At 39.1% G+C, this 143098-nt stretch overlaps 6 protein-coding genes across 20 annotated transcripts in view; 3 read left to right on the top strand and 3 right to left on the bottom strand.

The window, feature by feature from the left end:
• Window positions 1-2828: 2828 nt before the first annotated feature.
• Window positions 2829-42905, bottom strand: PARN (poly(A)-specific ribonuclease). 5 transcript variants are annotated; one of them, XM_059484572.1, is made up of 24 exons: window positions 42846-42905; window positions 42493-42570; window positions 41577-41656; window positions 41155-41222; window positions 40983-41064; window positions 40278-40338; window positions 39808-39973; window positions 39529-39594; window positions 38730-38768; window positions 36879-36921; window positions 36169-36249; window positions 34325-34381; window positions 33401-33478; window positions 32272-32315; window positions 31743-31785; window positions 29989-30064; window positions 28811-28921; window positions 28656-28725; window positions 23916-23971; window positions 21986-22072; window positions 17243-17317; window positions 11573-11762; window positions 5280-5473; window positions 2829-3725 (listed from the first exon to the last, which is right to left on the bottom strand). In XM_059484572.1, the coding sequence occupies exons 1-24, from the start codon at window positions 42862-42864 to the stop codon at window positions 3673-3675; spliced, it is 1917 nt and encodes a 638-aa protein (XP_059340555.1). In that variant the 5' UTR covers window positions 42865-42905; the 3' UTR covers window positions 2829-3672. The 5 variants fall into 5 exon arrangements, with proteins under 5 accessions (XP_059340555.1, XP_059340557.1, XP_059340559.1 ...); XM_059484574.1 differs by having other exon boundaries at window positions 36169-36246; window positions 42846-42902; XM_059484576.1 differs by lacking the exon at window positions 38730-38768 and having other exon boundaries at window positions 36169-36246; window positions 42846-42902.
• A 95-nt stretch (window positions 42906-43000) lies between these two features.
• On the top strand, window positions 43001-52612 carry BFAR (bifunctional apoptosis regulator). Of its 5 annotated transcripts, none has more exons than XM_059484099.1 (8): window positions 43001-43585; window positions 46822-47152; window positions 47974-48172; window positions 48498-48667; window positions 49274-49418; window positions 49682-49852; window positions 50298-50500; window positions 51426-52612. In XM_059484099.1, the coding sequence occupies exons 2-8, from the start codon at window positions 46887-46889 to the stop codon at window positions 51616-51618; spliced, it is 1347 nt and encodes a 448-aa protein (XP_059340082.1). In that variant the 5' UTR covers window positions 43001-43585; window positions 46822-46886; the 3' UTR covers window positions 51619-52612. The 5 variants fall into 5 exon arrangements, with proteins under 5 accessions (XP_059340082.1, XP_059340080.1, XP_059340079.1 ...); XM_059484097.1 differs by having other exon boundaries at window positions 43001-43427; XM_059484096.1 differs by lacking the exon at window positions 43001-43585 and adding an exon at window positions 45389-45675.
• A 626-nt stretch (window positions 52613-53238) lies between these two features.
• PLA2G10 (phospholipase A2 group X) lies at window positions 53239-62534 on the bottom strand. Its single transcript, XM_059484101.1, has 4 exons — window positions 62369-62534; window positions 57776-57938; window positions 56229-56335; window positions 53239-53832 (listed from the first exon to the last, which is right to left on the bottom strand). The coding sequence occupies exons 1-4, from the start codon at window positions 62415-62417 to the stop codon at window positions 53672-53674; spliced, it is 480 nt and encodes a 159-aa protein (XP_059340084.1). The 5' UTR covers window positions 62418-62534; the 3' UTR covers window positions 53239-53671.
• A 19855-nt stretch (window positions 62535-82389) lies between these two features.
• On the top strand, window positions 82390-107704 carry ZC3H7A (zinc finger CCCH-type containing 7A). Of its 4 annotated transcripts, XM_059484460.1 has the most exons (24): window positions 82453-82490; window positions 83464-83499; window positions 87350-87453; window positions 88634-88673; window positions 89427-89624; window positions 90155-90313; window positions 91909-91989; window positions 92076-92117; window positions 92927-92954; window positions 93471-93751; window positions 95397-95604; window positions 96568-96632; window positions 97341-97533; window positions 99197-99358; window positions 99989-100185; window positions 100421-100518; window positions 101477-101658; window positions 102192-102268; window positions 102834-102967; window positions 103360-103465; window positions 103929-104037; window positions 104880-105013; window positions 105347-105510; window positions 106785-107704. In XM_059484460.1, the coding sequence occupies exons 3-24, from the start codon at window positions 87386-87388 to the stop codon at window positions 106972-106974; spliced, it is 2916 nt and encodes a 971-aa protein (XP_059340443.1). In that variant the 5' UTR covers window positions 82453-82490; window positions 83464-83499; window positions 87350-87385; the 3' UTR covers window positions 106975-107704. The 4 variants fall into 4 exon arrangements, 3 of the variants coding, with proteins under 3 accessions (XP_059340444.1, XP_059340443.1, XP_059340442.1); XM_059484461.1 differs by lacking the exon at window positions 83464-83499 and having other exon boundaries at window positions 82390-82490; XM_059484459.1 differs by lacking the exon at window positions 82453-82490 and having other exon boundaries at window positions 82949-83499.
• Window positions 107705-109117: 1413 nt separating this feature from the next.
• TXNDC11 (thioredoxin domain containing 11) lies at window positions 109118-137604 on the top strand. 2 transcript variants are annotated; one of them, XM_059484107.1, is made up of 12 exons: window positions 109118-109318; window positions 113723-113939; window positions 114655-114752; window positions 116618-116747; window positions 123276-123369; window positions 124558-124670; window positions 125616-125816; window positions 128245-129028; window positions 131452-131597; window positions 132265-132374; window positions 133761-133841; window positions 136522-137604. In XM_059484107.1, exons 1-12 carry the CDS (start codon window positions 109173-109175, stop codon window positions 137147-137149), a joined length of 2748 nt encoding a protein of 915 aa, XP_059340090.1. In that variant the 5' UTR covers window positions 109118-109172; the 3' UTR covers window positions 137150-137604. The 2 variants fall into 2 exon arrangements, with proteins under 2 accessions (XP_059340090.1, XP_059340091.1); XM_059484108.1 differs by lacking the exons at window positions 109118-109318; window positions 116618-116747 and having other exon boundaries at window positions 113729-113939.
• SNN (stannin) overlaps window positions 137179-143098 on the bottom strand; it is an 8633-nt gene continuing 2713 nt past the window's right edge. Inside the window, exons 1-2 of one of the 3 annotated variants that reach the window (XM_059484111.1) lie at window positions 142645-142871; window positions 137179-139865 (exon numbers count right to left, since the gene is read on the bottom strand). In XM_059484111.1, the coding sequence (XP_059340094.1) occupies window positions 139525-139788 (264 nt within the window). In that variant the 5' untranslated portion in view covers window positions 139789-139865; window positions 142645-142871 and the 3' untranslated portion in view covers window positions 137179-139524. Of the gene's footprint in view, window positions 139866-140889; window positions 141768-142644; window positions 142872-143098 lie in introns of those variants that run through there. The other 2 variants (XM_059484110.1, XM_059484109.1) reach the window with 2 other exon arrangements.

Consider the following 143098-nt stretch of genomic DNA (forward strand, 5'->3'; position numbering starts at 1 on the left):
ACATTTTCTGGGCACCATGACAGAACTCAAAAGTTTAAAGAAAGAAAGAATTACAACATTTACTTTTTTTCCCACAATCACCAGAAGTTTTAGCTTTCTGTCTCTCTCTTGGTTTTACCACCAGTTCCATAATAAAATTTAGGTTTCCATCTAAATCATCTGATGCTTTTAACTTTTTGCTCCAAACCATAAGCTCAAATCTGAGACCAAGAACAGGCCATTGCAGTCACAGCAATCTTAATTTCATATAAAATTCATTCTGTCCCTTACCTGTCCCCACTCAAATCCATGCTTTAGGGATACTCACACTCTTCCCTTAGTGTACATGATACAATAATCTCTATTTCTATTTACCAGCAACTTCCTACATCCTGTGCTGCAATCCTGGGCATTTTGACTCGTTAACACTTCCTGCCCATAAACACTTGAGATGAATTTGAAAATTATTATATCAAATACAGTTTTAGCGTGCTTTCTGAGGTGAGCAATGAAGTAATCCATTGCCACAGATAAATTACCACTGTCAAGTCTAAGTTCCGGGCAAATAAGCCAATTCTCGTTGCTGTGCAGTGGCAGGATTTCAGCTCACCTACCTCACTTGCTGCTGAGCCACACCTCCCTCACGTTTCTCCACACTATTTCGGCAGATACTCCCATGTTCAGGCCTACACTTCCAAGTGTCTTTTTTTAAACACTTCTTACAAAATTCCGTCACTTTCTCAAGGCAATTCCTCAATCCCCTCAACAACTACTTCCAGCACTTCTATATATTGTTGTTTGTTGCTTCCTACACTCTCCTCAGCGTTCCCCAGCTCCGTCCCCTCACAGCCAGCGGCGAGGACCGGCCGCTCCTGACCCTGCCCCAGGCGGGAGCGCGGGGAACCCACCGCGGCACGGCTGTGAGGAAAATGTTCCACCTCAGCACTACCGAGGGCAAGGTCATGTCGGCTCCTTCAGACAGAGGGAAGGCACAAGCACAACTCTCAGGGCGGCTGCAGCCCCCAGCCCCACACGGCCGGCGGGGAGGCGAGAGGCGGCGGCCGCGCCGTCAGCGCCCGGCCGGCCCTGAGGGGAGCGGAGCAGCCGAGGGCGAGAGGCGCCGGGACAGCGCCGGGACAGCGCCCTCAGGCACCGGGCGGAGCTCGGGGCTGGCCGGTGCAGGGCCAGGAGCTGGACTCGACGATCCTCAGGATATTGTGTGATTCTCTGACCTCTGGAGTCAGTAACAGCACAAATCCCCAGCGAGCAGGAAGCCCCAGAGCCATCACAACTAGTGATGACAGCTTTGCTTTCCCAAAACAAATTCTGTGCACGTATTTTAAACATACATTATGAAATAAATGTGGATCTAATTTAAGCTACATTCTTTCCCTCCTAGAATTAATGATTTCATTTAAGGCACAGGGAAGCGGACCAAGCCCCACACAACAGCGGGGTCTGGTGCAGGATGAGCGGCGTCAGCCCCTGCTCAGGACACCACCGGCGCTGAGCTCTGACACTCACCCAGCCACATTTAGTGTCAGAAATATTACTGCCCCAGCCAGCACAGTTCAGTAGCTTACCCAAGTGTCAACTGGTAAAATCAAACACACACAAAGACTAGGGCATGCAAGAACCCTGTTTTCTTAAGCAGTATTAATAACTGATAGAGATCATTAACATCCAGCTTCTCAAAATGACACCTGAGAGGAGGTGTATAGAAATAGTGGGTAGAGCTGTTAACCTTTGTAGTGTAGCCGACTCTGAAGAAACAAGTTTTAAGGGATTGGATTGTAATGCAATTAAGACTTATATTTTCCCTGCAGGTATGTAAGCATTGCTGTTCAAGAGTAAAGAAGATCCAAACAGCCTCAGGGTACAGACTCCAGGTGGATTCCCTGTGACACTGTTGCCCTCTCTGTCTCTTGAGCAGCTAACTCCTTGCCCCTTAACCTGTACTACTGACAATCCCCTTAAATGCTTCTGCACCCTTCTGTCATCATGACTCAAGCTCTGTCCCAAATCATATTAAACCAGTTCTTTAGGATATACAGTTAACAACTCACTCCAACATTTGGATAGAGCACCATGTGATTTACCTGAATCACCTCAAGGAGAGATGAAAACTCCACTCGACTGTTACTAGCTGTTGCACATATTCTGAGAACTAAATTTACAATTGCTTTGGATATTCAAGATGAAAGCGATTTAAGTATTTAGTTCCAAGGTCGTGAGTCTTGGAGAAGAAAAGTCTCTGGATTCTGGAGAGCAGAAGAGTTCAGTTACTATTTTTCCCCTGCACCACTAATAAGTCTTTCCCACATTCTACTGTGAGAATGTGATGATAGAGCTGCTATTAAACTTTAATTTAATTATAGTACTTCTGGGAGCATTCTAAGGTTAGAAATGCAACATTTCACATTTAACATCTTGAAATTATTTTTCCTCTTTGCAATGCAAGTTCACAATTATTTAAAAACCCACAAATTTGGACATACCTTCAAACAGGTTATTTCATGTTTAACAGACAGTGGTTCCCACTCTAGTGTAAATATAATATAATGAAGTCTTCTTAATATTCCACTCTTCCACAGGAATGGTTCTGAATTTGCTGATTTGTAGAATTCTTTTGTTTTCACCCCTCCAAGGGAAACACATAGCAATTTAAATCTTATGACAATAGGCTTGCTTTTCTTGGTTACATTTCACAAATATCTTGAAAATAGTCCATGAAACAAAAGGGTCTGCTACTCACGGGATGACAAAAATATGTTATATTAGGAAGAAGGAAAACAAAAAAAAGGTCTCACTCAAACAATTTCAGACGCTAATAAATAAAACCAAACCAGTTCCTAAGAAAATGTCTTTAATTTTCATGTTATGGAAATACATATTTTGGTTTTATTTCCATGATACAAAAATTTAAATATCAAACATTTTCTGAAATCTACCAATGCAGATCCTTTTTTAAACAATAAAGGGCTGGTGCAGTTAGCAGGTTTATCACATTTACCAAAAAACATTTTTTACAGAATCAGGATTTAAAAGTGGGAACAACAGATGTGAAAACAAAGAAAAACTACCTCCCACCAGGAAATTAATGTTGGAGAAACTTTTAAGTTGCAGTTTTTTGAAAGGGTAGGTATGTGTAATGCTGGTATTTAGATGAATACCACCTGCACTGGGGGTGAGGGTAGAGAACAGAAATTCAAAAAATGTTCCCAGAAAAAGTAGTAGGTAGAAAGCAATAAGTAAAACTGCAGTTCTACCTGTTTCCAGAATGCTGACAGCATACTGAAGCTGCCTGAAAACAGTTAAATATTAGGAGAGCTGTGGTAACTCCCCAAGCAAAGGAAACAGCCTAGCACAAAATCACAGAGTGCCAGTTCCTGTACAGTTCACAGCCAGCATGCCAAAGGAGGTGACCAAAGGACACTGAGTCTTGCTTCTTAAACCTAACATCAGTTACAACAGCAAGGATTTCACAGGATCAACAACAACTCATATACTAGGTGATGTACACACGAGTAAAATTGACAGTGATTGTTCAAGAAACAGTTTAAAATAATTAAACTGATTTTCAGGACACATACTGCTTTGTTAACACCACTTTATTTAAATAAAGTATGGCTTCCAAGAGGTGTATTCTCTCAACTGCTTTCAATCAATTCCACTTTTTAAGGCAGTTGTTTCCTACCATGTTTCAGGGACCTCAAAAATTCCAGTGGAACTACTTGTGAGGCTTCCTAGAAGACAGAATCATGGAATAAAAATTACATCAAGATTTTTTTTTTGCTGTTGTTCTTTCAGAGGATATTAAGACATATTTTCCGATAGAGGGAGGCTCTAGATACATTACTGGCAAGTCAATATTTACAAAGAGGAACCAAGAGACTGTTTATGAATAGCTACTTTAAAAAAAAAGGGGAAAAAGTAAAGGTTAATTATAAGTTTCTTACATAAATGGTAAATAATGTATTTTTAACCCTAGTAATTAGGTAATTTTGGTTTTGCAATTACTGGGATGATAAAGTTAAATACTATTTTCCCAAGTGTACTCGTCATTATTTTTATTTAGGCTGTTAAGACAGTGAAGAATATTTCCATCCCAAATTAACTGAAGAATAAAGATGAATCATTAATACCAATAACATATACTCCCATAAGGCCAAATAAGAGCCTGAATTTTATACTCAGAATTACAGACACTCTTGTCATTTAGCATATGCTTACAGGCCCCAACTGCCCTACTGAACAAAAAGAAGAAAACAATTTCCAAGCACAGCTTTTGAATCAGCTAAGAAAGATTTTACTCTACCAAGTCAGGAGAAAGGATGTCTGGTATACAATACTACTTTCTGGTTAAAAGCTGCTAGTGCAATTATTGAAACAAAGTTTTAATGATGAATATTTGAATATACTTCAATGCAAGCAGTGCTCCAGATGACTAGTATGGTATGGTCATCTGGACCAAATTAAAATACAATTTAATTTTTATTATAATCCAATTTCTGCAAGAAATTATTAACAAACATTGAAATAGAATCAACAAGAAATAGATCAATAAAATTAAAATATTTTCATGTTTAAATTCATGTGATCTAAGGATAGTTATTAACTTTTTTTGCACAAGCTGCAGTAACTCACAAAACAGCAAAAATTACAAGGTGAAACATCATAATCTGATTGTAACCTGCCTGCATTTAGTCAGATGTTCAGTTCAAAGTATTTTGGCTAAAAATTACACAGGTATTAAAATCTGAAAACACCCACCTTCACATCAGCCCTAGGTGAAAAGTCTTCAGCCAAATGAAGCCCAATAAAGGTTATGGTTACAAATATAACACAAAACACTGAATGTATTAATGCATACATAATGCATCAAAACAGAGTGCCTTCAATTTTGCTTACAATGCAAAACACATTGACTAACCTTATCTACAAAGTCACATTAAAAAATATTGAAAAAGCTTTATTTTAAGGAAAAGGTAAGCAAAAGTAATGAGTCAACTACATTCTGATTCCTTTGGTTGGTGTCAGATTGGGTTTTGATTGGTTGTGAGTTTTTTGGTTTGGGCTGAGTTCTTTGCTTTTTGATCTTGTTTTGGGTTTGTTTGTTGATTTTTTTTACCATTTTTATATGATGCAGTCTTCAGTTTCAAGAAGAACTTTGAATGTAATGGAGTAAGTTACTGCTAGAAGCAATGACTTTCAAGAAAAGAATTTCAGTTCTGTTCAGGCCTAGAACATTTCCAAACAGAACAGAAAACCATGTGCATTAACATGGTTCCAGCACTTACCTGCTGGAACTTGCTCTGTCTTGATCTTTTTCAACTTTTTGGCTCTCTTCTTGCCATCTGGAAGGGACTCTGCACAGGAGTCTGTCTGATCATTTTCTGGATCTTGGCCTTCTCCCTCTTCCATATCATCAGAAACAGTTTCTTCCTCAATAGGACTCATGCTTCTCTTTCCCACTGTACTGGTACCTGTATAACTGGGAGACAGAAGAAAGATGATTGTGAAAATGTCAAGAAGACACAGGTACATAAGTACACATTGTTGTACTTCTATTAAATGCTTATGAAGGTAGAAGAATAAACTGTCCTGAGTGGTGTACCATGAAATTGCAGTATCTGAAAGATTTGGCCTAACTATAAAATTCCTCAAATTTGCTATCTAATCTGATCTTCTGTAGATCAAGGTATTAATTTCTGTACTACTGATGTCTCAGACTTAGCTGCTATTCTGATGAGATCACTCATGTGAAATGTAATTAAATCAGTTCTCTATCCCTGCACAGTTTTACATTTTATTCTCATAGTTATGCAAACTCTTTAAAGCACTGTCAATAGACAGCAAATCATGCACAACTGAAGCCTCAAAACCACATCTTGAAATTGAAGGAGTCTACATGCTCACTTCACCTCTCTGCTGGAACTACAGGTAGTTTTAAAAGCATTTATATATAAAAGGTAGAGGAAAACATCAAGCTCCACCTATAAAACTTAAATCTGGCTTTCAAGTGCAGAGCCCTGTTATTCATGGGACCAGTAAAATAAAGAGCACAAGAAATTGCACACTCATTTCATTAGCAGCATTTGAATGAAGTCTGACTAACAGAGTATAAAGATAACTCAGAGCTCCACTCCATTCACACACACTGAAATAACCTTGTGTAGGCTTTTGTTCCACTGCAATGCTATTGTTAAATTTCCTTAAAAGACAACTGACAATATTAAAATCAAATTAGCATGAGTATAAAACAGAATGAGGTAGCAAAGGGGCTAATTAAAAAACAGTTCCCATTATGAACTTCTATGTATGTAAACACCAGCTACTTAAATGTCTAATATAATGCTTTTAGAACAACCAATTTTAGAAAGGGTAGTTTTAGATTTATGAACTTTTATTTTTAATTAGAACTACACAACATGGCTGTATGCATCTAAGCCATGTTCTATTCTGTGAGTTAAATAAATATTAATACCAAGTTATAAAACAAAGCTTTACAAGGTATTTTTTTTCTTTTTAATCAACAGCAGTGAATTGCAGTGTTTCAGTAAGGTTTCAGCTAAAGGAAGAACTGTTAAATTTTGCAGTATACTTTTGGCTTTGAAATAGAATTTTTTCAGCTGAACATTTTGCAACTTAAAACAGAGACTGTCTGGGATGTCCAAAGGCAATAAACAAAGATGAAACATATGATTACATCTCATGCTCTTATATCCACTTTAGGAGCACAAACACCATTTACTTTGATGAATAGCTGTTTTTTCCTCCAAACATTCACACACAGAAGGCCTTCTTGCATGATTTCTTACAAATCATCATTTTGAGTCATACCATAACCACCACCAATAAAAAGCTGGATAGAACTGTTAATCCTATGTACACACTTCAGGATTGCAAAACAGGCAAAAACTAGGGCTGGAAAGAAAAAAAATCTAGGGAAGAAGTAGCATTAGGAAATGAAAAACTACTATTTTTTTTTAAATACAGTTTAGAAAAGCTTGTAAGAATTCTACTTTTGGGAAAGCTATTCTGAAAAATACATTAGGAAGAAAAAACTCAAGAACCATAAATTATGATCCCAGGATTTCTTCAGCACTTGGCTCTCAGAAGGGAACTTGCACTCACTGTAGGAAGAAGATCCCTTCTTGAATGGTCCTATGGCTGAATTTAATTTTTTCCAACATAAGACTCCTGTGAAGTTATTGCAAATAAAGAGAAACAAATTCTTGACCTTCAGTGCACATGTAGCTGCACACCAAAGAACAATATAAAAATTAATTTTAGGCCTTATGGGCCTCCTGCAGATACCTTAGGGGGGGGAAAAAAAAGCCCACCACCAAAAAGTGGCAGCACAAAATACAAAATAAACATATTTTATAATGAAGAACCATTGTCTTCCTTTCTCCCAAATAATTTTATTTGCTATTCATTCATGGACTGCATGGCTTCTGGAGGGGAAAGGGTTAATTGTTTTATGTCTTGTTCTTCTTTAACCTTGAATAAGATTTAAGATTACAGCAACATCATTTATGTACCAAGCAGTAAATGAGTATGGTTGCATACACAAGTTAGAGCACTACTCAAAGTTCAGCTTTCCACTTATAACAGTTATTTTGGATGTGTGCACATATCTGCCTCAACTTCTTCATTCAGCTGACAAACAACTGAACAAAGTTAAAGACTGAACACAATAATTGCATTCAGTCATTGCCCAATGCAGACAGACTTCTCTTATGATCCTTATGACCATTTAGAGACACAGATTCACCCCATCCTCTAACCATGCAACACTCAAGGTTCAAAATACACCTCTACAACAGCTATCCAGGCAATAACTCATTTTATTTTCTAAAGAATATATTATCAGATGTACTAAATAGCAGCAATCCAATTACCACTATGGTAATTAAATTTAAATAATCAGCACATGGAGGGGAGCAAAAAGTAGGAAAACAATTATGATGATGTAGCATTTAACATTTTCTCTTTTGGAAAAGGATGTCTGATTTTTCAAAGAAACACTTCACGACAACAAGGTATTTGTAACTGGCCTAGATGTATGAGGACCTACAATTTCAAATAAATTTAATTTACACAAAACTAAGTTCTCTTGACACTTGAAACAACATTGAGGGGTGGGACTAGATACTGATCCATCATAAAAATCAGTCATTTCAGCTGAAGAGCAGGTGAATTCACCTAAAATAACAATACAAGCAGGAACACTATAATAATTTACTTGCAATATTTGTTATCTATACCCTTAATACCTCAGCTTTTGCAATTCCTATTCTTTAGGGGGTAATAAACCACTGTAAAAAACCATTTCTGTAATAAACAAAAAGAATCATCATCAATAAACCAAGTAGAAACACTTGCACATTTCAAGAATTAGCTATCTTTGGCCAAATGAAGACATTCAAGGAAGTGGTGCTACAAACAGCCCCCTGACCTGACAGAAGATGCAGCACTCACAGTTTTAGGCAGAATTGTACCCTTTCCTTGTACTTCATACACTGCCTTTTGGCATTGCCCTTACTCTTCTTTACTCTTTCCAGATGATGATCAGGAGAATAAGTAAGTACAAACAGAGCAGGGCACCTAGTTTTCCATAGAGCAAACCCCACTGGACTTTTCCTGCCATGGTTTAACACTGTTTTGCTAAGGAAAAGCTCCTAAAGCCATGCATGTAACAGTCATGGCAGAGCTGGCAGGCAGTCCTTTGCTAAGCACAACACAGCCAGTTCCATCTGTTTCCTATGTGTGTTCTGAATAGCAACAGATCTGGACAAGGGGATCTTATTTAGTACTTGAAGTTTTGTCAAATGCAACACTTTTTCATCTACTTCTCCATCTAACATTCATAATTAGCCGTATTTCCATTGAAATCAATTTTTATATTTAAGGGTAATATCAAGTTATATGCAAGGGATACATATTAATTATAAATTGTTTTACCTTGTGACAGCTATTAACACTATTAAACTTTATTTTCTGAAGAGAAATTCCTCTACAATATAGAACTACAGTTTTATCAACAAGACAAGAATTAAAGAACCTTTGTTACATATTTATCAATCTGTCAATTTAAGACAAAAGTTCCTTACAAGAAATACTCAACAACTTCTTTACTGAATGAAAAAGTAACCAGGACACATTGTCATCATGGAGACAAACTGCTATCCTGCAGCTGTGCTCCTTGGCAGAAGCTGATGCAGCAAGCTCATTAAATAATAAATAAATAAAGGATGCAGTAACATGAAGCTATTATAAGAGATCAGCTGCTGGATACATCACAGTGCTGAGTGCTCAGCTAGATACGACTTCAACTAATCTGGGCAAATATACATGCACACATACATATTTGTCCTGATTGTTTATATAAACATTGATATTATATTTCATATGAAAACAAATCTATTTATTGTATATAATAAACATATTAATTGTATATAATAGATAAAATAGAAATATTTTATATACCTTTAGATAGAAATATTTTTGTATACCTTCTTCTGGAAAATAGAGTTCATCTTGAGTGAAATCAAAGATCATGGTTTGCAGTTCCACGTTCTAACTAAACAGGTTATACTTCAGAGGAAGCATTACAAAATATAAATTGACAAAAGAATTAAATATAACTACTAAAAAATAAAACTAAGTGAAGAAAAACATGTCAAAAGACCTGCATGAGAGGCAACGTGGGACAGAACCAAATTACTTTATTAATGGAATAATAAGAGAACAAAAAATTATGTAACATCAATTATAAGAGATCTGTCAACAAAATAAAGGCTGCTTTCCAAGGCTATCAAGTTGTTGAACATGTGAAAAGAAAAAGCTACTTCTTGTAGAATTTTACAACACTACGTGAAGAAAAGGTATTAAAAAATTTCAAGGAGAGTAAGTGCTTAGACAAACAACTCGCTAGGGTATGTCAAACTTTTAGGGAAAGAATTTACTGAAAATTTTGTTCAGCAATTTTCCAAATGACACATTTGTGGTGGATCTTAAACTTCTTTGCAAGACAACAGCAAATCAGCTTTCTGCATTTCCTGTTCTTCATGAGCTGCCATCATTACCATCTGCCTGCAACCTGTGAGGTACCCAAACCCCAGCACTCACTGACAGGAGACACTTCCTCTGGCAGAAACAAGACTAGAACTCAGTGTTTCTTTGCAGCATCTCAAGGTGTAGTAAGTATTTCCAGACTATTTAATAGTCCACCACCTTAGTGCTAAGCCTTAGCCACGTGCAGCCTTGTGCCAGGAGAATCCTTAGAGCTCCTCAGCTCCTCACAGCATGGACTCCCCAGGATCCCTGAGTACAACAGTTCCATTAAACTAACTTCATTTGATATGGATTGTATCATCATCCCTCCATATGTTTTTTTGAATCAAACGTGTCTGTAACACATTTAGAATTCCCAGCATGACAAAAGCCATGAAGATCTGACAGCTTGCCAAAATACACACCTGCAAAATTATAAGGTCATGAAAAGAACAGAACAATTTTACTGAATTCGTTATTGACAGATCAACATTTACAGGAAGATGTAATGAGAACTAGAACTTAATGTAGCATTCCAAGAAAGATAAAGCAGAAATACCTCAGCACTGGTTTTATGACCACCAAATTTGGTTTGTGTTACCACAGGGCAGGGAGGAAAAGGAGACAAAATCCCCCAAAAACAAACCAAAACATCTGCTTAGAGAAGTGTAACTTAGACACGCCACTCAAACTTATTCTCACGCAGAATTCATAGAACTGGTGGGACAGTGCAGGAGAAGGGAGGGGGAAGAATGGCAATAACTTGATAAGTTATTTATACAATTATATTAACACTAAAAGTCTCTTCACATGCTCAGCTACACAGATAACTGAGAAAGAAGCTGCCTGTTACCATCATATCCAAAACCTGTCATTAATATCAGCAGATAAATATGGATCAAGAAATACATACAGCAACACAGGGAACATACTGTACCAGAACCAAAAGCATCATGTTCTAACTTAATTTTGTCCTTAAATAATGAACTAAAGCCCTTTTCAAGCTTTACACTAAAAGCTTAAAGCCATGCAAGTATCATCATTTGCCATCCTATTTCTGAAGCACAAGGACAACTTCATCAAGACTGCTCTAGAAGAGAATTTATACCATTCTTTGTGGCACTATTATCACCATGGAAAGTCAGCCCAGAACCAACATGGTCTTTAAAAGATGCATGATGACAACTAAGTGTCCACATGACACAAGCCATTCACAAGTGTAATATGACTAAAGAAAATAATTTTGAAATTTTGGTTATAAGAAATTATGCAGCTACATCAAGCTCAGAAGCTGTGATGTGACCTGCCCTCAAGATCCCAGCATTTAAAAGTCTGTCTGATCACATTTATGATGAAATTCCCTCTGTTCCTTTACCTATTGTCTTGTGACAGCTGATGTACCACTGCTGATTTATATGCAAAGAAATACACACAGAAAAAATGTCCTGGATTAGTTTAGAACTATCTGAAAATTGTTAGATTTTGTACAGAAATGCAGTAAGAACAGGAGCTGGCAGCACAGACATCTCACCTGTTAACACAGTAGTACCGACTCTGGGAAACGTAAGGTGTGCACTGGGTTTTTAACCTCTTCCTCTCCATCTCCTTCCAACTATCTTCTGTACATTTTCTCTTGGTCTGTTTTTCTTCATGTTTTTTCTCCACATATTCTGCATATGTCTGGATCCTATAACTTTCAGCATACCGGCTGGTGTTTACAGCTATGGAGGAGGAGAATGATATTATATACAAAACACTTAAATGACAGCATGCCCTCTACTGAAATAGCTTATTTGGAAAAGCAGAAGGCTGCAAGCTATTTGTTCTGTTCATAAAACAATTTCTAGTTCCATTGTTAGCAATTAAAAAAACAAAACAAAACAAACCCAAAATGCCATATTCTCTAGAAGTCACAGTGCCTGAACTAGATGCTCAAAGCTCTTCTCAAAGTCAGACTTTGTGTAAAAAGAGTTAAATCTACTTAAGACATTTCTTTTAAATTAGAAACTATCAATTCTTCAGTCGTAACCCTCTTCCAGATTGCTTGTTGGCAAGAAAAGATTTCCTGGATTTTTTCCCTTTTAGTCTCATTACTTAACCCAGCAGGTTTATTTTGCAAGTCTGCCAGGAAAAGACGACATTTGCAAAGCCTTTGCCAAAACTCTGTTTGATTGCTGTGAAACATAAGCTTATTTGAGCTGCATTTTTGGTTGCACAAGATATCCATGGAAGAAGCACTTAACTAACAGCCAGCTGTTCCATCCTTGTATCTTTCTAATGTCTGATCTCCCTTTAACCAAAAACCACTTTGAGTTCAAGGTAGAAAGATTTCTGTCAATGCAAAATTAGAAGCACTTTAAAACTAAAGAAAAAACTTTCACTGCCTCCACTCAGTAACAATTTAACAACATTCCTTCAAGCCCCAGCATCTTCACAGCTCTCAGCCTTTACTCTGCGAGCCAAGCTCTGGCCTGACGCCATCCCTGTAACAGATGAATCAGCAAATTAAACTGACTGTCAACTGGTGTCTTCTGCTGCTTTCAGCCTAGCTCTCTGAAAGAAAGTATTGTAAACCAAGCAGTAAACCAGTTTAAATGTAAACAAAACACAACAACCCCCCCTCCCCAACCTCAGACTGTTTTCCTGCATATTTTAAAATACTGCAATTGTAGTGGAGACAAAAATCCTGATTTTATTATGTACTTCCAATTTTTTAGAGCCATTTCAGATGCATATCCCACTCTGGGATTCTAGCTGAGCTGTTATAAATACATGTTATTCTGTGCTACCTCTGGTGCAAGCACTAGAGATGGCAAGCTCCAACACCAAATTTCAGAAAGGAGAGGAAGATGGGTGGATGTGGTTTTTTCTCCTCTTTCAGGACAGAGCATCCATTCTGTGTATTTGCTGTGTAACAGTAAAACAGGTATCTATAGTACCTGCCATGGTATATGGATGCTGCTGTTGCAACATACATAAGACCAGGCAGGAGTGTTGACTATTTAATTTTAATCCCAAGTACAGACAGCAGTAGTTCTGATTAACAGCCCCATGAGATAGTTGCACTAACCAACAAGTGTCAGACATACCTCCTTTCATCCCTCTTGTATTTGTTTTGAACTGCAAAGTTACAGGATCTGCTTGTAAGAATTAGGACAATATTTATTGCCCATGAAGTTATGGGGCAGGCATCATGAATGAATTAATAAGGCTCACTGGAGTTTACTGCATGCCAGCCAACATTCCTTGGGGGAAAATTTGTTTAGTTAAACTCAAGCATGTTTTTACTTGCTAAAATCAAGCACAAAGTTACCATGGATCATCTGATACATACTCATTTGTTAAAATACAATAACATTATTTGTTTTGCTACAAGATATGAGCCAAAGTTATGGGTCTGCCATTTAATTCCTTGATAAACTCAGGCCTTTCTCAAGGAAGAAAAACAAATAATTTGAGGCCTAAATATAATTCTAAAATAAATCTGTGCAAGAGTCAGTATTTTTGTACAAAGTCAAGTCTACTTTCTTGAAATAAGGCATGTATTTTACAGCAATCCATTCATATGGCACACACACAAATATATGTATATACATATATAGCATATATATTTAATATAAAATGTTACATGCTGAATATTTTGCTTCATCATTGAAAAACTGAAATGAAGCCATATGGAGAAGTCTAAGGAGCCACAGAGATAAAACAATCTTGCATGATCTTGAATTGAAGAGCAGCTCCTCTGATGCTTTTTTGATGGATGCTGTCCATATTGCCAACAAAGCAAATACAGTTAGGTTGTTCTGCACTCCCAGGAGACGAAATCCACTGCTAGAATGTTCTGTGAATTCTAAAAAACTAAAGAGAAGTTGGGGGGGTATTTCTTTATTTCTTTAAATTTCAAGAGATGAGACTAATCTTTCTGTGACACCTAACCTAGTAACCAACACCATGTGGCTGCACTTCACATTAACTGCAGCCCCAAATTTTCTATCTCATAGCAGAATAACAGTAACTGCAAACTATTTTAGGAAAAGCATTTCTAAAGGATGGCACCTTCCCTTATTACTAGGGAAGACATCAAACAGGCTGACTGTCATTGAGTGGTCCAAGAGGAATGTTTACAAAGACACCTTTCTGTCAAGTCCTTGCTTTTATGGAGAGCAACATCCTGACAGATGGCCACTGATAATATTAAGCCTCTTAATAAAAAGACAAATATGTTGGTGAACCATGTAGGTAAAAGAAAAGCCACAATATATAAATACAATAAACACACAGAGCTCTACAGATTAAGGCTGCAATGCTAAACACTTAAGCTTATGAAATACTTCAGTAAAATGTCACCTGTGAAGCCTTTAAGTGACCTCTGTATGGATGCTGCATTAACCTTATCTGACCATGTTCTCCTTAAACATGGGAGCAGTGCCTCAGCCACAGCAACAGTGTGCAATTAGGAGTAGCTAAGGAGGCATTTTGTTTTACTCTCAATACTCACCATATGGTTCCACAGCCTTATTTACTGACTACTAGGGCTATTCATGACACATGTAACAATCCAGAAGTTTGCCATGATGACAAAAGGGCACATGCATAGTCCAGTATTTCAAAGTAAAACTCAGGAGTGGAAGCAGCAGGGCTGTGTGCCTATTTTATCAACAGAAAGCAGAAGACTCAACATCCCAAATCAGAGGGCATCTTTTAAATTAACCTAAATAGAATTCAATTGTCCCCTACACAACATTCAGGGCAGAGCTCTTCCACAGCAAATGTACAAACTTACTCCCAGAGAAGCCATAAATCCTAAAAAAACGTACATGATGATGTAACCATGGACATTGCCAAGGTGTAAGCAGAATTCAACTATATTTTGTTAAATATTAGTGAAATTTTCAATGTAACATGAATGGCCCCTTTTGTTAACCTATATACAGTTTTCAGTCTTTCAAGCATACCTGGACAATTTCTGCTGCAAGGCATTAAAATGTTAACACGTGGCTAATTAGCTGACCAGAGTATCTCAAGTATACTTGATAAGAGCAACTATCTGCAGGCTGTACCCAAACTGATAACACCAATTTGTACATGGTGCTGCCCATCCCTTTGTTCTCCTCTCCTGTATCAGCTTAAGATAGAAGGTGGCTATACAGATTCTAAACAGCAGCTCAAAATCATAAATCTCTTCAAGATATAAGCATAGAAGTACACCCATAGCAACATCTTGCCTTGTATTCATATTGTTTCACAGTCCTCCAAGGCTTTTTACAAAGTCCAGAAGATGCAGACATTTATAGGAACAGGTTAAAAACCAGGCCACATTACAGTTATTCCTAGGTTCTTCACTTAAGCATATCTCACTAAATCACAAGTACAAACAGTGACTTTTATTACCAAAACAATTCATTAAAGAATTTAAGATAGGGAATAGAATAACAGAATTGATTTTAAAATGCATTTATTACAGAAAAAAACAATAAAAAACCCAAAAAAACCAAACAGGTCCCAAACCAATGAAATACCAAGAATTTTAAGCAATTTTTGGTAATTGAGGTTACTCTAATTTATCAGCTTGGTTGACTCACTGCTTTCAGTATATGAATATCTACTAACCTGATTTCATGAAAATCTATGAAAGACTATAATCACCTGTGCTTTCAAACAAATAACATTTCCCAGCATGTAGGCCACAGAACAAGCCTTCTGCTTGTCAAAGCACAAAAAAAAGACACAGAGCAGTGCCAGAAAGATTCAATTTCAATAATTCAGTTCTTTCCAAAATATGTACTTACTATAACCAAAACACAACAAAAAAACCAAAACCAAACCTAAGAACAAAAACTACAAAAAGTAGTGGTGACAATGTATATGCCAAGCATTTAGACAATGGAGAAGTGCCTGAGGAGCAGTGGGGAATTTACTGCAGCAGCATCTAGGAAAGCTTTAATTGACATAATTCTTTATCTGGAACTTCTCATTAGAAGTTATTTCATTCTTATATCTATATATGGATGAAGAAACAATGGCTCTTGCTGCTATGGAGCAATTGCTATAAGGAGGCTGCTGGTGAGCCCTCAATATCCTCTGCACAGCTATGAATGTATGAGGAAGTATGAACAACACTCCCAGGATGTTCATAAGGAATTACAGAGATGCACTGATTGTACATCCAGGCCCTGAAAGCTTCTTTAGTTGAGCATAGTAAGGATAGATGAGGTAAACTCCGTGGGGTTTTCTAATCTGCTTTATATCTTTTTTTAATTGTAAGAATTCTGTCTGAAAAGCTCTTAAGTGCAACAAAATTTTAGCCAGTTAATCAGAAGAGTTACATATACTGCTGCTCTCACTGGCCCCACAGCATTTGATGCAAGCATTTCAGTAAATGGGGGTGACATTACTCAACATATCCCAAATGATCATCTATAATGGCCTTAAATTTCAGCCATTCTTCCCTGAAGTAAGGTTATGGGTCAGAACTCAAATAAATGCCCAAAACAACTAGAGAAACCACTAAGAGCTTCTGGATTCCACTACAGTCAATCAAAAATCTTAAAAAACTCCACCCCAAAGCCACCTCCAAAACAACATAAAATCCCCAAACCACAAACAAACCCAACCTAAAACCCAACACACCAAGAAGACTGTTTTCCCACATAACTAACAGCAATATTTTCAAATGTTCAAATAAAAATTTACAAACTTATGTCTGGAGAGACTGCACATTGTTCCTACACAGACTGTAGGCATATTAACAGTCCAGGCTCTTTGGACACTCTTATTTTGCATGTGCTCTACAATAGCACCAAAAGGCTTCTCACTGCATTTATTCCTTGTAAATGTAAACCAAACCAAATGTGCATCAGTCCAAAGGGTACTTGGAGGTGAAAACCACAAAAGTCTTTGACAGTTATACCCTGTGCAAAGTAACAGTAAATAGCCTCAATAAATACAGCCCCAAGTGAAGAAACCAGCACTATTCCACATACAGGTTTAGGTACTGGGAGGGTCATGGAATGAAACACAAAACTCTCAAGCAAGTCCAGTTTGGGCTTGTCTTTGCTGCCAACACATGTGCTGCTCTATGGAAGTCCAGTTCCTCCAAACAAGTCAGTGGTTTTGCTATTAGAATCACAGACCCTGCTGGCTCAGAGCATTTTGCAGGAGCCAGTTAAAGTCTTAAGGCTGAAGTAAACCCAACACTCACCTATTTGTACTTGCTCTGGCTGGCTCAGTGAGACAAATGCTGATGTATCGTCAATCCACGAAACCTGAATGTTACCTAGAAAAGCAAAAGAAATTTTTAAGACTACTTTTAATTTAGACTTAGTCACACACTTTTATCTGGTATGACATGACATAAAAAAGAAAACTAGGAGTAACTGCACTTGAGAAGGCTTTTGTCCACTGTACAGGTGTGTAGTTCATACCCAGTTGCACAAGGGCCTGGAACTGCCCAGAAAGTCAGGGCAGCGTGAGCATCCTGTACATCCCAGACCCTCACATCCTCCCTTCATGTATGAGTCTACAAAATAAACTGAAGTGATTATTTGGGAATTTCAGCCCTTTACATAAATAAATAACAGCTCTTTGAGTGATGATAAATTCCAGTCGAAAGGAGTAGGTAGAGGATTGATCACACCAAGGGAGAACTCCACTGTTGAGATACTAAATTTTCAAACTCTGATTTGTTTGAATCCCACTATACATAATTTCCTGGATGTGAACTAAAAACTTAATTTGAGTCAATATGAGGACAAATGCACAAAATCTGGACCTCATTTGGAAGCTGTTACAATGGAACAGTGACTGGAAATAAGTCCCCCTATTCATCAAGCAGTTAGTGCATTTTCTATGTGAATGGCTTAAAATGTCACATTAGCACTAAAAGAGCTCATAATCAAGCAAAAGCAGAGGAAAGGATTCCCATTCCAGACACAAGGTCTTATTATAGTCTGAAATCCATTTACATCTCCTGTGCTTACCTCTCCTGTCCTTATCTAAGTGCTTTACTGTTAGTACAATTCAGATATTGAAAACTGGTGCCATTTTTTTCATGTAGACTACAAAATCAAGTTACATATAATGTTACACCACCATTTAACCTTCAGACATTACAAGGTTAAAAACAACGATGCAAAATGGCTAAAATACATTTATTCTCAGTTGTTTAATCTATTGAAATCTAATTTAGTCTATGGGTTACAAGGTTATAGAAATCTCTTCTGAAATCCAGCCAGATTATAAACAGATTTTCTAATTATAAAAAAATAAAAGCCTAGATAGATTTCATTTGCATGCTATACATTTGAGTAGCCAGCTATTTAGGAGTTTAAGTTATAATAATTTTGATCATTGCCAAAACCATAATTAATTCAGTATGGTTTCTGACATCTCCCTGTACGGAAGGGCTAAGGTTGCTATTAAGATGAGCCTATACCATGAAGTTAGAATTTCTTTAAACATATTTTAGGGCACATAAATTCAATTTCTAATAATTTTGCCTTTGAAGAACACAGAACTCTGCTGCCTATGGGTAAGTCTCTTTGGTGTAGGGAGAACATCCTTTTGGCAGGACATTAACATTTCCCAACACAAGCAAGGCCTGAGCTGTGACTGCAGCTCAGAACTTCAGTGCAATCTGGCAGGACCCCGACATGGAGTTTCCTTTAAAGGACAGAAATTACTGTACAAATTCATATTGCTCTATATGCATTGCTAAGTCTTTGCTCTAAAATTATTTGTGTATAAAGTTCTCCAATTTTGTATTACTAATTACAAAATTTTCTAAACAATCATTTCAGACATCTGAGACCATATTCTGTTGTAACTCTGGAACACAGAAATGCTGTCCATATTGTGTCCTCTTCCTATATATACAGTTTATTAATTTCAAACTACCTGAGCAGACTGAAAGATAGATCAGAAAGAAAAATTCTCCTGAATACCTTGCAATTGTGCCCTCAGTATAAAATAGGATCAGCAACAGACAAAAAAAAAATTCCTAAAGGAATTCAGCTATTATTCAGATGGACTTCAGAATCCATATTTTCACTAAGTGCCAAATAAAAATAAATTAATAAAAATCCAACCTATTGGTGGCACATAATTTCAGTATGAGACCCTTATTTATTGTTGCAGAAAGGTTGATGCATTCCATATGACTTTTGACTTTGCATTTTTAGCTAATAAAGGGTTTCAACACCTGCCAACATATCTTGCTTTTATACTCAGATTTATAAATTTTAGATACAGAATTTAAAGAAAGTCAAACATTAAATAGCAGACACTGAGTTCCAATCTGAAGCAAACCACAACAAATGCTCTTATGCAACTCTCCATGCTTAAGAAATGCTCTCTTCAGACTGCCACATTTCATCATTATTAAGAAGTAAGAATTTAGGAGAGATAAGATTAATAAATTAAATCATTCAGCAATACTGCTAAGCACTCAGTAAATATTGTGCATTTCAGAAGTATGGTGAAATGCAAATAAAGATCTGGAAAGCAAATGCAGCTGCAGTACACTATTTAGCAATCACCCGAGCCCTGTGCCAGCTCACTGCAAGGCCAGTGCAGATAAGCCATGGACAGCAATGTAATGGAACACCAGCTCTAGAGAAATAAACCAGGAAATCTCTCTCTCTGCACATCAAGTCTTCAATACTTTGATGAATGCCACTGGTGGTGGCACGGGTGGACAATGACATGAAGGCGCAAGTAAAATGTATTTCTTCTATAAAGAAATTTGAAAATTCTCCACATATTAGCTCAAACATGCAAACTAGATAAAGTCCACAGAATAAAATCATACTGATGGATTACATAATTGAAACATTTTCTTTTTTATACTCTGTTCTTGTACATCTCCTACATGATTTCTACTGGTAATTAAGCAGTAGTCTTTATAATACTTCAATAGTATGAGTTTGAATCAAAAGCCCAAAGACATTAATTTAGGTAGAACTTAAAGCTATACACCGAAGCTGTATTCCAGCAAATCCTGTTTTAATGACTTCCTATTTCACATCAGCATGACCAAATAAACAATGCAAATTTAAGAATCTAACGTCTTCTAAGAGACTGCATAGTGCTGCAAGTACTGGTACAGTGAAACTACATTCACCCCTGAGACTATACAAACATCTTGCATGAACAGGTGTCCAGTTGGTATGCAGGCAGTCCTGAAGGATTTCAGAATCATGAACACCCCTTCTAGAGTAGCAAATGTAAACCAGTTCCAAGTGTGACACTGCAGCCCTTTCAGCTGTTTCACCATATTTTGTTAGAAGCTCCATGGAAGACTATAACTCTGCTTGAATTCATTCTAAAATAATTTTTCTGTAAAAATCTACTAATACTGCTGGATTTCAAGACACTTTGCTTTAACTGATGTAATACCTTAGGATAATTCATGTCTGCTACTGCCTTTTTTTTTTTTGTAGCTTTTTGGTAAATCGCTTAACCTCACACTATACCACTCTGCCCCTATCCACCTACAACTGGAAAATCATGGGTACTTCTGTGTTCCAGAATTTTGGAAGGAATAATCTGCAGGGTTTTTTGAAATACCACGGCAAAAAGACTTCAAAAAAAATATAGATTAATTACAAACATGGAGTTTGTAAATGGAAATATGAAAACATTCAGCTCTAAAATCTGGAGAGGTGAGGGAATCGGCAAGTCCCAAAGCGAGCCTTGAGCGGCGCATGAGCGCGCCCCCTGGCGGCCGTGCCCGTCCCACGTAGGGAAGCGGCGGCGCTGAGGGGCACAAAGCGCCGGGAGCCGAGGGGGGGAAACCGGGAGCTGAGGGGCACAAAGCGCCGGGAGCTGAGGGGCACAAAGCGCCGGGAGCCGAGGGGGGGAAACCGGGAGCCGAGGGGCACAAAGCGCCGGGAGCCGAGGGGCACAAAGCGCCGGGAGCCGAGGGGGGAAACCGGGAGCTGAGGGGCACAAAGCGCCGGGAGCCGAGGGGGGGAAACCGGGAGCTGAGGGGCACAAAGCGCCGGGAGCTGAGGGGCACAAAGCGCCGGGAGCCGAGGGGGGGAAACCGGGAGCCGAGGGGCACAAAGCGCCGGGAGCCGAGGGGCACAAAGCGCGCTCCTCACCCCGAAGAGCAGCTTCCCGAGAATCCTGCCATTTCTACATTCTCGCGGAGCTGCTGTTCATTCTCTACATTCTCTCTCCTACATCTCCCAGTCGGGGCTATTAAATCCTAGCCACTCCACTGACCCCTGCTGCAGTGAAGATCGAATGCTCACAAGGAACTGAGAGAGCTGGATGCAGCTCCAGAGACCCTGCACAGACAGAGCACCAAGCCACAAGAGATAAGGTCTCTTCTTCCACATCATCTATTACTTCACCTCTCCAGATACCTACATTTCATACTTCTACTAAGTAGAGCAACAGGACTACTGGTCCAGTTATTAACTACCCTTTTTGCTGTTTCTTCTCACTTGGATGGTTCACAATCTAGAAATCAACCTGGTTATTTTCAAGCTTAATTGCTTGCCTGGACTCACATGCTGGAGTTTGGCTTTACACTGGCTGCAGGATGAACCCTGTTCCTAAAGCCTCCATCTGTCCCACACCAATCCCATTCTGTTTTTCCACCTATATAAATTCTTACTTCCTATCAGAAGAGGCTGTAGATGAAAGGATAAAAGATCCACAATATTCAACAAGCACCAAAATAAAGAGTTCTAAAAAGCAGTTAATAAGAACAGTACTTTTCAACACATCATTGCAAAGTCCACAGGACATCAAATTCAAACATTACAAGAGATTCATCATTACCTACGCTAGCATTAAGTCTGCACCCACAGACTAAAAATAACAAAACAAACCAGAAGTTTACCTTATTAATAATAACAAACAAAAAAACAAAACAAAAAACCACCAAATCCCCAAAAAAAACACCACCACCACCAAGACAGACTATATCACTCACCAAAGGCACTAAAAAGCTGGTATAGGTCACTAGTCTTCCACTCTTTGGGAAAAGTAACATGAAGAACATGATCTCGTTTGGGCTGCACTACAAAACAAAAATGTTTTTGTTAAAATAAGAGTCACTGCTTGTATCTTTAGAATATCCTAAAACTGTCATCTAATGTGGTTTGTGGTTTTTTTCTTCCCTTTCCTTTTTATCTTGTGCAGCAACTTCATTCTTTTAAATGAGTTTTTAACACACATTTTAACAAAAGATGATGAAAGTCACATTCACATGTTCAATCCTATTTAACTTAACACGTTACTGAAATTCATTATTTAAGGAAAAATTGCACAAACTTGCAATTTCACTATGTGACAAACAGAAACATACAAATTACAACAGTCACCTAGTCAGCTGTGCCTCATCTCTTTTTTAAAAATACAGACCCCAAGTGCACCTCCCACAGAAACCTGGCTGTACTCTTCAGGTGGCTTTGCTTCTCTGCAAACAACCACCAGACTGCTTCCTGAACCCACAGTGGGGTTTACATCTCAGAAAGCAACTGAAGTGGCTAAACCAGCCAGCCCAAACAACCAGCCCAGTGGCTAAAATGTGCCCCCCCTGCAATGCTTTCTGTTTAGAGCCTTAGAGAGCCTCCTTGGCTCAGGTTCTCCTAGAGTATCTGCATCAGTCTGTTCTACAGGAGTGGCTTTCAGATAAAAGAGACAGACTTTCAGAGGCAGACTTTTTTGGCAACCCTTCTTGGCAAAGTATCAAAACAATCCTGTAAGTTGGCCAGCAAGTGGAAGTAGCATCTTTACAAATTAGTAGCTCTGGCACTCTCTCAATGACCCACAGTATTTACCCATTCTTCCACTCAGTATCAAACAGTTGGGGAAGGAAGATGCAATGTAATTAGATTACCATTCCAGCAGAGCCAGAGCTCAGTGATCTGACCACCTAACTGAATTTAAAATTAAATTTATGCCCTTACAGCATGTACTTTCCAACAGTTACTTGCATCTCTCTAGACCTGCATTCTGTTACTATTACACTGGCATCTAATAGAGCCACACCCCAGTCTGAGCTTTCCAATGCAAGGAGTGGAAAATGTCTCCACATCAGTACTGCTTCCAAATGGGTACAATTTTCAAGACACTGCATATCTGACTCCTCAATATAAAATTAAGCATTTATCTAATCAAGGACCAGACTGACTTCCAGGGCTTCACACTTTATTAAGTCAAGGCATCAGTAGGAACTCTCATCTAAAGTTTTCCCCCTCATAATGAAACATCCCATAAAAGTAAGGACATTTACAGCAGTAGAATCTAGTTTAATTTAAATATATTATCAATTAATTACAGCTCCAGGTCTGTAAACTGAAATAACCAGAAAGGTAAAAATATTTTAAGTCATATTTTTCCATTATCATAATCCCACGTGGCAAAAGAATCCTGATGTTCAGGCTGAAGGTAAGGAGAGGTACTACTGCACAGCAACTGAGAAACAAAGTGGCCACAAGATTTCAGAACCATTTGCTGCTCATTAGTTTGCATTCTGTATTTACTGCTGGGGTGAGGGGACAGTGTGAAGAGCCCACTTTTTTGTGATATGGTACATAAGAATAGTACCCTAAAATAACAATAAAGCTGTTAATTTCAAACTCTCTCATTTAGTTACATAAACTTAATTTGTTCTCTTCAGCCCCCTTTATAATACAGATTCTCTGGTCAAAGTTGAAGAATTTCTGGGTTTAGTATTTTGTTAAAGGAAAACAAGGAAGCAGACACATTTAAATCATTTCATGAGTAGCTAATAACCTAAACACAGCTAACAGATATGCTGATATCCTTGCTTTAGATATACATAATTAATCTTTCACTTCCTTCTCCAGGAAGTGTGTCAGAATGGTACTACTTTTCCAATGAGAGAAGCTACTTACAGTCTGGTCCTTCCAAATTGAGATATGGTATGTCCATTACTCTCATAAGAAATAGCCTAAAAGCAATATGGAAAAGAACCATTAGCAAATTTCTGCCTGAAGATCTCTTCCTTTTTATAGTTTTTTTACATGTTTCTTCTAAAGAAGCAGAATAACCATCCCAAATTTATTCTAAGGTATGTTAAAACAAAACAGACCCTCTAAGCCCAATCCCTTATCTAAGAGTGAGAACTTGCACCAGTTGTGCCACACACTGTCCCACCTAATTTATCCTCTGAGTCTCAGCAAAAGGGGGAAGTTTTATTAAAAAAAAAAAAAAAAAGGTAGGTTTGTTTTAAGCCAAGTTATAATCTGAACAAACTTTTGCCAAGTTTTTTGGGATTGATTTTTAAAGCACTCAAATAGTAAGTTTAGTAGGTTTTCATAAAAATAAAGATGAAGTCTACTAAAAACACAACAAAAACTTCTGGGGAGAAAACTAGTTAAGCTTCCCTGCCCCAAGGGTTTATCATATTGAGGAAAGCAATACAGTGGCCAACTGCAAGAACACACAACTGATAAAAAAAATACATTTACCTGAAATTAATTAGGATCAGGTTTTTATTCCCTGAGACAAATCCTACATTTATTTGTTTGGCCAAACAATTATGTCACTAAACAGCACACACACATACAACTATACTCCCTGTAGCCTAAATACTGATTTTAGTATTAAGAGCACTTCAGGTGTGTAACAGAAGTAACTGCAGCTTGCAGCACCAATTTACACCACATGGATTATGAACACTGAGCCCCAACATAATCCATAATTAAGTATCCATAACTGTGGTTCTAGGACTCCTCATCTAACTGCAGAACATGTAAATTAATAAGACTTTTCTCTATGACAGCATGAGCTCTATATTGAATTAGCTGGATTCATGAAGTTGTGAGTTAGTGTTGTGAGAATCAGTGTCATAGCTGTACTTCCTTAAAAGCTAAGCAGACCAAGCTAAAAAAATGTTATTTCCTACACTGTTTAGGGACTACAGCCAGATCACACAGTCAGAGGACAGAAATCCACTTCTCAGTAAGAACTCTGGGGTATTTTGAGGGAGCTACTTGGAAAACAGTTGTTTCTGTGGCAAGTCGAAGAGAAGGAGGAGAGGAAGGCCATCACTGTGCCAGTCACAGCAGTGCAGAAATAATCTCAAGGAGTCAACATTGTTCCTCTGCACTGAGCTAGCATGAAAGTTTTCACAGGTGTGTGGTGAACTGTGCAGAGAAATGGATCTAGCTGAAAAAAGAAAAGAGATTTCTTTTAACCCAGCTCAGTTTACCAGTCCAGGTCAGTGACTACTGCAGCCACACGTGGCTGCAAGTATTCCTACAGTGAGAGTAAGAAGTTATTGGTAAAACTGCACAAAAACACACCAATCTCCTTTTGCAGTAATTTTGCAAAGAAAAGTAAATTAATATAGAAAAGCTGAGGGATTTCCAGTACATGCCAGAGAACACAGCTCCCTATGAGAAACTTTCTAGAAATATAGCACAAACCCAAGTGATTTGCATGGATTTTGGATTCTGATATCCATTGTATAAAAAACATTTCTAAGCTAATTTCTATTTCTACAGGCCATGATGCTATTCATCTCAATAAAATATGGTGTTCTCATTTCTCTACACTTCTTGCATCCTCTGCCTCCAGCTACAGCAAAAGAATAAACAGCATTCAAACAACCCAAGGAGATACAAAAGAACATTGTCATTAAAAGTTTGTGGGGCTTGTGGGTGGGGGCAGGAAGAAATGGAAGAGCCGTTGCCCTAAACCAGTCAAAAAATTTCAAACCAACTCAAAAGTATATGAGACAATAACAGTATCCAAATTATACACACAAGAGTTTAGATACTGCAATAAAGAGTCCCATCATCTCAACTCATAAATGTTCACTGGGGATTACTCACAGCAGACAAACAGGATTTTTCAAAGATGTTGTATATACAATAAAGCATAAAGATTACAGAAATGCATCTCTGGAATTCCTGCTTTATTGAGTTGTTTATCATATAACTTACTGCATTATGCCTAAAAGAGCCAAACAACCCTAAGGAAAAGTCTGTTCTTAATCAGTTCCACTCTCACAAAAGCCCTAAAACTAAAGATTTTACCTATGTTCATCATTATTCTATATGAACATTAACATATATCCTGGCCATTACTGTTGAACAGCCAGCCAGGAAGTTCCATAATTTTGCTGACATAATGAAAGACATCAAAATTACTCTGGAAAAAAGTACTACCTTCAGTTGAAAGCTAAGTTCATAAAAATCAAAGCTTGATTTTTTCATTTCAATTTACTAATTTAAATCACATTAGTGCAAGCCCATTCAAACAGGAAACATTTCCAAAGTCCTAGCAATGATGTGAAAGTTTAATCACTGAACTGTAGTTAAATATTAACATCTAATACACAGATATCTTGAAATTAAGACTTTATACACAACCCAAAAAATCATGGTCTGTTTTAAAGAACATTTTCAAGACTGTCTGGATAATAGTTCAAACTGAGAACACTGCTTCTAAATATCTGCCTTACACTAAACTCCTCTGCTCAGCTTCTTTCAGGAAAAATTTGGGACACAAGGTATAACTTCCATTTGTTCAGCTTTCTGTTTGCATGCTGTAGTTTGTGTTTTGCTTGAAGAATATGACTACAAAGGAAAAGCTTTCCTTGTTCTGACTGCTGCCCAGAGGATCAGGTAGGACTTCTGGAGGAAGGAGGAAGATTCTATTTTCCTCCCCAGCAGGAAGAGGATGCTCAGCTGGGGAAAGAGTCTAGACCACAAACTGCAGCCAAGCAGGTGCAGCAGGAGCTGGCTGGCAGCCCAGGGCACACCTGCCAAAAAGGCCCAGGAGCAGCACACTCACCAGGGGATATCAGGGAACTCTGAACTGCAGAGCCCTGGGTGCCTCTACAGGTGCTAAAAACACCAAAAGCTGCACACGGAGACCTGCAGGGACTGACTGAACAGAGCAAAAGACTTGTTCATTGAAACACCCCACAGCTCTGACTTCTGACATGGACTTAAACATTCTTTATCTAAAAAAAAAAAAGAAAAAAATAGTTGCCTTATTCTGGTTTGCTAGTTTTACATTATAGGAGAAAGAAAACTAGCTTGAAAAATACCAGCCTTGGTCTGCTTGCTGTAAGGAAAAGGTGAGAGTCTCACCTCTAGGCTCTGACTTGGGTGATGTGGCAGATGTTAGCTAGAATATGGCAAAGCTTCTAAAATTATGTGAAGGCAAGACATGGCAAGTCTTCCAAGTTTCCATGATTTAAAAACAATATATAGCTTTTCTAAAATGATATGTTCTCAATAATTTCTTGCTTAAAAAAGTTTAAAAAAAAGGCAGCTGTTCTCCCTACAGTTTGTAAACTCTCCCTTTCTTTGCAGTCAGGCAGTTAACCCTGAAGCCAGAACAGACACAGCAGGCTTCTCTCACTCACTCACAACTTTGAAATGCCACTCCTAGAGGAATGTCACATTTCAAGTACACAATTAATTTGAAAAGCTTAAATTGAAATGTACTATTGTGACAGCTCTTCAAGTTGCTGTTTGTACTTGTTGCAAACATGCATTTCTAGGAAGAATTTTGGTTTATTATTGAAGAATTATCCTGCTCAATTGGCACTTACTACTTGGCATGTGTATACCAACAACCAAGTGACAAATCCCATCTCAAAATGAAATTGTGATGATCAATTCTATCTTTACCCTCACATTCAAATCAAGCAGTCACTGTGGGTCCATGTTCCATCTAGGGAATATTTGTAGCATCTGCTAAAATATATGGAGTTACTGCCTCACATGTCTCAGTGTCAAGAGAACATAGCAACTGCTGTCACTATAATGATAAAATGTTCAGAACTATGAAAGGTGAACACCACTGATCACAATGATTTTTTCATTTGTGTGGGCCATCTGAAGATAAAATAATTAATTTTGCCAACTCTTGTATTACAGGTTTGAAATTCAAGAATTTCTCTTGAATTTACACAGAGTAAACACTAGAATCTTTTTAATTTAAACTCCTTGTTCTTTATGTGACAGATTGCAGCATCTTTAGAAGTTTCCTAAGGTAAAATCTACAGATTAATTATGTAAAGGATTGACTCTGTGCATAAAGGATTCTAGATTCCCCAAGTTTTACTTCAATTTGTTCAAGGAGTTTGCATGAAGATCCAATTCAAAACCAAATTTGCTATGTTTATAGCAACATCCCATAAATCATACATGTATATTTCTTATGCCATCTTAAAAATGGGTTACCCAACAATGTCAATACCAATGCTTTGTGTTATTTGGACTGAACACCACAGGGATATTTTAGTTTTTCCAGCCTGATGAGCACACTCAGTTTTCACTATCACCAGTTACTAAGGGTTCTACAACATAAAGAACACCTTTTTCTTCAGTTCCACCACTTCCAAAGCTTACTCCAAAAATAATGGCAAGGCCATTAAAGCAGGCCAGGTACTCTAAGTGTCCTTTCACAGGTCAGCAGAAAGTAAACCATCCTCCTCAAAACAAAAGGTACTCACTTCATACCTCTCCAGCATTACCAGCATGAATCAGAAAGCCAGAAAAACTTCAGTTTAAAGAAAAATGCAGTTAGCTATTCATTCCATGGCTAGAGGTAGATCTGCTGAAGCTGGTGTTGTACTTCCTTGTGTTAGCAGGATTTATACAACGACTTACTTGTTAAAAAAAGGTTCAATGAGTTCTGATCTAGCAGACACATGGTTTTTCGGAGGACTGAGGAATGAACCTGATGAAGGAAGAATAAATTCAGTATGTAATAAGCAGCTACAGAGAGCACCAGGAAGAAGGTTTGGAAAAGATTTCACATGTACCTAGGAAATTAGCCATGGAAATGAAGCACAGTCCAGTAATGTAAGCATCATACCCTGCTTCATGGAGTTGTTCAGATGCTGTATCATAACTTGGAAATCCTTCTGCACTTTCTGAGGAGAAAAAGACATTTATAAATAACTATCAGAGAAGATAAAGCTAGTCCTGGATGCTTACCCACAGGCTTATTTTGCTAGAGCATAACATCATTTGGGGAAATTTATACAACTTGCAGAATCTTCTAATTTTCTTAAGTCCTTTAAAAAGCAGGGTTTTTTTGCTTTTTAAAATTAGAATAGGTTCTAAGATGGAGAGTCTTTCCCCTTAAAAAGCCCTTAATCCCCACACCTGCTCAGCCAAAATGGAGCATTAATTGTAAGACAGTGACAGTGGAATTCCCCACAAAGTCTCTTTTTTCCTGACTTGCATTTAAGAGAACAGTCTAATTAAAAGCTTCACTATTAACCAGATAGGTCAGATTTTTCAGGATATTTAAATGAAGACTAAACTGAGTGATTTAAAGATGTCTTTATTGACAAATACACTTGGGGTTGATGCTCTGCACATTCAGCAATATAAAAAAGTACTGCTCATCTTGATTTTGATCAAGCACTGAAAACTTTCCCTTTCAACATACTCCACTCTACAGTATTGCTCTCCCTTTTCTAGATTAGCAGCTTAATAAAAATTCCAGAACCTTGAGCGAAGCTTGCCCTTTGATTAAATATCCTTCTGTTCACCTCAAGGCCCTTTTTCCTACTAAAAGAGCTGTAGTAATTTCTAGAACACACACAACTGGTCACTGCTGTAGAAGTTTTCTTAGTTTTGTTTGTCCAAGTGCCTCCTGTCCAAGTGCCTCTGGCTTTGATCTAAAGAACAACCATCAAATGAAAGTTTTAAACAAATTTCATATTAATCCCCAAAAATCAACCTAAAAGAAAACAAATCCATCCTTAGAAGATGGTGAAACTGCTGTTCACTGAACTCATCCATTCTTTTCTGTCTAGATTCCTATGAAGTTCCAGGTATACTTCTAAATATAATTGCACTGTATGTACAGTGCCCTCATTTAAAGTCTCTTCATCAAAACACTCAGTATGAGCAGGGAATTTATAATTCAGACCAAGAACAAACATAATCAAAGCATTTCAGAAATAAGAGCATTTTGAAATATCCTTACCAACTTTAGGAGGGCTGAATGGAACCTCTTTTAAACGTTTTTCCAGTTCTGCAAGTGATGTATTATTAATGAGCTCCTGCAAGAAAAGCCATCATTAATTGCCAATGCCAAGCACATTTTCCCTGGAAACTGAAATCAAACAGGATCAAATGAGTATTTACTGCTGCCACCTGGTGTTCTCCAAGGATTTACACAAAGCCCTATTTCAAACTAATGCACCAGAGGCGTGTCAAGACAAATTTCAGTTACCTTGCCTCACTTACATCATAAGCATTTATTAATGCTGCTCAGAATTATTGAGGGATTATGCCAAAGTAATATTTCTATTTGTATTTGGTTTCATGCAGGGTACATGTGCCAAGTTAAAGGCAGCACAAACAGCAGGGCAAATATTCTAAATACTCATCCTAATGGTTGAAGGCATTCAAGGTGAGTATTGAAATGTGCTTGCTGACTAGACATTCTTGAATAGTTTTACAACGTAAATACTGCTGATTTAAAGTAACAGAGAGACAGTGAAAGAAGTCTGACAATCAGAAAGTTGCTCCTACACATCAACTTCGTTGAGCAGCATCAGTGAATCTACTGATGAATTATATGCATAAAATAAAGAGCCACAAAGATATATTATAGATTAATTCCTTACTGAAGTTCTTGAATCAAATATGTTTTGTCAATCAGTACAATGGAAACATTCAGAATCAACAGCCAGAGAAAGCAAAACACATCACACAATCTTTCTTAAAGTTGTCTGAGATTTATGAGGACCAGATTTCCTTTGGTTCTCAATCAAACTTAGCTGTTTACACTCATCAGATCTGCAGACTGAAAAGTTATCAAGAACTAAGTACAATGAACAAGCTCAAATGATGCATTCATTTGGCATCCCAAAAGCAGGGCTTCATAACAACAGGCTAAAAACCCAAGTATCTGCTGTAGAATCACAAATATCAACACAGCTGTACCAAACATAAAACTTATGGAGATTTCCTACTTTTCAGAATGCCAAAGCCTCCATTCTAACCACAGCAGTGTGCAACACAAACCTGACAATACCTACAAGTGCATTCAATAGCACCTCTTTATGCAATGCTCTGGAGTCACAGAGCTATGCACAGAGAGAGATGCTGCTTCCTCAGCATGTTTTTTAATTAATTCAAGGGCACATGGGGCAACAAGAGCTCATGAACACTTGTCTCAATACTTCTTTAGAGGAATAACACTCAGGCTGTAAGAGATTTTAAGAGAAACCTGTAATTTTTTTCCTCCTGCTGACTACCCACAGAGCAAAGGCCACAAGAGAACCTAATGATGATAAAGCATTTTTCCAGACAAATCTAAGTCAGCATTCACAGTACTCTAAGGCTTGGAATATACAAGCAGCTTCCAGATCCTATTTGTTCATGAACAGCACTTTTTATCTCCTGAGGGCACATGCTACTTAACAAGAAGAAAATCTACTAATCACATTTTACCTAGCAAAAACTCTGCATATTTTGGAATTCAAAGCTGCCAAGTTACCATAAAACTTCAAACAAAAGTGACAAAAGCCAATAGTAGGAAAGTAAAAATTTGCATTCTGTAAATTCTGTAAGTTTAGATTAGGGGTAAAGAAAAATAATTCATCTACAATAAAAGGAGCATCACAGAAAATATTATTCAACATCTTTCTCCACAAAGCAGTATCATTTGTTTCAGTACACCTGTATTAATGTAATTTTCTATCTTCAAATCATTCTATAATATTCACTTACCTTAAAAGGTTGTGTACTTGCCATCAGTTTAGTATCCAGTAACCTAGAAACAAAATAAGAGCTAAATAGGTTGAAACAGAAGAATGCCCATTTTGTCAAATCCTCAAAACATGTTTCAGTGTATTAGCTGGGAAACAGCAGACACATCCCACTGAAAATTACTGTTGGATTTGGAAGAGCCAAAACATTCTTTGGCTTTGTTCAGCATGAAAAAGGACAGCAACCAAGGAACAGCAAGAGATGCAAACAACTAATAGCAAATAAATCTTGTTCCAAATGAAGTGTAGATTCAAAACACCAAACATCATGCCAAACCCAGGGGAACAGCAAGGGTACATCTTTTGCCAAGAAGTGAACCAACAACACTGCTTTTCTGAAAAAAGCTGCTCAAAATTACTTGAAAAATGGTATTTATCTAACTTGATCCCCATTTCTTTTCCAGTAACAGCTAGGGTACAGGGCTAGGACAAAAAACATCAGCTTGCTACAACTATACTGAAATGGATGAAAGTTTGAACTGAGAACTTACCGGGGAAAGACACATGATGTTACTTCCTTGAACTCACTTAGGTCCTAATTTAACATTAAACCAGAAGATAAAATCCAAGTCAGTGAACTGTTTACAGTCTCGGGAGGACAGAGAGCAGTAGCTACAATTATCCAAACAGCCTCTAAAAGTGAGCTACAGTAACTGAATTCTCACTGGAAGAGATGTGTTTGTCAGCACTACCACAGACACCACCTGCAATTACACACAACTACAGACTACATATTCCTGATTTGTCTGTCATTAGTAATAAAATGTTCTCTCACTGCCAGCACCTTATCCTGTTTTATACCCTACTTCTGATTCCAGCCCAGTTAACAGTTCTTCAGTGTTCCCAGCATTTTCTGTTTCAATGGAATATAAGCAGTCACTCCAGGTATGCAGGGACAGACTACAGGTTTAGATCTGCCAAGGGTCAAAAATACAGGAACTCTTGACAATTGTTTACATTCCAACAACATCCAAACTGGTCCCAAACTTCTTCTTCCCATCTTATGATCAAGTCTGTCCCCAAACACCACGTGAGCCATCCTTCTAATAAGACCTTTGGCTTCCTCAGACAATGGTTTTGGTGCCAATACACAGCTTAGTTTAACTGAACAGTCCAGTCATGAACTGTTAGACAGCCCTGCTGCAGTCAAAGTGTGCTCCCTCTAATTATTCTGACATTATAACTCTTCATCCCAGTGAACATCATCCTGCTACAAGACTGCTTATCATTTTAGAAAGTGTACTATATTATTTAAAACCACACATTCCCATTTTGTAAACTACAAAGGAGAAAATGCCACATAATTGTGCTGCAGCTCCTCACCAGTATATCATAACACGTCAGTCAGTTAAATATACCCAACATAAGCAAAAACCACAATTCTACTATCTGATTTGAACCTTTTAAAAATGTAAAGGAGAACAATCCAACTAAACTTTCTACATAAATATTTATGACAATAAGGCCACAAGTACCAAACAGATTTTTTTAAAAGACTTTTCAACACTTGTTCACAGGCCAACCAATTCTTCCATTCAGAAGAAAGTGTGGAGATAATATTAAAAGACAAATACATTAAGGCATTTATTTCATCATCTGAACACTCAAAAGATTACTTACATCAGGTAGGGGGCAATAGAACTGATGTATGGTGTGCATAACATCCAGCAGCATGTTGTGCCCAATAACAAGCTTGCCCTGTGAAAATAACATAAAATGTCTGGTACATTTCCAGTCCTGGCCATGGCAAAGGGCATCTGTGAAAGCCCCTATCCCAGCTGCCAGCAAGGGCACACAGGAACAGGTACACATCAAACCTCCCCAGCTGCTCTCTGCCTGCCCCACACACCTTCATTCTCTCAGAGCAGCCACTCCTTTTTAAACTCTACTCCCACTGTTTATCACAGGCTTCACAGCAGCTTCACATGCTGAGAACATGCACTAGAACAGCTACTTACAACTTGGTTTCCAAATGTAATCTATTCAAGATTGAAGTCAAGGCATTTCTCTGTTCATCACCTTTTAATTTGCTTATACAACAACACACAATGTATTCCTTATGGTTATAATATACAATAGTTATTAAGGGCATGGTCTGGCTTCTCACAGGGCAGAACCTCTCATGCCAGATGCTGTACAAGCAAGCTCTTTGAAAAAGCTCAAGCAGTTTTTTAAAATGTTAACTTTGATTCATTTGACATGATAACAGTCCTTTGACAGCCTTTAACTGCCAAGAAAAAAAAGGAAAAAAACACCAAAATATTTTTGGAAGAGAGAAAGAAAAACCCACCCAAGCTTATTTATCTAAGAGCCCTAAGAAATTGCTATTCTTGACTCTTCCAGATACTAAGATTCTTCATGTCATTCTTTAGTTTGAGCTTACTTACCCTACTACACTCAACCACTGTAAAACACAAAACATAAAATGTCACTTTAACTTGTATTTCATCTTCTCCTCCAAAATGTAACACCAAAAGAATCCTTTCTTTGAAATATTTCTTTTTTATTACAAACAAAGGTAGATTAAAAATCACATTAACTTACAGAATTAGCAATGGCATGAACAACTTTGGAAAATCCTACAGCATCATTCAACTCTTCCTGTAAGAAAGATTCTGGCATTAGTGAGACACAAATACAAAAACTGCCACAACTGTACCTGCAAACTGCCAGATGCCCCCAGTTTGCCTCAAACAGACCCAGAACAGACCATGAAGGAAATGTCAATATTTGGAAGACACAAAAGGTTAAAGCAGGATGCTGCTCACAGAATTTCCATTTTCTGTGTAGTTCTTGTTCACTGTCAAGCAAGAGGAGTCACAAGCTGCTGTCCTGGGGTGCCCCAAGCAGCCACTCTGCCCTTTGCTCACTCCCCTCACCCAAAATTCAAAGGCAGACAATAAGATTTGTGGATAAGGATAATGAGAGCCCATCCCCTCCAGCCTCCTGGCTTTTGGGGGAGGGTGGGAGGGAAAGCCTTGGCACTGTGCAAGTGCTGTTCAGCAGCAGACAAAACACATGGATGGTATCACTGGTGTTTGAGCCACAAAGCAAAATACAGCAAAACACAGGCTGCTGCAAGGAAGGAAACCTCTCCCCAGGCAGAGCACTCAGTTCATTGTCAGCACACGATCCCCAGTAGTGCTCAGCAGCTCTGACACTGCAAACAGCTCACAAGGTATTAAAATTAACCTACATATTTTCAGCTGTATTTTTTTACATACATTGTTACATATGCAACAGGTTGAATCCTGATTGTCACTCCTATTAAATCAGACCATACTTTTATGCTACCACAGACTGAGGAAGAAAGAAACATTCTTCATTATTTATATTAAAAAAAAACAAGGAGAAACATTAAAATGTGCAACTCACATTATATAACACTGTAGTTGTATAAACTGACTTTTGATTAATTTGGGGGTTTCTGACTACAGCACAAACTGTTCTGTAAGAGATTTTTCTTTCTCAGGTCTAAGGAAGCAATTTCTGCCTTGTGTTATCTGTCTTTATTCAACCAGAACTAAAATTCAATAAAAACATTCACTGTTACTTTAGTTCAGCTCTGAATGCTGCTAGTTTGAGCAAGTAATACCCCCACTAAAAACCCTACTGTAGTGGTAAATTGCTCCCAGCCTGCCCTCTTGATAAAGACATGTCATATTAGTTAATATCTCTTTAGAGATCTCTTTTCCTCTTAAAAGGATTTCTGCACAGAAGTATTATTTGCTCCACCCAAACTGATTTTATCTTGATATATGAAAGCACAAATGACAGGAGTTTGATCATGAACTCCCACAATTCAAGTCTTATGACCTCCTGAAATTTGCATCACTCAGTAAGCAAAATAAAAGTCTAATAAACAGTGAGAGTGTCTGAATACACCAGGTGTGACCTCCTGGTCAGTTTGTCACCACAGCAGTAGTGCACAGTGTGGGTCTATCCCTAATCAAGAAATGACACATTCACTGCACAGGACACTAACTCAGCCAACCAAGAGCAAGCCAGCTTTGTAGAAGGGGAGACTGAATCCAAACCATGTAACAACTTGCTCAAGAATTTCTGCAAGAAACTGATGTTTCCTCTTACTGGGACACACTTTTGTGAGAGCAGAGAGTCATATGAGGAGGTAGTCACTACTCCAGAATACTCATTCAGTATTCCACAAATTCTGATTTTTAAAAAAAATTAGAGTGTCTTGCAACTCTTTTTGCTCTATTGCAAGGCCTAAGTTATCTGGTAGAATTTATAAAATCAAATTCAGCCAGCCACAGCAAGCTAAAGGGAAACAATACCAAACTCTATGCTGCATTTTTGCATTGCTGAGTGAAGTCAGAGATTCTCACCCTTCCTCTGTCACACAAACTAATGGAATTGAATTTATTTACCTGCTCTTTTGCTTGTTTCTGCTGCTCTCTTCTTTTTCGTTCCTCTTCATCCACCTTAGTAATAACAATATATCTCTCCTTCTGAAACAAAAAATGTATAGTTTGAGGAATGACACTGAAAAGTTCAGATTTAAAGCTGCTGCAAGTTTCTGTAAATTTACATTGTAAAGAAAACTGTCATACCTCAGCAGCAGTTACTTGGCAACACAGCTGTTTCTACTGTAGGCACCACATTATCACCTACTCCCAGAAGCCTATTTTAGAAAGCTGTATTTGCTTCATCCACCAAACCTAATTTTTCCTAAACCCACTTTTTACTTCTCAAAAAAGATCATCAGCATTTCCTTGTAAAGAGTTTGCTTCAAATACCTTTTGAAGCAGAGATCTATGCTGGGAAGTGAGGACACAGCACATGATGCTGCTGGTTTTCCTCTGAGATCACAACCTGAACTAATACTGCACATCAGACCCACTGTATTTTAAAACACCTTTTAGTATCCATTTGAAAAGTAATATTAAGGCACACAAATACATGCCCACAATCCATATGTTGGTCAGATAGAAACTAGTTCACTGTATTCAATTTAAAATGCTTTGAATTTGCATAAAAAAGCTCAAGTTAGATCTAAAAATCAGAGAGATAGTGGAACTGAGAAATACAATTTCCTTTCAACAGAACAAATGTTAGAGGCAGTAACAGGCCTAGCTACCTTATCTGACTCCAGAGTTTCCACGTGGATACCTTTTGGATACCTACATCAAAACAAATGAAAAGTAAATATTAATAGTTATTCACTTGGCATTTAGCATATTGAAACCACAACAGTAATTTAGTAATGTCATGTCTAATTATTTCTATAAGTCTTAGGCATAAAAGAACTATTACACGTTTTTCTTTAATGTTAATTGTGCAAAATTTCAAGCAATAGGCTAATTTAACTGGCCTCCTTACATTACCTAACAGTAACTGGCATTTACACAATTTCCCATGCTATTGTGGAACCTGTAATTTCTTATTTTGGTGATATTAAGTAAATATCATCCAGATAAAAAACTAGAATCTTTGCTTTCAAGAAATCCAAAACAAGAATGCTCTCATTTACTTGCAACTCCAAGACATCTCCTTTGAAGATGGCATCTCTTTAATACATCACTTATTTGAGGACTTATTAACAACCCTGAACCTTCTGCTACCAGCAGATTTTAGTAGGAATTATTAACTCAAATGTCATCACCTCTGCTACAGGGTTGCATCACATCACTACAATCCCATTTAATTTCCAAAATAACACCATACACAGAGCATCCAACTGATAGCAAAAGTAAGAGAATATTGCCTTTTCCTGCTTAACCAGTAGCAATTACTCTCATAATCTCAATATAATAAACTAACCACAACTGTGCAGCCACTTCAGAACCAGCAAGTTTCCTTGGCCTCTGGCTACTCCCAGAATCAGTACTGGAGAGCACACTCCAAACACTGTTGTGTCCTTTCCACCCTGATTTCTCACACAGTTTTGATCTCCATCTCATTTGTGAGCTGCCTCATGCCACAAACCCTGGATGCATCAAAACACTGATGCACAAGAGAATACTTCAATAGAGAAAAACCTGTGAAGAGGTCAGGACACAAGGGCAATCAATAACTTCACTCTTCTGCTTTAATTAGCTCCATGCTACCTTCACAGCTTGGCTTTCTCTCTCCAATACACACACACACAGTGTACACAGCTGTGCTCTCATAAAGCAGCACTGCTGAATGTTAAAAAACCACAAGAATACATTCTTCCATCCACTCAGGGAAGATGCAAGGATAAGTATCAGACAAACATAAAGCTACATGCTACAGGAAGCTATAAACACGTTTAAAAATGACACTGAAAAACTGTAGAAAACACAACTGCTTTTTTTCAGATTAGTTCTCGAGCTCACTTCTTGAGATCCCATTTTCTAGAGAGAAGCTTTATTTTATCTGCTTTCAGTGTAAGTATCAGAGTGCCAGACTCAGTGCTGAAACACTGAATTAACTAAACAAACAAAAAAAGACTTGCATATTTTCTACATCCTACTCCTGCAGTCACATCAGTGAAAATCTTACACTAAAGCCTTGGAGTTTCCCCTAAGGCCTTAAGAGATACATTCAGGCAATATATGAAGTTATCAGAAGTGCTTATGCTTGATATCCAAAAGAAAACTATACCCACACCTGTACCTAGCACAGAACTGCTATTTTTTCAGTTCAAGCCCACAATCTGTACAAGCACATGCACTTTCTGCTCACTAAAACCCTGCCATGCTGCATTTGTTACATAATTCTAGGCTGTGTGCTGATCTACTCAGAGATTTTACACAGGACAAAACAAATACTAAGCTTTAATATCTAAATTAACCATCACAAATAATTTAATGTAATTCATCTTCAGAACATTACAGAATTCTTTTTTTAAAGGGAAAAATAAAGTCTAAATCAATCACGCCAAGGTTAAGTAGATATATCTTACCCAGATTTTTTATCAAAAGTACTAAAAATATACAGTAAGGCAGTATTACCAGTAACTTACTTCCAGCTCAAGGTCTGATAAATTAATTTCCTTTGAAATCTAAAACCAAAAGACAATCATGTTACTAATAATCCTTTTACAGAGTGTGTCCTAGGAATGATTTCCAGTTTAAGATGACTCTAAGTGTTCATTTGTAGAAAGTTTTTTAAAGCAAGAGTCACTGCTAGCAGAACTATAGGCTAGGAAGAGATTTACTGAATTCTGATGTTCAGCTGCCAAACTGTAAAAGCATGTACATCATGTTTTAAAGTTACCCATGTATCCTCTCATCAGAGAGTATTGCATAGCCATGATCCCTCAGTACAGACACAGTGATGGTACCTTATCCCCAGCTTCACCAGGTTCTACTATTCCTAAATTAGTCTTCATAAAAATTTTTTTAAATAATCATACTCTCCAAATATCTAGTTTCCAAAGCTAAATAGAATTTTGGGAAGGAAACCTACTACAAACAGTCACACACTGCCAACTGGGAACAACCAATAACTCAAAAGATTTGAAAAGTTTCTTTATAAAATGCATCTGGATCACTTCAGCAGTAACAAAAGGCAACTCACACATACAAGACATTTCTTGACTATAGTGAAAATATTTTGCCACTACATGCAGAAGTTACAGCTCAAAATAAATTACAACCCCTGTATATATTACCACATATTCTCAACATTCAAAAATTAGTCAAATGTAGACTTTGCTACAGTTAACCCAAGTAAACATATTCTTCCCTGTCACTCCCCTAATTCTATATGACCAAACTAAAAAAATAATTTTTAGAAGAAATGCAATTTCAGAAACTGACCCTGTACATGGCTCCAGTTCCAAACTTTCACTTTCTTCATTCTTTAATAAGTCTTCTATCTGTTCCCTGGAAGAAACAGATTATTTGCTTCTGTATCTATTATTCTATTTTTTGGAAGTTTACAGCTCTCTCCAAAAGACAAGAAAATGCTTCATAACAAAAAGAGCAGCATTTTACAAACAGTCAAATAACAGACATGGTCCTTAACATGTGAAAATATCACTACTGTTCACATTTTAGTTTTAACAACATCAGAGGATATTAAACAGGGTTACTTACACTACTTTCTCTACAAATTTTTTCTGATCTTCAGGAATTGTTACAGGGCACTTTGTGGAATTAGGAGAAATGTATGACAGAGATCCTGCACCATTGGCTTGAGAACGTTTTTCATCATACTGTTCCCTTAGCTGTCTCTCTTCTTCCTGATTTAAATATGGAATTCCTAAGGAAAAAAAAGAAAGAGCTCATAATAATTAGAGACTAATTAGGGATGCACAGGGATTCAGGCATTTGCCTCTGTTACACCCCTGCAGACTGAAAGCAAACCCTTTCCTTCCAGTGATTCTTAGAAAGGAAGTTACCATTGGCACAACAGTAGAGCAGGTAAGGATAATTCAAGAACTTCATTATGTGTTAAGACAGTATCATGGATGGCAGCCTTTTTTCTTTTGCAGAAAACAATGAAAGGTGTCATCACAAATTTTGCAGGCATTGAAAGAAATTGAAAACAAACCAAAACAACTCACCATTGCGAAAAACTTTATTAAAATCAAATCCTTGGTTTGCTAAAAAATCTATACTTGAACTCTGCAACAAGAGAAAAAGGCTTTACAATTGGCAAAAGCAGCTGTGGCATCAGTTAAGCTATTCTCACACTTTTTAACAAATTATACAAAGTCCAAAGCCAAGAACAACGAAGTCTGAGACCCCAGAGAAGCCACTGAGAGTTGAGGCTCTGCTACTTTTCTTATTGATTTTCAACTTCCATAAGGTACAAGAACCATGAATATGGTAAAGGATAAAGGTGAAAGAACAAACTATGTGGAGAGAGGAAATAAAAGAAAGCAAAATGTGGTTCGGGAGAACAAATCTGAAACCAGAAAAATGTTGGCAATTGCCTAGGAAGCAGTGAAAGCAAGATAAGCAGATGAGAATAAAGGATTAAAAAAGCAAGGAAACTGGAAGTTCAATGAGAAGAGGGGAAAAAAATAGAATCATCTTGCCAAGTCTGGAATATTATCACAAATTCCAGAAATCACACAAAACAAGATTTAAAAACTAAAGTCAAGGACATTTCCTTAAAGCTCCATTTTTGTGACTGCTCTTAACTGATTCTTATTTATTTTATAAGAAAAAAAACCCAACCCAGAAATTTACATTTTTCTACCTTTTAAGCTGAAGTGTTTCAGGTATACCCTAACCAAATAAAATTAAACTGCTTTTCTACTAACCTGACAGACAAACTTGACATCTGGTGAATTTCTGTTAAAGGGTTTTGGAAAAATATAGAAATTAAATGACTTCATTATATACCTGTAGAAAAGATGAGTTACATGTCAATACAGCTTGTCAGTACTTAGAAAATCCTCAATTAAGAAAACAAGAAATAAGAGAATAACATACTTTTCTTCTGTGTCATCATATTTAAAAGTGCAAAGGCCAAACTGAAAGAGCAAAAAATCCATGGAATGCTGTAAAATGAAAGAAAAATGTTGCATGAGAATAAAACATGTACACATTTAAACATTACCAGGGTGCATCCAAATATGATTTCTCTCCATTTCAAAATAAAGTGAATCTTCTTAACTAATGTTTGTTTTGCTGGTAATTTGAAAGTAGACACGCCAGAGTTTTTCTGCTAGTTTTCATCCCCATTTAATCATCATACTATTGGCCCAAGAAAACTTTAGTATGCAGTTCCATTCCACAAAGAGACAAGAACTGAGGGAAGGAAGTTCCATCTCTCTTTCCTCCTGCTGATCACACAAACGATGCTGCACCAGCGGCAGCTTCAGTTTTCATTTTAGTCCATGTAAAGACTTTACCTTTTTAAGTTTCTGATACCTTTCTTCTGGAGTGTCAAAGCCATTTGTTAATGCACTAACTGAAGGCCCATCACTGATCCCTGAAAAAGCAGAACATATTTTGCTTTGGGTAAGCTTTTCAAAATTAACTACAGCAAAGAAATGCAACAACTGGCAATTGCTTTCACTTAAACCACGTATTACAATTATTTAATTTGAGAAAAATACTACTGCAATAAGCCACTAATTTTAATAGGGGCATTCTAGAATTAAAACTCTTCTGCAAAAGCTCTGTATTCTGGCTCCTATTCAATATGTCAGTAGCAGGCAAGACCTACCAGTACCCTAATGTAAATGGGCTTCACAACACAATGCAGGATCAAAGCCAAACTAAAAATGGGAAGAGTGTTACCCAGAGATTTATTGAATAACTTAGTCACCTTAAGCACTATGCAACAACTGTACTTCCACAAACACCACATGTAACAAAAGCTTCATCAATGAACAGAACTCTGCATCCCAAAAGCAAAGTACCGACTGAAGCATCTCTCTGCTGCACATACCCTCAGGGTTTCACAAGCACACACGTTCTTAGCGCTGCCTTTCCCTGTCCAAACACTTACAGGATCTCCCTCATTTATCCCAATGTGTGCTTTCATGGCACACATAAAACCTTCTGGGTATTTTACCTTGAGCTGCAACAACTATCAGTTGTCATGCTGAAGGATTTCTGTGGGAGTACAAGTATGACATGTATCTGACCAAAGCCTTGCTACGGCACATGTAACAGGTGGTTTAATCACTTTGTGGTAGCTCAGCTTTAGCTTTTTCAAGCCAACTGAGACACACCACAGGAGCGAACTCGGGCACCGGGGTGAAACCACCTCCTCTCAGAGATTGCCAACAGTCCACAATGACAAAACAGGTGCAACTGTACCTGAAAACTCTCCATCGATGGCCAGGAAGTCCGACTCTTCAATGGCTTCGTACACTTTGTTTAGGTTATCCTTAAAATCTGCGGGTAAAGGGTTAAAACACACTTGAGACTACAAACGACGTCCTCCGGCAGCCCGGCGCCCCTCAGGGCCTGCCCGCCGCCCCCTCAGCTCGGGGCCGCGCCTCCCCGCCCAGGGCTGCGCCTCATGGGTGAGCGGGGCAGTGGGGACCCCTTCGCCATGAAGGAGAGGCTGAGGCCGGAGCGGCCGCCAGCCCAGGGCAGGGACACCGGGACGCCGGAACAGCATAGCGCCAGCGGCACAGAGCGGGGAGCAGGGCCGGGTTGTCACTCACTGCTCCTGATCACCTCCATCCCGCGCCCCCGCCCGCCGGAGCTCGGCCCGGCACCGCCCGCCGCCGCCGCCGAGCGCTTCCGGGGCCGCCCCGCGCGCCGCACGTGAGCGCGCACGTGAGGCCGGGCCGCCGCCATTTCCTACCGGGGCGGAGCCCTCAGGGCCGCACCGGCCGGAGCGCCCGTAGGCTCGGCGCCTTCTGCAGCTTGGCTTGTGCTCCCAGCGGGCCGCACGACCGGAGCGGATGCAGTAGCAGGGCTGCCGGGGGGAAGGAAGTCTTACACCAGCCGCGGTTCTGTGGTGAAATGTCACAGATGTGGGCCTCGCCCTCAAAGCCAGAAATACGAAACTAACGGCAGTCAGGAGGAAGACATGGGACTCTGCCTAGGAGACACCGGGAGGACGGTGGAGAACTGCTAGCGACGGTGCCTTAATGATGATAATTCCAGGGGAACTGGAGGCCGTGCCGTGTTACAGAAGGAGCGTTTTCCTTTAGAAGCGGCGCTTTGAGAGCTCGCTGCAGAAGAGCAGCAGGATGGGCCCGCGGCAGCGCCGTGCCAGCAAGAGCTGCCCCGGAGAGCAGGTGCTGCACAGGGACACGGGGCAGGAGCTGTGGGCACGGGCCGCAGAAGAGTTCAGAGGTTGTGCTGCAGGGCTGGAGTTCACACGGCTCATAAAGCATCTTTTCCAGAATTCCGGCATAATGGAAACAAATGAAAAATTCTCCACAAATTGTGCGGGGTAATTTCTGCATACAGAAAAAGAGAAATAATTATGCAGGATGTAGTGGAGAGAGTTCTTAGAGGTTCTTCAATATTAAGCTTTGCCTTTTCAGTATAAGCAATTTATTCAACAGACATTCCCAGCAATTCATCTAGTATGATTAAATGACTCCCAGTAAGATGTTAGTTAAAATGGCAGAGAAGTTTTTATTTTGCAGTAAATTGGCTGAAGCCTAAAATTTTTATGTTACTCCTCAGTTTTTTAAGATGCATTTCTGCACTTTCTAATTAAAGTGCTTGTGACACTTTAAAGTGTTTGATAGCTGTTTTAGAAGCCTGACATTTTCCCACAAGTAGCTGACAAATCTGGGAACTCTTAGCTTCCCTCACCCACAAAACAAACTGTGAGTCAAACAGTAAGGTACTGTAATTAAGTACTTCAATAGGAGTTGAAGTACTATGTCTTACAGATTAGACATTTCTTACTTCAACAGGTACGTATTGTTATGTAAGCAGAAGGAGCACCTAAAAATGAGAGCGCAATACAAGCAGTTAGTTCAAGATTCCATGGCCTTTTATATGTCAAAAGTTTTATAAACTGGAAAAGAAAGGCCATGTTTTCACATCATTCAAGTCTGCTGCACAGACTATCAAACACTTGTATGCTCTTTTACTTTTCTGAACATTGAATGTGAAACTAAGTGAAAAGCCACAAAAAAGTAGCAAAAAACTATATTCTACAACAAGTATTCTGGGCTGCATTTTCACCTTGCATACCAAGGTAGATCTATATGCACTTCCTTAGATCTAGAAGAGGTTGAATTCCTTCATGCTAGAGTAGTTTAAAGATCTGCTGATTGGTTCACTGGAAAAAAACTAGATAATATGAGAGAGAAAACAATGAGAGACTATTTTCTTTCTTGAAATAGGCTGGAATAATTAAATATCATTTGAACTGGACTTGTAGTTTGTATCAAACTGAAACAAAATCTTAAAATATCACTTTTGACAGTTGAAAAAGTACATCTCAGAGGTATACTTTAAAAATCACAGAATCAATTAGGTTGGAAAAAACCTCTGGGATCATTGAGTCCCACGTGTGACAAACAGCACTATATCATTTAGACCGTGGCACTCCGAGCTTGGTCCGGTCCTTAAACTCCTCCAGGGACGGTGATTCCCCCACGTCCCTGTGCAGCCCATTCCAGTGTCTGATACCCTTTCCTAATGCCCAACCTAAGCCTGCCCTGGTGCAGAGTAAAGCTAAGTCCTGTCACTCGTTCCCTGGGAGAAGAGGCCCATCCCCACCTGGCTACAACCTCCTGTCAGGGTATTGTAGAGTGAATCAAATTTTTTTGGACTAGCCAAAAGAATTTCAGTAAGGGAGCAGAGACTGATGGAGGTAATTGTGCATGTGTGGACTGACTCTTATGTGGTAAGAATAGTGTCTGTGCACCATGCGTTAGCACTGCGGTAAAACTAGCACCTGAAAGTCTCGTTTACTCCTAAGATTACACCTCGAATCTCCACTGTAAAATCAGCCTTGAATAGTTTCTGCGAAGGAATGCTGCCTGGGTGCGAGTGTACCGAAAGCAAGCGTGCCTCAGTTCTCACGAATACAGAAGCGTGTGTATTCCCAGAAATGGGAGTGTAGCAGTGCTCATGTCCGGTGATAACGCTTGAAATGAAAGGCGCGCGGCGGCGGTGTGGGCCGGCGGCCGCGCTGAGGGAGGAGCGGCGCTGCGGCCGCGCTCCGGGGCGGAAGCGGCGGGGCGGGCCCGGCCCCTGCTCGGCCCGGGGCTGCAGCCGGGGCGCCGCGGGGCCGAGCGTGTGCCCGGCATCGGGCTGGGGCCGCCCCCGCCGGGAAACGCCGCGGGCCCGGCCCCTGCTCGGCCCGGGGCTGCAGCTGGAGCGCCGCGGGGCCCGAGCGTGTGCCCGGCATCGGGCTGGGGCCGCCCCCGCCGGTCCGACCGGGAAACGCCGCGGGCCCGGACCCGCAGTGCTGTGCTTGAGGAAGCAGCGCGGAGTGCAGGAAACTGGAGCTGGAAGAGACAGGAGGGGAGCTGGGAATTATTCTGCTGCTGCCTCTTACTTGGCGCAGACTGAGCGGTGAAATCTTTTTCCTGTATTTTCCACAGAAATTCTCTTGCCTCTTTCAGGAAAACTAGAAGAAATGTTTTTAGGGACAAAATCTTGTCTTTATTTCTCCTCTTACAAGTGCTGTTTCAGGTTTTAGAAAGCAAACAGCCTGTGCTTTGCCATGGAAATACAGGTTTGGAAGTCTAAGGATTCTAATTTCACTATCGGTTTCTGTTTTGAACTTGTGGGTTTTTTTTTTCCCGTAATTTCTGTTTTTTACCTGCTTGCGTGTTTACCTCTTCGTGCTTGATCTGGGTGACAAGTTGGTAATTTAGTGGTAAGCAGGAGCCACAAGGTGGAGAGTGTAATTATGTTTTGGTTTGGTAGTGTCTGAGGAGAAAATTGTCCAGTTCTTGGTATCCTCTAACATATCATGAGTGATGAGTGAACTGGATCAGTGTTTTTCTTAATAAATATACTGCTGACTAAGAGAATGGAGTAGGACCATCAAGCAAATATATTTTCTGTAAACTTGCAACCGTCTTAAACTCTTATCTGTGCATTTTCTGTAATGTTAACAAAGTAACTACAAGTAAAGTTAATGTGGAGTTTAGACCTTGGCTGACAAGGTGTGCAGATCAATCCCTTATGATTCTGAAGCATATGACTTGGTGGATCAAACTTTTTTTTTTTGACATTGCCCAGCAATGTCTAGCATTGACCTCTGTTAGTAATGTTTTATTCCATATGCCCTGAAAGAAGAGGGATGAAGTGAATTAGATCATTACAATATACTGGTATTTTATTTTTGTATGTGCTGATTATACTTTTTAATTGTGTTTTATTTGACTGGTTTCTTTTACAAAACCTTGACTAAAGCTACAGTCAAAAGTCATGTGAATCATAGTGAATTATTCTGTTTCCCTTTCATGTGTTTTATAACATGGGAGAAGAAAACATAGGGAGGTTGAGCCCAGCTATTTACATCTAGAATCTGCTTTTGATTGTAGTTGGCAATGAATATATTGTTGAAAAAGTAGATCATGTTTCATTTTGGGGAGGGCTGAGTTACTTAAAAAATTTAAAACCATTTGAGTGTCAAAAGCGGTGCAATGATAAATCACATTGCTGACAATTCTAAACTTCTATAATTGCTGTGTTCATGTTGCTTTGCAGAAGTAGTGCCTTATCTGCTTTGAAGAGCTAAGAGAGCTTCCTGTTTGTGTAAGGCATAAAGGAAAATGGAAGAAGGTGAGACTTTACAAGGGGAAACAGAGAGGGCAGAAGTTGAACCGAGTGCTGCTCCTGGCCTGGGCCGGCAGATATCAGTCAGTGAGTTCCTGTGCCACTGCTGCTACGACATTCTGATCAACCCCACCACCCTGAACTGTGGGCACAGCTTCTGCAGGCATTGCTTGGCCTTGTGGTGGGTGTCTTCCAAGAAGAATGAATGCCCGGAATGCAGAGAAAAATGGGAAGGATTCCCCAAAGTCAACATCCTCCTCAGGTGAGGGAACTATTTTGTGAATGTCTTTTTTACATAAATCAAACCACAGAAATTAGTTGTCTGGTTTCTTGAGTTTGCTGCAGATATAGATAATTGGTAATCTGAACTGTCACAAAGAAATTTAAATCCTAAAGACTTTCAGATTGTGCACTTGTAATGAACTGTTCAAGCACATGGAATTAAGGGGTGGGGTTGGTTGGTTTTGTTTTCAGGGAGAAGGTTTTTTTGGGGAGGGCTTTCCCCTTCCCTTCTACATTTTTCGGGAGATGGAGAGGCAGGATCCTCAGTCTTGTAATATAGCTGGTTGTTTTCTAATAATTCTGAGTTAGATGGATCTTGGATAATTGTATAGTAATTTCTATAACAGGAATTATCTATTGGAAGAAGTGTGATCGTACTGCAGAACAAAACTAAAAACATCTACTTGCTGTCTTGAATTACTCACAAGTTGTTTTGTTAATAATACTTTATCTGGGGTTAATAATGTTTAAATAAGTAGATGGTAAGATTGATGGTAGGCTTTTATTTTGTCTTTTGTTTAGCATTTTTTAATAATTGAGGCTTGCCAGTGGCACACAGAATTCTAATTTTATATAAGAAATAACTTGGGAGTTATGTGATATTTTAGCTTTAGAAGCTAAGGAAAATGGTTTTTTGGCAGTGATTGATAAAATTCTAAGTTAACTAAGCTTAAATAACTAATTTTTTCTTGCTTTTAAGTCTTTAGTAAAGGCTGGAAAACAAAAATCCAAAAATTACTTTGTTTTCTGAATATTAAGCCTCAGTGGTTACAGTATAATGACAAATATTTTTCCTATCAGGGATGTTATTGAAAAGCTATTTTCTGATGCCATTGAACAAAGAAAAGAAGATATTGAACAGAACAGTGATGTAGCACGCAGCTTAGCAACTTTCCAAAAGCATGGGAACGACCAGATGCCTACAGTTCCAAACACAGGAAGAATTAATCCTCGAGGAGGGTTTTTCTCAGGTGTTCTGACAGCTTTAACTTGTGTAGCAGTAAGTTTCATCTGGTTGGTTTTCCCTATTTGCTCCCTTAAGCATGCAATCAAATATTCTTAAATTACATGCACAGTAAAAACATTGTCAGCACAGAAGAGACTCCAGCTGGGCAGAGTAAGTAAAGTGGCCTTCAGAGCTGTCTGTCAGGAACTACAACTGCAGTGAACAGCAAATGGAAAATTAAATACTTTCTTAAAACCTGAATGTTCTAGTCTCCATGAAATGGAAGACTCTACGTGTGGAGCCTCCTATTGTGTGTTTATTTATATCATTCATGTATTTGCTTTGCAAGTAAAGGATCTTTGTTCATTTATCTTTGTAGGTAGTTCTACTTGGCTATCACTGGAGTAGCAGAGAATTTGAAGATGATCTTCTTGTCCACAAGCCTGTTGCTAAGTGGACTGCTGAGGAAGTGATCCTGTGGCTGGAGCAGCTGGGCCCATGGGCTTCACATTACAAAGAAGGATTTTTACTGGAGAAAGTAAATGGAAGGTGAGAGGCCTTGTGGTCAAGGACAGCTATTATGTGATTGGACTGTGACAGATTCATTAGGGGTGGCTTATTGTGCAATGATCATACTGTGTGACATAGATTGTGGGAACATTCTGTTGATGTATCAGAAGAAATTTTAGCAGTTGCCGTTGAAAACTTGTAGTAGTAGATACCTAGCAAGCTACCTGAAAATTTTCTAAGAACTTGTTAAAATGCTGACAATGCAGACTGAAATAATAACAAGAGTAAAACTCTACTGATGTATTATCCACCCCTTGCACCTTTCCTTTCTTGTGGAAATGTGCATGTGCTCTATGCATATGTATTCCACCCAAGAGCCATGCTGAAAGCAGGCAAGAGGAAACTGGAAAAGAAGGAAATTTAAAACCCAGGCTCTGAGATGCAGTTGGCATAGAACACTTGATAGGCAATGTAATGATGATCTTTTAAAGTTGGCCAACCCAAAGTATTCTCTGATTCTTTAACCCAAAAGGTGCTACCTTGTATCAGTAGCCTATTGTTTCAGTTTGCAGCTGTGTATATTTGTTAGTCGTCGTTTTTGGTGAATAGGCACCGTTTACCTTCTTAATTCTTCTGCTTTTGTAGACTCCTCCTAACACTGACTGAAGAGGATTTCACCAAAGAGCCTTACAGTATAGAGAACAGTAACCACAGGAGAGCTCTTATAGCAGAACTGGAATGTGTGAAAACTTTAGGTGTTAAACCACCACAGAACCTTTGGGAATACAAGGTAAATTTTATATAAAGTGTGTTGTGTCATGTCATGTATATTAATTATTTTTAAAGTAATACCTTTAAAAGAAGATTCTCTTAAAACCAGGAGGAGTGTTAAAGTAGTGGAGTTACCTGTGTAAAAACTGCTCAGTTTAAGTGACCTGTTGTATTGGAAAAAAAAATCCTTTGAAAACTGATTGTCAGAAAATCTAAGAAGTGGCATGTCCCTTTCATATTATTTTTTTACTGATTGAAACTTAATAATTTGATGTCTTTTAGGCTGTAAACCCAGGAAAATCACTCTTTCTTCTGTATGCACTGAAGAGTTCTCCAAGACTCAGTATGTTATACCTGTATTTGTTTGATTACACAGAAGCTTTCCTTCCTTTCATCCACACAATTTGTCCTATGCAAGAAGACAAGTATGAAGATACTGTCACAAAACTACTTGTAAGTATTCAAAACATTAAATATGCTACTTGCTTTAGTAAGCATTTTAAGACTAGCAGCATAAAAACACATGATGTAATTATTCATCATTTCATCTCCTTACACTGTGACTTTAAAAACAACATCTACAGAGTAAGTGGTTCTTTGATATTATTGTATGCAATCACCAGTGTTGCAACCATTACCTTTAATAGGATTGATTTTAGGCTTTTAAGACTTTAAATGTGTGAAACTGATTCTTCTGAACCTCACATGACTACAGAAAGTGATGTTCTAATCTAATGGAAATTATTGCATTACAGTATTACCTACTAGCAAGTATAATGAATTACTGCTTTCAGTGTGTAAAACCCCCAGCTTTTCAACAAAAGACTAGTGGAAATAAGCCAGTAGTAAGTTAGTTTAATAGAAAATTGATTAACAGTCTCTTTATCCTAATTTACAGGACCTTAAAGATCCTTCTTGGAGGCAGTGGAGAGAATTCACTGTAAAGTATTTATTTTTGCCATACCAGCTGATAGCTGAATTTGCTTGGGATTGGCTAGATGTGCATTACTGGACCTCAAGATTTATAATTGTAAATGCCATGTTGCTCTCTGTTCTGGAATTATTCTCCTTTTGGAGGCTGTGGTCAAGAAGAGAATTGAAGTAAGTCTTACAAAGCTTGTGGAAGAGGGTGGGAAGTACAAGGCCTTAGAAAGTAACAGCCTTACAATTTCCCAGTTGTTCACTGGAATGAGTGTCTAACCCAAAATCTGAGGTTAATAACATGAGAATCTGCATTCCCACATTTGCTGCTGCTTGCTCTTGAATATCTTTATTTCTGTGTATGCTTCCAAGGGTTTCTTAGAGGTGGTTTTTCTCATCAGATGTAGCAAATGTGGAAACAGCAAAAAGCATGTTCTTAACCACTTGGAGATATTAAACCTTACCTTGAGAACTGCTCTTATGGTGCCTGGTATTAGCTGTCAGCTGAGAACTAAATATTTTTTAGAATTTAGTCATGATAGAGTGTGGTTATTATGGGATGAGTCCTCAGAATCATAAATAAGTTCAGTTATACTGATACTAGTTTGATAATTTATCAGAATTTCTGTTTTCTGTTCCTACCTCAGTCTTAATTCAAGCATATTACTATTCGTAGTTGGTGTGATCTTTGGAATTGGTATGGGAGAAATTCTTGTTTTGGTTGTACCGGGTTTTCCCTTTGGGAGCCGATAGAGGGCAGAGCGTGCCCGGAACAGCGCAGGGAGCAGGGGAGCCTGAGGCTGAGCTGTGGTGGGCACTGGGACCTGCTGGGCTGAGCTGTGGTGGGCACTGGAAATCGCTGGGCTGAGCTGTGGTGGGCACTGGAACCCGCTGGGCTTTGCGGTCTGAGTGCACTGACCGTGCTTCCTCCTCAGATCTGCTGCTGGGTTCTAGGAAAGTTTTTCCTGGAGTGCAGGATGGTGTTTTACAGGTACCCGAGGAAGGGCTAGGTAATGCAAAGCTGTAGCACCTGTTAGGTTTTCTTAGAGCTGGGTAAAAACAAACCAGAAAGTTCCTCTAAGCCTTTCCCTTTCCTTTTTCACAGGACTGTTCCTCACAGAATGTGGAGACATTTCTGGAAAGTCTCAACCCAGGGACTTTTCGTTGCCATTTTTTGGCCTTTTATTCCTCAGTTTGTCTGCAATTGTTTGTTTTACTGGGCCTTGTATTTTAACCCAGTTATAAACATTGATCTTGTGGTCACAGAGATAAGGCGTCTGGAGACACAAGTGCAGTGATTGGCATTGGAATTCTTGAGCTGTTTAGCTTCTAAAATGGACATTTTGAATAAACTTTGCTTTTCTTCTTTATGTATGTGGCAGTGAAAATCATGGATTATGTTATTTTAAACATGTGAAAAAGCTTTAAGATAAGTTACTCGTAAACCAGCTGATTCCAAATTGGAGGATGAAGGAAAAATGAATTTTCTGTTGGAAAAAAAAAGCACATTCCTGTATAGCCATGTAAAACTCATACAGTCATCTCACCCTATTTGTACCAGATAAATTTCTCTATTCTGTCCTGAGCATTCTGTGTATTTTCAAGCCTGCCTTAAAGTCAGTGTCTTCTGCACTGCTACAGTGATTTCTTTCTTTTTCTTTTTAAACTTAGCATTTCATACCAGCAGTGTATTCCTCAACTTCAGTTTGCCAAAGGAATGCCCTTCCTGGATAGGCTTGATGTTGAAAGAACTTCATTTATCTCAGTCTCCTGTACATGTAGCATTGTAACTGCCCTGTAGAATCTCACAGTAGAGTTTGTTCCAAAATTCCTGCAGCTGAAGGCAAAGGCTACTTGAATTTTCCTGTGTCTTGGAAAATGTGATAATTACCATGGAAATTTTTTATTCAGCTCAGTTAGACTTCATCAGTAGCTCCTTTCATTCTCTCTTCTTGAATTCTGTTGCTAATTCTTAAATATCTCTTAAAAAGGATTATTTTGGAAAAGTGACCTGACACTGTAATTACTTATGGCAATATAATGTGTGTATCTCTGTGAGCAAATATTGACTGGAAAGTTATTTGTGCAAGCAGGATTGACATTTGTTAATGTATCTTCCTTTGACTGAATCAAAAGGTAAGATTTTTTTTCAAGAACTTTGTCCCCTTGCAGTCTGCATTGGTTTGTTGTTTTGTTTATTTCATTTGTGTCAGTAATGTGAACTAAATTTGCCTATGAATATTTTTCATGATTAAAGATCTCTCTTGAAATCTTCACTATTCCTATAGAGAATTTGGGTTTTGATTTTTGTTTGGGTTTTGATTTTATTTATTTCTTTTAATATTGAAGTACATGTCGTTAGCTTTGACTTGTGCAAACCTGTTTTTTAGCCCTGCATCTTTGAGTAAGTTGAGATGGGTGAAAGCAGACATAAAACATTCCTGGATCTATAACTCTTCAAATCAGCAGGTACAAACCAGTGGATTATTCATCAGTTCAGGGTACTGATTTCTTTTCCCAAAGGGTTAAAATTATCTGTGAAGTGACCCTAGCTAAAACCAGCTTTACACCCTGATGAGGTGTATATACTTCTGAGCTTCATAAACTCTTGCTGTGCAGGACCAAACACTTGTGTGAAAGCCCCTTGGTCCCAACAACTTCTGCATTTTTTTCATGTTTCTGTTCTGGTGATGGTTTGCATTTGCTTTTTTAAGTCTGGCTCTAAAGTTCTAAGGGTAGAATTCCTCCCTGTGCTTGCAGGAATTGCAGGGTGTACATAGAGTAGGGAGTCTGAGCCTTATCAAATAATCAGCTGTTTAAAAAACTCATTTAAAAAAGTAATCGCTAGAAAAAACCCAATTATATGATTCTTCAGTGCAGGTAGCATTACTCCAGGTGAATGAAATTCAACACTTCAATTAGGCTTTGTATTAAGTGTTTAATGTAGATGAGAGGGCTCTTTGTGCTGACACTGTCACTTCATGAACTTTTTCCAGTCAGTTCAAAGTTAACAAATGCTAAGATTTGTTAGTGGAGAAGTTTGATTTGTATCTTATAGCCAGTGGAGGGGGGATAAAAAGTTCATAGTGAATTATATTATCAATCTGAAAAATCTGTGAATTTGAATTAAACAAAAATTAACATTGTCAGTTACTCCTTAAGCTGATAAACTCAAATTTCTATTTAGTCAATAATAAGTGCTTGGGAGAAAGTAAATAACAGGAAAAATGTTTACTTTGCCCATTTTGAGGTTGAGAGGCTGAGATGGAATGAAGGAGTATCAAGAAAGGGGAAAATAATTTCTTGTCATTACTGTGGCCAAAAAAAAAGTCATTTTAGATTTAAATATATTCAAGAGTCATGTATCTGATACCTACACAAAGGCTGAATCTCACCACACAAAAAGTCTGGCCACAAAAGGTATTTTCTGTGGTAGGGAGCTTTAGAAAAACATTTGGCAGCTTCACGGTCACATTCACATGCCATTTTTTGACATTTGTCTTCTAGTGAGTCTGAAAGAAAACACAGTGAGTTTGATATTAGTCTGAAGAAATAAAAATCTCCAATGGAATACCAAGAATTGCTCCCTCATGTTCCATATTTGCAGTACAAATGCCTTACATTTCAAGTGCAACAGGAACTGAGCTTTGGTAAGACTGAGAAGCTGTGCATCAGTCACCAATCACTGATCTTGGCAGGTGAAAATACAACAGCCAGATAAAGTCTAAATACTCTTCTTAGAGTTTTTTAATAAAGGAACTCTGATAATTGATCTCTCTTTAGAAAGTGGTATGGGATCCTCCCTGCCTTTCCTCTTCCTCTAGTAAAACTGGATTTTGGGAAGATATTCCATTCACAGACCCTTTATAATCTACTCTAGGATATAGCATTAAAAATAATACATGGGATATATGCATGGCATGCAAAGGTGTTCCATGTCCAGCCTAAACTGCCCACCTTTTTATTAAGGGGTTCAGTAAGAAGTTAGGAAAACTGTGTTTGTGTGATTAATCCATGTCTTGCCATGTTTGTTTTATAACTGTAGTGTTGTAACTTAACAGATTTCTTGGCATGAGTGTTTCTTCTTGGCATGAACATTTTCTTCTACAGCAATGTATTTTGGGTTCCGTGTGCCAACCCAGAAGTGTGTGGTTTTTTTCTCTCTGTAACTGTCTGTAAACTGAAGAATCCTTGATTACATTTTGTCTGCGTGTTTACCATTTTAAAAGCTTAGCCAAATCACTGCTTGAGATTTGTCCAGGAGCAGAACAAGTGTTCAGTTTTGTGAATGAATTCAAATTCTGCCATGAAAGAGAAGTATTCTTAATGTAAATGTGTTTATGCTGCAGCTAGCTACTCAGTAGCACAGGTAGCATGAACAACATGATAGGATAAAAAATGAAAACATGTTAACTGAGAACTATTTCTTCTGTTCTTCTCCTGGTATTGCTCCAGACTTTGGTTTCCTGACACATTGCCTGATATCTTGGCCAGTATTTTGAATATTGTCAGGAGCAAAATCTTTACAGCCAAATAAGGGTGGGCTGTGATGTGATTAATTAGGGTGAGAGATGTTTTGTCCATCTGGGGCAGGGGAAGATTTGAGCAAGTAGAGACTCTGCATGAGGTAGACACTTGGGCAAAGGAAAGATTGAATATGAAGGAGGAAAGGAAGCAATGTCCAAACTTTCATTTGTTTTCAGGTCAGGCAAATTCTAAATTGAGTATGAAATGAGAGGGTTTTGTGTTCTGTGTAAATAGCCAACTGTTGCCTGTAAACCATGGTAGTCAGAAACTCAGACTTGTTTTAAACAAGTTTATGTAAAGGGTTTTGCATTTCTGTAGTGCAAATAATAACCAATTTTTAAGCTCATTTGCATTCTAGGTAGAAGCATAAAATTACATGTAAAGTAACTGACTGAGCATCTGATTTTTAAAACAAAACAAGCAAACAAAATCCCAAACAGCACACAAACAAAAAACCAATATAAAAATGTAGCAAAAAAACCACCCTGTAAATATTGGGGGCTTGTGAGAAGCTACAGTTTCAATGAGTCTTTGAATATATTGGAAAGCATTTGCTAAAACTTTAAGAGTTATGAACAAATAATGCAAAAGAAAAGCTGCTTTTTCCTGTTAACCATTTTTTGGGGTTTTTCTTTCTTTGTGATTTCGTTGTCCTTCCCTTACCTCAGCATGGCAAGTATATTTTGGAACAATCCAACAAAATTTATCAGGATGTTGTTGGCAATCTGCTGCAATTTGTACACTTGTGTTATGTAGATACTTTCAAATTAGTATTTGTTAATTTAACTTCCAGAAATAAACATACTCATCAAATATTTTATTACCTCATTGTTTGAAACTGTAACCTGTAATTATCAATTCATTCATAAATTGCAGCCATCAGTGCAACTAATCCAGGATAAATATGCCAAAACCATGTCCTTTATAAACTTACAAATAGTGGGGAATATTTTCTGCTAAGTAAGCATCCTTTTTTTTAAACTGTTACAATTTTCCTATCTCCTGTTTGTAGTTGCTCTCCAGCTGAAGCCTTGCAGGGAGTAGCATAACATGGGTTCCTCAGCAAATGTAAATGCTGAGTAAAAGGATGGTTGTGGTTGTGTTTTCTGAAAAGGTAATAGATGCTTCTAGCTCACAGTTTTGTTTCCTTATGTCAGTCAGAGGGAGGATTAAGAAAAAGAAACTGCTTTCAGTTGATTGGTTTAGCTATGCTTTCTGGAGGCACAGTGTATCCTGGCAAAAAAAGTTACAAAAGGAAGGATGGTAAACGAAGAGTTTTACAGTTAATTAAGAAAATACCTTTCTAAAGAGATAATTAGTAGAATTAAGAAACAACCAAACAAATAAACCAACACCAAAAAACTCCCAAGTGCTCACTCACCACACACAGCAGAATTGTCTTTGCATTCCCAGTGGTAACTTTCAGTCTTGGGCTGGCACCCTGCTTGTTCTGCCCTCCCATAGCAGCAGTCATGGTTAAAGCAGCACCTGAGAGGAACAGAGATGGTGATTTATGGTCACACAGTCTGGTGGGGTTACTACAGCTGTGGAATAATAAAACACTCAACATCACTGAGTGTCCAAGCATTACCTGCTCAGGAACCAAACCAGGGTCATGGTTTAAGAGATCACCTGGAAAAAATTACTACTTTTTCATGTAATAAGTGATGAGAAAAATGTCTGATATACATTGAGCTAATTGAATCCTCAGAGTGTTCTCAGTTACATGTGAGAATGCTTTTCTCCTAGCCCCCTTCCACAAAATGAACTGTTAGCTCATTATCATCAGAAAATTTGGAAAGTTGCTCAAAATTGTTTCAAAATTGTTCTTGTCTTAATTGGCACAAAGAATTTTTAGGCTTTCTATTGACATTGTGAAACTGAACAGTACAGGTAAGAATTAATGGCATTTAATGCTTAAAAAAGGCATTAAAATGTGCTGGTGTAGTGTCTCTGCTGTGGAATCATTGCAAGCCCAGAAAAGCAAGGAGAGGACCTGTAATGATGCAGCTTTTTGCTGCAAACTAATGACATCCTTTCTTTTTGACTTGCTGGAAGAACTGGGTGTATCCACAAAGTATTCATTCATTCATTCATTCATTCACTCACTCACTCACTCATTCACTTTCCTCCTGGCAGACTAAAACCATCAGAATGTAGTAGGTAGATGGTGTTTAGGTTGCCTGAGGAACTTGTGTCTGCAAAAGGAAAAGTTAATGCTCTCACTTTGCAATTACTGTTTTTCCTGTGCTTATTAAGTAATTACTTGGTCATTCCCCACAAATCATTGTGTAAAGATCCTGTGGTGCATAACAGCTGAACAACACAGCTCAGTAAATCCATTTCCTGCATAGAAATTTTTAAAAAACCTCAAACCACACAACAACAAATCCAGAACAAAACCCAAAATCATCTTCTTGTCATTTAATGTTCAATTATAAATTACATTGATGATAGTCAGTATGCTGTGATTTAGTTCTAAATGGAAAGGTTTGCGTTTTAGAATTATTTTTCAGCAGTTGAATTTTGCATAATTCTTCTGTATTATTTTGAATACTAATAACATGGAAGATGTAAAATCAAAAGGTTTTTTTATTGCCTTTGTTTTTTAGTTTTTACTTTAGATAACTTCAATGTTTGAACTTTAAAGCTTCTCCAACAAGACTTTAGTTATTTAACTCTGCTGAAACACAGCAGCAAAGAAACTCAGTTGTACTGTGAATCCTGTACTAACTCATTGAGAATTTGAATTAAAGGCAAGGTGGCGTAGATCTATAGCACCACAGTTTGAATGCCTCAGAATTTCTTAGCAATCTGAGCTGTGTTTAAACTTCGTTCCCTCTGTCAGATAGGGGTCATTTATATTTTAGTCCTTTCATTTGTGATCTGCATTGGGCACTGAGTCATTGAGCTAAGCAGGTGTCTCACCAGTCCACTCTGTCCATGGGCCATCCCTTTCCCCCCAGGCCGCAGTAGCAGCCGTAGCGCAGGTAGGCGAAGGGCGAGCGCCCCGTGCTGCACCTGATGGCTCCGGCCAGCTCCAGGATTCCCCTTCGGCTTCTCACACGGCCTTCAACAGTGCCCTTAGAAACTGCAAGAAAAGCTGTTATTGACTCCAACATGCAAATATGAAATAGTTGGGATTGCTTGGGTTTTTTAAAGAGTTGATAATAAATGACGGTACTTGAAAATAATCCGGTTTGATTTTTGACACTTTGGGGCCACGCTGCATGACCCAGTCCATAGTGAGCAGAATACTGAGCCCTGAGAACAGCTGCAGTGCTTTCCTGCCATGGAGGCAGTGTACCATGGCAGACCAGTCATTTCCAGTCTTCCAGCTGCTGAGGGCCAATGTGTTCTGTGGCCCAGGCCCACCCAGTTGCTAAGATTAGCTGCTCCAGTGTTTTCTCTTTTACATAATGTGCAGTTTTGCCCATATTATTTTGTAGAATGTAGTGCTTTACATTGGAAGGAAAAGGTCCTTTATTATAGGGTTTTGGTTTTCCTCATTTTTAGACAAAGCCAAATAACTGGTGGGGATGGTGTGGTGGATGTAAGGCAGAGAAATAGATGGGTGCTTGGAGTTTTTTCCAGGGAAATGAGAAAAGTGGGGTTTGGTTATTTTCCTGTTTACTTTTGTTTGGGGTTGTTGTTGTTGAAGTGATTCTTTGGGGTTGTTGTTGTTGTTGAAGTGATTCTCACATTTCTCCAGAACAAAATTTACTTTAGGAACTCTATTTTAACCATCCCATATCAGTACTAAAGCAAGAGATCTCAAGCAGCAGAAAACTGTTGAGACTCTAGGTGACATTTTTAGGGGTTCATGTCATGCTGAGAGATTGAACTAACATACTGAAGACCCCAGTGGTGATGGGGAGCCGCTCCTTGCAGTGCAGCTTCTTAAAATTACAGCAAATTTTAAGAAGCTGAATGGCTACAAAACAAATTCATTTTAGAAGGCTTCTGATTAGAATTTCTTATTAATTAAACTAATTACATATTTTGGTATGGGGAGAACAGTTTATAAACCTAAACTGCAGTACTAGTTACAGATTCCAAAAGGCATTAAGATTTAATAATTGATAATACCTGTGATGGAGACAGACAGCAGAAAAAAAATAAACTTCATTTTTGAAGGCTTTGATGGTTACTTTCCTACAAAATAGCTATATGATTATGCAGTTTTTATATAATCTGCATAAGCACATAATCTATTATAATAGCATAATAGAGTAACCTTTTGTAATAGATTATATCATAATAGATTATATGATTAACTATAATCAGTTAATGGAAAATCTGACGGAAAAAATACCAGTCCCAGCACAGGTGAGTAACTTGAAATGTGTGGGATGCTGGTGACCTCTGGCTTGTAATGCCATGAAACAATGGAATTTAAACACCTCATGAAATCACCTCAGTAAGAAATACAATTGGTTTGTGTGTGAGAATGGTAAAAAAAACACTTTAGGAAGAATCTGAGGCAGCATCACTTTCCTGGCTGGTGACCACTCCCAGTCTCTCCTGCTTTCTGGGCATGTGATCTAGGGGCAGAAGTGTTGAAACAAGGGTGTTTAAACTTGCACATACAGCTTTGGCCATTGATTAAAAGCAATCATATCCTGAGGAATTAAGAAAAGCTTCCTTGCTATGTAGTTGATTACAGTTTCATTTCAAAACTGCTGAGTTGGCGCTGAACTTCCTTGCTGAGACAGTGCCCGGGATCTGTTGTGCATGGCTCCTGTTCCTGAACATCACCTGTATGTTTAGTGGGAAGTTTTGGTTCTGGATAGCAGAAGCATCCATTTGGGTATAAACAGATTTGTTTTATGATAGCATTGAGAATGTTATGTTCACTGTCAGTACAAGTTCAGTAAATTCTGAGCTGAAAACCCTGCAGTAAGGTCACAGCATTACAAGTGACAATTGGTTATGCTCCTCAGTGTCAGTGATGGTTACTCTTGTAGACAGCCAGTAATGTCTGCAGGAACCATGGTTAATGGCAGAGCTGTGTTTGTTCTGCGTGACCTTGGGGATGCTGAAAAAAGTGAAGAATTTTTGTGTCTCAGTTCCTGGTAACTGGGGAAGGATGGTGTAGGAGAGATACAAGTCATTAAGAGGAAAATAAGAATTTCCAAATCCTATTCCTGGTTTCATCAGAGAATTGTTTGCTAACTTGGGACAATTCCCAGTCCCTTGATTTAAATCCATGACAAGTAGAAGTGATGAACTCTCTGACCTGAGGAGCTCAAGTATAATATGCCATGTGTCTTAAAGCAAAGTACATAAACTTTTTGTCCTTGTAATATATTTGTGTTACAGCATCTGGACATCCAGTTGTAAACCAGCATGGCACAGATACTCTGAATGTGATACTCTGTTTCAACAGCTTTATGAGCTGAGTTAATAAAAGCAATGAAATACTACCTTTGAATGCGCAGAGTTATGGAAACAATCAGAGTATCAGTATGTTGATGATGATGATAGTATATATGCTGTTCTGTGGATTTAAAAAGAATTTTTAAGCCATTCTTTCAAAGACTGAGGGTACAGGAACATTTTTTATGGTAAATATGTGTAAAATTTCCTTTAGGGATATCTCTATGCTCCAGTCATAGTGCTCCAGTAGTTCTGAACTTGAAACTTGGGAATAAGCAGACTTTCTGATGCATTTTCAAAATCTTGCAAAAAATAACTCTGTGCCTTATAGAAACCTTAGTTTTTGCTTATCTTTTTACCTCTTGTTTCATAAGCCATCAGGAATGGCCTTTTTCACCTCATTTTATTGCCCGCACAACTTACATGCTATCTCCACAAACTCTGGTCACATGTAAATTTTCTGAAAGGTTAAATTTGCCTGTTTTGATACTTTGGACCAGTTGGGAAACAGGTAAATTGCATTTCCCGTGCTGCTCACTGCCCACGGAGTGGGTGACTGAGGTGCCTGACTCAGAACTGTCGGAGCGCAGCCAGGCTCTGTAATGAGCACTCCAGGCTGGCAGAAACACTGATTTCATTGCTTTCCTTTATGTTCTTCTGGGCTTTGTCCCATGCAAAGGACGGAGTCTGGAGGATGATCAAAATGCAGAAGGAATCAAAGGGGCAATCTGAGGTCAGGAAGTAGAATTGGGGCAGGGAGCTTGGTGGGCCCTAAGTTGGCCCCATTATGCAAGCACCTTACCTTATGGGCTTTAATCACAGGACTGCCTGCCCCAGACCCTGCTCCATTCTGTGCCCAGAATTTGTGCTAGGAATTAATTAAGGCTCTTTTCTTTAGGATCCTGCTATTTGCAAGATTTGGTGTGGTGAATTTGCAAACTGTGTAGAAATGTATAAAAAAACCTGTAAGAGAATCTTTTACTTAAGGCAGCTGATTGCTATTCTGGAAGATAGGATTTTATCCTTACAGCTGTCACAAAGGTTCAGCATGAGGTTAATTTAATCACTTTAAAACAATGCCTATTGATGTTTACAAATAGTAGGCTCCCAACCTTCTGAATATCCTGGGGTTGGAGTACCAAGCTACCACAGCACTCAGTGAGAACCAGGCTTTGAGTAGTTGCAGTTCCACATAATTTTATGTAGTTGTAAGTTAAATTGGGTTCTACCATGTCACCATGGGAACCTAAAATTAGAGGATGCTTTTTTTGTATCAGCCCACATACCTATCTGAAAAAGAGGGACAATAATATAGTTTCAGAGAAATTAGTACAATCAGATAGTGTACTGATGAATACTTCAGAAAACCTATGAGGAAATGGACTGTGAATTGTTACAACCAGTCTTTAACACTGATTAATAAATAGGAGGTAGGAGACAAAAAAAAATAATTAAATATTTGCTAAGTGACTAATTGGCGTGTGAAGGTGTGAGGCAGGGGTCCTTTAATTATATTCTCACATCATAACTCATTCATGAAGACTGATTCATTGTTCAGAATAACCCAGTTAGGGTTTTGTAGGCAATCTAAGTCCTAGCAATTCCTGCTTCTGAACTGCTTAGTAACTCAAGTGCTCCGTGCCAGCTCACTCCAATACCCAGAGAAGGGCAGGGGTAAAGCTACTGACTTTATAGAAATATTGTTACTGCACGTGCAAGCTGCAATCTGATTTGAAACACGGAACTTCGTTAGCGGAGTTGAACATTACCGATGAACTTCACAGAAGTCATGTGCGCCCCTCCAGCCCCGCTGCCGTGTGCAGGCGCGGTCTGAGCATCGGCCGGGCTGTCGGGGCAGCTCCGGCCGCCGCTGGCAGCGGCAAACCGGGGGTTCCCTTGGGCGAGTCCCACCCCGCTGTGCCCGAGCGCCGGCCCCCTGTCACAGGGACTGCTCTCCCTGGAACACAGGCACCTCCCGGGAGTGTTTGTCCTAACACTCCTTTCTGTACCCCTCTTCCCACCCGCCAGCCCCATCCGGCCGGGTCCGACCAAGGCAGCGCATCCAGCAGAGCCCGCGGCCGCTGCCCTGGCGGGCAGGACCTGTGGGTGCCGAGCCCCGGCCCGGGGCCCGGCTCTACTCACCGGCCGCGGGCAGCAGCAGCAGCAGCAGGAGCGGGGGCAGCGGCGCCATGGGCAGCGACGGGCGGGGGCGCGGGTCCCGGCAGCGGCGCTGTGCTCGGCGGCGCAGTGCGTAGGTGTGAGCCGCGGGCCGGCTATAAAAGGCGGCTTTCTGCCCCGAGCCGGGTCCCCCCGAGCCCAGGTCCGAGCTGTGCTGTCCATCTGGCCAGAAGGGAGGAGCTGCCGCTGGAGGAGCCGGCGGGAGCTGGGAGCTGTCACTCGGGCAGCGCAGCGCGGTGCGGGCACAGGCGGGGGTCACACCCCGCAGGTCTCCGATCGGGGCCGCCTCTCCGCTCCTCCGCACCTTCCTGCTCTGGCAGCTGTATTTTCTCTTTGAATTACAGCAGTTCCTTGGTAATTTCATCCAGATCTAGAAGAGGAAAGCAGGAACTGTGTTGTATGTTAGTCTAGTGGTTAATTATAACCAGTGCTGAAGACGTGCTCTATCTGGAGTCTCCATCAGCCAGACTTCATCTACTGATTGCTCCTTTCCTTGGATGACTAAAGGACAACCAACTCCTAAACCGGTTGCGGATATTTGTATCTTGATAAAAACTTTTTAATTGTACCGCGAACAAAATAAACTCTCAAAGTGAGTAATTTTTTTATACATTGTATATTTGCATATTTTTCCATTCCCTTTCCAACTCTTGTGTTACTTTGTAAAACATACAACTAGGTGTCTTATTACAATCAGTTTCATTGCTTCTCTCAACACACAGACAATACCACTTGCTTTTATGTGATTTTTTTTCTGTGTTCATACTTTCCAACTATTTCTTCAGACCTTTTATTGTTACACTGAAACCAGTGCATTTCCTGTCAGTTGTTCAAGCAATCAGGAGCCCTGAAATTTAGAGTATTGATTTTGTGTGCATGTGTTTTGTCTTGTGGTGCTCATACTTTTTCTTTTTTTTTTATTGGCATTATTATATTCTAGGATATTACCCCCATAGGATCCCATTGAGGCCTACACTGCTAGGATATGGAAAGAGAAATAAAACTAGTTTTATTTATGGAACTTACAAAGAATTTTTTATTTGTCATGTCATCTTACTATTGGAGAGAAGCTGGTAGTTTGGTGGGGGGGGTTGTGAATGGTATTTTCATCAAAGAAATAAGATAATTTTTTCATGCATGTACTGAGGAATAATTCTATTTTTGCATTAAAATGCTCTGATTTCTGTGTTATAACATTCATCTTTATTCAGGAGAGGTAGAAAATCATGTGATATGTTTCCAAGAAACAAAAAGCATGCACAGACAGATCAGACTTGTTTTTGTTATGCTCTCATTAATCCAAGCTCTCTGAAATGTTTGTGTTGGCACTGAAGTGAGGGTAGCATGGAATAAATGTGGAACATTGATTGGAAGGCAGGATGTTGATATGCCACTGAACACCTGGTGGGCCTTTGTGCAACCCCTGCAGAACACCAGGCAAGGTGTGGCAGCTCAGCCAGGACTGTGCATGGCACTTTGCAAGGCAGAGGGTGCCTGTGGGAACCCCAGACAGCAGAAATAAGCAGGATTCCCATGCAGGGTTCTCTGCTGGTGTTTTGCAGAGGGGAGGGTTGCTGGAGGCTTCCCTGATGCCTGCAGATCTGTACCAAGCAGCCACAGGTGCTGTGTGCTGGGACAGTGCTGCCAGCCCGTCCCTCTCCTTCCACCCCTGTGCCTGCTCTGGCCGGCGTGGGGAGCACAACTGGCACTGTGTGCCCAGCACAGCTGGAGTGGAACACGAGTGAAGTGGCTTGTGTGGCAACCAGAGACGTGCTCATGACCCTTATAAGTGCTGCTAGAAAACCCATCTATTGGGGATTTTTTTTTTACATTTTTTAAGGATTTCGTTGCTATTGCCATCAACTGGGTCAGGACAATTTTGCTATTACTCATGGAGTCACATTGCTAATTACAGTTACCCTGGTCTGGCACTGTCACTTACACCTCATTTGTTTACCCACTCTTCCGGTCAATAAGTCACACCTATTAGAGCACTTCAGTGGTGTCCAAGAGCTGCCTCATGAAACTTCCACTTGAACACTGTCCCATCCAGCATACCATTGCATATGACAATGAAAACAGTATCCAAGGGAGCAAGATGAATTACATTTCATCTTGGTCTTCAGGATGCTGACTGATGCAATGGGTTAGTGCAGCTGATATGTTTTTCTCTGAAAAAGGAAAGTTGCCTTAGAACCACTGAAAAATCAAATGAGACTGAAATGCTCAAACTACACAGAAAGTACATAAAGATATGTAGGGACTGAAACTGTATATAGTGATGAAATAAGGAATGCAAGTAATGAGTTCTGATTCCTATGAGTATAGTAAAAGTTCAAAGGAGAACATCCAGTGAAATTGGTGAGAGAGGAGGAAATCTGATAGAAGGAAATACTTTTATTGAGGCAGAGCTAGATTGTCCAGTTAATTGCCAGGCATATGTCTTAGAAAATATACCAGTAACAGACTGGAAGTTCCTATGGATTACAATGATTGAGTCATATTTTCAAAATTAGATTTTGTTCCCTTTAAATTTCTTAATTTAAAAACTTATGTAGCAGTGTAGACCTGTCATATTTCTTTTTTGCAGTGTTTCTGTTCTTCTATTTGAAGTACTTGGAAACTGGCCTAAGTCCTATGTGACAAATGGCATTTTCTCTCTTACTGATGAATTCTTTCTGTCTGTCAGCTGGAGCTGTGCAGAGGCGGGGAGAAGTGTTTGCTTTTCAAATATACTTTCTCAAAAAAGGCTGCATGAGCCTTATGATTGCTTTAATTGTTTTTAAATCTGAGAAATAGATTAATATAACTGAGACACAAGGCTCTACTGAGGAACATTCTCACAGCATAACACTGTTATAAGGAAACTTGTTAAATGAGTTCTAAAAGCCTCATTTCTCAGGGTGCAGGATTATGTACATGCAGGAAAATGACAGAGTATAATAACCCAAAATGTTAAAATATTCATGAAAAGTGCTACCATGGTCTAAAATATAGTTAATGTAAGTGCAAGTTATCCACTACCCTGTGATCAGGTGAAGGTGGTGATCTTAAGAGAAGTGTAATAGTAGATTTACTGCTGACTTAACAGCTGAAAAGCTGTATTTTTGTATTAATAATAGTTCCATTAAAATTTTTTATTTAGTAACAGCAGCTATTTTTCCTGAGAAATGAAATAGCATGGCACCTACCTTGGTCAAATTTATAAATACTCTGCATTTAGCTTATTGTGAACCAATGTAAAGTTGCTGCTGATGAGTACAGAAGTACTAGGGTCTGTAGGTGTCCAAGCACAGTCCTAAAAAATGCCTAGAGCATTTTTTAGCATATAGCACATAGCATTTAAGCCATCAGGCATACCTGCTGCCTCACTGAATCAATGAACTAATAAAGAATGGGTTTTTCCCATTTTTAGAGATGGGAATGGAGGCAGGATGATTTGCTTAAGGTGCTTTATGATGGCTGTAGCAGAGCTGGAAAACAGGAATTCGATGTTTTGCATCCCAGTCCCAGATTAGGTTCTTCTGTGGCACTGTCTCCTGGAGGAAAATAAGGAAAGAAGCACATGCCTTACTGTGAGGGGATCAGAATAATTAGAACTGAAGAGTTGCTTCCCAGCAGTTAAGTCAAATGACTGTGTTTACTTGTTGCTATACTTGGTAAATGTCTCCAAGTTATCCCACATCTTCTTAAACATTGGGTTGGGACACAGGTTTTGCCTGGAATATGTCCTTTACAAGTGTATGTTCCTTCAGATATTGAATATCCCTGTAGTACACATCTTCTTTATCATTGTTGTCTCCATAGAAAACCCAAACCAAACAGCCTTAATTATCCGAGTGCTTGGAAACATTCAGTGCCTTTGTTCCCATTTTTGGAGGTTTGGCTGGGTTTCCTCACTTTCATGACCTTCCATCTTCTCTTAATTCCTTTTCACAACCAATGCTTCCTGTTTACCAATGTTTTCTTCAGCTCATGTTGTTAGAGATGTTGTCCTAAAGCAGACAAGAGTTATAAAGCCAAGTTTGGAGAGACAAGCTCCATGTGGAAGATCACAAAGCATTCTGCTAAGCCATTTTATAGTATTTTGCACTGTACATGTATTATCTCAAATCCAGTTCTAGCATACACAACAAAATCCAACTGTAAGACTCTACCAGCCTATAGCATAACTTGTAATGTCTCTGGTAACAGTATGTCTCTGAGTAGCACATTATGTCCCAAGAGAATTCTGGGGATCATGTCTGTAGTGTTGTCCTTTCCTACCCTTTGGCAGCAGTGTCACTCTGTCCATGCTGCACAAACACCATGCAGTGTGTCACTGCCCATAACAGGCAGCTGTGTGCTGGAAAGGCTGTTATTACAGATTGTTCTTGAAACTGCTATAATGTCTGCAGAGGAGCTGAATTACTCCTACAGTTTTCTTCTCTCTTCCTCCTAGTTTTGTTTTTCTCCTGATCCCCATTCTCCCCTCTGCTCCTTTAGTACAAGAGCTGCTAGCACAGAGTCCACTCCATCCATCCAACCACCCAGGCAAGCAGTGAGATTGCAAGAACATCCTCTCTGAGGATCTGCATCACCATTACCAATGCAGTTCTGTCCATTTTTATGGCATGGAAATACATTGCCTGTCTTTGAGCAAAGGCACACACTGGGGATGCTGGGGAAGGACTCTATAAATAACTTGCAGCTTGCTCAGCTCTTAGGTTCTGACAGTCATCTTTAAGTCAAGTTCTACATTCAGCATTTGCATCCAAAAAAAGACTCATGGCCTGCTTCTTGTGGAACCCAGGGCTACTTCTTATTTTTATATCTTTAGAAAAAGACTTGGCAATGCAATGCGTGCATGTTTCTAAAACAAAATTTGAAGTCTCCAGCATATCTCTGGAAGGATATTTGACTTGCTTTCTTTATAAAGGTTACATCAACTTGGATTCTTGAAATGGCTGATGTAATGACCAGGATGATGGGATAGAGTGACCTCTCAGCACATTTGTACGTGATACCAAATTGGGGGGAGTGGCTGATACACTGCAAGGCAGAGCTGCTACTCAGACAGACCTAGTCAGACTGGAAAAATGAGCTCTTGGGGACCTCATAAAGTTCAGCAAATGCAAAGCCCTGCGGCTGGGTGGGCATAACCCCCCAAGTGGGACAGGGTGACTGCATAGAGAACAGCTTTGTAGAAAAAGAGCTGAGGGTTGTGGTGGACAAGCTGAATGTGAGTCAGCTGTGTGCTCTTGGTGCTAATGTGCCCAGCTGCCAACTGGGCTGAGTACCACTGGTAGGTTTGGAGGGAACTGATTCTTCCCCTCCATCTGACACTGGTGACACCACATCTGGAGCTCTGTGTCTCATTTTAAGAAAGCCACACTAAAGCAAGACTACCAAACTGCTCAGGCATCTGCAGATCATGTGATACAAGAAGATGAGAGAGCTGGATTTGCCCAGGATTTCAGAAGATGGTGAGTGGAGATAATCGTGCTGTGAAGCACTTTGCAATGGAAGGGTGTAGAAGAGATGCAGCCACATTTTTCCCAAAGGTGCTCAAGAAGCAATGAGCACAACCTACAGAAATTCAATATGGGAAACAATTTATTTTTTTAAGGATCAAATACTAAAGCAATTTGCCCTGAAAGGCTATGGCAACTCCATCTTTTGAGATACACATAACTCATCTGAATTGACTAAAAGCAACCTGCTTTAATGGGACCTGCCATGAGGAGAAAGTTGGACTACAAAACTTGCAGCAGTCCCATGTCACCTACACAATTCTGATATTGTGATGTGAGAGAGATACCTTCAAATTAGCAGTTCCACCCTGCCAGGGAAGGAGACTCCAATATCACTTCCTTTTGCCTAAAGGTTTTTATGAAACCATGGCCTGTAGGCAGGGAAGGCAGTAGGCCTGTTCTGCAATAACAGATTAATTGATACTAATTTTTTCCATATATCACCAAGTAAAAGATGCAAATGCACTGGGGAAATCATCTGTGCTGAATTCAAAGAGACTTGAGATTTTGCCTGCTTTTATTATCTAGACAGCTTTGTCACAAACAGAAGCAGTGCCCTTTTCATATTTTCCTACCATTTTAACTCACTGTTATGAAATACCTTTTCTATGCCTTTGTCCTTGTTGACCATTTCTGAATTTTCTTCCAGTTCTATTTTTACTAAGGCTGGGGGGAGGCTGCAGAATTGAATGCAGTATCCAGGGTAGAGACAGAACATGGAGTTATAAAGACTGCAGACTATATTTCATTTAAGCGAGAAGAAAAAGGAATTCACAGTTCTGTGTAACTTTTACATGTCTACTGGCTTTTTCATTGTCTCTAAATGTTTTAAACTGCTTGAAAATAAAATTAAGATATTTTCATTACCTGTTTATTTGTCCACTTAGTTGTTTTGTTCTTCACCCTGTTAACAGTGAACACCCTATTGGTCAGGTCTGCTTGTCTTGCCGCTTTCTTTCAGGAGCATCTGTGCAGTTTTATAGCAACTGAACCTATCAAGATAAAATCCCTAAATAATATGTCCATCAAAGGAATGTAGCCCTTGATTGTTCCAGGCTAATCTGCACAAGAGCCCTCTGTCTTTAAACACCATCCAGACTGCTTTGGGAACTGGGAAGTTACTGAATTTATTGTTGAGGGTCAAAAAATCCCTGGAAATACTGAGGGGTAGGGAACACGGGGATTAGCTAGAGAATTTAGGAGTAGGAAAAATGTGAGTACAGGAAAACCTGTATCTTAAGACATGTAAGATCAAAAAGGTGCTGGATAGTGCTGAAGAACTGAGTAAGTGTCACTTGTCAAGTAGGTTCTGAATCTCTCATCTCCAGGTCTCTGTGGGATGGAGCCCAGCTTTTATTCTTTGCTTTTGCAGAGTGGTTGGGATGAGGGGTAATTGAAGCAGAGATCTGTCAGCACTCACATAATGATTTGCTATATCTGAATAAACCAGACACTTCAAATCAGCCACAAGATGCAAGAGTCATTTGCTGAGAGCAGGCACAGAGTGCCAGTGCACAACAGGAAGGCTAATGCTCAATAAAATGTTGTTTAGGCACCAGGAGGTGCTTGATTTTCAGTGAGAGGTGGGGACTTGGTATTGCATTGGAAGGCAACAAATGCCATGGGTACTATACAATATAAACAAATTAGAACTATTTATATAACCTATAATTATAAAGAGTTAAGCTTATGCTTCTTTGGAGTACCAATTACTGTCTTAAGAATACATTTTCCTAAAACAAAGAAAGATTTTATAATTCTATAGACTTTGTATTTCATTTTAAAAGATCAGTTATGGACAAAAGAAGACATATTCAGGACACTTATGAGCAAAAGACTTGTAGGCTCATTGCCACAAGGAGCTAAGGAAACAGTGGAGTGTGAAGGAAGCTGCTGAATTGAAATCCCAGTACCTGGTACATGTCATTAACTCTTACAGAGTTCAATCAATCTTCAAAGACAAATAGAACTGTTGCATAATTTCCATAGCACAGACTGAAAACTAGCACACCAATGGGTTTGGCAGTCTTCGACTTGGCCATTCTTTTTGATTGTATTTTAATACAAGGAGGATGATCATCTGGTGACTGAGCACCAGAACAGATTGCCCAGAGTGACTGCAGAATTTCCCTCACTGGAGATATTCCAGAGCCAGCTGGATGCAATCCTGTGCCATGTGCTCCAGGGTGATCCTGCTTGAGCAGGGGAGTTGGACTGGATGGCCCACTGCAGTCCCCTCCAACCTTACCCATTCTGTGATTCTCTGATCTGATCCAAATACATAAATTGCTTCCTTGGTTTAATATAAAACAAGTTCCTCATGGTGATACTATATGTACAGAATTTCATCATGAGCCATCTAGAAAAACTCTTATCTACAGATCCTGTGACTAATAAAGTTCATACCAACCTAAACAAGTAGAGCTGCATTCTTTCAAATAACAAGTATGAAGACTATTGTTCCTACATATAAAGGAGAAAAGGTTTTAATTACATATGAAATGCCATTATAAAATGAAGAGACCAAATGCCATGAAATGGCAATATACCAAATACCAAATGCCTCCTTGCATTTACTGTATAGAATGAGGGAGTTTGCTGTACTGTGTGTACCAGGCCTTGCTAACTGGCATCAGGATGTGCAAGGCAGAAAGAAAAAAGGGAGTGAGGAAACAGTCCCAGGAAAGCTTTAAAATTAGTTTTTTTATCTTCAGGTGTTAGAGGTGTGAATCTTACTAAACAGATTTAAATTCTTCTGTAGTACTTATCCTGCAATACATATATGTAGCATCCAATCAAGGGTGATCTCAAACCAGCAGTCAAAAAGTGGCTGTTGGTTTTACAAAGTAAAGTAGTTGACTCCTCTGACTCCTTCTTTGGTAGCTTTCTAGTTTCAAGTCTAGGTTACAGCCTTCACTGATTAGCCTTTTAAATAAACAGACATTTTCCTAAATTGCCATATTGCAGTCTTCACAAAAGTCTTTCAGATGGTAGATACTAAATACATTTTTACCTTTTTAGGGTGTAAACCAGCACATTTTAATTGTGTCTCAGTTACTTAACCAAAAGTGTCTTCATCTAAATTATGCTGAGTGATAAAAATTTTGTCTAGCTTCTTTTTGTGGCTATGATACCTCAAAAATAGGAGTAATATGGTACACACAAAATTTTATGCTGACCATATTCAGATTACCTTTTAAAATAAACAGCTTATGCGTACTTGACATTTTTACTTCACAGAGAAAAACAGTTCTGTGTACATGGAGTATTCAGAATTTTGTGTGTCTGCACATAGGATCTGCATATTGCAATGTAATGGTGATTTGATGCTGCTCTGAGGCTCACAACCATCTAATTTCCTAATTCTGTTTGCAATTCTTGAATGCCACATTAATGTTTTAAAGTTCCTCTAGTTATCTCCCCTCTCAGCAAGAAGATAAAGCCTTATTAGTTTATGCACCATGTAATCCCTAGGAAGGATTTGCCTGGGACAGATAATCTTCACTTATGTTGAAGTCTTATTTAGAATGGAGGGTCAACTTAATTATATAAGCAGGCCTAATTTTTATTCTGTAAAATACTAGACTGAATTTTTTTTAGATTGGTTCTTTCTGACAGCCACCAAAAATACCTGTGTAGTTAAAAAACCCAACAGTCAGTACTGCACAGCACTCTTCCAAATGCAGGGAAGTTCACAGATACTTGTGTGCAGAGATGCTGCTGAACATCCCTTTTCTTACCATCAACTGGGTTTTTTCATGTACTTATTTTTGTTGAAGCAACGCACAGTTTGTCTATGGATGTGTGCAAACAAGTTTTATATTCATACAATAAAGTTGAATTCAAATGTAAAGCAATGTAAAGGAGTAAATTCTCTGCAATGACTTAATTCCTGTTCCTAGGGGAGAGAATGCATCTTAAGATCTAAATAATACAAGCACTAAAAGATCACTTCTTTCCTGTATGGAGAGAAACATTTTCTACCATAGCACATATATTGCATCCCCCCTTCCCTCAGTTTTCTGTAATCTGCATAGTTAGCTGATTACTGCCCAACTGGAAGGACTGGAATTACGAGGGTCCTTTTATGATCATTATGACAGCAAGTTGAAGGAAGAGGAGGAGCTGCAGCAGTCCTAATTTTACTTGAAATACTGGACTTAGAAACCTATGTGAGAACACCAAGCATCACAATCCCTTGGAGAAGGGTTGGCCTCGAAACAAGTGTCACTGCTTACTGCTGTGCTGCTGCTTTCAAGTTTTTGGTCTTTGAATTTTGTTTTCCATCACTTTTTCTGGCCTCTGCCCACCATTTTTTAATCTTTGGCTTCTTAAGTCCCTTGTCATTTGTTCAAGGAGCTGAAGGTCAGATCACCTGATCTGACTTGTATGCCACAGGCCCTGAAATTTCTTATACCAGCCCAAGTAATTTCTCTTTGAGCAAGGCATATTTTCTACCTGCTTAAAGCACATAATTAAATTTGGAGTCACACAACATTAGAAGATAAAGAACTTCCTGTTCTGTTATCAGAAGAGCATCTTGTAAGGGGCCTGTGACTGGAAAAAGGCTGAATGGAGTAGGCACCAGAGGTAGAGACAGACCAACCTAATTAGGGAAAGATTTATTTAAAACTGATCGACTTACAGTAAAATGGGACTACAGCCATTCAGAGTGTGTCATATTTTTATAGCAAAAAAAAAAATAATTAATAAACACAATTTTTTAACTCCTCAGAAAAAAGACAGGCTGTTAATTGAAATCTTTGTTATAAACAATAATTTGGACCTTTGAGAAAAGGAAGGAATGGTAGTAAGTTCAATACTAAAATGTTTCAACTGACAGTCAGAGAAGGCTTAGTCTTCAGAAAATATAAACAGCATTTGTTACAGGTTAGGTTCTGACCTCAGTTAAACCAGTACATACCTAAAAGGTAACAAAAATGTATAAAATTATCTAATGCCTGAGATTCAGCCATTTACAGAAGAAAATACGCTTTAAAGTAAATAAATAATCACAGCTGCCTAAGTCCCATTTTACAAATTTAAGTAGTGAGACTCAGGATAACTGAAGTTCTCTACAAAGTCAGTGGCAAACTGAAAATTTGAAGAGCCCAGCTGCTTGTCATTTTCTACTGTGCTAGTTCTGCTTATTGATCAAGAATAACAATGCTGTGGTTTAAAGAAAGGCTGACATGCCCAGACTACATGAATATAGAAAAACCTCAGAAGGCAGGCAACATTTCCTTTTAAAATAGCTTCTAACAATGCTTTAGTATAATTACACATGCTCCAGACTGAGCTTTGGAAGAACATTAACTCTCCTGTCAATCAAAAACCTCCTTTTTATGCAGCCAGTGGGTGGGGTGCCATATTGAGAGTGCAGCATTCAAGTTAAAACCTCAACCATCCAAGGTTTGTTTTGAGTCTTACAGCACACAAACTCAAACCTTAAATTTTGTGAAAGCCTACAATGTTAGAAACACAAAAATGGATTTATAAAACATATTTCAAAAGCATGTAAAAAGTGAAAAATTGATTAGAGTGAAGTATGAGAAACAGCAGGACTCTGCCTGTCGTAGCAACTTCAATCTTAATGGCAGTGCAATTGTGTTGCAACTAAATTGTTCTTGAAAACATGACTCCACTTACCTATGTCCTACCTTGCAATGGCTGTGTGCACCGTGTGAAAGGTCTCTGCTGCTCCATCAGTGCCATATGGGTAATGGCTGCTGTAACTGTGTGTGCCTCTGGATTCTCTTCCACACTTCTGCATTAGAACTCCACGAGCCACAGATACTGAGTTAGTCTGTCAGTCCACTGTCATGGAACTCTTATCACTTCTGATAATGCCAGTTTGTAGGAGTAATCTGTATATCCTGGGATGCTTCCAATCCAGCTGACAGCTGCAGTTATGGCAGCACTACTAAATTAGGCAGTGCTAAAACAGTAGTTCATACTTGCTTCCCAAAATCTCGAGCAGTGTGCTTTCTGGGGAATACTGACTATTTCAAAGAAGAATAAAATATGCTAACTTTATCTTTAGATATATAAATTTCTTCAGAATAATTCTCTGAGGAACCACTAATTTCCAAGCATTGTGTTGCTTATATGGCAAATCAATTTTAGCCTGAGATTTTATAATTTTAAGGTCATATTGGTTGGAATGCAGGACAGAGGGATGTAATGCACAATTCTCTATGGAAAACACTTTCCTACTGTATCTATGGCAGCATTCACAGGGTCAAGGAATTGTTTGGGTTGGAAGGAACTTTAAAGATTATCTTGTTCCAACCCCCTCTGTCACAGGCAAGGACAAATTCCACTAGCACAGGTTGCTTTAGGGATGCATTCAAAGAATTCTCATGTTTTCCTGCTCTACTTGTGTGATTTCCTTAACTTTCCTTTAAAAAGTTTCCTAAAACTAGTTTAACAAACAACAATTAAAATTCTCTTTACCCTTTTTGTATTTTAAAACACTTACTTGCCCAAGAAGAGTCAAGAATTGAAATGAAGATTGCCAGGAAGGAATGAAAGATGAATTCTACAAAGAAGTTTAATCTGGAGAAGTGTGAGTGTTTTAGGAGGGTGGGAGGACTCTTTTCACCCCTGCCCTCTGAAGAAGATGCATTTTGAATCCTGTATTTTGGTAATGATTGTAAAGAAAACAAAGAAAGCTCTTATCAATTTGATGCTCAGCAACATAAAACCAGAAGCAAGTACATTGAATGCATCAGCTAACTTCATTCTCCTTGTGTTTCTGCAGAGGTATTTTCTTTGAAAGATCCTAGTCAAGTCTGGCCACTCCTTATTTAAAGATATATTTAGATTCAGAATTATTCAGTGTATATATAAAATTGTTCGTTTTGTAGCATGGCTTTTGTTTCACCACATTTCAGGAGACATTATTAATTTTTTTCAGTATTTTCTGCAACATGAGAAAACAAAAAACAAGTATTACTGTTAGGGACTTCAAACTCCAATTGCTTGCAAAGTGGCAGAGGTGAAGCTGAAGAATTCCTTAAGTATGTTTTTATACACAGAGAGTTTGAAGATACTTTGCCATTTGGATGACTCCTTGACCTTTTGGAATAAGTATGACAGTTAAGATAAGCTGATGAAGAAATGCTTATCCTGTTTGCAGGAATTAGGGTATTGGTCTATAACTGAGCATCATGGTGGCATTCTCTATAGAAGGCCTGAGCTTCCTCCATGGTACATGGAGAGAGCTGAGAATTCATAAGAGCCAATATGATCATTGGAAAATTTCTGTTTTAGCCACATGGATATGGTTAAGCAAGGAAGAGCGATGTAACATTTAGCCTCTTTGAGCTAAGACAGCAGGGAAGCAGACTGAGTGCTGATGTGTTAATAGCTTTCAGGATAGGAGAGAAACAGTTTAGAGGCTTTGAAGATGTTTAACCTACTTAGCTCACCTATGAAAAGGATAATCTGCTTGCCAGCTTCAAGAGGATTATAAACAACCCTTAGCAGTCTCCTGCAAAACTTGCTTCAGAGAGTTCACTCATGCTCAGAGCAATCTATCTCACCAAGTGTGTGATTTAGCACTTCATTGTGGCTCAAAACTGAGCCAAACTGATTGTCCTCATGCCCTGTGCTTTGGTTTGTTTGATGGAGCTGTCTCAGAGCATGGGACTCCTTTGGGGAATAAGACAGGAAGGTGTCCTCCAACCATGACATTCAATCTGTGTGTTCAGACTAAAGCTGTTCCAAAGTTAACCCCTGAAATGTGCACTGAGGCTGAGCTACACAACATTTGCTTTATGAAAGGGCTTCACTTGGATGAGTCTGCTTGCACACAGGCATGAGGATGTGCAAAACCAGCAGCACCAGCACACCTTCCTCTCTGGTCTCTCTTGGACAGCTTGTACTAAATATACACTCCTAAAAGGCACACTAACTTCCTTTGACATTACCAAGAGATTGAGATCTTCTAGATCTTGGCAAAGCTAAAAACCAAAGAAAGGTTTATTCTGGCAGGAAACTCCCTGTGGACAGAGGGATTCCTCAGTTCTGCTGTGTTACTTGGCAAAGCACCATTCTTTAACTGAATTAGACATCAAACCATTGTTTCCCCCTCCCCATCTTCTTTATGGGCAGATTTAAATCTTATATGTAACCTGTGATAGAAAAGAGATCAATTCACTTTATCCCTATTCCATCTTTCAAGTCATAGCAGAGTTCTCTAGCATTAAAGACCTGTTGTAGTTAACCTCTAAATAGAAAGCAAAGCAAATATGGACAAGGTCAGGTAAAAAATCAGGATATTGAAGATAACTAAAACATAGCTCTAAAGTACAGCTGCAATGAGCATTATACATTGAACAAAACACTTCCTGAGTTTCATGCTAGCAGTGGATGCAGTGATAGTCTCTGTCTCCCAAAGGAAGTAATCAGACACACCTTATATTGCTAAATTACTTAGTGCAGCCACAGTTACAGAAAAGCAAATGTTAAAATTGAGATGTGATGTAAACAGCTGAAGCTCATGATAATGGGTTAGCTAGTTACAACAGTGAGTAAATATTATATTAGCAAACAGGTCAGAAAATAGGTGTAATTTTCCTCACCTTAATCTCTAAAGCCTGTTTTATTACATACAAATAAGACAGCACCTCTGAGAAAATGGAATAGAACAAAATAATCAAGTAACATAGGACATAGATTGCTACATTTAATAACTTCTAATGATAATAAATGACAAGGAAAAAAAGGATTATTTTTAAAGGGTAGGAAAAGTTCCATTTTTTTTTAGAGAAACTGAAAGACTAACATAATATTAACAAACTGAGAAGCGTCTCTGAAAGAAGAGTTGACAAACTAAAAACAACATTAGGTGCTTATCCTGCACTTTCAGAAAGGGTCCTTATCTCACTGGACATGAAGTGAGAACTGCTCACAGAACTATCTGAACTTCTGACTGCTCATTACCTGTAACAGCTAGGATAAGTAAGTTATTGTTAAATCAAGAATTGAAGCAAGGTAGATATGATTCCTATTGAAATACAGCCTTTTTGTCCACACAGATACACTTCTCCAATTGTAAGAAATTTTGCAAATGTATGACTCTCTTAAGCAAATAGTAAAGCACTTTAAAATATTTACAGATCTTCAGAGTATGCAGTGTCAAGGCTCAGTGAGGTAGAAAACTGAATTTAATTTTCAAAGTTCTCTGTGTGTGTGGCTCTGTAAATGAATCTTAAATTTCATAGTCCAGCAAAAAGCTTTATTTGCAAATTTTTACATACTTTGGACAACTAATGCTTAGAAAGGCTATCTTAGCTAGGCACCTTGAATGTAACAATTAAAATATTAACTACTGCAGTTTTAGATCAGTGTGCTGGAAGAGATGGTTTGGCTATTTGCTGTAGAGGCATTTTCAGGAATGGTTTCAGTTTTGCCCCTCTTCCTGTCCAAGTGTGTGTGTCACCATCAGGAGACAGTCTAAGCTGTAACACCACCCACAGCCAAATGATTCTGTCTCTTATCCACCCCCCTGCCAAAGTGAGATGGTGCAGTTTGATTTGGTGCCAAACACACTGAGAGGTTTGAGTAACTTAGATACCTCAGAGAGTAAAGCTAGCTGGGGAAAAAAACCTGGATCCATGTCCCACCTGGCCATTATAATTGTTACCACCCTTTAGAGAAGGTTTAAACACAGAGACTGGCAGTACTCCACACCCTTTTTGTTTTATTTCTGGCTAACAGAAGATCTCTAGCCATTCACCCATTTGAAAAATGGTTTTGTGTTTCTTCTGCTCACATTAGAGCAGTCATCCATGACTCTGTCACAATGCAACGTATTTTACTCGTGACTCTCTCTGAGGCTATCCTGAGGCCTGAAGCTGATGCTCCTGATGGTGGCTGACATCCATATCCCAGCTTAGCCCTGCTCAGTATGTCTGCTTTCTGTGTGCTCAAACACTGCACTGAAACGGCTTGACTTTTTAAAATTATTATTACTTTTTAATTCAAGCCATCCTTTTGAAGGTTGCACCTTCGGTTGTTCCTCACCTGTCGAGGGCCGGGTCAGACACGCCCCGGGAGGGACTCGCCCCCCCCTGCTGGCCCGTGGCGGCGAAATTCCCCTTGGATCGGGTGAGATAATCCCGGCCAGGCGGGACGGAGCGGCTCTTTAACAGGGTTAATTTTTGCCGCGGATTACCATTGAGACATTGAAATCAATCCTAGATTTTATTTGTTGTAAAAAACCTACAGGTGTTTCAGTGCCTTCCACCAATTCCAACACAATTTTAACATGCAAGAAATCTTAATTTAATTTTTAAAATGTTAATAGTTTCCCAAGGAAACGAAAGGTTCATCAGCAACCTCGGGTTCATACCACAAAAGTTACAGTTTAACTTGTCCTGTGACTGTTGTCAAATACTCTGCTCCCTCCACCACCGTCAATCTCCCAGCGACAGCAGCAATCAGTCTCTGCCAGGGCAGCAGCTGGATGTAAAGAGCAATTGAACTTCAATGGTTGTTGGACTGACAAGTCACAAACACAGCTTTGCAGCGTCCCATTTGTGCCGCTAGAAGATACTGATACACTGTTTAGCTCAAGTCAGAGGGTAACCAAGTTATAATATATAGATGTTTATGAAATAATAAGCAAAAAAGAAAAAAAAAAAACCCACCACAAGCTCTTCATTCATACACAAGTAAGTGGTGTCTGCTATAGGATATTTTTTCTTGTATGGATTTAGAAAAACATACAGACTGGTGTAGCTTCTGCTAAAGTAAAATCCATCCTATTTTCATGGCTCAAACCCATAATTTGACTGGTAAGTGCTGGAAATTATAATGTATAATTTTGTTAGCATTTAAAAAGAAAAAGCTGTTGCTGTTTCAGTGATGCAGTGGGTCAGGGTTTTCAAAAGCATGGTATGCACATGACAGAACAAATAAAGTACCACAAAGAGCATAACTTGCATGCTATACTCAATTTTTTTGTCACAGAGATATTAAAAATCCATCACTACCAACAAAAAAGCAGACACAAACCCTAATCCTGGCAGTACCTTTAGTGAGAGTCCTCCTCCATATGCTGGCCAGCCACAGGAATGTGCCACAGCTCCTCCTGTTCTGACCAGAGAAATGCTCACTCACCTCTGGGCATCCTGAGCAAAGAGCTGTGCCAAGTGTGGCAGCAAATTGAACAGAGCCACTGCAAAGTGACTCTTAGAATGGATTACACTAGACTACATTTCACATACACATAATTACCTTGACTAAACAGCAGTATTTCAGTTAAGTCACCTTTGGAAGAGAATTGTGCATATCTAAATTTAGTTCAGTTTCATTTTGCAGGTTTCTCTTCTCATAGATTTTAATATGGTTCAAGTATTTCACTTTGGTTAATGCAGGTCAATACCCCAAGTATGACTTCACCAAAGGGACTTTCCTTTTCATACTTTTGCTTTGTACAAAGCTCTGTTTTGGTGAAATGTATAGACTGTATAGATTCTTTGTTGTGGAATATTTCCTTGGGTAGTAATAATAACATAAATTCATGTCTGATCACGTCTGACTATTTTTAAAGATGTTTAAAGGAAAAAAATGGAAATTTTCTAGTTTAATTATTCAAAAATATTTTTTTCCTGCCCATGACACATGCAGAGCTGGAATAACCATATATTCCATAACCACTGTTTGAGGAAAGAGAGCAATGTCACCAGCCATATATTTAGTATGTAATTCTGAGCCTGGGAAAGTTCAAGAACTTGATTCAAATTGAAAAAAAAAATTAAATAGCAAAATCAAAAGTGTTTTGAAGGGAGTACATTCCTCAAATTATCTCCATACATAAATATTATGCACATCAGAAATTCCAGTGAACTGTAATCCTCATGTCAGAAAGTGTTGCATGATAGGGACTTGCCATGCTGCAGATTAAGGAATACACTGGAAAAACATGCTTGTCTTCCACTCATCTGGAACAATCATTCACACCCATGTAATCCTCTTGATCAGAGAGCACATAATAAATATGGGTTCCAAAACAATTTATAATAGTTGAATTATAAAACGTCAGACTGGTTTTGTCTCCTCTCCAAAAGTGTGTTTAGAGTTCAAGAGAAATCCCTTTATTTGCTTTGTTTCATAAATTTATTCCAGATTTTACGGGAATGTAACTTTTAAAGTCAGGTATTTGTTCAATAACCTCCTAATTCTAACCCAAAATTTATTTTGTTTTCTAACAGTTTGAAAGGCAGCATATTTATGTAGACATTTTAGTAACTGAACTTTACCTGATATGATTTTCAAGCTCACATTTGCAGTCTTACATTGCTGTATTACATCTGAAATATTCCCAAAGCAGTCAGGAATCCCCAACAGGCCATTCTCTCCAGGTGAATAATATGCAGCAAATCTAACAGCAGTCTTGGAAAAATCAGCATGATTTATGTAATACCTAGAAATCAAAAGCATTAACAGCTAAGATTAATATTTCCATGGTGTTACTACCAGCCAAAAGGTTTTGCCTCAGCAGTGGTTTGTTGCTCTGGATGAGAATGATCACACTGCTTGCTTTCTTAAGCTGCTTAGTGTTTAAACAATTGTAATTTGGAATTGGACAAGCCTTCTTACCATTTTATGGTCTATTTCATGGTTTATCATCCATGGATATAACTGTTCTTCTATGCATGATCACTTTTTCTGTTTCTCTCATGTCCCTTTAGATCCTGCAGTAAGCAAAGGGCCAATTTCACCATGACTCTCAGGGATCTGTTAAATGCCATAACATACACTTAAGCACCACAATTTAATATTTGACTGCTGTGATTGAATTGTCAGAGTCTCAAAAATCACTGGGCTAAGATGAGCAGGGGGTAATTCACCCTTTGGAACTGAGGAAAGCCTCAAGGCAACATTTCAACAATTTGGACTCAGTTTCTCTAGAGCAATTAGACTGGAACAATGTTTAATACATTAATTTTTTAATAATTAATGTTTTAGGTCTCACAAGGTCAACAAACTTTCCATCAGCATAACTTCACCTGATAAACTACTAATTGGCTGCATTCCTTCCTGTCTTGATTAGTGGCAGTTTAATCTTCATACTGTACTGGTTAGAACTTCTAAAGGTTTCTTTATGCAGTCCTACCATACAGGTCACATCAGTGACCACAGTATTTGTGGGGGCATCTGTACAAGACTGGTCAACTGCACTACTGACATTGCCATCACTAATGTTGCTGAATAAAAGGAAACAGAATCAGAAAATCCTTAGTTGTAAAGAAACCACAAAAATCACTGAGTTCAGCTCCTGGTTCTACACAGGACAGCCCCAAGAATCCCACCATGGGCCTGAGGGCCCTGTCCAAACATTCCTTGGGCTCTGTCAGACTTGGTGCTGTGATCACTTTCCTAGGGAGTCTCTTTAGTGCCCAATTACCCTCTGGGGGAGAACGTTTTCCTTCTATCCAACCTAAACTTTCCCTGACACAACTTCAGCCGTTCCCTTGAGTGCTGCCACTGGTCACCAGAGCAGAGATCAGTGTCTGCCCCTCCACTGGCCCTCATGGAGAAGCTCAAAGACCACAATAATGCCTGCCTTCAGTCTCCTCCAGGCTGAACAAGCCAAGTGACCTCAGGTACTCCTCAAATGGCTTCCTCTCCAGACCCTTCACAATGTTCCTCACGATACTATCGAACATAACTATGTCCACAGAGAGGGGAAAACCCAATTCCTCTCATTAGAGCCAATCCGGCCGTTCCGTGGGCAGGGGATGTGTGCCACCTGCTCAGCCCAGGGATGGCGTTATTGCCTGGCCCAGGGATGGTGTCCCCGCCGAGGCTTATATGAACGACAACACAGCGCTCCTTGGGCCTCGTGCTCACTCAGGGACACTTATCGGGCAAGGCATTTTCATTTTGTGGATTCCGACATGAGAAACCCCAGCTCACACCGAGCCCCGGGGCTCACTCGCGCTCCCCTCGGCTGAGCACGACCCGGCGGCCCCACCGCCCTCAGGGCAGCAGGGCGCGCGCACGGCGGAACGCGCACGCGCAGCTCCCTCTCGGCCAGGAGTGACGTCATTGGGCGGAAGGAATCCCGCCAGCTGCTTACGTCAGGCGGCTTCCGGGAGAGCCAACCAGTGCCTTAAAGGGGCGCAGCGGCTCCGGGTAGTAGCGGCTCCGGGCTCGGTCGTACCGGTGTCTGCACGACCGGCCACACGGCACCACCCGCACAGGGCCACAAACCGGGCGGGGGCAGTCCGGCCCCCTGAAGGGGAAAGAAAGGAGGGCCGCAGGCAGGCAACCAATCAGCAGCCAAGAGCTTCCCAGCCGCCTCCAATCAGAAGTAGCGCTTCCCAAAACAGTCGTGGCGAGCCAATGGGAAGCCCGCGCCTCTCGCGCTGGGCTCAGGCCGCCCCCGGGCTGTGCCCGCGGCCTCCCGGCAGCAGGGGGCGCGCGGGGGCGGCGGCGCTGCGCGGGCGGCGCGGAGGAGGCGCTGCCGCCGCTCTCGGTGTCGTTTTCGCCGTCGCCGCCGTCGCGCCCGTCCCGCCGGCCCCGCCTCCCGCTGCGCTCCCGCGGCCTCACAGCAGGTACGGGCGGGGGGAGGGACAGACACACCGCATCCCGGTGCCTCCGCGGCACCCTCCGCCCGAGGAAGGAGTGCCCAGCCGCGGCCGGCCCTGTTGCCGTTCCAACCCGCTCCGGGCGCGGGGAGCCGGTCCCGCCCGTCCCTTCCCACGCCGCGGGGCCGCCGCTCCCCGTTCCGGGCGGAGCCGCTGGTTCGCCGCGCCCCTCCCGCCGGGGGTCGCGTGTCCTCCCGGCCGTGGCCGCTGTCGGTCCCGCCGGAGCCGCGGCCGGGCCGGGCCCCCCGGAGGTCTCTCCCCGGCTGCCAGAGCCGAACAAAGGCGGCGGCGGCGGGCGGGCGGGAGCGCTGGGGCGGCGCAACCCGCGGGTGGGAGCTCTCCTGTTGCGCCGTGACTGGAACAGACCCCGCGGAGCGCTGACAGCGCCCGGCCGGGCCCGTCCTCTGCCCGCGGCCCCCCGGGAGTTGCTGGGCTTTCCGCGCTGACAGGTGCGGGTGACCTCGGCCGTTCCTGGAGTCCGGGCACGGTCCCGGTGCCTCCGGTGTGCCCGGGCAGCCCCGGCAGGCAGCGCTGCAAGTGTTCTGTTACCCAAAGTCAGAATTGTCTTACGGGAAGTGGGAAAGAAACCCCAAACCAACCCCACAACCTAAACCAGCAACGAAACTCGAATATTGTCGATTGTAGTGACCAAAATCGAGTATCAGAGTTTATCTTGGTTTAAGTCCTGTTGATAAATCTGGATTTATTGGTGAGATGCTCTTCCTGCGGTTAGGTTTTGGGATCTGTCCTTTACTGAAGTATCTGAGAGAACTGTAAACCGAAGTCTTCAAGCTCTGCTTCTTAATCTCCTAGGGAAGTGAAATGACTTCACAAAGTGTTTTTGTTCTCTCTTGTTTCTTACATGGATTTTAAAAAAATGTAGTAAAGCCGTGAAAATAAAAAATAAATCTTGAAAACTATCTTATTATTTTGTGGATAGGGAAGAAGTGGGAGGAGATGCAACTAAATACCGAAGGTAAGTAAAGAGTGGGGAATTAAGACGTCTTAATTTACTGCTATATGTTCTGTTTTCTTTTATTCAGATACTTCGTTTTGATTACAGTCAAGTTCACTTTTTAGAACTAAAAGGTGGAACTGCCTTATGTCTGTGTGAGGTGGTTTTTTGAGCTGACATAACAGAATTCTGTGATTGTGGCCAGAAGTACGAGATTAAGCAGAGAAGTTTACTTGGGACTATTGAAATGCGTGTTGTGTAATGTGTTTCCTGTTTCTCCCCCAGCATCTTGCATGTTTGAAATGTCTCATAGAACAGCTCAATTATGTGTAAATATGAACATAAACTCTTTTGTGCTTTTGCTGTCTCAGGAACACATTTATTATTTACAGATTGTGTATTAAGGTCTCTATTTTCCCTTCCTTATTTTGATGCCACTCCAAGTCTGATGAGCAGTTTACAATCTCTGTAAGGCATGCTTTAGTTTGCACTGTTGTTTATTATCTGTAATTATGCTTTTAATCTGTCAGATGACTGACACGGGCAATAAAAGGGCTTTGACAAGTCTGCTTTCTGTCAAGGTTTATTCTGTGTGCTGCATGTCCAGCTGGATCCTTGGCTGGGCTGGAGCTGGGGGTCCTGGAGATGTTTGTGTGGGTGGCATCTCTTGGGGAAGCGATTTGGGTGTAGTGTTGATGCCACTTCTCACTTGGCTCTGTCGAGGCAGAGTTCTGCTTTCCTGTGCCCCTGGGCTGGGAATTACACCTGTGTAGCTTCTGGATCCAAATGCCTGAGTGGATTGTGCTTGTTGCTGCTGTTGGAGGTGCAGGAGGTAGCAGCAGAGGTAGGCTTTTGCTTCTAGTGAGTGAGAGGGATTTATATTGCCTGCCTCTTAGTCATATCTTCACTCCTGCTGTTCTGTTTCAGTCTTGCTCTTCCCTTTGCAGCATTCCCTTTATTCTAGGGTTTAACTTCTCTCCTTTGGAGTAGTTTTCCTATATGGAAACAGTGGTGAACTGTTGTTGGTGTTGTTTTATACACAGGCTTTTGGTTTCACAGATTCTGACAAAGTTTTGACATATGATGGTGTAGATGATGAGATCATTTCTGTCAGAGTTGAGGGGGAGAAGGCTGATGCTAGGATACAGAAGGAGTCTCTTCACTTGGTGTGATTTTATTCGCTAATTCAGCTGAACCACTGAGGCTGGTGGAGATCTTTCAACTGCAGTAATGACAAAATTTTCAATGTGTTTGTACTGTATAGAAATTCGAGATTCCTGTCACCCAGTAAATGTGTAAATAGTGAACTCGCTGATACATGGCAGGAACATTTAGACTGTTTCAATGTATGTAAGTTTATCTTTCTTTAAATTCTGTCCCTGCAGAAGGGGAAGGGCTGTTGCTACATAAGTGGGGTTTCATCTTTGGAAGTGGATGGATAACATTAAAAGGCAAGACATGATTGTCAGTTGCCTTGTATATAACTGAGCCTTAACCTGTTTCTGGTTGCTTCAGAGGATATAAGGAAAATTTGGGGGGAAGAGATACTGTTAAAGGTGCTGTCTGAAATGATTTTAAATTCTCTGCAAAATCGTCGAATATTGGGGCAATTTAATTGTCAGAGTATTCTAAGAAAAGATAATTTTTGCCTGAATATCTTGTATGCAGATGAGTAGGGAAAAAATAGAAAACTGCTTTGAATTATAAATTCCAGCACTCACATATGTTCATCATTTGCTAGCTATTCTTATGTATGCAATGCCTGTTTGTAACATTTCCATTAACTTTATTGTTGTGGAGAATTGGGATCTGCACATCCTCAAGTTCAATATATCATTCTTTAATGTTCTGTTGGAGGTGATTAATAACTGCAGGTGTCACTGTGTTGGACTTTTCTTGTGTCATTGCAAGTTGGGGTGGAATACTGGGATTTTTTAAAATTAGTAAAGCATATTTTAATTTTGCCCAGATTGTGGCATATGCAATACTCTTGTGTGGCAAGGTATTACATTGTCAGCTGTTAATTCACAGGACTAAAATGTGTTTTTCAGAGCTTACTTTTGAGGGAAAACGTGCTACTATTCTTACTTTCTTTGGTTAGTGTGATAATTTCTTATTCTTACAAGATTTTCTTTGAATTCTAAAACCTAATCCATGAGTGAGTAAATAAAAACTATTCAGATGCCAAATAAAATGTCTTTAGGTATTTACATTTTAATTTCTTCATGGATATGCTGTTATTTATTAAAACCTTTATCATACAGCAAAATCATAGTGTGTATTATTAATTCATGGAAGAAAAGGTGATGCATAAAATGACATGAAAAACAGTTAGTTCCTCTCTAGAAAGCTGAGAAATTCCTGTTAGGGAGCTATCAGAACTGTCCATGATACTTATCTAAAAACTGAGTTTTAGTTTCATGCTTTTTTTAAAGCTTGCCCTTTCTGAGGTCACAGTGAGGTGAAATGGGGACCTTGGAGTGCTTGCAATAACTTGTTTAGTGACCTTAAGAAAATTATTCATTTTTATGCTCATTTTAGGAATGTATTACAATAGGAGTAACTTGTAGTACTTGAAGTAGTCTAGACTTCATACATTTGTTTAAGGGGCTTTGAAAAGGTTTGTAAACATTATTAGAGCTGAAGATTCTTCAATTTGTTTCTTTATTCCAAGTCATTCAGAGAAAGCAGGGTATCTTCTGCAGCATGTTTCTGTCCTCAGTTGGGATTTTTTTGGAGTTTGCTGAGGTTAGTTTGTTTCTCATTTTACTTTGTTTTCATTCTTATGCCACTGATGTGAAATGGCAACCTGGCACAAAATACTGGCTTTTTTTAACTTAGTTTCAAGACTAACAGAATTGTACTGCATGTAGTTCAGGTTTTTTTTAACTATAAATTCCTACAAAAAGTAATTTTCTTCACAAAACATACACAGTTCCTCTAGCTAAAAGCCTTTTTCTGAACTTGCGTATTTTCAGACTAAAACTTTGTCCTACTGGTAGTTTTTTGGAAAAATAAAGTGTATTCTTACATGACAATTTGGCGTAACCCAGTACAATTGTGACAGCCTTCAAACAGCCTTATATGCAAGGTTATGCAGATCATTTTAGCTTGTTAAATTTGAGTATTTGTAAATCCAGTCAATTAAAGACACAAACTGAAAAAAAAATCAGTGATTGAAACAAATTGAATCGAAATGTCAAGCTGATGATGTGGAATTACCTTTGAGTAGTTCAGTTTTTCAAGTGAGGTAGGTAGTCTTTGCTACTGGTAAAGTGTGCAAGGTTCTCACCTTGGCTGACTGTTAGATATTCATAAAGCAGCAGTGTTTGCTTCTAATTTCACCTTGGTGCTTGGGGGATGATGAGATGCTGTAGAACCAGACTTCATGGTAGCTTTCTTATCAGTTTGGTTTTTATTAATAAATATACCAGGATCTTGAGTTTACTTCCACTTGAACAAGCAAATAAAGGAGGTGTAAAGCTTTTCCAAGGGGACAGTGTGGAACTGCAGCTCAGTTGAGCAGTAATCCCTGAAAAGATGGGCTTGGAGCTTGGTCAGTTACACTGACAGGACTCTGCCTCCTCTGGAGGAAGTGAGTGGAAACCAAAGATAAATTAGAAACTGGAAGAAAGGTTTCCTGCAGAAATATTGAATGTTGTGTAACTGGGCACTGATGGGGGGATGTTGGTTGTCACCTGGGGCTTCTCCCTGTGCTGCTCTGGGTGCTTCAGCTGTGTCAGGAGTTTCTGCAGTGCTCTCTGAAGCTTGGTGCAGAATCATCTTTGTACAATGGACTTGATGTGAGAGTGGCTCCTTCTGGGCCAGGTGCACACATTCTAACAGCCATTTCTCTCTGTTCCTTTTTGAGGAGTGGCATATCCCAAAAGTGGATGTTCAGGATAACATGTCCAATGTCTCGGAAGAGAGAAGCACTAGACAACAGGACATTAAGAAAGGACTCCAGTTTATAGAGTATGATTTTGTGGTTTTTATTCTTGTATTTTCATTTACATGTTTATATATATTTCTATGAGATGGATGGCTCTGAGAAAGGCCTTTTGTGTTTTTCCTTGGCATATTTGCTAGCACTAATATGTTAAACAGGGAACAGCTTTAAAGAAAAGACAGCGCTTCTCTTTGTTCCTAAACAGAGCAAATGCAAGGTGAGAGGTTATTTCTTTCCTGCCTTTGAGGAAAAAAATAGCATTTAATCTTTTTTTGTGGGTAGAAAATGTTGGTAGCCTGATAATCCACCTTAAGAAGAACTACACCTAAAACTAGGTTCCTACAGAAACAGATGAGTTTGCTCACCACTACCTAAATGTTTTAACTTTCTGGAGCTAAAATTTAAGCTATTGAGAAATCATTAAGTAATTTTCATTTGGGTCAATGCCAACTTTTTTTAAGATCCTGGCTATCTTAAAATAATTTTGAAATTTCATACTTGTTCACTGCTCATATATGGCATTCTTAGAAAACAAAAACAAACAAAAAATCAACCGCCAACCAACACAAAACCCAACAAAACTTTCCCCCGCCAAACTCCTGACCATTTAAAAACTGTTTAAAAACAGAATCTCAGTTAACCTGTATGTAGAAGGAAAGGATTTCTGCTTTTCTTCCTGGAAATGTAGAAGTAAAGGCCTCCTTTCTGTCCTAGAGAAAATCTCTATTGCATGTCATACGGAACGACTCTTAAAATTCCTGTTGTGTCATTGGTATGACTTAATTAAAATTGATGTGGGTTTTTGATAGATAATTTGTCATTTTATAGTACTTACTAGAATGTTGCAGTTCTCTCATCTATAAAATGGCTCTGCAGGGGAAAGGAGAGGAAGGATTGCTCTTAAACAAAGAACAGTGATGTCTAAAATTCTCAAAGCATTCAAAACCTTAATACATTTTGAGCAGCAGAGTTCAGATTGACCATGTAACTTCAAAATAAAGTAAGCCATTAGTAATGAGACAGCTCCGTTTTTTAATCAAAACTCATCTACAGCACTTTTCCTCGTTCAGTGCATGCTATGGGCAACATTCAGAGATTTGCCTGTTGCAGAAGCAAGGCTGCTTTTACTAAGAACCAGCATTCCTCAGTGTGATTGTCTTTTAAGCAATATGTATAATAAGTGAAGATTGAAATTTTTTTTTCTAGATCCACTTTGCCCTATCCAGGGACGCAAGAACAATATGAGGTAATGAAATGACTTTTTAATTTCCAGACTGGTTTTTAAATTGGTCTGTATTATTACAGTTAATCTTGGTTTTAGTCATCATTTAGGTGATGATATAATATGAATGGTAATTTTAAAAGTCTCAAAATTGAAACTGGACAACTACTAACATTATGATACAGGTATTCAGATATTTGCGTGTCCTGAAGTTACTCATACAGCAGTTGAGGTGAAGTATTTCTCTGCTGGTATTGTGGATGAATTTGAGGCATTAATTGAGTAAAACAATGTGCTATTCTGAGTAAAGCTCAGAGTAGCAGAGCAAAAGTAAAATAAAAGGACTTCAGTCACAGAAAGCCTCAGAACGTATTTTATTTCTGTATGTGCAATGATTTTGGCTTATATTTTCAGACTTGTCCTATTAGTTCTTTTTCCAGTGGTAGGTGATTTCATTGGATTTGAGAATGTATTAGATAAAAATGTTGCCATTCACATTTTGATGAAAAAACCCCTTTTGCAAAGCAGCTTTTGTGTTCTGCTTTGTCAGTTGCTATGGCTGCTGCTTGCTGAAAGAATATATGGAAAATATATATACATCTTTGAGATGTTCTTGGAAAAATGTCAGAAGAAAAGCACTAGTGTAGACAAAAGTTTTGCATTTCACTCCGATTCCACGGAGTTACAAGTACAAATTTTGTATTTAAAATTTTCCTTGGGAGTATGGAAGATAAACAAGCAATTGTTGTTGATGAGTTTTTGTTTTCTTTGTTGCAGTTATTTATACGAGATCTTGTTAGAAATCTTTTTCATGAAGGAAATGATGTATATCGAGAAGGTGATTGGAGAGGATCACTGAGTCATTATACAGAGGCTATAAACATAGCTGATTATGCTAATTCAGAAGAAATCCATGTTTCTGATGATGTTTTAGAGAAGCTGCATGTGAACAGGATTGCCTGTTATTCAAATATGGTAAGCTTCTGTTTAAACTAGGATTTCTCCAGAACAGGATGCAAACAGGGTATGAAGACACAAAGTCTAGTGAGTGAAAAGCTTTTGATGGCAGTTTGAAGATTGACATGTTTCAAATCATCTCTTTGGCACATTCTTGAAAAGCTTTTTACATGTGTAATTGAGATATTTTAGTTACTAATAGTAGAATTAACATAAAAGAGTCATACTGGGCTTGGAATTTGATGGATTCAAATTTTTATGCATTTACACTGCTGACTGCACTGAGTTGGCTGCTTTTGCTTTCTCTGTGGAACAAGATGGCTCTTGTGAAAGAGTTACATTTTCTTTGTTACTGGGTTTTACGTAATGATGGCACTGCTTGTTTTAGTTGCCTAATTTGGTGATTTAGCAAAATTTACAAATGCACTGTGCAGTGGCCTTGGGGAGTGTTTGATAGTGTTTCAATACCTTTGTCCAATGCAGTTCAAATTCACTATTTCCATGATAATAGTTCTGATTAGTGGCTTTTTTCTTTTTGCTCCTCCTAGGGTTTGCATGAAAAAGTTCTAGAGGACTGTGAGGTAGCATTAAGATTGAATGAAAACAATTTCAGAGCTCTCTATCGCAAAGCCAAAGCTTTGAATGAGCTGGGAAGCTTTAAGAAGGCTTATGATGCTGTAGCAAAATGTTCTCTTGCTGTGCCACAGGTGGGTAAATTGTGTATTGCTGTTTATTTTTAAAGTTTTGAAACATACACTTATTTCAATACCAAGGTTGTTTCTTCTAGTTTGGGGTTTTTTAATGCAATAAAATATTTTTTATTCCTCTAAGCATTATTTTTTTTCTTGTGGAAGTACAGACTGGGGGCAGAGATTACAGTCCCCAAGCTCAGTTTGCAAAAAGCACTAGAACCACTGAATTAATTGTTAAAAATCCTCTATGACGTGAAGAGAACCCCACCATAATTATAATATACATTTATTCTTTTGATAACTGCATTTTAGCTCTCCAAGTGTTTATTAACATTGCTACCAGTGCATTGTTCTCTGTGAATCACTTGCTGTGCCCCCTGACTCTTGGGCTCTGGGTGTGTTAGCAGGCACTGGGTGGTGGAGGAGATGCTCTGTAGACTGAAATGCTGGTCCTGAGGATCTGCTTTCCCTGATTGTTTGTGTGCTTGGGTTGTGGTTTTTTTATTTGTTTGGGTTTTTTAGGAGCTGGAGTGCATCAAGTGCATTCCTGCAGGGCTTTAGTTATATCCAAACCCAGTTGGGTTCTCTGGGACCCTTCATAATGCAAACTTAAATGCTGTGAGTGAGGATGGTTAAGAGATTTCACTTCAGAAATGAAGTGAATTTCTGATTTGGACTTACATGCTTATGGAATCTTTACATGCTTTGCTCAGAATAGACTGATCTGATAAAATACTGACTTGCTGCATACTCACCTTGCTGCATCAAAATCACAGGGAGACACTAGACAAAGTGTTGGGCATAAGTTTTGCCTCTTGATAGAGAAGGTTTCAGTTGTCTTTCCAAAAACATAAACAGTTCATCTGAATGTGTAACTTTGGACTTTGGATCCTCACTTTGTGCCTCCAGATCTGAATGTTTTTGCTTAAGGTTAATATGCCTTTATGTAAGTTTTATAAATAGCTTTTTCTAGCTGTAGGATGTGATCTGAATACTAAATCTTAAAATATTTTAAATAGGTAGTTATAACTGTAGGACAGAGGGAAATACAATGACATTTTTAATTCTAGTAGTATGATGCAATGCCTCCTGAAATACAGAGTGCTCATTAAATATTCATCAGTATCATGTACTAGCTCATATGCTAATCAGGAATATGGTTCTCAATTTCTCTAAAAACAAAACAACAAAATAAACCCCCATCCCCTTAAGGAACAAATGCCCCCCTCAAATAAACAAACAAAAAATGCCCACCCACAAAAAAGACCCCAAAAACCAAAACAAAAAACACCCAAAAAACCCCAACAAAACACTTATTTGAATTTCTCTGTCTTTGGAAAGCCTTTATATTATTTTAAATTCAGATAAAAGGAAAAGGAGGATACTGTCCGTTTTCTGTCAACATAGTTTTTGCTTGAGGGTTGCTGTATTTTCAGCGGGTAGCTGTCATTTCAGTTACAGGTTTCAGTTCTGTGTTTCTGGAAGAATAAAGCTGCATTTTCAGGCATCCTGCATGTAGGGATCTTGCAGAATACAGACTGAGATATAAACAGATGTCTTTGCTTGATGACAGTACATGTAAATTATGAAATTTTATTTATGTCTTTTAGGATGAAAGTGTGATTAAGCTTACTCAAGAACTAGCTCAAAAACTAGGGTTAAAAATAAGGAAAGCATATGTTAGAGCAAAGGTAAGATTTTATTTTAACATTTTATGTTAAGGTTTCCCTCTTTTGATATCAAATTTGTATTTAATGAAAATATCTTTTCTTTGTAGCCACCCTCATCAAATTCAGTTTCTAGTGATGTATCAGCTCAGGTAAGGTTTTACATGTTCCAAGTTCAAGCTGCCTGTAAGCTACAGGGAATAATTGTTTCATTATTTCATGATGATAAAGGGACAGTGGTGCAATTGACAGTTTATATGAGAGGCTGTTATTTGGGGATTTGGGGTTCTGTTATGTTCAGTTTTGCTGGACACCTGTGGCAGACTAGGACATAAGATTATTATTGGAGTTATCTTTGTTGAATAAATGTTAGCTAAAAGATTAAATCCAGTGCAATGCATTTATGTACTTTTCATGTCCTGAGGCAAGAATGAAGTTAATTGATTTATTTTTTATTTTTTTTTTAGTTGACAATTTTCAAAATGAAGGGTGCTGGGATAGAATCCCTTTTACTTACATGTATTTATCCAAATTTGATCTTTATTAGCAGCTGAACTTGCATTTATCTTGCTCTTTGTAATGTGTCTGAATAGCAGTTGTGAAGAGGAATTTATCTTACAGACTTCTTTCACAGGAATATAGACAATTTAGCTGTAAAGGGATGAGGAAATGAAGGAACAGTTCATTTAAGATACCATTTAGACTCTTTCATTCCCTAAAGTGTCACTCTCACTTTGGTTGGTTGGTTGCAAATTTTCAGTGATACCACGAGTGGAATTCAGTCTGCAAATGGATGCTTTATCTAAAAAAAAAATATTTGAACTTTACATTACATTAGACTTTGTAAATTTGAGATTTTATAAAACCTAAATTTGAGAGGGCTTACATTCTTGTCTGTAAATATGTATTTGAAAAATTTTAATGGCTCTTGTGGCTGAGAGATATTTTTTCTCATTTACAGAATTCTTCTGTAGAAGATATTGAGTTAGGTGAGTCTTGTGTTACATTACTAATGCTAGGGAGCTAGATATGCCCTACATATCTCATTGTATTAGGAAAATTTGGATGAAAATTCATCTGGTCATTTGAAAGTACTGGGGTAAAGTCTGATCTGTTTATCTCTAAAACTGTATATTTCAGTGGCTGAGCAGATTTCACTTTGGCCTCCTCAACCTGATATGGTTGTAACTGCTCCTGTAGTGATTGTGTCCATAGTATCCTCTTTAGCTTGAAAAAATAGGGAGGGGAGAATATGCCAAACATTGAATAAAGTATCAGGTCTGTAGCCTTTTCTTTCTGTTTTAGCTTGAGTAATAAATAAACATTGAGATGAAGATACACATAATTTGGAAGCTGATAGAAGCTGGAAATATTTAATGTGGTTTTGCTTAAACATTCTTCACATTTCTTCACTCTCTCACCCTCCACTTTGTCAGGGTAAAAGTGATGCAAGAACTTCTCACATCTTACAAAGGTTCCAGTCATTCCCATCTTACCTATTTCAGATTTATCTGACCAGAAACAAGAGATGGTTTCTGCTGCTTCTTCATCAAACTTTGTTTCTGAAGTGTCCAAAGTGTCACCAGTACCTGTAGCACCTTTACCTCCTGTTATGCCTCTTCAGATGGAAAAGGTTCCTTTGCCTTCTGCAGTGTTGGCAAATGGAGGCAATGTTTCTTTCCCTATGCCAGAAGCATGTTTAGATTGTGGAGATGGAGATATAATTATTGGAGAAGAACTTGATGAGTTACTTGATTCTGTGCCTGATCCAGATGAAAGTGTAATGGTAAGACTTTTTTATGTTTTCTTTCTTGAAAGACTCTCTTTAGGAGTGGGATCTCATATTTTTATCAGGTGGGCTGTCTTTGGGCATAGTCAGGTTGATTTTTTTTTCAGGTTCAGATTCTTTTAAATGTGGCTGTAAGGATAGGAGGACTACTTCAAAAATACTGTTATGCTACTACCCATGCTACTTAGAAGAAGTACTGTGAAAAGCGAATTGGACATTTGAAGTCTGGGCTAGTGAGGTTTTTTGGGAGGTTTTTTGTGCCAATAAACCCTCTTAGAACATGAACAGTGTGTTGGAATGCTCACCCTCTAGGTGTAGAAACTATGGTTAAACATAAGCAAAAAGCTTTGCAGCAGAGTAGTACTTGGGCTGTGTCCTTCTGGGATGCTCAGTGGTGTCTCTGCAATCAGAACTTGGTCCAGATCCACCACCTGCCTGAGCAGAGACAGACCACTGTGAGCCTGACTTTTTGTATTTTCAGAAGAGATATTAGAGAAATGCAGTTCTGTGAAGTGTTGTTCCTACTTACACCATTATGCCAGACCTAGAGCAGACTGTGAAGCCTCCAGAGTTTCAGTTTTTAGTCAAAATGAGAGCTCTGATTGATGAGCAGAGATGTCTGAACCTATTACCAAGGTTACTGACTCGCTGCTCTGGCCCTGCCAGTCATTTGGAGTATTTATTTTGTATTGTATTTGTATTGCAGTGTTAAATGAGGCTGTGGCACATTCAGTTCTGCAGTTGTGTTTTTAATTCCTCATTCAACTCTGATTTACAGTTGTAAATCTTTAAATCAAAAATGCTTGAGTTTCTGATTTTCTATTTTATGCACTTAATGTTTTAGAAAATGTGTCAGAAATAGAGAAAGTAATTATTTTTAAGAGATCCCAGGATGTTTGCCATAGTGAAAGCCAGAAGGAAATGCAGTCTTCCAAGAGAGACTGCAGTCTCATGGAGTGTAGAATTGAGTGAGCTGTACTGAGTGAATTGCAGACTGATAAGTGGGGGAACATGGAGTTTCCCACTGGGCAGACTCTGTGCAGGCCTACTCACTCAACAGCCAGACAAGGAGGGAGCTCCTTGGCATGGCAGGAAGGAAGGGAAAACTCCCCTACTTGGTATGTCCTTAACAGAAATGTACAGAGGGATGTGTTACTTTCCATGGGAGGAAGGAATGTGACCTGGCCTTTGCAGAATGTGTTATCATTTGTTTGATCTGAGGACTTACCTCAAAGCCAACCCATACCTCTTTTGCTGTACTACAGTTTGAATTATATCTCTTTATTTAGAAACAAATCCTGTTGATATCTGACTCTTCCTACTCTTTCCTGGTGTCTCTGTTTTTAACATAATTTGGAAATTCAGCCATAATCTGATGGATTGAAAAATCCAGATCTTTTACTAACTTAGTGTCTGGTAACTGAACCCTTAAATGTTTGCTCAGTGCATAATGCCTTGCAGCTGGAGCATTGTTTGGGGCTTGGGTACTGCAGCTCTGTGCAGGACTGTGGTGTACCTGTCTGATGTTTTTCAGTAGGTTTACAAAAACTATGCAGAATCGTGACTAAAAGAAATACTGTGGTGGATTATTATGAGGCCTTTCTTGCTTGGTCTGAACATTCTTTTAAAACTTTTTTTCCAGCAGACTACAGGAGCCAGAGGACCCATTCCTGCAGGGAGCGTAGCTCCTAGTGTACCTTTCTCTGCCTCTTTGCTGGGGACACTGCCAGTTACTGCAGGATTTGTTCCTTCAGCTTCTCTTTCAGAAATCTTTTCACAGCCTTTGGCTTCATCACTGGAAAACTTCTGTTCGCCATTAAGCACTTTTTCAATCAGTGACCCAAAAAGAGGTAAGAAATGAGTCTTAATATGTAACCTTTAATGATGATGAGAATTGTGCATGAGCCAAGTGATTTTCCTTTTTAACAAATTAGTTTTCACAGCTATTTGTTACATTTAACACGTAACATTTGAGCTGTGCTAATAGTTTTTGAGTGTTGGTTATATATAAGAATTCATAAATAAAGCATTTGTTTCCCTGGGGTCTGCATAAGCATGCTCCAAGCTCCCTCTGTGTAGTTTTTCTGTATCCATTATCTAAATTTATTTGTTTTAAGTGAATACGTTTAAAGAAGAAATACTATTCCCTCAAACTTTTTTTTTAAACAATGTTACTCTTACTGCTTAAACCATTTGTCATGATTTGGCAATAAACAAGAATTCTAAAAGGGTAATGTAACTGTGTACTCTGAAAAGGTACCAGTATTGCATGCTTGGATTCAAACTGCACAGACTGTAATTATGTAGTGAAATCAGGTATGTGAAATAAGAAGATATAAGTAACAAACTACAAAAGATAAAATACAGTTTTGTCTTTAATTATCAGAGTTACAGGACTATGCTGTCTTCAGAACAAAGCCAGATTTACAAAATAAAATAAAAAGTTAAAGAATCCTCTTACCCCTCTTTCATCTCCTCATTTTTTCATAGTCAGATATTGTTTATCTTGCTGCCCTTTTTGTACTGAACAAGTATTTTCATGTTGCTTCAGTATCTGCCTTCAGTATCTGCCAGCACTGCTGGTGGTAACCAGGTGTATATTTTGAAAATAATTGCCTAATAACTTTTCAGCCCAGATGTTTACAAGGGGCTTTTACATAATTAAAAAAAAAACTTATTGTAGCAAACAAAAAAAAAGGTTGGTGTTTGTCAAAAAACCCAAACCTCTGATATTTCTCAGGAATGATAAATTATTTTTTGCATGGGATGTTCTTGGGAACTCATTTAATTAAAATATCTTTTTATTTCTTTAGACATCTCAAGTTCAGCTCCTAGAGATGGAACACCAACACTTAACAGCAGTAATTCCCCATTGTTTGTACGTATTTTTCATGTTTTTGCTCACACCCTTGGAGGCTTTACACAGATCTGCATTTTTACAGCTGAAGTTTCTATTTCTAGAAAAACAGCACTTCTACCATTAAAAGTGGGTTCTGGCTGTGGGAACTTAGGGAATGGTAACAAAAGAAAAAATGTGTGGAGGTTGTTTTATATATGCAGATTTTGACTGATGTCACAACCACTATTCTGTTTTGAGGAACTTGCTGTAAAATACTGTTGAATTGTAAAATAACTAATATAAAATCCCTTCTGATCTGAGTACCAAGCACTAGGCATCCTGAAGAGCTGTCCTAGCAGAGGAACAGAGCAGATGCCCCTGTGTCTGAGGATCTGGCTGTGTCTGCGCTGCAGTCGTGCTGTGCATTTTCAGCCACGCTGCTGGCACTGATTGTGTGGAAAGGGTGGGATGAAGGATTGAATCCTCAGGAGCCAGGAGGGAGGAGTAATTAGTAATAATTAATAATAATTAGCCTCACAAAGGCTGCTGTTCTGTCTGTACCTGGCTGACTCCTGTTTTATGCTTAGTTTGTGCTGTGTATGTGGCCTGTGTAAAATCTCCATATCATTTCTCAGATGTGTGTTTGAAGTTCATATTATGGCTATGAAGAAAAATTTCTGTAGGTTAAATTTTAGTTGTAGATAAATACATTCTCTGTATCAAGTAAAATATGCTTTCTTTCAACAGATAAATGGTCCTAGTAGTTTGTTTGGATCTGAAAATTACATGGGAATTGCAGGCCAAACTAGAAATGACTTTTCCAATGTTTTTAGCAGTACAACTGCTAATATACCTGTATCTCCAGCACTGGCAGGAAGGAACCCACTGGAAGGCACACATGAGCTAAGACAGGCCTGCCAGTTATGCTTTGTCAAAAAAGGTAAGGAGCTATTGGACTTGATGGGGTTGATTTATTTTTTTTTCTTTTAATTTAAAAACATATATTTAAAATATTAGTGCTCCTAATTTAACACTGTTGGCTTCTAAACCATGTTAATCCTGACTTGTTCTTTGCAGATGTAGCACGATCTTATGATTGGTGAAATATTTCAACCACTGTTTTATCTTCTTTCCTCTTGTCTTTATTTCTTGTCCTAATAGATTTCTTGATTTCTAAACCCAGCACAAATCACCCCACGCTTTCCCTGTGTGTAAGGTCATTCACATTCTGTATCCCCTTTCCTCCCAAACCCCAGGGTACTGTGAAGAATGACACCTTTGCTCAAGACTAAATAAAACTTGCAATACTCTCTCTGATTGGCCATGGGGAGTTGAACTGCAGTTCAAAGTACCTGGTAACCTTCACATCCCATCTGTTTTATTGTTCTTTCAAACTAATTCTAAATCATAATCATGAGGCTTCCAAACCTTAGTAATAATTAACTCCACTGTATTGACTTAAAGGAGCTTAACCAGTATTGGTCATTAATATAACTAATCTTTTAGGCCTGAGCTGTTGCTGTTACACAGAGCCATGTTTTAAAGGCAATAGCTTCTATTAAAACTAATCTTAAAAATTAGCATTGTGTTTGAAATTACAGGTATCATTGATATCAATATACTAATAAAGAATTGTATTGAGATCTTTAGGGGGATGACTTTTGTACCCTTAAGAATTTCCATACTAGTTTAAAATTATTTTTACTAGAAAAATCCACAAATGACATTTGAAAAACCATAGAACATGTTCTGCTAAAGCTGGAGCTATAACATATTGGTGAGAATACTTAGCATGTTCCTAGCTTCACTTTTTGTGTCAATGCATCTGCTTCCTCTGTTTCTTTCCATCTCTATCAAAGCTTTTAAGTGTCTCCTGCTTTTACTGCCTCTTGAAATTACACTGTTCCATCATCTTCTTGTCCAGAGAAAACTGGGTCATGCTCTTGTTTTTCAGTCTCATGAATAGCAGAATTCACTGAGCCTTGCTCATCTTCAGATGCTCTTCCTGATGTCTTCATTTAGTACCATCCTAAAGAGAGAGTTTGAAGCTAGGTGTATTTTTAGTTCCAAAATCACAAAGTTCTGGGATTGGCATTTATCTGTTTGGCACATGTGAACTTCCTACCAAGTGTGTTTTGTCCCTGAGCATAGTACCTCTCCTAATAAAATAAATGTTGAAGGTTAAGAGAGCCATTTACTGATGACTGGAATTCACCTGCCTTGACTTACTATACAGAAGCAATTTAAGTTTTAAACAACTTTTATTGAAATGGATACTTTGTAATTTGAAAAAATGCAGCAATTTGCTGACCCCAAGAAACGTTAAGGTTGTATCACAACATCCCTCCCCAAATATAAAATAACTTGTGGGTTTTTTCTTGCTGAGACTTCCTTTTGTAAGTATTTGTTGTTTTCTTTTTTTCTATTTTGCTCAACATGGTGGTTAATGACTTTTGGTTCTTCAGAGCTGCTGCTGCAAGTAGGAATTCAATACAATGTGTTTGTTTACTTTGCTTTTGGGCTTCTGTGCCAGTGTCTGTATGGACATGTTCATGTTTGATGCAATTTATGCCAATACAAGCAATTTTCTGTGGTTGTTTCAGGTCCTAAATTATTGGATTATGCTTACCATCCAAATTTAGAACATAAATGTAAGAAGGATATTTTAATTGGCAGAATAAAAAACTCCGAAGATAAATCATGGAAAAAAATACGTCCAAGACCAACAAAGACACAGTATGTGGGGCCATATCATATATGTAAAGGTAGGTGTTACAGAGGGAGCCTGGTAATGCCTGTGCTCAAAGTAATACAATTTAGCTTTTCCATAGTGAAGTACAGAAGGAATTTTTATTTATGCTTATGGGAGGTGGAGAAGGAAGTTCTGGGTTGTTTATAATTTCAAAGGGTGTAAGGAGAGCAATATCTTGACCACTAATATGATTATTCAGAGGACAGGCAGTCTACTTCTATACTGTTCTCCATCAGGAATAATTTTGCTTTTGAGTGTTGGGTGGTTAAACACAGCAAAAAATAAGCATTTTTGTTAGACTTTTGCAATGTGAACCTCTAATTAGGATGTAAGCAAGATGACTTGTGGGTTAATGAGCAGCTTTATTTGAGCAGAGGGTATTCTTGGTTCTTGGCATCATTGCCCTAGATTAGTGCAGGATAATTGATAGAGGTGTGCATTAGCTGTTTTGATGAGTTTTACATTTTCACCAAGTCATTCAGCATAATATTTTAGTTCTGTTAGATTTAAGTGACAAATCTACAGCAGCTTTCTGTAACTTCTTTATTAAAAAGTATTTGAAACTGATATAATGGAAGTTTTAAGATGAATTTCCAAGAAAAGCTGTGTAAAAGCAGTGCTCTGTTTGATGCTGTCCTTTGAGATGTGGCTGCTGAGGAGGAGTGCAGGTACCCAGGGCACTGCACCTTTGCCTACTGCCAGGAGGAGATCGATGTGTGGACGCTGGAGCGCAAGGGAGCCTTCAGCAGAGAAGCTCTGTTTGGAGGACCTGGGAAGATCAACTTGACTGTGTCCCAACTTCTTCAAGAATACCACGGATTATTTATGTTTCTTTGTGAGGTGCTGCTTTATTTCTTGTAACGCAATAAAAATGGTAATAGATAATTAAAATATATGGAAAGAAATGCTTTGGTTCGTGAATGATTGTTTTGTAACTTTTGGAGCAGATTTCAGTAATTATCTGGCTGCCTTTAGATTAGAGACTAAATGAAGTATCTGTTAAAATCTTTAGTGTAAGGCATATTTTTAATTTTCTACAATATATACCATAAAATTACTTGTTTTTCTATTCCAGAAATGTTTTGATCACAAGCCCAGAATAATAAGCAAAAGGAATAAAGATAACTCATCTTCTTGTTCTCACCCTGCTATGCATGACTTTGAAGATAACAAGTATGTTTGAAGTAACATCTCTATAAGTTGCAATTTAAAAGCAAGGGCAGTTTTTAATACTGATTTTGATTTCTTACCTGTTGGTCAACTTCCCTGCTAACTCTTACCCTTTGGCAGTATAGGAAAGACAGACTTAAAGAGCAAGGTTTGACAAATATAAGCAAGTTAAAGTGAGCTATTTCTTTATCAGTCATTCAAAATTAGTGGTGTCTACCCTCATCTTTGAATCATATGGGATTTGGTGTCAGGTTGTTTATAGCTTATCTACCTGGTGAGCTGTATTGCTCAAAATAGATGTGTAATGTTAAATTAAAACAGGAAAGTTGCTCTTTCTTTGATACGTTTTGCTAATTTTGCTGTAGTTTTAACTCAGGCTTACCTTAATTACAGTGTATAAAATACTTGATAAAAAAGTGAGAGGAGTGTTTTTAATTGTTCTTGGAAAGTTTAAAAAGTTTTATTGTTGTAATAATATAAATTAAGTTTTGGAGAATTAAGAGACTTTTGTCTTTGTATGATGTAAGAGTAAGTAGGAGCACTGGGATTGCTTTGTTTGTATTGCAGTTCCCTGTATTGAGGAAGCACTGCTGCTGCAAGAGCTAGGCTGTTACTGTTCTGCATCACCTCTTCCTTAAATGGTGCTCTATAAATATTCCTTTATAGTACATGGGTTAGTAATTAGATCAGGCTATATACTTGAAAGTGGGCATGACCTGCTTTCCTTCTTGGAAACCAGTGATCCAGCTGGATTGAATTCAGTAATGCTTTGCAGAAGAGGGACTCTGGGTTCCCAGTGCTGTTTAGTGTGTTTACCCAGCCTCGAAACAATGCTTAGGTGTGACCTCCTTCTGGGAACTTTGCTTTCTGATTTCAAGTAAAAAGTGTTTAATGGATATTTGAACAAGCTGTGGTGAAGGATGGTTATTTTAAAGAATATCTAAAACTGTTTTCAAATCAGGTGCCTTGTCCACATTTTGCGAGAGACTATGGTGAAGTATTCCAAAATCCGCCCCTTCCAAGTTCGGTGTCAGCTGGACCTGTGCAGGCATGAGGTGAACTATGGCTGCTTACGAGAGGATAAATGCTTTTATGCTCACAGTCTGGTAGAGCTTAAAGTCTGGATAATGCAAAAGGAATCAGGTATGTTTAGTAAAATGCTCATTTTGCTCTTCATTGTATTGCTACCTCTTCCTTTTGTTGACTCCCTCTGAAATTAGCAGCTTGGGATCAGTGCAGGAAGCAAGCAGGAGCAACCTGGTGCCTCTCAGCTTGCATTTTGGAGAGGTACAAACAGTGTAGGTTTTATAATTACATTGGCATTAGAGCTCTAGTACATTACATTTAAGTACTGAAAGATGCACCTTAACTTATATGAGCAGTCTGTAATTTAAAAACCTTGTATGCTTTCCATTGGGATGATACAGCCAACATTTCTGGTTTGGATGCCCTCACAGTGTTCTTAAATGTGTATGTGTGTGTGTGTATGGACATAACATCATATCTGTGATGTAAGGGCATAGCATGTATATCACACATGTGTGAACACTTACACAATACACAAAAAGAAAAATGGATCAAAGATTTGGGGCTTCAGTAGCATTCCAGTTTGAGCCTGTCTGTAAGGCTGCAACAGTCATAAGTACTTTTCAAAGACTCTTTCCCTTCCTTTACAGGTATTTCACATGACACTATAGTTCAAGAATCAAAGAAGTACTGGCAGAACATGGAAGCTAGTGCACATGGATCACAGGTATTTTCAGTTTTCCATTCAACTAATTTTGCAGTGACTGTGGTAGTAATACTTTTTTTAATGTGTGTATATAATGTAGCTTATTTTAGAAATTACTTTTTTAATTATTTCCAAATAATCTGTTTCAGTATAGGCTTTCTTCAGCTTGCTCACTTGGACTAAAATGCCTGCTTTGTTGCTGTGCATCTCCTTTTTTACTTTGCTTGTTCTGTCCCAGGTGGAACATAAAATATAAATATAAGTTCAAAGTCAGCTGCTCCAGGGCAATTAATTATCTTTTCAATATGTAGCACTTTTATGTGTTTAGTTTGTACACATTATCACAACTTCAGGGTACATATACCTAAGTCAGAAATAAGTTCAATGAAAAAATCCGTTTGTTTAGAAATGTCTAGTTTGAAATGACAAGCTGAGCTATTACAAGATATGCAGTGTAATATCTGCTTCCCAACATGTGTTGGAATCTCTGCCATAGGGGGTAATTAACAATTATGTATGATATCTTTGCAGATAAAAAAATACCTTTTATTGTTGTTGGTTTTTTTTTTTTTTTTTTTTGCTTAAGATTCTTGGGAACCAAATGAAATATGGATCACTTAATTTGAAGATGAAGTTTGTTTGTGGGCAGTGCTGGAGAAATGGTCAAGTTAGTGAGCCAGACAGAAACAAAAAATACTGTAGTGCAAAGGCAAGACACCCGTAAGTAAGATCAGTGAAAGTTCTCCTGTTTAGTCTGCCATTTAAAACCACTTCTGGGAAGATGTTGCTTCTTAGGAAAGAGTCATACAAGGAATTAAAAACCCCCAAACATAGTGATGTAAAACAGAGTTATCTCTTCTGTGGTATGCTAATAATTGGTACTGAGAGAACACTTTAATGGCTACCAAAGTGTTTGTGTTTTGGTTTTGGAGGGTTCTTTTTGTATTAAGAGTTTTGGTCAGTGTTCTGTAGAACTTCATTAAATCTTAAATACATGGTGCAAGCTTCAAAAATAAACTGTCTGAGATTTCCTGGTTGTGCTTTTGTGCAGAAATTGTGTTGGCTTTTTTTTTTAATAGTATTTTCTTTGATTGAATGCTTGTGGTTTCCAGATGGAGCAAGGATCGCCGTGTGGTGCTGGTGATGTCTAATGAACGGAAGAAGTGGATGACCATTCGTCCTCTGCCTGCAAAGAAACAAGTGCCTCTGCAGTTTGATGTATGTTAACTTAAAACTAATGTTTTGGTTAAGAAAATAGATAATAATCACTGGAAAATGCTGGCAATTGGGCTGGTTTCATCAGTTCTGTAGAAATTCCCATGGGAGTTGGTAGGAAAATGTTCATAGTGTTCCTACAATGTTCAGCCTTAGGAAAGCACTGATCTCATGTTACTACTGAAGTCCTTACTTGACCGTGGAAGAAAATAATTCTGAAATTATTTATACATATCTGGGGTCTGCTAGTGTGGTAGGAGGCAAAAAGCACTCATAGTACTTGCTTCCAGCAGTTCTCTTTTTCTAACTATAAACGAGGCTTTTTGTAAAATAAACATTTTATTTTTCACATTATATAAATGTTTGGGAGGGGAAACACTATCCAAGACTGAAAAAAAAAACAAAAATTCTACTAGAATCCATTCTGCTTTATATTCTTAAGGATTTCTTTAAATTCATGTTCTAGTTGTGCAATCATATTGCTTCAGGCAAGAAATGTCAGTATGATGGAAACTGCTCATTTGCTCACAGTCCTGAGGAGAGAGAGATGTGGACCTATATGAAGGAGAACAGCAGTAAGTAAAAGACTAAATATAACATGTTGCAAATCCAACTGTTCTTTTACTTTTTGTACTTAATTGCTTTTTAATCTAATTTCTTTCATTATCTCTTTTAGTAAATCTTGCAGGTGCCCTTGTCTTTGAAATTAAATAAACCCAGACCAGGCATTCAAAAATAGTATTAAATAAAAATAGCTGTGTTGTGTATTCACTGTTTGATGGGTTTTCTAACAATAAAGTAGCCTGTGTTGTTTTTTTAGGTGTCTTAGAAATATTGATCCTTGCAGCAATATCAGTTGGTGTTTGTATTGCCATGTGCACACACATGGATTCATGGAATTACATATGGGGGAAACTATTTGCAGAACAATCCCCCCCGTGTATTTACTGGGAATTGCCATTCCCTTTTTGTGGCTGACTTTACTATCCCATCAGTGTTACTAGGGAGAAAGCATCAAAAATCAGAAGTAATAAATGACATAAATTATCAGATCACGGTCTGCAAGAAAGCAAGCTAAATTTACCAAAAGCTGTAGCACACATGGGATTAGTCTTTGAAATTCAGTATTGATATGCAGCAGCAGAGTTGCTGTCTGTACTTTGGGTACCCATTCAGAAACCTGTAATCTCTTGCTGTCCCCTCAAGAGACATGGAGGGCTTTTGGTAAGGAGCCAGAGATGCCTCTTCCCCTGCTCTTAATCTCTGAACTGTGTAACTGTCAACATTTGTTTCCTTCCCTTTTTGTTCTTAGAATAGGTGGGGATTGAATTATGCTCACAAACTCAGTCGTTTATCTAGTGTTCTCAAACTCTTGCCTTAATTGCTAATTACTTATTTTAGCTTCTGCTCTCATTAGTTCAAGACTTGGAGCAGTTGTATGACATATGGCTAAAAACTCAAAAACCAGAAAAAGGAGATGATACAGCTGCTCAGGCAAGCAGAGAAAATGGGAAGCAAATTCATATGCCAACTGACTATGCTGAAGTTACAGTAAGTCATCATGGGTATAATTCAAATCCAAGCATGTGGGGGTTTGTTGGGCTTTTTTTTTTCCAGTCAGTAACTAAGGTTGTTTCCCTTATTTCCTTGGTGCTTCCTTAGACCATAGATAACTACACTAAATGTAACTGACACTGTGCATCAGTTCTTCTAAAGCCAGTGGAGATTATAAACTTTAGGTGATTGTTTAAATAATTGTGTCTGTTTAGGTAAACAATATCCTGCTGGCCAACATAAAGAAAACATTCAAAATGTATTAGGAGAAGTTCTGTCCTTACAGCATTGAATTTGCAATGTTTTGTTTTCAAATTCCTTGTAAAACAGGTGGACTTTCACTGTTGGATGTGTGGGAAGAACTGTAATAGTGAGAAGCAATGGCAGGGTCACATTGCTTCAGAAAAGCATAAGGAGAAGGTTTTCCACACTGAGGATGATCAGAACTGCTGGCAGTATCGCTTTCCAACTGGATATTTTAGCATTTGTGATAGGTATGTAAGATGGCAAAAATACTGAGAAATTACAGTTCATAGCTTAAATAATTAAGGCAGTTACTAGTTCTGACAAAGTTTCTAGTATTTCTTGATTTGCATACATCTTTCAACAAGGAATTAAGTAATTAACAGTATTTCAACATGATAGAACTCAGGGAGTGACAAGGTGCCTAATTTTGGAACAAAATTAACTGCCTGTGTGATGTTAATGAGTGGTAGCAAGTTCATTGCAGCTGTGTGAAATGAATATTGTTGGTATTATTACAAGTTTCCTTAGGCATCTGTGTATTAATTAGAGCCAAAGAACAGTGCCTAGCTGGACAGTGATACTGGAGCTTTAAGGCAAGTAGAAATAATGTTAGCATCAAATCAAATTTGTTAAAATTAAGTATTTGTCACTAGAAATTATTTATGAATAGGTGGAAGAGGACTTCCAAGATCTGTTGTATTTTTCCAGAACTGGTTGTATTGCTGCTCCCTTTAATTCTTCAGTGCAGCCTGTTTTACCTGACTTCATTAGATGTTTTTTGTAAATCTGTTTGTAAATATTTTGTAAATTCCTTCCACTGTCGGAGTCCTTTTGGAAGGCTAAAAACTTTTGAATCAAGAATTCTGGAGTTTAAGGTTCAGTTTGCTGGTACAGATGCCTTTGTTATTCCATTTTCAGTTGAAGATTTTGAGTGTCTTGTATATCTTGAGAAATTGCATAGCAGAGAAAACAAGTTATTTTTTATTTGCAGTCTTTGCATGGAAACTTACATGTCCCTTTACTAAATTTTTAAGTAGCATTCTAAATGTATTTGCTTTGAACGTAACAGACCTTGGATATGCAGCATCAAGTGAATACAAACTGGCATGTTAAGGTGCTCTGAATATTCTAACCTCAAATTTAGTTAACAAAGGTAATTAATTAGTTGGATTTTTTAAACAATAGTCGTTCTTTAGTAAGTTAAATGATGAGGTATTCATTAACATGATGAACTTGATGATTTCAAGCATTAAGTGTCTCAATCTAAGTAGGAACATGAAGAATAGAAAGAAAAGAGCCATCTGTTACCCTCTGTATATATTTGTCAGCTGGGAAACAAAAATACAACCAAATGCTAAACAGAGTTAGTGTCATCTAACTTTTAAAAGTATATACGCTTCCATTTTTTTTTTTTTGGTCCTTCCTATGCAGTTTATTTGAAAAACTTGACCTGAAGAAAAGATAGACACAGTAGAGATCATGGTAGTTCTGTGAAAACACTGTTCAAAATCTGTCTTAACAGATATATGGCTGGTACTTGCACTGAAGGAAACAACTGTAAATTTGCCCATGGAAATGCTGAACTCCGTGAGTGGGAAGAACGAAGACAAGTTTTAAGAATGAAACTCAGCAAAGCAAGAAAAGACCACTTGATTGCTCCCAGTGATAATGACTTTGGAAAATATAGTTTTTTGTTTAAAGATTTAAACTAATACTGAGATGACACATACATGTTATCAGCTGGAAGCATAAACCAGAAAATTTGACAATAATCAAAAGCATGTGACAGAAAAGCTGCAGGTTTTCTGCTTTTATTGGCATACATTGTTCCTCCTGAACAGCAAAGTATGGTAGATTTAGGGGGATGGAGCAGACCTGTCTATGCTCTCATGAAACAGAGTGGTGATTAAAAAAATCTGAAGTATTATGTGCTTACTCACCTCCTGTTGGACAGAAAGTTAGGAAATAGAAGGGGGAAGAGTGGTTATAATATCTAGGAAGCCCCCTAGTCTCAGACCTTCAGTTGAAAAACTTCAAGGTATCAAGGTATTGCAAAAGAGAGTGTTAGTGGGCTAAGAAAATGATGGATGAAAATTCTTCAGATCTTTTAATGGAGAGGATTTGTTTAAAACAAAGTTTGCTACTTATCTATATGTAGGTTGCTAAAAATGATTTTCTTATTAAAGATTTTAAACAAAATAACCATTTAACTACAATATACGTTGAATGGGTATTTTTTCTCTATTTGTATGTTTCAATATAATTTACTGAAAAAGGATCTTGAGAGGAAAAAAGTATTAATTTTTGAAATGAAGTAGTTAAAATTCTGTTTCTTGGTCTTTGCTGTTTAAATGATGATTTTGAAAGATTACACTTGTATGTCAGTATTGTGTATTATTGTATGGACTAATGTTGCCTGTAATAAAGAGAACTTTACACAAAGCTGTTTTCTGCATGTAGCCTCTCAGGATTGAGATTTTGTAAAAACAATGATTTGCCAGTTAGCAAAAGCTTGAGCACCTGTAGCTAAACATTCACTGAGTTGGTATTTGTGTCGCTAGTGGCTCGTTTGCAGTTCTGTATTGTCATTAGCTCATGGCATCGCTGAAGTAACAGAAATGGCCAGTAAGTTGTGATATGGGCAAGCAGTTTGGAGCTACCTGGTGCTGGGACACGTTTTCAGCCTTGGACATGGACATGAACACATGAACCACTGCCTCAGCTGCACGGTGGATGGTGCTTCCCATTGCCTTTCCTGCAGAGCACAGGAAATGGAAAACAAGTTGCAGGCTGAGGTGACTCCTGACTGCTGAGCCTTTGGGCTTTCCAGTCCCTGGAGCTTGTGTTGTGTTTTGGCTTCTCTGCAGATCCTGCTTTCTGCTTTCTTTGGGTTTACTTATTTCCTTTTTTTTCCCCAACTAAGTTACTTTCAGCCATGCCTTCAAAATAACTAAAACTAGGTTTCTTCTCTTCATTCTCCTCCCCACCCAGGTTACTTTTCTCTGTTCCTTACATAATTAGAAGAGCTTTAACAATGACCTCAGTAGTTCGAACGTAGTCATTGGGCATATATTGGCTGTGTAAAGTGTTGAACCAAAGTTCAACATCATGTTGAATCAAGTTCATCCATACATGACATGGATGCTGTCTCCCTTTCACTTCACAAAAGCACAACAACTTTGAAACCAACCCCTCGTGTGCTTCAGCCTTAGCTTGGGGCTCTTGCGAAGTGACTGCGCCTCCCAGGCTTGGTTCGGGACACTGGAGTAGGACACGAGCTTGGTGCTGGAAATGCCACCTGCTGCAGTGCTGATTTTTTACATTGTTTGTAATAAAGCGAGTGTGAGACAGAGTACTGTGGACACTGTTATTTGTGTGACAAAACCTGATTGTATCGTGTGCCTTTCTGAATTGTTTTCTCAATTTTATGCTTTCATTGTTTAATGTAAATGCTCTGTAAATCATTGGAAGTAATTCTAGACAAAACTAAACATGACACCCTTGTTCTCTAAGGCCGGTGTGAAATCTTTCCTGCTGCGGGGGGCGGCTGTTGGGGAATAGCTGCTGGGGGGTCGGGGATTATCCACGGGCTGATCCCGGCCGGGAGCCTGGTAACGGTGCCGATTTCGAGAGCAGGAAGCGAGCACGGCAATCGCCGTCCCGTTCCTCCCGCTGCCGAGCGCAGGAGGCGAGCACAGCAATCCCCGTCCCGCTTTTCCCGGCGCCGCGAGCAGGACCTGGAGCGCCGGGCGGGCTGTGCGCCTGCTCGGGCGGGCGGACGTGGCGGCGGCGGGTTGGTGGGGGGAGCGGCCGCCCCGCCCGGCCCGGCGCGCCTCACGGGCGGGCGGTGGGAGACGTGTGCGAGCGGGAGCGGCTCGGGCCCCGCGGCCCTGCCCCCCTCGGCCGGGCCATGTCGGTGTGCGGCGGCCCCGGCGACGCGGCGGCCCCGCGACTGCGGCCCCGCGCCGCCCTGATGGCGCGGCGGCCCGAGCTGCTGTGCGGCGCGGCCATCGTGCTGGGCTGCGCCTTCCTCATCGCCCTCAAAGTCACCTGCAGGTACCGGCGGGGGAGCGGGCGGACCCGGGGCTTGGCCAGGGGGGAGCGGCCGCCGGTCCGCCGCCGTTCCCAGAGGCGGTGCCGCTCCGGGGCCTGGGGCAGAGCCGCCGGCGGGGCCTGGAGGGCCGGGGTCGCCCAGCGGCGCCGTGTACCCGCTGCGGCCGGGCCGCGTCGGGCACAGGCATCCCCGGGCTGGGGGACAGATCCTCCTCCCGGGCCCCACCACGTGCGGTCCTCAGGGCGGCTGGGACCGGTCGCGTGTCGGGGGGACAGCCATGTCTCCCTCAGCAGGATGGCAGCGGGGCGGGCAGGGGCGATAAGAACGTGGGTGGGGAGGGAGCGGAGTGTTTTAGAGACATCTGCCCCACCGCGGGTGTCGTGCTGTGGCGGCAGATTCGCGGGGCACCCACTTCTGAGGGCAGCATCAGGGTATGCAGGGCGGTGTCAGGGGGTGAACCAGGCTCTGCTCCGTGGGGCTCAGGAATGTGACAGGAGGCAATGGGCAGGAACTGATGCCCAGGAAATTCCACTTGAACCTGAAGAACTTCTTTCGTTAGTGACAGGGCACTAGGACAGATTGTACAGTGAGGCTGTGGAGTCTCCCTCTCTGGAGATATTCCGGAACCATTTGGACATAATCCTCTGCCATGTGCTCTGGAATGACCCTCTCTGAGCGGGGAGGTGGAACCAAAGGACCTACTGTGGTCTCTTCCAGCCTGCCCCGTGCTGAGGCCCTGTGACAGGCACGTTGTTGAGATGGAGCTGCTTCTGCTCATCTCCGGAGGTAGCTGGGACCTCGCGCTGCCGCCGAGCGGGCTCTGGGCCGCTGCCCTGCCCTCAGCGCTCTCGGCATCGGCGGGGCCAAACGAGTCTGTCCTGGCTCAGGTGTTGCTGTCACATCATCCCTTTGCCTGCACTTGCTTCGGACACGAAGATGTTTCGTGGTTTCCCTCCCAGTCTGGTGGTGCTCCTCTTGGGAGCTGGAACTTCCTTCTTTGCAAAGGGCTCTGCAGTTCCTGTTTGCCCGGAGCTGGTGGACGTGGAGCCAGGGGATGTTTGTACTGGAGGGTGGGGAGCAGCGGCAGTGAGCGGTGGGCACAGGCTGCTCGGTTCTGGAGCCTAAACCAGGCTCTAAATATTCTGCATGGGTTTTAGGTCAATGTGACTGTTACGTGCTCCAGGTCACACTATATTAAGAACATCTACTGCACTTGGGGTTTAATTTTGAGATTAGGAGAAGGCTACGAGGTGCTGATTATGTCCCTATTCCCCAGTATCTGACAAATTTTGTTCCACAAAACACTTGACTCACAGGTAATGCATCTGAAAAATGCTAAGGCTTTCTTTGCTTACCTGTCCACAAAGGGTGTGTTACTTGAATCAGAGGGAATTTTAAGTAATAAGTGCCTCAGAGGAGCTGTGCCTCCATTCCAGGAGGCTGTATTTCACAGTGACCTGATAATGTAGATGAAATTGCAAAGCTCTTGCCGTATTTCACAATGTGTGGTGAAGGATTTCTGAACATAATGACCTCCCTGGTGTTACATTACTAAGAAAATAATACTTTTTTTTGTACTTACAATGATGCTTCCTGCTCTCCTGTATTCAAAACCTGCATATTCCTTTCATTTTACTGCTAGTTGTGTTTGAAAGCTCACCGATGGAATGTGATTGGAATGTGGTTCTCACTACCTTGTAGTCTAGAAGTTTCGTTAATGGGGTTCAGCTTTTCAGATTGTGGTTAAATAGACTAATATCAGTTAGGTATTCCCTATTTGGTTGCTGTCAGAAATATAGAAAATTAGGTGTAAACATTCCTTGTGAAGTTTGGAGCATGGTTAATTGCACATGTTAACTATAAGTACAGGACATAGTTTTTCACCACATGTCAGTATGATTTACTAGCAAGACACAGCACCAGGGCATTGGTTCTTACAATATATAGCTTTCGATATCAATGGATAAAAAGTACAGAAAGGGAAAATTCCTATACTGCAAGGCAGTCCATTAGTGGGATTTGATGTCTTGCAAGTTTAGAGTGACTCAAGGAATAGCCAAATGAGACCTTACCTAGCATAGGTTGGTATGAAAGCCTGTGGTCTAGAACCTGAATTATTTCTGGCACTATGCAAATGTCTTTAAAACAAGCCCACTCTCAGGATTGTGCAATCAAAGGGGCTGCTGGTCCTGTTGGCACTTGCATATGCTTCTCTTTATTACCATGGTGTTCTCATAGAAAGCTTAAGTTTTTGTAGGCTCTATTTTTTCTATTTTGCAGCAGCTCAATAACACAATCAGTGTTTTAATAAACAGTTTGTGCTTATTATGTAATTGTTTCTTATGTAATCCTCAGTTTACATGTGTGTAAATTTTAGGGGTTTTCTTAGGGAAATTAGTCAAGGTATTCTATTATATGTTTGGTATTGCCGAGGAGGACACTGCTTAGCAAATCTCCTTAAGCAGCTGTTAGCTATTGATTTATTATGTTTTCATTTTAATAGTTACTGGAGTTTTTGTCATATTTGAAGGTAGTCGTGCAGTTTCTGACTCACTCATGTCATGGGATTTCTGCTGATGTGTTCTACCCATTCTTAAAATTTGGAGCCAATTCATTATCTAATTTTTAGGTCTTAGGCTGTAATTCTTGAACCAATCATCCTCTTTCTATTTAATTCAGTAGAGGAAGCAGAGGTTTTAAACATATTGAGGTTGTCTGTTTTCATTAAACTAGATGGAGAGGAGAAGTTCTAGCTGCTGTCTCTCAAGAAGTGTCGTGCTTTCAGCAGCTGATCAGCCTGTGAGTGCCAGAGCTCACACCTGAGCTGTGTCCTGTCCAGCTGGCAGGCAGAAATCATGGCAAGAAGCTGCAGTTTGCATAAGCATGGGTGCAGGAATGGCAGGGAACCAGAGGTGTTGGTTCTGAGGTGTCTGAAGAACTTGAGGGTTGGGAAGGAGGTGCTGAGATGGTGGCTGGGGGAGAAGGGAAGGAACACAGGCAGAAGTCCATAGAACAAAGTAGATTTTTGATAATCTGTGTAAAAACATAATGTTGTGACTGGATGAATTAATGAATTATAAACAGGAGGAACCATTTAAAATTTTCAGAATTCTGATTTTGAAGATTTGATTTTGAAGAAATTTTATATACAAATTAAGAATTTTTATAATTTGTGATATGTACTGAGGGCAATTCTAAAATGTTAAAGCTTAAGTGAGTAGCCTGGAAATGAGAGACAAGCTACAATACAGTTTTTTGCTGTATTATAAAGACAAAGATACTTCTTAAAAATTAGATAGATTGTAAAGTTTGAAAGTGTGGCAGAGTTTTTAGGAGGTTGCTTAATATATGAGGTTGACAGTGTTCAGGGCTCAATAATTTTATCACAATTAATAAAATTTTAACCTCACAAGGATCAAATATCAGATAATAAGATTTTTATAGTAGCTTTTTATTGCAAGAAAGTAAAAGAAATGCACACAAAGTAAAGAAGTACACAGTCTTTCCTAAAACTTCCAGTCTTGTTATGAACCATGGCAAAATTGAGCATGACAGTGTTGTCCAGTTTTCAGTCTGGCTTACTTTAGTGTAAATATAGCTAGGGAAAAATTTTAAAATGAAGACTGTATAAAAAGAGAGTCACACATTCATTTGTGTTTAAGGCAGATTATACCATGGCAACTTCTGAACACCGGGGAAATCCCAAATTGTGGATTGTTTGGTTGCTGATTGGATAGAAAGGGTTTCCTGAGTATTTGGTTTATTTCTTTGTATTACTTAGTGGCCAATCTGATTTTTCGTAAAAAACTCCATCTCATAATCTCTTTAAATTTAGACTATTTGTTTATACTGTGATGTGCCCTGAGCAGTTTGCAGTCCCTGCTCTGATCAGTAAAATAAACCAGTGCACATTTATATATCTTTTCCTAACAGAATATAAAGCAAAGGAGTATCATATACTGTAAAACAAAGCATAAGGCAGGGTAATAGGCTCTGTTTATATAAACAACACATCACAAAACTTTATGACCAGTATCTCTTTTCTTATCAGGCTGCTGTTACCTAAGGTACAAGTGTTAAAAGAGGATGAGGCCAGGGAAGAAATCAAAAGAAATCACTCTTCCTGGTAATTTTATGCTCTACAGCAACCAGTCATTAGAGTGTGAGCTAACATACCCATAAGCACAGTGCATGGTATCAGAGTGTGACTTTCTAAAGCTTGTGAAGGGTGATCTTTAGATTTTTATAGTATTTCATGAAACTAACTCAGATAACATAAACTGTAGTCGTTCTGCATCAATCTTGTAATTGTGTGACTTTTGCTAAGAGTAAAACTTAGGGCTTTGGGCCCCCTTTTTTAACTGCTGCTGTACAGTCTCAATAACCACTCAATTTTCTTCCTGCAGCCGAGCAAAAGATGTAACAATGCCAGCGAAGCTTCCAGTGAATTTTTTCTCCCCGAGATCTGCAGTGATTGATCTGTTCCGGGGGCAGTTGGACTACGCGGAGCAGCTCCGGCAGGACTCAGAAATTGTGCTCTACTTCTTCTACGCGCCCTGGTGCGGGCAGTCCATCGCAGCCAGAGAGGAGATAGAACACGTGGCCAGCAGGTTGTCAGACCAGGTAACTCCAGAGAAAGTACCAATCTTGAACACCACCTGGGAGCTTTTCAGTGTCCAAGCTGATGGTGTTGTCTGTCTTCTCATGAGAAACAGTAGGACTTGAACACTCACATTTTAGGGAAACTCATCAGTCATCTTAAATTTAATTTAGCATACAGAGTGGTACAATAAATGGAGACAGCCTGTGGTTCCTGCTCAGTTGTCTGTTATTTCTGCTTTTAAAGGGGGAAGGCTACAACTTTCTTGTTGTAAAGTGTTTTCAGATTTGTTCACCTACCTTCAGACAGAAATTCCCTGGAGTTTGCTTCCAGTTCTGGGATCCTTGGAGACACTGGTAATCATTTAAATATTGTAACCATAACAGTGCTTTCAGACCGTTGAGTGCCTGTGAATATTTCAAAGGCACAGCTGTCCTAAACCTCCACTTGTTGAGCTCCACTCTGCAGAAAAAGTAATTAATGTGGGTTATGATTAAATTAATAAATTTGAAGAATTTAGTTTAAGAGCTAAGAAGAACGGTGACCAAAAGGATTGCTGTTGCAAAATGACAAAAAGAATTTTAAAAAGTCTGTCTGTGACAGATATGGAATACTGAGTTGAAAAGGCCCTGGAAATATCAGATGAAATGGATCGGAAAAAGTACATGAAGTACATCTTGGATAAAGTAGGTCACAGTAAAGTACTTTGTTAGCTGTGAATTTTTACCTGCTTTGCAGGTGCTGTTTGTGGCTGTAAATTGCTGGTGGAACCAAGGGAAATGCAGGAAGCAGAAGCATTTCTTTTATTTTCCTGTGATACACTTGTACCATCAAAGGTAAGATTTCATATATACAATTCTAGGTTTTTTATTGTTTTGGGAAACAGAGGTATCATATAAAGTGCTGCATTGTGAAAATGTTACATTTCTGGCTTCAGTAAATAGTTTTTGGGTAGATTCTAGGTGAGCTCATCCTGTATGCTGCTCAAGTGCCAGGTAGGGCTGTAATTGTCAGTTAAATGGCACACTGGGCAATTCGTCATCCTTATGGAAATTTTGGGTTGCCTGTGCATCTCCTGGAACTTCTGCCTCCAATGAAAAGAATTCACTGTTACATATTAATTTCAGATGTCTGCTTGCTCTCTGGATGGATTATAACAACTGGTCCTAATTTATGACAGCATTAAAGAATGTACCTAAGGGTTGTTGAAGTTAGTGGAATTTAAGTGCATATTTAAATTGTACTACATAGTGAAGACCTTGTTCTAATTTTGAACTTTGCACTCACTTTTTTATTCCCCCAAAGCCAAGATATCATTGTATAAAAATTTACATACCCTCACTTTTATTTTTTAGTATTTGTGTGTATTATCTGTTTTTTTTCCTCGGTGTGGAGCAGAAGGTAAGGAAACACAGTTTCTAACACTACATAAACGTGTTTATCCTTTGTATTTTACCTTTTATTTTACTAGTCTTGAACTGCATCTCTCTTTCATTAGAGAGGCTGATTTTGTTTTTTGGGTGGAATTTATGCATTGAGGAGGAACAGTCCTGGTCTTTGTTAGCTGACCGTGTAATAGACACGAGACACTGGCATAATTCAAGCTGTAATAAAAGAACCCTACAATCCCACTTGGATGTACTTTGACTGAAACTTACTTGACCTTGAAATTACAACACAGTAAATGGATGCACTTGGTATCATCAGTAACCTTAAACAGAGCTGTAACAAGATGAGGTGTAAATCCCTATTGATACTTCATCAAATCCTGTAGGGCAGTGCACCCCTCATGCCTCAGATACTAAACCTCACATGTGGTGCCCTGGGCATGTGACATGCTGAGCAGTGAGTATTGCAGTGAACACAGAGGTTTGTAATAAACTGATGTAGAATGTAGAATGATCTAGTGGGCTCTAGGAGACCATTTTGAAGCACCTCAATACAGGTATCTCAGTGTGAGTTGGGTATTTTCCAGTGTATCTGTATGTACAAGCTATATTAAAAATGCATCACATTAAATTCTTCAGTGGAAATGGACTAATTTTTTATGCTCTTTGTGTTTGATTTCATGTGGGACAATGATTCTGTGCCCAGTCCATTTATAATTAGGAGGAAATCCTCTGGAATTCACAGCTGCAAGCTCCAGCCCACCTTGTTTTAGCACTAACGTTGTGTGAGCTGTTTTATCATATGGCTGAGGGGGAAACTGGAGCTTTGCTGAGTCTCTTCATCAGCAGTGCAACTGAATTTGTCCCTGCTTTACTGATTGCTGCTCATAAAAGGCTGTGTAAAAACATTGCAACTTTTCAGACTGATACTGTTTTTACTGCTGAAAAACAAGGGAAAATAGTGACATTTTTCAGATCTATATTTTTAAGTCTCGTGTGTTTACTTCAGAAGAAGTGGAAAGATATGTATATGGTCATGTAATTTATATCTGAGTTTTACCAAGTTCTTTAATGGGACTCAGAAGTGATTTCCATCCCTCCATATCACCAACACTCTGCCCCTTCCACAGATACTCTGGAGCTTCCCTCTGGTAACACAACTCCCTCATGACTTACAGCAGCCACTGGTACAACAGAGAGCAGTTCCCTAGAGGCTGAGCATGCTGTCTGTATAACTCCTATCTGCCACCCCCAGGAGGGACTCTCTACTGTTAATTTAAGTCTTAATGTTCTATTATTTTTTTTGGTACTAGTTTTGGACCAATTGAATACAAAGGCCCTATGAGTGCTGTTTATATTGAAAAGTTTGTTCGCCGGGTGATGACACCACTACTCTACATCTCGTCTCGATCAAAATTACTAGATTTCCTCTCAAATTATGAGGTACTTGTCTCTCTTCTCTAGCTTTACCACTGTGGTTCAGAAAGAGTTTGACTTGTTTAAGGATTAAATTTGATCTGCTCCAAAATACTAGTTTATTTTCAGGATCCTGAAATCAGTGCCCTATAAATTTGTTAAAATCATTAAAATATGAAATGACAAATTCATAATGTTGATTCCCTATATAGTTACTATTATGATCTAGTGATGCTCTTAATTTACATTACTTTAGTATGTAGAGACAACAAAGTTGTTATCTCACCAAACTGTTAAGTACGAACAAGAAAGAAGGGAGAAATCTTTTCACAAAAATCTTGTGGTCTAAGTTGGCACAGCATTTGAGAAATATATAATCATTAATTTTTAAAGAATAGTAAGCTTTTCTAGTAGGATAAGTCTTTTAACTGAAAACAAATATGAAACCAGTTGAAGCAAGGGCTCCTAGTCACTTTGTATGTGGTAATTTGATGATTTTAATCCACTGGTACATGTTGTTTTATTCATTTTTGTCTCTTGTGTTCAGGGGTGATGAGATTAGTAGCAATACTGGTGGAATAATAACTTCCAGTCAGACAAAATATGCTTACAACAGAGCCATTTAAAATCCCTTTATAACTGTTGATTCTCGCAGTGCAGAGTGCAGAAGTGCCATAATCTTACTAAAGCCCAAGCTGTGAGAGCAGTGTGGAAAACTGATCAACAAATCAGTGCTGTGGCAGTGGGCAGAGCATGGGAGGGACCCTGCAGTGTCTGGGGCTGGAGCAGAGTCTGTGAGAGTGCTGCTCACTGCAGTGCCTGCCTGTGCTGCAGGATGGGGCCTGGCCTGTGCTGCTCAGTGGCAGCTGCCACAGCCCAGGGGACGCACGCTGGGAGTTCCTCTGGGTAGGGGCTGTGCTGTTCATACCAGGAGCTGCCACTGGCTTTGGTTTTCCAGTGTTTTAAGTGGGGACTGTGAGTTGGGAGTCGTGAGTTGTGGCCTGTCTCTGAATGCTGGTACTTCCTGTGATCACAAGCAATTCTCTTGTCCTTCCATCGCTTCAGTTTTGCTGTTCTAAAATTCTGAAACATTTCTTTGCCTCTTACAGAGATTTGAAGAAAGCCATGCTTGGTTTTTGGTTTGTGTTATGTTATTTCTTGGTAGACTGCAGAAGGTTACCAATGAGCGTATTGTCATTAAGCTTAAATTTGCTTTGCAGTTAGAGGTGCACTTCCACTGGAAAAAGACTAAGATAAAAGACAAATTTAGGAGCAACAAAGATACTTTTAAATACTGCTTAGCAGTTGAACGGATATTTTTGTTTCTGCATTCAGGCCTTACCCCCTTCCTGTGCTTGAAATTCTGTGGCTCCAAGTGCTGAGTTGCTGTTTATGCTCAGTATTTGTTGGTTTTTTGGTAGAGGCTGTTTCTGCTCATGTTGCCCCACAGTCATTTCTGCCTGAGGTTCTGTCCCAGACCACAGCTCAAGGTGCTCAATGTCTTTCTTGCCTCTGTAAATTTATGCAAGACAGGAAGGAGGGGATACAAAAGTAACAGATACAGATAAGATGAAAGAAACATAATTGTTTATGAAGGTGGACGCAGAGAAAGCCGTAGACACAAAGGAAAAGTTAGTTTTAAACTGGAAATAAACAGGTTGTTTCATCACTTCAGTCAGAAATGAGAATGTTTTACAATGTTTTTCCTATGAGTTTAGGAATTGATACCTTTTGTAGGAGAAGATACAATCCAGGGGTTAGTCCTGTGTTTAAGAAGTGAGAAAGTTTGGGGAATGGAGTAGATTATGGGCAGTTGGGACATGTATGGCACAAACTAATTGCTATTTTGAGACCCTTGGCTAGTGTCTTCTTTTGACTTTTGATCTTCTCTGTATAAAAAATACTAATTTTTAGCAGAAGGGAAAGGACAGAGGATTGTCAAGGATTGCTGTTGGGCACTTTGGCAACTCTCTGCTGGTTGATCGTGTTTTTGTGATTTCACTGAAAAGCTAATTCATTTCAAGCTCAAAATAATTTGCAAGATTTTTCATCATCACTATCTAATTTTCAGTCCTGTGTTCTGGTAGCAAAAGGATTCTGTAGACCAGAAGAGATCCTGATGAACAGAATCCAGTTAAATGTAAGAACCGATGGTGTTTGTTATTCGGTCTTTGGTTCCTTCCTCGACCGAATCACGACTGTCGTGACATGCCACTTGCTCTCACTAGAGGGCGCTCAATCCTCATGGAAAAAACCTGGTTGAGGACTCGAAAGTTGAGCTCCTGCATTCTCTGGGGGTTGTGGAATGATACTAGTGTAAAACTAGAAATGGATACGAATTAATTTTTGAGAGCAAGGAAAATGTGCCATTTGGAAAGCAGTTAAAATCTTGAGCAGGAAGATGTGCAGTTTCTGCCATAACTCAAGGTACCTGTGAATACCTGTAATCAAATTTCTTTTGTTTTCTTAACTGCAGAGATGTAACAGTTTCATTTTAATCCAAACTGGCACGTCTCATTGCTCATCTGACTGCCCCAGCTGCTAGAAATGGCCTCGGCCTCCTGAGGCACAGAGGAGGAAACAGGAAGCCACTGCAGTTAGACAAAAAGCTTCACTCATTTATGAATATTAAATGTGCTCAGGGAATCCATCATTTTCTGGCTTCAGGAGCAGTAGGGAGGAGTTGGTCTCTCTGGGAGGTGGCTGCTGTGTCTCTTAACATGCCAGCTTCCTGCTTTGCTCTCTTTGTGTAGGAATGCTTCCTGAGCATCAGCAGCTGGGTAGATCTGACACAGATAGAGATTCAGCTGGCTTTCATGTGGTGCCTATGTTAAATGATGGTGGGAAAATTTGCTTTCAGGTCTGGGTACACAATGATTTTAACATCATTGGAAAATGATGTTAAATGTAAATTTAATCTAGTATCGGTCAACAGTTTCTTTGCATTTCTGTAGTACAGATATAGTGGTATGTAATATTGGTTCTTCTGTACCCCAGAGAAGACACATTCCTTTCCTCTTGCTGTTGGCCTTCCCATGTTCACAGATAAAATGAGGCAGGAATTGTCTGCCTGCACAAGCCTGAGAGTCTGAAAAAAATCGCCTCCCTTACTTCAATGCAATATAGCCAAAACATTTTTTTAAAATTACAAATTGATATAGAAGTAACTGCAGTACTAAAGACATTTATGCAGTTGTAAACTAATCATGGGGTTTTCTTCATATCTTCCATTCCCATCATTTCACTCTTTTTGGCTTTTAAATTTCAGAGCTTTTTCCTCACAGTCATTTAATGCTGCCTTTCTAAAACTCTTCAAGGCAGTTGTAGTTTCAGTGACTCCCATCAACCTTTGCAAGTGTTGTTACTCACCCTTTCCTCCCTTTTCTAAAGTGCTTATGGAAATATTGAAGTGCTTGAGTATCAGTACACATCCTGGCTGGCTATCTTTGACTGCTGAAAAACAATAATTTCTAAATGTTTTTTGTCTTTCCTACTTTCCTAAGCTGGAAAAGGACCTTTCATGTTATTTCTTATCATCTTAGTTTCTTCAGGAGTGGTTGGTAACTTCTTCTAGACTTCAGGGAATTACAGCCTGCTGCATGGAGTCATCTACATGCTTGCTTATTCCTTCTACAAGTTGTGATAGGTTTGAGGCATGGTTCAGTAATAACACTGCTAGCTTTTCCCAGTAGAAATTAATCATCTGAAAATCTCTGTTCATTCCTAAAGTTTCCATGCACTTGCTGTTTGGTAATTGTTGAGATGCTTGGTAAGTCTGTTACTTGATTTAATTGTATCCCACATCACTTTCCATTCCTGTGGTGTAGGGACCAAGCAAGAAATAGGCTTCCCTACAACTTATGATTTTGTATTTCCATATGTGAGTTTCATTAGGAAATAGCACTAAGAACTATTCACTAATGGACATCCTCAGGTTTGCTCCAAAGCCTTTCCTACAGACATTTGGTTTGAGACAGGGACTGAAAAATCATTTCCTGGAAAGAAGAGCTGCAGCAAGCTCCACTCTAGCAGTGCCCATGCTCCTAATGCTCCTAAGCACCCTTGGACATGTCAGTGTTTATTCCTCTGGCTTAGTCAGCAGCAGCTTCAGCTGATGGCTCCTGAGTGCTCACATGAAGGTGGGTACCCAGAGCTGCACACTGCTGGGAGCAGCTGCTCCTCAGTAACACATTGGGTGTAGATTCCTCCTGAACTGTTTGCTCCAGCTGTTCCTGAGTTTTGGAGGCTCTTACATGGAAGAAGGTGGGAGTTGTTGCTGTTCAGCTCTTCTTGGCCTACTTGTATTCCAAACCAAGAACTTCTTGTTCACATTGAGATACCTGTTCTGTGAGACTTGAACCTCACTTGCACAGAGCAAGAATTGTTAACAGTTGCAATACCTGAAAGCATTCAGTCTTACTAAAAATTTCACTCTTACAGACAGGAAAACTTTCTTGGTACTTGAGAAAAAATACAGTAATTTAGTCCCTTTACTCCTGTGTATAATTGCACCTGTAACAGGGCAAAAACTTTCACTGGTCTGGGATGATGATTAAAAGGACTTTATTTAACCAGATTACTGATTAGGCATAGAGCATTAGTAAATACTAGTATATATAGTAGTGTATAGTGGCATATATTCTCCAACTACACATATTTTAATTGAAAAAACAATTTACAAAAATTATCTTTTGGGAAACATTATTCACAATCTGGAAATCTTAAGCTTCTGTTAGTGTAAAGCAGAACTGTCACTCTGAATCAGAATGTTACCTTTTAAATAACATTATAAATACTTCTGCATCTGACTTCTGGCTTCTTGCCACACTTTACTGTCACTTTTGACTCTCCTTTCTTTCACTAGTTGGTGTCCTGAATTCACTTGGTACAAGATTAGTATTCAAAAATGGTCCTGGGAAATGGGACGTGAAAATTTTGATTATTTTATCTGTCTCCTTATTTTCATTCAGTTGAATGCTTTCAAAGTCTTTTAGAAGGGATTGTTTCTTTTTACTGTCTTAGTTTTGGAACTAAGAGAAAAAGATGATCATTAATTACTAACCTGTATGTTGTTTAAAAAAGAACACTGAGTGCTATTATTTTATTGTGTTTTTTCGCTACTATGTTATTTCTGTTTTTATTTTCTTCTTGGTAATTATTGTTGCAGAAATTTCCTTAATTGCTTGTAACTCATTTTTGTTATTGATAATTTTTTGGGGTACCTTGCAAAGAATCCTTATGAACAGGGGGTTTATGGTTAGCATTCATGCCTAAAAAGAGAAATCATGAGCTGGAATGGGAAATGTTGTCATTGGTGAACATTTTCAAGATTGCTAATTGTATTGAATTAGATCAGTGTCTTAGGCTGATATGAATCACTGAATTCATATTAATAATAACAGGTAAATGTACGTTCATGTTTTTAAAAGAAATTTAAAATTTTATATATAGAGCTCAAAAAAAAAAAAAAGGCAGTCTCTGAAGTACCAAATGAAAATCCTCGTGTGAGGATGTATTTGCCACACAAATGGGTGCCAGGTGAGTCTGGAATCTTCTGTTCCACAGCAGTCCCTGGAGTGCTCTTGCTTTGTGTGTCAAATACCTTCTGTATGCACTGCTGGAAATGAGGGACAAATAACACCAAATAACCAAATGCCATCACTAAGTCTGTCCTGAAAGTTAGTTAAGCCCATTTGAGCAATGAGTCAAAAAATATAATTAACCATAATTTTTAATGGATTATATTTCTAAAAATTTAAAACCAAAGCTTAACTGAAATATTGGAATGAAAAAAATCTAGTGTGTACCTCTTTTTTCCAAGTCAGCCTCTCCCAGATTCTCTCCTGAGTTAATTAGGAAGTCATTCACCTGGAAAAATCAGTAGGCCTGTTCTGGGATGAGTCTTTTAAATTTGGAATTTGTCTGTCTGGCAATTTGAAGAGCTTTATGGATATGCAGGTGGGATATGGAGTTCTCAAGATTTTTGTGCAGTTGGTCTCTCACTGACTCTTTAGGATATACTGAAAGGATTTACAGTGACTGTAGCATAAAGATGGGATAATCACTTACCTTAGCAGGTCAAGTATTGACACACTGAATGTGTGAATTCATGTGTAAATACTAATTATGTGCAACATAAACAATTAAAGTGTTATTGCTTAAGCCTTTTATACTCTGAAAAATTGTATTTGATATTCCAGTTCTAAAAAAACCTTTATGATGTTTATGCTTCTTACCTTGGTGCTGGAACTGGTTTAAAATATAGTTGCAAAGAAAATAGTAATTGTTTTTGGTGAACTTCAACATGGGAAACACCATTAGAAATGTAGCATCCATAAAGCCCCTCTCTCTTACATGAGCTTTTGAATGACAGCTTCATTCTTTCAATGAGAACTGATTCCCATTCAGTCTTTTAATATTAAAATTTTTGTTGCAGCATAAAGTGACTGCTCTTCAGTAAACGTTGTTGTCTTTTAAGAGTCTGTTGTGTTTATTGTAGTCTCATATATTTATACTTGAAAATGGCTTAATTAACTCTAATTCTTATTGTTTCAGCCTGGAGTTGTGGGATTTTTTGAGTTCAATGCTTCACCTCAACCGCCTGGTTATTTAACATTCTTCACATCAGCATTACATTCATTAAAGAAAGGTAAAAGCTCTATTTTCATAATTTAAGGTGTCTGTGAATGGGTTATGTCTAAGTGCTTCAGTAGTTTTCTACAATATTTTCTAACTTAGGAATTAATCCCTTCTGAGTGTTTCTTGGTGTTCTAACTGTGGGACTGTCTCATTACAGTTGAGGATTGCTTACATAAAAAGTTTGCAATGTGATCAGCCTGGTTTACACCAGGAGAGAGTTCCCTCAGACCCCCACGTGTAGCTGCAGGGCCATAGTCAGAGTGAATCCAGGAGTCTTTGTCCTGTGTCACAGGCACTGGGATGGACTGGGCTGTGTCAGCCCTTGGAAACTGAATTCAGTGATGGGTGGAGTTACAGAGCTGCTGCAAGGCAGCCTGAGAAGGGCCTTTCTATCCCTCTTATAATCTAAATTCTCTCCCACTGATAATCTAAAATACAAACCCTCTTGATTGTGTTTAAACATGCAAACTTTGTGATGATTGATACCTCATTTTTGGGTCATCAATTTGAGATAGACCCTTCTTAAAGTTGAAAATTAACATATTTTTTGAATTTTTCTTCCTGTCAGCAATGAAGGAGATTCATACTTATTTTTTATTATTTGTACTTACTCATTCTTATTTTTTACTGTGCCACTGATGTGATAAAGAGCCTGTTCTATATTTTGCTCTGTGATTTTCACATTTGTACATGGTATTAGTTCTTTGCAACATAAAGATAAGCAGTCTTTCTTCATGTGTACATATTTATAAGTGTAGAATATATATTTATAAATGATACATATTTACTGTAAATGTGCATCACCTAATGTTCATGCATGTGTATCATCTTGGCTTTTGAGATGCCATAAACCACAGCAAGGTGCATCTGTGGTACCAGATTCTTTATTTCCTAAGACAATTTACTATTTGCTTAGGAAATACAGAATCTGGTACCACAGATGCACCTTGCTGTGGTTTATGGCATCTCAAATTTGGACAATTGAGGTTACACAGACAGGTCTCTGTACCTGGAGTGCAGGAGGGGAACACGTTTGTGCTTCTTGCCATCTTTCTTCTGCTGTAATCACCAGTGTTGGCAGTAGCTCTTCAAAGATTTCTGTGCCTTTACCCAGCACTGTTGTGTGTTCTGGTTTGGGGGTGGTGTTCCAGGGGAGTTCAGTGTGTGTAATTGTTTTCAAAGATTGCAAACCTTTCAGATTACCTTGGCACAATGCGCTTTGGCGTGGTCACGGATAAGCGTGTGGCAGAGGAGATCTCCCTGGTGCACTCTGGCAGTGTGTATTTGCACAGACATGCCAACACATCTCTTGTGAGTATTGCTGTGTGCTGTAGGGACTCTGATGTGGTATAGGCATGCTCAGGGATCAGAATTAGAAAACTACTTGAATGAGGATATTGACAATGATTTTGTGGAGGAATAATAGGAACGGTGAAAACTTCCATTTTGGCTTAAAGGTATAACATGGCACTGATTAGACAAATCACCCAAATTAAATTAAATTAATTTATAATAACTCTTAATCCATGTGCCTTGCATTTGAAAAGTTAAGGCTGAAAATACTAACTTTCAGATTTACTATTTGGCATAGAGACACTACCTAGCCACACTGGCACCATGAGTGTAAAGCAGGTATTGTGATGTGTATTTTATTCAATTGAGACTATGGAAAACAGGGCTTTGGGCGAAATAGCATAAAATACATTAAAATATTTTTTTTGCTAATTACTTAAGATAAACTTACCTGACTATATTAAAATTGATCCTAGAACCTGTGAGCACCTTTTAGTATATACTTCTTTCCTTTGCATTCAGGAATGAGAAATACCAGTTTTAAATGCAGCCTTGATGTTTGAGTCTTAAAAGGCTAATTTAAAATGAGTTAATATGGTGACTGAATAGTGGGAAGAATGTTCTAACTTTACATGAATTAAAATAAATGATGGTACCAGCTTAAAGCTCTTTTGCTTACAAAGAAAATGTATAGTATTGAGAAAAGTCAAGATTACAAAGATGTAGTAAAAGAAGGAGGAGCTTCCCTGATAGAATCCTTTTTGCTTGTGGATGTTACTGTAATCTGATGAGCATTTGGAAAGCTTTCCCAAAGGGAAAGCTTGTATGAAATGCTGCAGTTTGATGATACTTTTGCATTTAGAAAGAAAGTTCTAATCACCACAGTAACAACTCATACCATACTGAAGAACTGCATTTGTTACTAAATCAAGTGAGAACAAAACTGTTTTTCCCCCCTCCTAGATCTATCCAAAAGATATCATGAACTTCACTGCTGAGAACATTTGCAAGTGGGCTCTGGAAAATCGGGAGATGCTCATCCGCTGGCTGAGACCTCATGGTGGGAAAAGCCTTCTTCTAAACAATGAGCTGAAGAAAGGACCAGCACTTCTCATATTTATACCTTATAACCCCCTAGCAGAAATTCATCCTCTTTTAGATGAAGTAAGTGAAATCTTTTTTGTTTTACTTCAAAAATACTAAAACATGAGAGCTGTGGTCAGGGGTCTGAGGTTAATTGTGACACATACCTCATTTCAGCTTACTGTTCCAAGTATCTGGTTTTGTTTAGAAGCACTTTTTCAAGCTCTATTATCACAACTCCCTTACACTGGTTTGCATCTCACACAGTGTGCCTTTGCCTGACTCAACAGCTGTTCAGAACAAAGGTATCTAACTCTTCCTTGACCTCCTACTTTTTGTGGTGGGTGCAACGTAAGAGATGCAGATCTTTCCCAGCTAGAACTGAAGACTTGAGTGTTTTGTCCACCCCATTCTATTTCTCCTCTCTTGTCCTTCCAGAGGTGCTTGTGCAATGAAGAGCGGATCTTTTGTAAAACCAGACAGTGTTATTTGAAATAACCAATCAAACTACTCAGAGCCAATCTGATTTTTATATCCTGGGTGTTCCTTAATCACCTACCAATTTTCTCTTCCTCTGAACTGCCTAAGACAGGAGTTTGTGGGGCTGTGGAGAAATGAGATAGGGAAACTAACTTGGATGAAAACTAGTTTTTTGTCCCTGGACTATTTTCTGGCTGGAACCCATCATCCCATTTAGTATAACACAAAGCTGCACATCCCAGTGTGATCATGTAGCTCTAAGCAGTGTGGAACAGACAATCATTTGTGAAAGACCAAAAGCAGGGCTGAGTTTTTGTGACAGTGCTGACTTACCTGGCATCTGTGTCCAGGAATGTGCAGTTTCCACAAGGAGGCCTAATTAATATTGCAGTGTCTGAAACAATAAGGAAAAAATTCAAGTAACTTATTAAACAATATTTAGCTAAGCTAAATAGACACAATAAAAGGTACACTAGACTGCTATGAAATAGGATTGGGGAAGTGTATGCCTGGAGAAGAGCTGCCATTACTCTTGTAGTAACCTGTCTTCTGTTTGGCAGGCTTTGTTCAGTGGGGCTTGTCACAGATGACACATTCTAGTAACAGCTACCACTTATTTCTACCAAATCAGTGCAGCAGAAGGTGGATGTTCCATTTCAGATTTCATTCTGCTAAATAACAGTGTTTATCAAAATATGAAATGAGATACAAAATAATCCCGTTGTCCTTGTATAGCTTCACTTTGACAGGGAGATATTATGCAACTTGTTTGCCCTGGGAAGAGCTGTGTACTGCAGCCAGCCTGTGGGTTTCATCAAGCAGTGAAACCACTTGACTGAAAGGCAGTTGCAGAGAACAAGGCTCTCAAGTTGAGTGTTGAAAAATCTCACAGCAAAAATTTTTTTCTGATTACAGCTCGCTGAAATGAGATTTCTTACTGCGCATCTGGTTTTCTGTTCATAATCTCTTCTCAAGCTTCTTTAGGTAGTCCAGATCTCCAGGCTAGGTTACAGTGTGAGGGGCCAAGTTTTTTTCAAGTATTCAGTTAAGCCTTTTCAGGATGAAAATTTCTAACAGCTAATTCTAGAAGACTGTAACAAAGCATTGCTGTAGACCACATTAATATTGAGGGTCTTGTGACACAACAGCCCTCCAGGATGTGACATTTCAACATACCTTTGATAATTTAAATGGTTTCTGTCAAAGTGTTCTCCTGTAAGCAGTGTGTGGTGCTCTGTATTTTGTTTAGTGTGCTAATAAGAATGATAGGAAACTTCTTCTCTCATTTTTCTTCCTTGCGTGTGCTGTTACTTGTCTCCCAGAAAGGGAATTCCTTATATGGTCCATACATGTCCCTTTTTCTCTGCTTGTTTACCCTTGGTTATGAAAAGCAAACTGGTGATGTAGTATAGAAATGTTTGCCTGGAGGAACAGGTTGGTTTTTTTCTTATTTTCTTTCTTCTCCCAGTAAGTTACAATGTACAGAATACACTTGGAGTATTACAACTATCTGCCCATGGTTGGGAGAATACAAACATTGCTTCAGCACTCTCAGTGATTGTTACAAAATCCATTTACCACCTGTGCCAGAAGAAATCTCTATTCCCTTTTCATATGAGAATGCTTTCATGTATTTTCTCCTCCTATTGGAAAATGAATGAAATTCAGGAACCTCTACTCAGTAATGCTTTGTGTAGTGGGTTTTAGCCATAACATGTAGTGTTACTGCACTGTAGTAAATCTGTTGCATGGAGGACCTTGCAGTCAGTGTGATGAACTGAATAATATTTTAAATTGACTTTGTTGTTCTATATATGCAATGTTTATATGCTGAAATATATGAAAATTCAACTTTGTTGTTAAGTCAGAGCCCCCTGTAATTTTTTGAAAGAGCAAAGATTAGTCAGCTTAGTGTTTCTGAAGTTCCATCTCTAATTGCATATAATGTTGTTAAACCTGCAAAAGATAACTGCATTTGGATGAACTATGTACAGTTAATCTTGATTTTTTTTTTTCTCTCTCTTTTAAGATTACCAAAGTGGCCTTGGAATACCACAAGTGTAATAAAAGCCAGGCAGCTGAGGCAGACATTCAGCCTGCAGGAGACTCTGATTCACCAGCTTTTGATTCCTCAGTGACAGATGCACAGCTGAAGTTCTCTGAAACGTTTCCCATAGCCAAGTACCCGTGCTGTAACACGGTGGTGCTTCCACAGTGGCACTCCATCTCCAGAACCCACAATGTCTGTGAGCTCTGTGTTAACCAGACTCTTGGTGTCAAACCAAATAAAGTCCATGTGCCACACTGTAACTTTTTAGAGATAGAAGCAGCTCTGGACTCTTTCTACCTCCAGGAACATACTTTTTTCCAAGTAATATCAAATACCATAGAATGCAGCAATTTCTTAAGTTTCTATAGTCCCTTTAGCTATTACACTGCATGTTGCAGGACAGTAAACAGGCATTTTTTAAGTCTCATGAGTTCTGAGAAGACCATCTTTGAGACCCCCAAAGTAGCATTTTCTTCCCATGGGAAGAAAGATAACACTCAATTTTCTATTCCTCACATTGAGGATAGGAATTGTTTTATTCCTGACCTTAATATTAGTAGCATGAACATTACTGGTCTGAGCTGCAGGACCAACAAAACCTTGAATCTCTATCTACTGGATTCAAATCTTTTTTGGATATATGCAGAGAGACTAGGAGCATCAAGATCTACTCATCTTAAGGAATTTGCTGCCATTGTTGACCTGAAAGAAGAAGTGCACTATGTTCTGGACCAGAATCAGTCACTTGTTGGACCTACCCTAGGTACAGTATTCACTATACAAATGCTTGCATTCAGAAAATTGTATTTCCAAGCAGGAATGGAAAATTTAATGCCATTGTAAAAGTGAGACTACTTTGTGAAGTTAACACTGTAAATTGTAATTTGTTTTATTCTATTTAGTAGTTAACTAAGCATTTATGAATGATTCTGTTGGCTAGAATAGAATCATATTCTAGGTGGCATAAGAGCTAAGTTCCTTATACCATAAGTAATTTGCTTTATAAGAATTCACCTTAAAATGTGTGATTCTTGACTGCATGCATTGGTGGAATTGGTAAAATCTAAATTAACTTGTGTGTGGAAAAAAAATTATGTTCATCTAAAATAACTGATTACAGAAGATGCTTGTATATTAATAATGGTATTGGTGTTTGCTCAACTGTTCTGAAATATCACAGAATTTTGGGACATACTGACCACTTAGCAGCAGAGACTTCCCCATCCTCTTGTCCTCTGAAACCAACTTGCTTTAAATTTATGTTGAAAAGTGTGTCTGTTTTCAAGGTAACAAGGTAGAGCTCTGAAGTGGTTGTGGCCAAATCTGCCAATTATTGTTATTTCCTGTCTGAATTGGAGGAGGGGAAAAAAGACACCCAGAAAAACAAACAAAGCAAAAAAAACCTGACAAAACAACTCAAGGATTGCAGTTCTGATTTATTTGCAAGTTTGTGAATAAGACACAATATTCCTAACTGTGTGCATTTGCTTGTCATGCTGATGTGCAAAACTGAGTGTACCTTCAGAAAATACTGAGTTTCCTAATGTTGGCTATGTAAGTAAACATGGAAGAAAATTCAGCTATTAAAATAAATTGCTCAAGAACATATATCTCTATAATTCTTATAGCACCAATTACATTTCCTTTTTGCCATAAATCTAAGTACAAAAAGATGCACAACATAGAATAAATAGCCATGTTCTTATTAAGGATCACATGCAGCCCTGTATCCTGTCTCTATCCCAACCCAGGAAAAGACTCTGCAAAAACAAACAAAAACCTCAGTGACCATAAAAGGATGCTTAGGAAATATTAAGATCAGAATGAGGACATAGAAATTTCCTTCCCCTTTGTGCTCCCAGTACTTTGTGTCTCAAACATTTTTTAGGTCACAGGATTTCCTGAGCATGATGAGGGTTTCTCTGCAGAGTAATATTCAGTACATTGCTGTTCCATCATTTGAACATCCAGAAAACTTTTGCTTCTTCATATTTTATCAAGGAGTCTCTGATTTATGATTGGGTTTGGTGCTTTTTATTTTAATTCCTTAAGATTTTGACTTAATATTTCATAATATCAAAACAAATCATTGGGTGCTTAATACTTTTGTCAGATCTCAGTCTTTATAGATGGTTTCTAGAAATTCGGGAATATGTAAGCATGATAAAAGAGTAATGAAAGAAAGGCGTTAATTAAAATAAAATAAGTATTCCAAGTCTGGAGATCTGAAAAGAAAAAAAATCCTCTTTTGGCCTAGTGTGAGATTTAAATGGAATGCTGAATAGTAAATAAGGAACTAAATGTACTGCTGATCACATTTCAGAGATAAACTTGCTGATCTGGTATTTTGTATGTCTGTACAAAAGTGCCAGTTTTACTTGGGCCTAGTTTTTATGCTGGAAACACAAGCACAAAGTCGTTTCTGTTTGATAAAACAATTCTTTTAAATGTTTTTTCATATTTTACCTTTTTTTCTTGATTATTAAATATACTTATTTCTTAATGCACAGAATAATTCTTCTCTATCCAAGTTGAAAAGAAGGATATTGCTGATGCCTTGCAGCAATTTTGAGAATGTAGTTCAGGCTCAGAGTAGTGTAGCTGAAGGTAATTGAGGGTTTGGAGCTTATTTTAAATTTTTACCAGTTGCCAGCTACTTGCTAAATATCTTAAAATTAAGGAGAAAGTAGAACAAAGAGGAGGGTGGTCACTGGTAGACAAAGGGGATGGGTGATATTGGCATGGAAATAGCAGATGTTTAAAGGTCAAAAGAAAAGAATTACAGAGAAAGTAATTAAAAATGGAAGAAAAAATGCAAATAAATGTGGAACTAAGTGGAACCTTTCAATATATATATATAAGTTCAAAAAATTGAGAGGTTACTGTTTATGATTTAGCAGGTGTGTCATTAGGAGAATACAATATTATTATTATGGCACATTGACACAAGATTAAAATCCAGTGTGGCAACTGACAAGACTGTAATGAGCAAAATAAATAACAAACAGTGAAGGTTTATCCTGTTTTCACATTAGTTGTGGTTACCAAACTGTCAGAAATTAATGACATGAAACCAGATTTCAGTCTGTATTTTCTCTGTTAGTTCTTCTGAGTTCTAAAGCAAAAAGTACCAAAATCACCTCTGCAAAACCGCAATAACTTTGATATGTATCAATTTCATTTCAGAGACCTTCATTAAAAACTTCAGCGTTCTCTACAGTCCCTTGAAAAGGCATCTGGTTGATGACCCTTCAGTCCATTTTGATGAGGAGCATGTGGTGACTGAAGTGACCACGAGCACCTTCCACCAGACCGTGTTCCTGAGTGCCAAGGTAGCCCCAAGTCACCCTGCAGCTTCTCACAGATCAGGGCATGGATTTTAGGGAGGGCATGTTTAATATTGACATGCTTTTCTTACTTATAACATAAAATACAGTGTTTTGTAAGAATTCAAAAGCTTTCCAGTTGCGTGCCATGAGAACAGATGTCATCCTGAGTACAGTTAAATTGCCTTGATTTTGTAAAATACGTGATAGTAAGGAAAATCCATTGTCATTCAAGTCTGCAGTGAATGCATCTCCAGTTGGTTTCCAGCAGCCCCAGCCCTGCTTTGCCAGTCAGAGGCAGAAAGCAGAAGTCTGGACATTATTTTTCCCTCCATATGAAGTGTACAGTCAGTGTTAGATATATAGAATTTAAGATCGCAAAAGAATCTTGGGAAGTGTAGTAAAGTTTGGTGCATTTTCACTTAAAGGGAATGATCCTAAACTAAATCTTTTCATTTTGACTTTATGGAAAGAGAATTCCCCAATAATTTTTGTGTATTAACTCAGTGGTCAGAGAGCAGCAGTGAATAATTTACAATAAAGTTCATTAATATTAGGAAAAAATTGCTTTCATATTTCAACAGTTCCCATGCTAGATGGTGTGAAAGCTAGTCTTCCTTTCTGCAGATTACCTCCAACAACTAATCAAACTCTTCTCCATTTCATTTTCCAGAATGTCTTGCTGCTGTATTATGCACAGTGGTGTGGATTCTGTGCTTCTCTTAATCACATCTTTATTCAACTTGCTCGGCTTTTGCCTCCTGACAGTTTCACTGTGGCAAGGTAAAAAGATTCTAATTTCATCTTTCCAGAATAATTTAAGATCACTTGAGGTCATCAGCCTAGAAAATAAATACTTTTTTTTCTCTACAACCATGCAATATAGATGTGAATGTCATCTGCTTCATTTTTCTTTGAATGCATTGTTTTGTTTTACTTTGTATATATTTGGTGATTTTCAATCTCACTGCAGTAGTTATCCACTTTCATTAAAATTAATTTTTAAACTGTGCAATTAACCTTGAAACTTCCTAATTTCAGGAAGTGAATCCATAACTTTGTGGTGATTTGTAGCAAATAGTAATATGCTATTTGTGTGTGTGTGTGTATATGTATTTGTTAGCAACATCATTTGCATCACAAATCTAAAATGGCAATCTACATCCTGTGGTAAACAAAATTAACTTTACCCCAGCCAAACCAGTTTACAGAAATATATTTATATGTTAAAAACCCTATTGTTTTCTTTGGTGTTTCCAGGGTTATTAATATTTCGGTGCAACTGAAACATTCTTGTTCATGTATGTGATAATAATACCTAAATACTTAAAACATCTGCTCTGATTGCATCTTTATTTGATTCTGACTGAACTTACTCCAGGAGACAGCATGAGATGTAGAGAAAAAATAAATCAATTAAAAATCTGGGGTTTTATCCCTGTTTGTAATTGTGGCTTTATTGCCACAGATGTGATGCTGTTCCCAAGGCTACATCCATTCTCTTGCCTGACTTTGAAGTTCTCTCTTTTGCTCCATTATTTTCATAGCAGTATTACTGATGTGATTGTCTGTTTTATTCTATAATTATTTGTAATTAATAAGAAATTTATTTGTGAAAAGAAGCCCTAAAATTCTGAAGAAAACAGTAACAAACAGTTGAACCATGGGTTCCTTTCTACTCAGAGCTTTAGGGAAAAAAGTGCCTTTAAGCATGTGCTTATCCTTGGAAGAAGCAAAATAATTTACTCCCAAAACTACTCGAGGGGACAATATTAAGAGATGTACTTGAGGAACAAATTAGGGACTAAAAATAACTTGTCTCATGTTTGGTGTGTCTGTCTCAGAAGGAAGATGTGTACACAATGTGTGCACTGTGTGTACACAGAGAGCAACTGGGGTTTAATTGCTGGCTGAGAGCAGTTGCAGAATTGAACATACTATTCAAGAGAAAAACCCACACAGATATTTGTTAAACTGAGAGTCAGCAGCTTGAATATTGGTGATTAATTCTGCTGACTCATGCACAATGTATTTCTGGCAGAACACATTTAGACTTCTTTCACAGATACTTAAGATTTCCTTCTTCCCAATCCCTAAAATGGCATTTTACAAGGAAATGCAGATTGTTCATCTGCCTGTTCTCTTCATCAGTGTGTCTTTTCCTCACAGAATTGATGTGACTCGAAATGACCTTCCCTGGGAATTTATGACAGACCGTCTCCCAACCATTTTATTTTTTCCTCATCAGAGGTAAAGTAATTCTTGTGCCTGTGGTTTTTTAACTTCTATTTTACTGAGCTGCAGTAATTATCTGGTTACGTGTCTTAGTAGAGAAAAAAGCCAAAGATTAATTCATTTCTGTAGATGCATTCTTACCACATTCATATTCTAAGGAAAAAAACCACCAGGAAAACAACAAAATAACCCAACCAACACTCCCAGATTTCCACCCTTCTCCCTCAAAGGCTCTTACCGTCAGCAAATGGGAATTCAGTCTACTGGTACTGGGCAGCTATGTACCACAAAAACTCTGAATTTGTGCCTTAAGTTTTGCCATAGATGTTTTAATCCAATACAGAGTGAGTTTTGTTTATATCAGTTCTGAGCCACCCCAACTGATCAGTTCCCTGATTCTTTTCATAGGTACTTGTTTGGTCTCTGTCTCTGTAATGCTCTAGACAGTCTCTGGAGGGACAGACTGAGTACTTTTATTAAGATTATTTTATTAAGATTATTATTATTTTTATAATGTTCCAACTGGCTTTATACAGGTACCTTACCTCTAGTCATTGCTTTCACTCCTGCTTTTCCTCTCCAGTGTTTTTTATATTTTGCTGCATGTGAGTAATCAAGAAAATTAGGATCTGATAGTATTTGTAGTACCTGGAGGACTACTAGAGTAGCCACATATTCATTTTGGATATAAAGGTGCCTCATACTAGGGCTTTTTAATGCAGCTTCTTATCCATTTGCCTTATGAGACAATTTTTGCAAATTAACTCTGTTCTCAATTTCTTTCCACCACATGCTGTTATTGTTTTGTTCTGCTATTTGTTTTAAATAGCCTTTTAGCTTCTTTGATACATGCTGTGGTTTTGATCAATAAAAATAGATGATGATGTAATAAAACATTGCCACAATATAGAGAGTCAATTTTGATTTAGCATAGACTATTTTTTGCTTAAATTATGTTGTGATTCTTTAATCTGGGATGGGAGCTGATAGTCAGCTGAGCAACTGCTGATGGTAATTACAAGAGTAACTTGGTCCATCATCAGGAATCTGCAGGGGAGGAACACTCATGGTGCTCACTCTGCCAGAAATAGCTTAATCTTGATGAGCAGGAGCCTCATCTGACTGAAGTTCTTGAATTATTGATAAAAGATGGTATCTGTCTTCTACCTGCTGTACAGTAAGTGGTTTTCAGTAAATGAAATGAAATGTTTTTATATCCCACATGTTTATGAGTTGGATTTTACAGAAGGCATTTTTGAGGGAAGTGTAATTGGTAAGGAAGGAACTCCCCTGTTCCAGATGCACATTGTAACCAATTCAGGACATGATGTTAAACACAAGGGGACATAAAGAGTTATCTGGTTTGTGTTGTTCAAGAGCACCATGAGCCTTTAGGCTTTGTAGTTGAATCTGGCTTTCTTGCTTTGCAATCATTTTTGTTTGGGCTTATTCTCTGTCCTTCTTCTCACTTAAATAATTAACCCATATCTGAATGTATGCTACTTACCATTACTCTAGTCATCAGTTTGACAGCCAGATGGAAGCAAACTAAGCTTTTCTTCCTTGTTTTGATGGCTGCCTCAGGAAAGAGAGAATACACTGCCAACAGGCAAAGCTGGAGCAGACCCAAAGTGATAAACTATTAGGTGGTTTCCCAGTTGTACAGGGTGAGGTGGAAGTGGCTGTGCTGCAGGAGGAAGAGAAATTGTGTTACACTGGAACATGCTGAGTGAAAGGCTGAAGGTGGAACTGGTTCAGGAAGAGAAGAGCAGGAGTGACTTCCAGTCTAGTCCTTAGAGGATAGTTGGCTTTGTATGTGTGCATAGGGTTCACAAAGGGCAGTAATTGTAACATTTGTCACAGCTGGAACTGGTTTTTAGTGGCTGATAGTCTTGAGGAAGAAATTCAGTACTTGCTGTTCTTGGCCTTTCTTGTTCTAACAGTTTGTGCTGTTGCAGAAGGCCAGGAGGCTTACCTGCTCCATATGCTGGGCTTAGTATTCACAGCTTCAGGGGGGGAAAAACACCAACAGAAAAACCTTGTTTGGTTTGCTTCCTCATTACTTATGACATAAAGACAAAGCAGTAAAAGGAACAAGTGAAGAGATTTATTTTTTGACAGGCCTTACTGCTGACTAAAGTGACTTACTGTTTAAAAGCAAACTGCTCCCTTGCCATGGCTTTCAGGTGCTGGAACTCACTAAGCTACTGCTTTTTCTAATCAAAATAGTGATTTCCCATTGTGTAGCTTTATATATCTGGACTTAGAGTCTAATTAATATACGTACACTTAAGAACATTTAAACATCATCCTTCAACTTACAAATACTAATGGCACTGTACTCTGATCATACGGTGATGCTTTAATATGTACTTGAAGCTCATAACCCATGATCATGAATATTTCTTTTTTAAGAATTAAATCTGTTCTGAGATTTAACAGAATTTTTCTTCAAATACCAGTCCCATGCAGAGATGCTTAGAGCACTCAGATGGAACACAGGGAAAAATGAACATCAAAAGAAAATCTGTGTGATCTATCTCTATTACATGAGTTTAGGTTTTCTCTTAGCTGCTGTACTAACCATACTTGATAAAAAATAAGGTATCAAGTTGGAGTTAAACAGCAGATGCTTAGGTAAAATTATGCTTAACCTTCCAGAGTACTTTACTATTAACTTGTTATGTCCTTCTAGGAAGGAGCAAAGTGTGAAGTTCCCTGAAGACTTTTCAGTTAACCTTCCCAATCTCCTGAAATTCATTTTACATCATTCAAGTCTTTCTCCATCAGAGCCCTGTACCAAAGAATGCCTACATAGAGAGTCAGTTCTACAGCAAGGACACATCTCACACTTGGAGAGAGAAATTCAGAAGTTGAGATCAGAAATCAGTGCCCTTCATCAGGCCCATGACCAGCTTGAAGCACAGCTCTCTGAAGCCAGGAGAGAGGAGCAGAGACTGCAGCAGCAAAAACACACACTGGAAAAGCAGCACAAGACTCTGCAGCTCCACAGTGAGCAATTACAGGCCACATATGACCAGAAGAATCAAGAATTGTTAGAAATGGCTGAAAAGCTTCAAGAATTAGCTGATGCATCAGAAAACCTCCTTAAAGAAAATGCTTTACTGAGAATTCTGGTGGCATCAAGAGGAGGAAAGCTACAGAGCAAAGATGAAATTGAAGAACCCCTTCAATCTGAGCAAACACTTCCTGAAGATAATGATATATCACTTTCAACAGCTACTGCTGCTTTAGAGGAAAAAAGGATTGATAATATTGATACCATAGAGACAGAGCACAGTAGTGGAAATAGGACAGAATAATTGCTTACACAAAGTCAAGTGATGCAGTATTGGGTAGGTATTTATGCAAATTTTATTGACATTCATTGTAAATAAAGACTTCCCCCCACATGATCTAGAAAAAGAAAAATCAAATGGAATATTTTTGTATACTTGAACAACTTATTAGATACCCCATCTTAAGAGAAGAGGAGAATGGAAAACACTTTCTGCACTTTACTATTGCACTAACTTGCAAACGCCTATCCATTTAAATGAAAGATACTGGTTTGTAGGGGCAGCAGTGTGCAGCACCTCTGACTAAGGACCAGTTAGTTTTCACTGGCTTTCTCTTATGGCTGCTAGAAAGGAAATCAGACCTTTGATTTATACTTTTCCATAATTTCTGAAATTTGCCCTTTACACTGCATTCTCTTTGCTGAATTAAAATAGACACTTTATCTGTGTAATCAGTAAACTTGAATGGACAAAAGTCATCTTGCTACAACTGTTCTGTTCTCAAACTTCAGCACTTTGTATCACTTTTGTATACAGGTATTCTGATTGTCTGGAAACCACAAGAGCCATGTGTGAACTCTCCTCTACTGAAAACTAGAGGAAGTCTTACTGAATGAATCCTTTTTTTCTTTGCTTTTTAGAGGTCTCAAGTACAGCTATTTAAGTGGAGTGGTCTGACTGTACATGCAGGTCTGTTGAGAGCAGTATTTTTAAAAGCATGTGTCAGGGTAAGAACATTATCAGCTGTACCCCATATGTTGTACTCAAGAGGCAACAGCAGGAGCTTTTTACTACTGACAGCAATTTTTTGCTTCAAATTACAGCTTTCAATTTTAAAAAGGCAAATGTAGCACTAACAAAGCAATTCAACATCTTAGTGTAGAAGAAGGGGACAACTTTTTGTCTAGGCCATTCTTGCCTTGCATATAGTTGAAATTCTCAAGCAAGCTTGCTAGGCCTTAAGTTATTCCATATGTACAAGTACAAGAAGCAAGTCTAATGCTTCCTCTGGAGCTGAATTAAGGCTAGGTAATTAAGTGTTTAAAAACATCAGTATGCAAAGGAGGCCATGTATAAAGTAATAGAAAACAGGCCAGTGACCTCAAAGCATGTGTCCCTACAGGAAGAATTTTAGAATACGTAAGCTGCCAGTGGCTGCTCAGTGTTGTTCCTTCTTCTCTCCCCAAAACCTTTGCAGTCCAGAACTTCCCATTTAACATCTTTTTACAGTTCCTATAGCTGAACTCCAGCACAGAGCAGGAAATGTGTTATCTCAAAGGACTTGGCCATTGCTTGCTAAAAACTTCTACAAACTGACCAGCAATAACTCTTGCCCCTGTCAATAGTAGAAAAGACTGAAACTTCTCCTGTTGTAGTACAGTTCCATCAAAAGTTACATACAAGATGCATTAACTGAATTCTAGAGTCTGCATGTATTACAAAATGCCTTTTTTTAACAGGCTGTTAACATACACTCTAAGTACACAAACCATTGTTCTAGGAAGAATTTATACTAGTTGCACTTAAGCCAGTTCTGCTAAGTAACCACTAAGCAGTTTCAGCACACAGACCTATGGAAGACAGAAGCCTGCTCTACTGCCATTTCAAACACCTGGAAACCATCTGGACTTTCCCTGAGGGTTCAGTATCCATCACAAGTTCCCAGGCTGGAATCCATCAAAATGGCAGTTTCCTAGCAGTAGCTACATAGAGAACTCAGTCCTAGCAGCCAAAAGTTTACCCAACATAGCTGCAGCTAAAGCAACTTTTCCTTTCTTGCTCCTGTGTTTCCTACTTCAGTATCTTACTGAAGGCTTATCCTTTCTTTTTAAATGAAGTACTCTGCATCATCCAATAAACTGTTCAAAGAAGGAGTTCTGGCTGCACACTCCATCTAGCAGCAGAAGCAAGCTGGAACTGCAGATCTGGTTTGGAAGGTCTGGAGTCCCATCCATGGTAGTGGTTCAGGAGTCCCAGTGTATTATATACAGTTGCATCATATGCTACAGAACACAAAGCAATAAGTTTTGACAGCCTATTTACAGTTCACAGTTGTAAAGTAGTTCACATTACAGTAGTAGCTCCATCAAAATAGGCTCAGCTGAACATTCAAGTAACAAAATACAGTAGTAGTCTCTTCACACCAGTATATCCCTGTGCCCATTGCCGGCAATGGACATTACACCAGGCCAGTCAGCTCCTGCCACAGAGGAATTAGGATACACAGCTGATGCAAAATGCAACTTCTCAGTGCATGCAGTTGCAAACAAAGCTTATTTAATGCTCATCAGGATGTTTTCTGATGAGTACTGTGCAGGAGACCAGGTTCTTCACAGTATTGAGATGCTTCTGCTGGTTACACATCATGATCACAGCCCATCTGCAGGTGTTGCTCTGAGTTAGCTGTGTGCTTCTGGGCCATTTGGAGTTAGCTTAGCTTTCCTCTCCACACAGGGTCCTTTAGCAGAGTACTGCACCAGCAGAAAGGGCTCTTTGGTTTCTCCCTCACCCACAATGCTTTCCTCATCCTCAGACTGGCTGAGCTTCTGCAGGCGCAGGTAGCACCAGCAGCCCAGAATCAGCGCTCCCAGAGCCGCAATAGCGATCAGGGTAACGATGACAGTCACCACTCCCGTGCTGGGGCTGTGATCTGTGATGGACATGGCCAATAGTTCAGGCTCTGCTCTTCTTCAGGAGATTTTTCTATCCTCACTATCAGTCTTGATGCATCTTCAAACTCCTGCAGGTTTAAAAAGAAATAATGAATTTGTGCAGTTTTACTGCATTCAGCAATATTATATTCATGGCTGGTATTGTCCACAAGGGCATGTGAGCCTCTTGCACTCCAGTGCTTTATGCTGCTTCATCACAGAATCACAGAACCATGTTTTGGCTCCTGACATGCTTAAGATAGCACATGGTCAACCTACTAAGAGGTAACAATTTTCACTAGGAGGTACAAGACAAGACTGAAAGCTCTATGGAATTACGATTTAGCACAGGGAGATTCAAGACTGTTCATACAAATGCTGTATCACAAGTGAAATCTCAAATCTGTGACAAGGTAGCAATTCAGCTACCTTTAATTTTCCTCAAGGAATTCTATAGATACATTTGAGTGTCTGGCCTTTTTTAAAATTTAATAACATCCTTCTTATATACTAACAATTCCAGGACTGGTAAGCCAATTGTGAAGGTAATTGCAGTGCTAATGCATTACTACAAGTCTTTCTATAACACTGATCTGCTTACAAGGGCTGGGTACGTGGTAATTAATTGTTTGTTCATTGAGCACATAAAACATCTGTTGCTATTTTCACAAAAAGCAGGTAGAGCTGTATTTAAAACTAACAAAGCACAGTGGAAGCTTCTGCTCCTCTTGGTGGCTTTAAAACTACAAGAGAAACATAGTCCATTAGGACTGCAGCTGGAATTGGGAGAGAGGCAGCAGCAGGAAACTGGAAGAGCTCCAAGACTACCTTAGTTTGCTATAGTGTTTGCAGGAAAAAATATACAGGTAAATGTCTTTTGTTACTTCTTCCAAATTCACAACCCTATTTTTAAAAGTCATGTGAGCCTTGTCTTTAGTTTCAAAGTTACTGTGTATAAAGATGACAGCTTCACTTTCCTTCCTTCAACTAGGACATAAAAGGTAATGAATGAATAGCTTGTTTCTTTCCTACTACCCTAGCTCTTCAACAAAACACAAACTCATGCAAGACTATAGAGAGACCAGACCAGTCCTAGCCAGGAACATCTCTTACCTCTGTACTACTGTAAAAATCAGGTTGGGGCTCAATGCTGCCATTTCAGGTACAAAGGTGCAATCCTTAGAGGCTCTAAGGCCAGCTCCAAGTGCACATGTGCCTGTCTCTGGACCTGTTCCCACTGACTGGCAGTAACACAAGTCTCTTCTGGCTGCTGTCTGATGAGGGTCACATACCCTTATCCAGGAAAGGCTCCTCCTCACCATCACTGCTGTGCAAGTACAGCATCTTCATAAAAAACCCCTCAGGAGTCAGTCTTAACCCACCCTGACCCAGGACCACTGGGTCACAGTGAGTGACACCCAACTGCACCACGTCTCACCTGCATTTCAACACAAATCAAGGCAATTACAGTGCAGGATCCTTACCAAGACAGCTCAAGCCACAGACCAAGTTTGCTCCTTGATGTGTCATGGAATAACAGACCCATGTGTATCACCATTTCAGCAAGGACACCACTATAGAGTTCAGCAGGTGCCATTAGAATCCAGTGTCACATAGCTTGCACTCTGGTTACATTTCCAGCCCTGTAAACTACAGCAATCAATAGCTTGTAGTGTATCTGATACAACCAGCCAAGTTCTGCAGACTCAGTTTTGCCTAAATAGTAAAACCAAACCTGACCACACTACACACCCTCAGCAGGGCTGTGTGCCCTCTGCAGCCCAAGTATTCTATGATTTGCAATAATCACCTTGGTTCTGCAATGCTTATTCAACACAGGGTGATCAGCTGAGGGTGATTAAGAGTGACTTTCATGTAGTTCATTTTCCTCAGGGCATGTCTGAAGAGCAGCACTGTTTGATCCAGCCAAAACAGTACAGCATCAGCATAAAAGATAGTTTACATTGCTTCACATGCAGACACTGCACAGCCACACTGAGGCTTCTTCTGCAGCTTGCACTATTGTGACAGCCTACTGTTCCTCTACAGCACTTTGGGTCAGCATATAGCCTTACATTAAGCAGTTACTGTCACCTAGAAAATAGTTTTTCATAGTGGAAACTATTGCAGATGCTACCCCTCCACCAGTCTGTGACTAGACAGCATCAACCATATAAAGTATGAAACTTCACATCACCAGGATTTTCTGGCAATCTTATTTCAGGATGCACAAGATTGATTTATGATGACTTGACAATTTTGAGTCCAACACAGCAACTTACAGATTCCTCTTCAAGGCCTTTCTTGGTCAAATCCATAGGTTACCTTTAAAATTCTGAATGTTTTCTATTTGATTTAGAATTCAAATAACTTCACCTCTCAATGACAAAGTGCAGGCATCCTTCCTTCAGGCATATCCTCTTCCCACTCAGGGATTTGAGAGCCAGCACCTTATGTAAAGTCAGGTATTAAGCATCTGTACAGATGGCACAAACAACTAGTTAGAAGTGTGTGACAGTAGCTTTAGATAGTTTGGAAGCTACAGTGTTGTTGCTAGCTCACACTGCTATTTTTCTGGCTTTAGGTCATTGTACAGCTGGAACTAAAGCTCTCCTGCAGTGTTAGCACGGTACATTTGCGTGTTGTAACTACATCAGCAAGAACTTCTGGAGAAGCCTTGGGATTGTGTTGTTTTCTGGACAGACAGCTCCAACCTTGCAACCATTCTTTCCACCAGCAACTAACTGGAATCCAGATTAAGCTGTCTCTGTACTCTCCTTGATAGGGGAAACACTGTATTTTGTAGATCCCCTTAAATTGATTTAAAGGCTACAAATTGTTCAGACTCACTTTCCCCTTAAAGCCTACCTGAGCTAAAAAGGCCCTCTGAGCATGCCAGGAGCAGCACTGCCTTTGTTCATCACTTAGAGGCTGTAAAATTCTGATCTTCAAAGGGATTGCCATCACCATCCATATATTTGGTGGCACTTGTAGAGCTATGTCCCTTCCCACCACAATTGCTATCAAATTAAGCATCTAAGCATATTTACTCATTAGCAAGATTAGTCAGATGACTGGTGTGAACTGCAAATAGCCTATTTTAGTTCTTACAGCAATCAAGCAGTGAAAACATCAGCTAGAAACCATTTTTCCATAATTAACTTGCTTTTCTTTTTTGCTTAATATCAGCTTCTACTCAGAAATTCATTTGTGAAGATTTATTATCCAATTCAGAAGCTGTAACTAAAGGAAAAACAAAAAGGCAGTCAGAACTGCAGAAAGCTGCTAGGGGACAAATGCAGTGCAGGACTGAAATTAGTTC

This window comes from Ammospiza nelsoni, chromosome 17 (assembly GCF_027579445.1).
Source record: "Ammospiza nelsoni isolate bAmmNel1 chromosome 17, bAmmNel1.pri, whole genome shotgun sequence".
Taxonomy (NCBI): Eukaryota; Metazoa; Chordata; class Aves; order Passeriformes; family Passerellidae; genus Ammospiza; species Ammospiza nelsoni.

What these genes read in the sequence shown, in the direction of transcription:
- TXNDC11 (XM_059484107.1), top strand. Translation starts at nt 109,173, where the DNA reads ATGTCGGTGTGCGGCGGCCCCGGCGACGCGGCGGCCCCGCGACTGCGG. An exon ending in ATTTCCTCTCAAATTATGAG is followed by an intron (nt 116,748 to 123,275) that starts GTACTTGTCTCT and finishes TTATTGTTTCAG; the next exon opens with CCTGGAGTTGTGGGATTTTT. An exon ending in ATTACATTCATTAAAGAAAG is followed by an intron (nt 123,370 to 124,557) that starts GTAAAAGCTCTA and finishes CAAACCTTTCAG; the next exon opens with ATTACCTTGGCACAATGCGC.
- BFAR (XM_059484099.1), top strand. Translation starts at nt 46,887, where the DNA reads ATGGAAGAAGGTGAGACTTTACAAGGGGAAACAGAGAGGGCAGAAGTT. An exon ending in ATACTGTCACAAAACTACTT is followed by an intron (nt 49,853 to 50,297) that starts GTAAGTATTCAA and finishes CCTAATTTACAG; the next exon opens with GACCTTAAAGATCCTTCTTG. An exon ending in TGGTCAAGAAGAGAATTGAA is followed by an intron (nt 50,501 to 51,425) that starts GTAAGTCTTACA and finishes CCTTTTTCACAG; the next exon opens with GACTGTTCCTCACAGAATGT.
- ZC3H7A (XM_059484461.1), top strand. Translation starts at nt 87,386, where the DNA reads ATGTCCAATGTCTCGGAAGAGAGAAGCACTAGACAACAGGACATTAAG. An exon ending in CTAGTGATGTATCAGCTCAG is followed by an intron (nt 92,118 to 92,926) that starts GTAAGGTTTTAC and finishes TCTCATTTACAG; the next exon opens with AATTCTTCTGTAGAAGATAT. An exon ending in TATTTTAGCATTTGTGATAG is followed by an intron (nt 105,511 to 106,784) that starts GTATGTAAGATG and finishes CTGTCTTAACAG; the next exon opens with ATATATGGCTGGTACTTGCA.
- PARN (XM_059484572.1), bottom strand. An exon ending in TTCATGCCATTGCTAATTCT is followed by an intron (nt 33,479 to 34,324) that starts GTAAGTTAATGT and finishes TTATTTTCACAG; the next exon opens with GGCAAGCTTGTTATTGGGCA. An exon ending in CAAGTACACAACCTTTTAAG is followed by an intron (nt 30,065 to 31,742) that starts GTAAGTGAATAT and finishes CTTTTCTTGCAG; the next exon opens with GAGCTCATTAATAATACATC.
- PLA2G10 (XM_059484101.1), bottom strand. Translation starts at nt 62,417, where the DNA reads ATGGCGCCGCTGCCCCCGCTCCTGCTGCTGCTGCTGCTGCCCGCGGCC. An exon ending in GCTGCTGCTGCCCGCGGCCG is followed by an intron (nt 57,939 to 62,368) that starts GTGAGTAGAGCC and finishes CTTTTCTTGCAG; the next exon opens with TTTCTAAGGGCACTGTTGAA. An exon ending in CCCATGGACAGAGTGGACTG is followed by an intron (nt 56,336 to 57,775) that starts GTGAGACACCTG and finishes TGTTCCTCTCAG; the next exon opens with GTGCTGCTTTAACCATGACT.